Source organism: Pseudophryne corroboree, unplaced genomic scaffold, assembly GCF_028390025.1.
Source record: "Pseudophryne corroboree isolate aPseCor3 unplaced genomic scaffold, aPseCor3.hap2 scaffold_1549, whole genome shotgun sequence".
Taxonomy (NCBI): domain Eukaryota; kingdom Metazoa; phylum Chordata; class Amphibia; order Anura; family Myobatrachidae; genus Pseudophryne; species Pseudophryne corroboree.
The window spans coordinates 1-120000 of NW_026968181.1; the positions used below are offsets into that span (position 1 = coordinate 1).

Here is a 120000-nt window from a genome sequence, read left to right on the forward strand (position 1 = left end):
ATCTTGACTGTTTCTCCGCCGAGACGGGCGTTTAGTCACGCTAATGCGATAGCTGAGTTTAATCACAGGCAGGCGCGTTGAGGCGATCTAGATACTCATCATGCATTACACATCTCCACCACTGTGTGGCTAATGCTCCACTAATCCAGTACTTTCGATCGTACAGTATAGCGGCGGATTGATCTACAGCTCTGGCAATACTGTAGGCGTAACGGGAGGCGGTGGAAAAAGTATGGAGTATTGTACTGTATGTGTATGGAGACGCAACTACAGTAATTGTGTAAAAGGAAGAATGTACAGAACAATGTATAAACACCGTGCTTTTAAAATATATGAGCGTCTGAGTTCGCTAATGCATAATGGGAATGGAGGACTAGCAGGAGGCGGAGGAAAACACCGTGCTTTACAAATGCGAGCGTCCGAGTCCTCTAAGGCATAAACCAACAGCAATGGGGCGGGGGCCGGCCGCTGTTTGCAGTACTTTCACACATGAAATTGGAAATCTCTCATGAGGCGTCGTGGGCTAGGGGTGAAGGCTCCCACCTCCCTCGCTTCGGGTCCAGGGTTCGAGACCTGATGTGCTTTCTTTCTTTCTTTTTTTTTTTTTTTTCTGTAATAATGCACTGTATTATTTTATTTACATTGTAAGACAGTCAATGGAAGGATGCACACAGGTTTCACATAAATCAAAGTACATCTGCAGGAGCGATTCTTTACGCTAAATGCACCTAAACAGCGGGAATGAAATGAGTGTATTCTGACGCTACCAACTGAGCAAAACAGTACTGTAGATCTTCAGCGTTTGTGTATTGCACAGGACCTGAATTTCCTCCCTGTGCAGGCCCCCAGGGGGGAAGGGCGATGGGGGTAGGGGGGAGACGATGGAAAATACTGTGCCTTTGAAATGCAATTACATGAGCGTCCGAGTACACTACGGCATACTGTAAACCAACACCAATGGGAAGGAAGTGCCAACCTTATTTTTAATGTGTTCCCGTGACATTCACTGTAACATTTTTTTTTTCTCTCCAATACAGTACATCCAATGGAAGGATGCACACAGGTTTCACATAAATCAAAGTACATCTGCAGGAGCGATTCTTTACGCTAAATGCAACCTACAGTACAGTACTGTAAGTGAGCAAAACAGTACTACAGTGGGCGTTTGTGTATTGCACATGACCTGCATTTGCATTCCCTCCCTGTCAACTGCATGATCTGTGCAGGCTCCCATGGGGGAAGGGCAACAGGCTAGCAGGAGGCGGAGGAAAACACCGTGCTTTACAAATGCGAGCGTCCGAGTCCTCTAAGGCATAAACCAACAGCAATGGGGCGGGGGCCGGCCGCTGTTTGCAGTACTTTCACACATGAAATTGGAAATCTCTCATGAGGCGTCGTGGACTAGGGGTGAAGGCTCCCACCTCCCTCGCTGGGGGTCCAGGGTTCGAGACCTGATGTGCTTTCTTTCTTTCTTTTTTTTTTTTTTCTGTAATAATGCACTGTATTATTTTATTTACATTGTAAGACAGTCAATGGAAGGATGCACACAGGTTTCACATAAATCAAAGTACATCTGCAGGAGCGATTCTTTACGCTAAATGCACCTAAACAGCGGGAATGAAATGAGTGTATTCTGACGCTACCAACTGAGCAAAACAGTACTGTAGATCTTCAGCGTTTGTGTATTGCACAGGACCTGAATTTCCTCCCTGTGCAGGCCCCCAGGGGGGAAGGGCGATGGGGGTAGGGGGGAGACGATGGAAAATACTGTGCCTTTGAAATGCAATTACATGAGCGTCCGAGTACACTACGGCATACTGTAAACCAATACCAATGGGAAGGAAGTGCCAACCTTATTTTTAATGTGTTCCCGTGACATTCACTGTAACATTTTTTTTTTCTCTCCAATACAGTACATCCAATGGAAGGATGCACACAGGTTTCACATAAATCAAAGTACATCTGCAGGAGCGATTCTTTACGCTAAATGCAACCTACAGTACAGTACTGTAAGTGAGCAAAACAGTACTACAGTGGGCGTTTGTGTATTGCACATGACCTGCATTTGCATTCCCTCCCTGTCTACTGCATGATCTGTGCAGGCTCCCATGGGGGAAGGGCAACAGGCTAGCAGGAGGCGGAGGAAAACACCGTGCTTTACAAATGCGAGCGTCCGAGTCCTCTAAGGCATAAACCAACAGCAATGGGGCTGGGGCCGGCCGCTGTTTGCAGTACTTTCACACATGAAATTGGAAATCTCTCATGAGGCGTCGTGGGCTAGGGGTGAAGGCTCCCACCTCCCTCGCTGGGGGTCCAGGGTTCGAGACCTGATGTGCTTTCTTTCTTTCTTTTTTTTTTTTTTTCTGTAATAATGCACTGTATTATTTTATTTACATTGTAAGACAGTCAATGGAAGGATGCACACAGGTTTCACATAAATCAAAGTACATCTGCAGGAGCGATTCTTTACGCTAAATGCACCTAAACAGCGGGAATGAAATGAGTGTATTCTGACGCTACCAACTGAGCAAAACAGTACTGTAGATCTTCAGCGTTTGTGTATTGCACAGGACCTGAATTTCCTCCCTGTGCAGGCCCCCAGGGGGGAAGGGCGATGGGGGTAGGGGGGAGACGATGGAAAATACTGTGCCTTTGAAATGCAATTACATGAGCGTCCGAGTACACTACGGCATACTGTAAACCAACACCAATGGGAAGGAAGTGCCAACCTTATTTTTAATGTGTTCCCGTGACATTCACTGTAACATTTTTTTTCTCTCTCCAATACAGTACATCCAATGGAAGGATGCACACAGGTTTCACATAAATCAAAGTACATCTGCAGGAGCGATTCTTTACGCTAAATGCAACCTACAGTACAGTACTGTAAGTGAGCAAAACAGTACTACAGTGGGCGTTTGTGTATTGCACATGACCTGCATTTGCATTCCCTCCCTGTCTACTGCATGATCTGTGCAGGCTCCCATGGGGGAAGGGCAACAGGCTAGCAGGAGGCGGAGGAAAACACCGTGCTTTACAAATGCGAGCGTCCGAGTCCTCTAAGGCATAAACCAACAGCAATGGGGCGGGGGCCGGCCGCTGTTTGCAGTACTTTCACACATGAAATTGGAAATATCTCATGAGGCGTCGTGGGCTAGGGGTGAAGGCTCCCACCTCCCTCGCTGGGGGTCCAGGGTTCGAGACCTGATGTGCTTTCTTTCTTTCTTTTTTTTTTTTTTTTTCTGTAATAATGCACTGTATTATTTTATTTACATTGTAAGACAGTCAATGGAAGGATGCACACAGGTTTCACATAAATCAAAGTACATCTGCAGGAGCGATTCTTTACGCTAAATGCACCTAAACAGCGGGAATGAAATGAGTGTATTCTGACGCTACCAACTGAGCAAAACAGTACTGTAGATCTTCAGCGTTTGTGTATTGCACAGGACCTGAATTTCCTCCCTGTGCAGGCCCCCAGGGGGGAAGGGCGATGGGGGTAGGGGGGAGACGATGGAAAATACTGTGCCTTTGAAATGCAATTACATGAGCGTCCGAGTACACTACGGCATACTGTAAACCAACACCAATGGGAAGGAAGTGCCAACCTTATTTTTAACGTGTTCCCGTGACATTCACTGTAACATTTTTTTTTTCTCTCCAATACAGTACATCCAATGGAAGGATGCACACAGGTTTCACATAAATCAAAGTACATCTGCAGGAGCGATTCTTTACGCTAAATGCAACCTACAGTACAGTACTGTAAGTGAGCAAAACAGTACTACAGTGGGCGTTTGTGTATTGCACATGACCTGCATTTGCATTCCCTCCCTGTCTACTGCATGATCTGTGCAGGCTCCCATGGGGGAAGGGCAACAGGCTAGCAGGAGGCGGAGGAAAACACCGTGCTTTACAAATGCGAGCGTCCGAGTCCTCTAAGGCATAAACCAACAGCAATGGGGCGGGGGCCGGCCGCTGTTTGCAGTACTTTCACACATGAAATTGGAAATCTCTCATGAGGCGTCGTGGGCTAGGGGTGAAGGCTCCCACCTCCCTCGCTGGGGGTCCAGGGTTCGAGACCTGATGTGCTTTCTTTCTTTTTTTTTTTTTTTTTTTTTCTGTAATAATGCACTGTATTATTTTATTTACATTGTAAGACAGTCAATGGAAGGATGCACACAGGTTTCACATAAATCAAAGTACATCTGCAGGAGCGATTCTTTACGCTAAATGCACCTAAACAGCGGGAATGAAATGAGTGTATTCTGACGCTACCAACTGAGCAAAACAGTACTGTAGATCTTCAGCGTTTGTGTATTGCACAGGACCTGAATTTCCTCCCTGTGCAGGCCCCCAGGGGGGAAGGGCGATGGGGGTAGGGGGGAGACGATGGAAAATACTGTGCCTTTGAAATGCAATTACATGAGCGTCCGAGTACACTACGGCATACTGTAAACCAACACCAATGGGAAGGAAGTGCCAACCTTATTTTTAATGTGTTCCCGTGACATTCACTGTAACATTTTTTTTTTCTCTCCAATACAGTACATCCAATGGAAGGATGCACACAGGTTTCACATAAATCAAAGTACATCTGCAGGAGCGATTCTTTACGCTAAATGCAACCTACAGTACAGTACTGTAAGTGAGCAAAACAGTACTACAGTGGGCGTTTGTGTATTGCACATGACCTGCATTTGCATTCCCTCCCTGTCTACTGCATGATCTGTGCAGGCTCCCATGGGGGAAGGGCAACAGGCTAGCAGGAGGCGGAGGAAAACACCGTGCTTTACAAATGCGAGCGTCCGAGTCCTCTAAGGCATAAACCAACAGCAATGGGGCGGGGGCCGGCCGCTGTTTGCAGTACTTTCACACATGAAATTGGAAATATCTCATGAGGCGTCGTGGGCTAGGGGTGAAGGCTCCCACCTCCCTCGCTGGGGGTCCAGGGTTCGAGACCTGATGTGCTTTCTTTCTTTCTTTTTTTTTTTTTTTTTCTGTAATAATGCACTGTATTATTTTATTTACATTGTAAGACAGTCAATGGAAGGATGCACACAGGTTTCACATAAATCAAAGTACATCTGCAGGAGCGATTCTTTACGCTAAATGCACCTAAACAGCGGGAATGAAATGAGTGTATTCTGACGCTACCAACTGAGCAAAACAGTACTGTAGATCTTCAGCGTTTGTGTATTGCACAGGACCTGAATTTCCTCCCTGTGCAGGCCCCCAGGGGGGAAGGGCGATGGGGGTAGGGGGGAGACGATGGAAAATACTGTGCCTTTGAAATGCAATTACATGAGCGTCCGAGTACACTACGGCATACTGTAAACCAACACCAATGGGAAGGAAGTGCCAACCTTATTTTTAATGTGTTCCCGTGACATTCACTGTAACATTTTTTTTTTCTCTCCAATACAGTACATCCAATGGAAGGATGCACACAGGTTTCACATAAATCAAAGTACATCTGCAGGAGCGATTCTTTATGCTAAATGCAACCTACAGTACAGTACTGTAAGTGAGCAAAACAGTACTACAGTGGGCGTTTGTGTATTGCACATGACCTGCATTTGCATTCCCTCCCTGTCTACTGCATGATCTGTGCAGGCTCCCATGGGGGAAGGGCAACAGGCTAGCAGGAGGCGGAGGAAAACACCGTGCTTTACAAATGCGAGCGTCCGAGTCCTCTAAGGCATAAACCAACAGCAATGGGGCGGGGGCCGGCCGCTGTTTGCAGTACTTTCACACATGAAATTGAAAATATCTCATGAGGCGTCGTGGGCTAGGGGTGAAGGCTCCCACCTCCCTCGCTGGGGGTCCAGGGTTCGAGACCTGATGTGCTTTCTTTCTTTCTTTTTTTTTTTTTTTTCTGTAATAATGCACTGTATTATTTTATTTACATTGTAAGACAGTCAATGGAAGGATGCACACAGGTTTCACATAAATCAAAGTACATCTGCAGGAGCGATTCTTTACGCTAAATGCACCTAAACAGCGGGAATGAAATGAGTGTATTCTGACGCTACCAACTGAGCAAAACAGTACTGTAGATCTTCAGCGTTTGTGTATTGCACAGGACCTGAATTTCCTCCCTGTGCAGGCCCCCAGGGGGGAAGGGCGATGGGGGTAGGGGGGAGACGATGGAAAATACTGTGCCTTTGAAATGCAATTACATGAGCGTCCGAGTACACTACGGCATACTGTAAACCAACACCAATGGGAAGGAAGTGCCAACCTTATTTTTAATGTGTTCCCGTGACATTCACTGTAACATTTTTTTTTTCTCTCCAATACAGTACATCCAATGGAAGGATGCACACAGGTTTCACATAAATCAAAGTACATCTGCAGGAGCGATTCTTTACGCTAAATGCAACCTACAGTACAGTACTGTAAGTGAGCAAAACAGTACTACAGTGGGCGTTTGTGTATTGCACATGACCTGCATTTGCATTCCCTCCCTGTCTACTGCATGATCTGTGCAGGCTCCCATGGGGGAAGGGCAACAGGCTAGCAGGAGGCGGAGGAAAACACCGTGCTTTACAAATGCGAGCGTCCGAGTCCTCTAAGGCATAAACCAACAGCAATGGGGCGGGGGCCGGCTGCTGTTTGCAGTACTTTCACACATGAAATTGGAAATATCTCATGAGGCGTCGTGGGCTAGGGGTGAAGGCTCCCACCTCCCTCGCTGGGGGTCCAGGGTTCGAGACCTGATGTGCTTTCTTTCTTTCTTTTTTTTTTTTTTTTTCTGTAATAATGCACTGTATTATTTTATTTACATTGTAAGACAGTCAATGGAAGGATGCACACAGGTTTCACATAAATCAAAGTACATCTGCAGGAGCGATTCTTTACGCTAAATGCACCTAAACAGCGGGAATGAAATGAGTGTATTCTGACGCTACCAACTGAGCAAAACAGTACTGTAGATCTTCAGCGTTTGTGTATTGCACAGGACCTGAATTTCCTCCCTGTGCAGGCCCCCAGGGGGGAAGGGCGATGGGGGTAGGGGGGAGACGATGGAAAATACTGTGCCTTTGAAATGCAATTACATGAGCGTCCGAGTACACTACGGCATACTGTAAACCAACACCAATGGGAAGGAAGTGCCAACCTTATTTTTAACGTGTTCCCGTGACATTCACTGTAACATTTTTTTTTTCTCTCCAATACAGTACATCCAATGGAAGGATGCACACAGGTTTCACATAAATCAAAGTACATCTGCAGGAGCGATTCTTTACGCTAAATGCAACCTACAGTACAGTACTGTAAGTGAGCAAAACAGTACTACAGTGGGCGTTTGTGTATTGCACATGACCTGCATTTGCATTCCCTCCCTGTCTACTGCATGATCTGTGCAGGCTCCCATGGGGGAAGGGCAACAGGCTAGCAGGAGGCGGAGGAAAACACCGTGCTTTACAAATGCGAGCGTCCGAGTCCTCTAAGGCATAAACCAACAGCAATGGGGCGGGGGCCGGCCGCTGTTTGCAGTACTTTCACACATGAAATTGGAAATCTCTCATGAGGCGTCGTGGGCTAGGGGTGAAGGCTCCCACCTCCCTCGCTGGGGGTCCAGGGTTCGAGACCTGATGTGCTTTCTTTCTTTCTTTTTTTTTTTTTTTTTCTGTAATAATGCACTGTATTATTTTATTTACATTGTAAGACAGTCAATGGAAGGATGCACACAGGTTTCACATAAATCAAAGTACATCTGCAGGAGCGATTCTTTACGCTAAATGCACCTAAACAGCGGGAATGAAATGAGTGTATTCTGACGCTACCAACTGAGCAAAACAGTACTGTAGATCTTCAGCGTTTGTGTATTGCACAGGACCTGAATTTCCTCCCTGTGCAGGCCCCCAGGGGGGAAGGGCGATGGGGGTAGGGGGGAGACGATGGAAAATACTGTGCCTTTGAAATGCAATTACATGAGCGTCCGAGTACACTACGGCATACTGTAAACCAACACCAATGGGAAGGAAGTGCCAACCTTATTTTTAATGTGTTCCCGTGACATTCACTGTAACATTTTTTTTTTCTCTCCAATACAGTACATCCAATGGAAGGATGCACACAGGTTTCACATAAATCAAAGTACATCTGCAGGAGCGATTCTTTACGCTAAATGCAACCTACAGTACAGTACTGTAAGTGAGCAAAACAGTACTACAGTGGGCGTTTGTGTATTGCACATGACCTGCATTTGCATTCCCTCCCTGTCTACTGCATGATCTGTGCAGGCTCCCATGGGGGAAGGGCAACAGGCTAGCAGGAGGCGGAGGAAAACACCGTGCTTTACAAATGCGAGCGTCCGAGTCCTCTAAGGCATAAACCAACAGCAATGGGGCGGGGGCCGGCCGCTGTTTGCAGTACTTTCACACATGAAATTGGAAATCTCTCATGAGGCGTCGTGGGCTAGGGGTGAAGGCTCCCACCTCCCTCGCTGGGGGTCCAGGGTTCGAGACCTGATGTGCTTTCTTTCTTTCTTTTTTTTTTTTTTTTTCTGTAATAATGCACTGTATTATTTTATTTACATTGTAAGACAGTCAATGGAAGGATGCACACAGGTTTCACATAAATCAAAGTACATCTGCAGGAGCGATTCTTTACGCTAAATGCACCTAAACAGCGGGAATGAAATGAGTGTATTCTGACGCTACCAACTGAGCAAAACAGTACTGTAGATCTTCAGCGTTTGTGTATTGCACAGGACCTGAATTTCCTCCCTGTGCAGGCCCCCAGGGGGGAAGGGCGATGGGGGTAGGGGGGAGACGATGGAAAATACTGTGCCTTTGAAATGCAATTACATGAGCGTCCGAGTACACTACGGCATACTGTAAACCAACACCAATGGGAAGGAAGTGCCAACCTTATTTTTAATGTGTTCCCGTGACATTCACTGTAACATTTTTTTTTTCTCTCCAATACAGTACATCCAATGGAAGGATGCACACAGGTTTCACATAAATCAAAGTACATCTGCAGGAGCGATTCTTTATGCTAAATGCAACCTACAGTACAGTACTGTAAGTGAGCAAAACAGTACTACAGTGGGCGTTTGTGTATTGCACATGACCTGCATTTGCATTCCCTCCCTGTCTACTGCATGATCTGTGCAGGCTCCCATGGGGGAAGGGCAACAGGCTAGCAGGAGGCGGAGGAAAACACCGTGCTTTACAAATGCGAGCGTCCGAGTCCTCTAAGGCATAAACCAACAGCAATGGGGCGGGGGCCGGCCGCTGTTTGCAGTACTTTCACACATGAAATTGAAAATATCTCATGAGGCGTCGTGGGCTAGGGGTGAAGGCTCCCACCTCCCTCGCTGGGGGTCCAGGGTTCGAGACCTGATGTGCTTTCTTTCTTTCTTTTTTTTTTTTTTTTCTGTAATAATGCACTGTATTATTTTATTTACATTGTAAGACAGTCAATGGAAGGATGCACACAGGTTTCACATAAATCAAAGTACATCTGCAGGAGCGATTCTTTACGCTAAATGCACCTAAACAGCGGGAATGAAATGAGTGTATTCTGACGCTACCAACTGAGCAAAACAGTACTGTAGATCTTCAGCGTTTGTGTATTGCACAGGACCTGAATTTCCTCCCTGTGCAGGCCCCCAGGGGGGAAGGGCGATGGGGGTAGGGGGGAGACGATGGAAAATACTGTGCCTTTGAAATGCAATTACATGAGCGTCCGAGTACACTACGGCATACTGTAAACCAACACCAATGGGAAGGAAGTGCCAACCTTATTTTTAATGTGTTCCCGTGACATTCACTGTAACATTTTTTTTTTCTCTCCAATACAGTACATCCAATGGAAGGATGCACACAGGTTTCACATAAATCAAAGTACATCTGCAGGAGCGATTCTTTACGCTAAATGCAACCTACAGTACAGTACTGTAAGTGAGCAAAACAGTACTACAGTGGGCGTTTGTGTATTGCACATGACCTGCATTTGCATTCCCTCCCTGTCTACTGCATGATCTGTGCAGGCTCCCATGGGGGAAGGGCAACAGGCTAGCAGGAGGCGGAGGAAAACACCGTGCTTTACAAATGCGAGCGTCCGAGTCCTCTAAGGCATAAACCAACAGCAATGGGGCGGGGGCCGGCCGCTGTTTGCAGTACTTTCACACATGAAATTGGAAATCTCTCATGAGGCGTCGTGGGCTAGGGGTGAAGGCTCCCACCTCCTTCGCTGGGGGTCCAGGGTTCGAGACCTGATGTGCTTTCTTTCTTTCTTTTTTTTTTTTTTTTTTTCTGTAATAATGCACTGTATTATTTTATTTACATTGTAAGACAGTCAATGGAAGGATGCACACAGGTTTCACATAAATCAAAGTACATCTGCAGGAGCGATTCTTTACGCTAAATGCACCTAAACAGCGGGAATGAAATGAGTGTATTCTGACGCTACCAACTGAGCAAAACAGTACTGTAGATCTTCAGCGTTTGTGTATTGCACAGGACCTGAATTTCCTCCCTGTGCAGGCCCCCAGGGGGGAAGGGCGATGGGGGTAGGGGGGAGACGATGGAAAATACTGTGCCTTTGAAATGCAATTACATGAGCGTCCGAGTACACTACGGCATACTGTAAACCAACACCAATGGGAAGGAAGTGCCAACCTTATTTTTAATGTGTTCCCGTGACATTCACTGTAACATTTTTTTTTTCTCTCCAATACAGTACATCCAATGGAAGGATGCACACAGGTTTCACATAAATCAAAGTACATCTGCAGGAGCGATTCTTTACGCTAAATGCAACCTACAGTACAGTACTGTATGTACAGTTTAATGTATACAGTAGGTATATAATACAGTATACTGCACATACAGTCTACTGTATATACAGTAATCTGTAAATCTGTAATTTCATAACTGTATCTGATTTCATTATTTTTGGCTCTTCACAGGATATCTCCAATGATAAGAGATGTGAATAAAGAAAAGAGAGTGGAACAGGCACGGCGATGGATTGAGAGTGGTGAAACATTTGATGATGTCATTTTCACAGATGAATCGTCTGTTGCCCTTGAGCGGTTCTCCAGAATGTCATTCAGGAAACGTAACCATATCTCTTTAAAACCACGCCCAAAGCATCCATTGAAAGTCCATGTATGGGGAGGCATATCACGATTAGGAGCTGGTCCCCTATTATTTTTCGAAGGTACAGTACTATACTTTATTCTGTGCCTGTGTTCTGTAAAAATACATGCTGTACTGTAGAGTACGTGTAACTGCACAATAAAAGGAGTTGCTTATTAATTAACAACATTTTTTGATTTCTGTAGGAATCATGGATAAGAAATTTTTCCAAGAAACAATAGTAGAGGAATGTATGGTACCATTTGTGAATAAATATTACCCAACTCACCATAGGATATTCCAAGACAATGATCCTAAACACTCCGCCTCAGCCAAATTTATGGAAGAGAAAGGTATGAATTGGGAACGCACACCACCAGAGTGAGTATTCTTTCAACAGTGTACAAGTAAAATTTTGGATAGCACTCTAGTACTGTAAAAAAAAATTTTGTTTAATAAACAGTACAATATTGTATGTTTAATTTTCTCTATTTACTGTAATGTAATTAATTTTTTCTATACGCTTTTTTTTATTTTTATATAGATCACCAGACATGAACCCAATCGAATTAGTGTGGGCTCAATTGAAGAGGTACGTTAGGAGTGTTACAAAGCCAACAACAAAACAGCAACTGGTGGATGGGATAAAGAAATTTTGGCTAGAAGTACTCACACCTGAACATTGTAATAATTATATAAATCACCTGTATAAAGTATTACCTGTTGTAGTCGAAAGAAATGGTCAAGCCACAAATATGTAGTTCTGTACTGTATTTTCTGTTTAAAATTTCAAATTGGTGCATTATTAAAAAAAATTATAAAATTGCCTTTGTCTGATTATTGCATAAACTAATGTAGAATATTATACAGTAGTAATGTTATTGATGTGTATGAACAGTTATTTTCAGTTTTATAAGTCCTGAATAAGAGTACTGTACATTTTGATCAGTGCAGTACATGGAATCGGATGTTGTAATACTTTTTTTTTACATTAATATTGATGTTTTTCCAATAAATATTCAATTTTACAGTATGGTACGGTACAGTACATGAGGGTACCTGTACAGTATGATACGTCATTATGGGGGAGAAATACTGTATCCACTAAATGTACAGTAAAATGTTTTTTTCTTATTACAAACACACAAATGCATCTCAGATGGAAATATGCTATACACAGCAGACAGCTTATGGTGACAGAACTTCCCTACTGTATCCCCACCCATAGTCGTGGTATATTTTAGATTGCCTAATGAGACACTCCTGCAGCATTGCCAATGATTCATGTAAAACCTGTGTGCAAACAGTATCCGTATTGAATGCAAAGTACAGTAAGAGTACAGTATACAGTATTATCAGAGCCAAACCTGACCAACATGATGCCCTAGGCTAGATTTTGGCTGATGCCCTCTTGCACAGATGCTACGTAGTTCCGCCTCTAACCCTGCACCCCTTTCCCAGCACCATCACCCATTTTGGCGCTCCTACCCCCTATAATCTAAATAAGAACAATGTGCACATTTAGTGCCAGCCCAAAACAGTGTACAGTATGTTCTTGCTGGGAAGGGGCATGGTAACACAATAATACCCGAAGATGAAATGACACAACACAGTACTGCAACTTTATTCACATTATATCATGCAGTGGTGTCTCTTATTCTCATGACATCATATCATAGTACCACATTACTCCTAACAGTAATGCCCCTTATTCACATTACACCCCACCACATTCATCTTTATTTACATTAGACCACAGGTTCTCAAACTCAGTCCTCAGGACCCCACACAGTGCAGGTTTTGCAGGTCTCACAGAATCACAAGTGAAAAAATTAGCTCCACCTACTGTATGGACCTTCTAAAATGTGTCAGTTAGTAATGAATACATCTGTGCACTTGCTGGTTTACCTGCAAAACATGCACTGTGTGGGGTCCTGATGACCAAGTTTGAGAACCACTGCATTAGACCATGCAGTAGTGCCCTTTCCTTATGTTACACCAGAAAATATTGTAGTACACCTTATACACATACAGTACAGTAATGCCACACATTAGTAATGCATTTCATATTTAAATTTTCTGATTTAATTTCATAGAGCCGCAGTCACTCACAGAATATAGGCATGTACTGTAGCATCTCATTTTATTCTGCAGAAGCTGATTATTCCCGTTTGGCTAGTTTGCCGCCTCTGTACAGTATATTACAATAGAAAAAAGTTATAGTGTCAGTGAAAAAAGCACCTCATGACAGATACTGTACACAAGCTCATGTCTAAATACTGTATACTGTAAGCAGTGACATTAAGGGGTACAGTACTGTATATGCAATTGCAGTCGAATTCCGGCAGGAATACGGAAAAAATGGACACGGGATCCCCCATCTTTTTAGAACCAGCACCGGGCTCTGCGCCTGGTCCTGGTGCAAAAAATAAGGGGGACAAAAAAGCGTAGGGGTTCCCCATATTTTTTGAATCAGCACTGGGCTCCACTAGCTGGACAGATAATGCACAGCCGGGGGAGACTTTTATACCGGTCCCTGCGGCCATGGAATTAAATACCCAACTAGTCACACCTGGCCGGAGTACCCTGGAGGAGTGGGGGCCCCTTAAATCAAGGGGACCCCCCCTCCAGCCACTCGATTATCTCTATCACCCCTGTGTATTGTAGCTAGGGGATTGTGACGCTCCTTCAGCATTGCCCCGTGGCCTGCAAAATCTGTGCTGTTATTTGCTCCATAGCTGAGTGCCTCCTAGGAGCTAGGAGTCACAGGCGGTAGCCATTTCAATTGAGTCTGCCCTGCTATAGAATTGTATGTGTACATTACCGTACGGTGCATAGAACCTTTACAGTAGAAACTCTCCTGCAGCTTTGGCCTGCTTTACTGTATGTACTGTAAAACTTGTGTTTTGTCAGTTTGCTATGCGACCGAGCCCGGTGTAACGTACTGTAATGTGCATAGACCTCACTTACAGTATCTCTGTGTATTTTGGCTAGGGGATTGTGACGCTCCTTCAGCATCGCCCCGTAGCCTGCACAGCTTATGCCATTTCTCATTCCATACCCAACTGCTGCCTGCCACGAGGTGGGGGTTCAGGAGGTGGGGGTTCATGGGTAGTGGTCGTTTTGACAGTGTGCTATGCGATTGAGTCCGGTGTACCGTAATACTGTATGCAATCCTACAGTAGCTTATCCCTATCTCCCCTGTGTATTTTGGTTAGGGGATTGTGACGCTCCTTCAGCATTGCCCCATAACCTGCACAAGGGTTCAGGGGCGGCGGCCATTTTGCCAGTGTGCTACAGTATGTGATCGAGTCCGGTGTACCATAATGTGCATACTGTGTATTTTAGCTAGGGGATTGTGACGCTCCTTCAGCATTGCCCCATAGTCTGTACAATCTGGACTATTACTTGCTCCGTAGCCTAGGGCCTCTGTGGGGCAAGGAGTCATAGGTGGTAGCCATTTCTATTCAGTCTGCCCAGCTACAGAATTGTATGTGTACTGTACGGAGCATAGAACCTTAACCTGCATAGAACCTGCACATTATGGTACACCGGACTCGATCGCATAGAACCGCTCATGCAGCTATGCCCTGGTTTACAGTATGTGAATAAAAATAATAATAAAGTGTCTGAAAAAAACTAACATGCATTCGTACTTAAGGAATCGAACCCTGGACTCTGAGTATAGGAAGCGAAACACTTCACCACTTCGCCGCAGACAAATGTATAAATCCGTTGGTTTTGATTATGCTGTAATGGCTACGGGATTAGGACGATAACATACTGTACAAAATTCCTAATCTTGAGAGGCAATAGTGAACTTGTAACACACATCCATTTGCGACAGTGTACACTACTGGTTTTACAGTACTGTATGTTTTGTCTGCGGGACTTGGACGCTCACATACAGTATTCATAAAGTATTGTAGATGGATCATATACTGTATGCTGTACTATTTGCGTTGGTGTCGTATATACAGTACTGTATTAAATAATGCAGCGTAATGAGTACAGTATTTACTGTATGCAGCGTAATGAGACGCCTTAGTAAAGTAGTCCTTATTATGTATTTCAGTATTGTATTTTACGGGAGACCACACGCATGCGCAGTGGTGATTGTAAAAAGCGACATCTGGTGGCTGATCGCAGGTATTACACGTAAAGGTAACGCCAAACGTCAAATGTCTGTCTCCGTGCGATTAGATAGCGTCTCTGTGACTAGGCGCGCCTCGCTACGCTCCAGTACGCTGCGTATGGTCGAACGGGACAAACGCCGCAGCCACTCAAGATAAAGGTGGCTACATCTGTATTTAAAAAAATTATTTGTAGCATAGCTAAAATGTTTCCTTAAGGTCAATTTTTGGTCCAAGTATGCATATTTGGAAATTTCAGTGCCAAGATTTATGGGTTCCTATAGAGTTTTAACTTTTCTAATAGCTGGAACCTAAGACTTGTCTCATACTGTGTGCAACTTAAGCATACAGACCAAGAAGAAAGAAAAAAACAAAAACCTGCAATTAATTGTTGACCTTTTTGTTTGTCAAAAAGAGACTATTCTTTTAAGCCACTCATTGTTTCTTAGAAAAAAGCAAGGTAAGAGAAAAACCTGTAATTTCATTTTGACTGTTTTTTATTTGTCAAAATGAGACTTCTTTGAAGCCACTCAAAGTTACTTAGACAAAATGGAATCTACAGTTTACCCAATATACCACCAAATGGTTGACAGTTTACTAAATATGCATAAGTATATACTTTTTTTTATGGATTGGCAAAAGAAAAATTCACTTGATGCTTTTGACTCAGGCAATTGACATCAATCAGATAATGGAACCATGGTATTTAAAAGAACCTGAGAAGATGGACTCGTCTGCGATTTAATCCCAGGACCTCTCGCACCCTAAGCGAGAATCATACCCCTATACCAACGAGCCTACTGTTCATGTATTTTCATGTATACTAATGAAATTGGAAGTGAAACTGTTGGAATACATTAGTATTTTAAAATACTATCAGATAATTGAACTAAGCACTTTTAAAGAACCTGAGAAAACAGGCTCATCCAGGATATGAACCTGGGACCTTTTGCACCCGAAGCAAGAATCATACACCCTGACCAACAAGCCACTAGCCAAATAATTTCTTATTCAGTTTTTAACATTTTTAAAGTAAAACTCTAATTATTTAAGAAAAAATGCAAATAACTGGAGAAAACACACAATTTCATTTAATGAAGATGAAACATTTTAAAAATAACATAACAACTTAAAACAAAAAATGTGTATGTAGCATTGCAAAAATAATAACTTAAGGTTACTTGTTATCCAAGTATGTATATTAGAAATGTGCAGTGCCAATATTTAGAGGTCCCAATAGAGTTTGGACTTTTTTTGATAGTTGGAACCTAAGACTTGTCACTTACTGTGTGCAACTCAAGCATGCAGACCCAGAAGAAAGACAAAATAAACACCTGCAATTTATTGTTGATCTTTTTGTTAGTCATAATGATACTATTCTTCTAAGCCACTCAGGGTTATTTAGAAAAAAGAAAGGTAAGAGAAAAACCTGTAATTTCATTTTGACAGTTTTTTGTTTGTCAAAATTAGACTTTTAAGCCACTCAAGGTTACTTAGACAAAATGGAATCTATAGTTTACCCAATATACCACCAAATGGTTGACATTTTACTAAGTATGCATAAGTATATACCTTTAAAAGATGGGCTCATCCGGGATTTGTACCGGGGATCTCTCGCACCCTAAGCAAGAATCAACGAGCCCACTGTGCATGTCTTTTTTTATGTATATTAATGAAATTGTAAGTAAAACTGTTTGTATACATTAGTGAGTATTTTAAAATGCTATTAAATACTATCAGATATTAAGGACTTTAAAAGTACATGAAGAGATGGGCTCGTCCGGGATTTGAACCCGGGACCTCTCGCACCCGAAGCGAGAATCATACCCCTAGACCAACGAGCCATCTGCCTAAAGTCTTCTCATTCAGATTTTACCATTTTTAAAGTAAAACTCAAATTATTTAATAAAAAAAATGCAATAAGCTGGAAAAAAAGATGTTACATTTTAAAAATACCATAACTATTTAAAAAAATTATTTGTAGCATAGCTAAAATGTTTCCTTAAGGTCAATTTTTGGTCCAAGTATGCATATTTGGAAATTTCAGTGCCAAGATTTATGGGTTCCTATAGAGTTTTAACTTTTCTAATAGCTGGAACCTAAGACTTGTCTCATACTGTGTGCAACTTAAGCATACAGACCAAGAAGAAAGAAAAAAACAAAAACCTGCAATTAATTGTTGACCTTTTTGTTTGTCAAAAAGAGACTATTCTTTTAAGCCACTCATTGTTTCTTAGAAAAAAGCAAGGTAAGAGAAAAACCTGTAATTTCATTTTGACTGTTTTTTATTTGTCAAAATGAGACTTCTTTGAAGCCACTCAAAGTTACTTAGACAAAATGGAATCTACAGTTTACCCAATATACCACCAAATGGTTGACAGTTTACTAAATATGCATAAGTATATACTTTTTTTTATGGATTGGCAAAAGAAAAATTCACTTGATGCTTTTGACTCAGGCAATTGACATCAATCAGATAATGGAACCATGGTATTTAAAAGAACCTGAGAAGATGGGCTTGTCTGCGATTTAATCCCAGGACCTCTCGCACCCTAAGCGAGAATCATACTCCTATACCAACGAGCCTACTGTTCATGTATTTTCATGTATACTAATGAAATTGGAAGTGAAACTGTTGGAATACATTAGTATTTTAAAATACTATCAGATAATTGAACTAAGCACTTTTAAAGAACCTGAGAAAACAGGCTCATCCAGGATATGAACCTGGGACCTTTTGCACCCGAAGCAAGAATCATACACCCTGACCAACAAGCCACTAGCCAAATAATTTCTTATTCAGTTTTTAACATTTTTAAAGTAAAACTCTAATTATTTAAGAAAAAATGCAAATAACTGGAGAAAACACACAATTTCATTTAATGAAGATGAAACATTTTAAAAATAACATAACAACTTAAAACAAAAAATGTGTATGTAGCATTGCAAAAATAATAACTTAAGGTTACTTGTTATCCAAGTATGTATATTAGAAATGTGCAGTGCCAATATTTAGAGGTCCCAATAGAGTTTGGACTTTTTTTGATAGTTGGAACCTAAGACTTGTCACATACTGTGTGCAACTCAAGCATGCAGACCCAGAAGAAAGACAAAATAAACACCTGCAATTTATTGTTGATCTTTTTGTTAGTCATAATGATACTATTCTTTTAAGCCACTCAGGGTTATTTAGAAAAAAGAAAGGTAAGAGAAAAACCTGTAATTTCATTTTGACAGTTTTTTGTTTGTCAAAATTAGACTTTTAAGCCACTCAAGGTTACTTAGACAAAATGGAATCTATAGTTTACCCAATATACCACCAAATGGTTGACATTTTACTAAGTATGCATAAGTATATACCTTTAAAAGATGGGCTCATCCGGGATTTGTACCGGGGATCTCTCGCACCCTAAGCAAGAATCAACGAGCCCACTGTGCATGTCTTTTTTATATATATTAATGAAATTGTAAGTAAAACTGTTTGTATACATTAGTGAGTATTTTAAAATGCTATTAAATACTATCAGATATTAAGGACTTTAAAAGTACATGAAGAGATGGGCTCGTCCGGGATTTGAACCCAGGACCTCTCGCACCCGAAGCAAGAATCATACCCCTAGACCAACGAGCCATCTGCCTAAGGTCTTCTCATTCAGATTTTACCATTTTTAAAGTAAAACTCAAATTATTTAATAAAAAAATGCAATAAGCTGGAAAAAAAGATGTTACATTTTAAAAATACCATAACTATTTAAAAAAATTATTTGTAGCATAGCTAAAATGTTTCCTTAAGGTCAATTTTTGGTCCAAGTATGCATATTTGGAAATTTCAGTGCCAAGATTTATGGGTTCCTATAGAGTTTTAACTTTTCTAATAGCTGGAACCTAAGACTTGTCTCATACTGTGTGCAACTTAAGCATACAGACCAAGAAGAAAGAAAAAAACAAAAACCTGCAATTAATTGTTGACCTTTTTGTTTGTCAAAAAGAGACTATTCTTTTAAGCCACTCATTGTTTCTTAGAAAAAAGCAAGGTAAGAGAAAAACCTGTAATTTCATTTTGACTGTTTTTTATTTGTCAAAATGAGACTTCTTTGAAGCCACTCAAAGTTACTTAGACAAAATGGAATCTACAGTTTACCCAATATACCACCAAATGGTTGACAGTTTACTAAATATGCATAAGTATATACTTTTTTTTATGGATTGGCAAAAGAAAAATTCACTTGATGCTTTTGACTCAGGCAATTGACATCAATCAGATAATGGAACCATGGTATTTAAAAGAACCTGAGAAGATGGGCTCATCTGCGATTTAATCCCAGGACCTCTCGCACCCTAAGCGAGAATCATACCCCTATACCAACGAGCCTACTGTTCATGTATTTTCATGTATACTAATGAAATTGGAAGTGAAACTGTTGGAATACATTAGTATTTTAAAATACTATCAGATAATTGAACTAAGCACTTTTAAAGAACCAGAGAAAACAGGCTCATCCAGGATATGAACCTGGGACCTTTTGCACCCGAAGCAAGAATCATACACCCTGACCAACAAGCCACTAGCCAAATAATTTCTTATTCAGTTTTTAACATTTTTAAAGTAAAACTCTAATTATTTAAGAAAAAATGCAAATAACTGGAGAAAACACACAATTTCATTTAATGAAGATGAAACATTTTAAAAATAACATAACAACTTAAAACAAAAAATGTGTATGTAGTATTGCAAAAATAATAACTTAAGGTTACTTGTTATCCAAGTATGTATATTAGAAATGTGCAGTGCCAATATTTAGAGGTCCCAATAGAGTTTGGACTTTTTTTGATAGTTGGAACCTAAGACTTGTCACTTACTGTGTGCAACTCAAGCATGCAGACCCAGAAGAAAGACAAAATAAACACCTGCAATTTATTGTTGATCTTTTTGTTAGTCATAATGATACTATTCTTCTAAGCCACTCAGGGTTATTTAGAAAAAAGAAAGGTTAGAGAAAAACCTGTAATTTCATTTTGACAGCTTTTTGTTTGTCAAAATTAGACTTTTAAGCCACTCAAGGTTACTTAGACAAAATGGAATCTATAGTTTACCCAATATACCACCAAATGGTTGACATTTTACTAAGTATGCATAAGTATATACCTTTAAAAGATGGGCTCATCCGGGATTTGTACCGGGGATCTCTCGCACCCTAAGCAAGAATCAACGAGCCCACTGTGCATGTCTTTTTTATGTATATTAATGAAATTGTAAGTAAAACTGTTTGTATACATTAGTGAGTATTTTAAAATGCTATTAAATACTATCAGATATTAAGGACTTTAAAAGTACATGAAGAGATGGGCTCGTCCGGGATTTGAACCCGGGACCTCTCGCACCCGAAGCGAGAATCATACCCCTAGACCATCGAGCCATCTGCCTAAAGTCTTCTCATTCAGATTTTACCATTTTTAAAGTAAAACTCAAATTATTTAATAAAAAATGCAATAAGCTGGAAAAAAAGATGTTACATTTTAAAAATACCATAACTATTTAAAAAAATTATTTGTAGCATAGCTAAAATGTTTCCTTAAGGTCAATTTTTGGTCCAAGTATGCATATTTGGAAATTTCAGTGCCAAGATTTATGGGTTCCTATAGAGTTTTAACTTTTCTAATAGCTGGAACCTAAGACTTGTCTCATACTGTGTGCAACTTAAGCATACAGACCAAGAAGAAAGAAAAAAACAAAAACCTGCAATTAATTGTTGACCTTTTTGTTTGTCAAAAAGAGACTATTCTTTTAAGCCACTCATTGTTTCTTAGAAAAAAGCAAGGTAAGAGAAAAACCTGTAATTTCATTTTGACTGTTTTTTATTTGTCAAAATGAGACTTCTTTGAAGCCACTCAAAGTTACTTAGACAAAATGGAATCTACAGTTTACCCAATATACCACCAAATGGTTGACAGTTTACTAAATATGCATAAGTATATACTTTTTTTATGGATTGGCAAAAGAAAAATTCACTTGATGCTTTTGACTCAGGCAATTGACATCAATCAGATAATGGAACCATGGTATTTAAAAGAACCTGAGAAGATGGGCTCATCTGCGATTTAATCCCAGGACCTCTCGCACCCTAAGCAAGAATCATACCCCTATACCAACGAGCCTACTGTTCATGTATTTTCATGTATACTAATGAAATTGGAAGTGAAACTGTTGGAAAACATTAGTATTTTAAAATACTATCAGATAATTGAACTAAGCACTTTTAAAGAACCTGAGAAAACAGGCTCATCCAGGATATGAACCGGGGACCTTTTGCACACGAAGCAAGAATCATACACCCTGACCAACAAGCCACTAGCCAAATAATTTCTTATTCAGTTTTTAACATTTTTAAAGTAAAACTCTAATTATTTAAGAAAAAATGCAAATAACTGGAGAAAACACACAATTTCATTTAATGAAGATGAAACATTTTAAAAATAACATAACAACTTAAAACAAAAAATGTGTATGTAGCATTGCAAAAATAATAACGTAAGGTTACTTGTTATCCAAGTATGTATATTAGAAATGTGCAGTGCCAATATTTAGAGGTCCCAATAGAGTTTGGACTTTTTTTGATAGTTGGAACCTAAGACTTGTCACATACTGTGTGCAACTCAAGCATGCAGACCCAGAAGAAAGACAAAATAAACTCCTGCAATTTATTGTTGATCTTTTTGTTAGTCATAATGATACTATTCTTTTAAGCCACTCAGGGTTATTTAGAAAAAAGAAAGGTAAGAGAAAAACCTGTAATTTCATTTTGACAGTTTTTTGTTTGTCAAAATTAGACTTTTAAGCCACTCAAGGTTACTTAGACAAAATGGAATCTATAGTTTACCCAATATACCACCAAATGGTTGACATTTTACTAAGTATGCATAAGTATATACCTTTAAAAGATGGGCTCATCCGGGATTTGTACCGGGGATCTCTCACACCCTAAGCAAGAATCAACGAGCCCACTGTGCATGTCTTTTTTATGTATATTAATGAAATTGTAAGTAAAACTGTTTGTATACATTAGTGAGTATTTTAAAATGCTATTAAATACTATCAGATATTAAGGACTTTAAAAGTACACGAAGAGATGGGCTCATCCGGGATTTGAACCCGGGACCTCTCGCACCCGAAGCGAGAATCATACCCCTAGACCAACGAGCCATCTACCTAAGGTCTTCTCATTTTTAAAGTAAAACTCAAATTATTTAATAAAAAAATGCAATAAGCTGGAAAAAAAGATGTTACATTTTAAAAATACCATAACTATTTAAAAAAATTATTTGTAGCATAGCTAAAATGTTTCCTTAAGGTAAATTTTTGGTCCAAGTATGCATATTTGGAAATTTCAGTGCCAAGATTTATGGGTTCCTATAGAGTTTTAACTTTTCTAATAGCTGGAACCTAAGACTTGTCTCATACTGTGTGCAACTTAAGCATACAGACCAAGAAGAAAGAAAAAAACAAAAACCTGCAATTAATTGTTGACCTTTTTGTTTGTCAAAAAGAGACTATTCTTTTAAGCCACTCATTGTTTCTTAGAAAAAAGCAAGGTAAGAGAAAAACCTGTAATTTCATTTTGACTGTTTTTTATTTGTCAAAATGAGACTTCTTTGAAGCCACTCAAAGTTACTTAGACAAAATGGAATCTACAGTTTACCCAATATACCACCAAATGGTTGACAGTTTACTAAATATGCATAAGTATATACTTTTTTTATGGATTGGCAAAAGAAAAATTCACTTGATGCTTTTGACTCAGGCAATTGACATCAATCAGATAATGGAACCATGGTATTTAAAAGAACCTGAGAAGATGGGCTCATCTGCGATTTAATCCCAGGACCTCTCGCACCCTAAGCAAGAATCATACCCCTATACCAACGAGCCTACTGTTCATGTATTTTCATGTATACTAATGAAATTGGAAGTGAAACTGTTGGAATACATTAGTATTTTAAAATACTATCAGATAATTGAACTAAGCACTTTTAAAGAACCTGAGAAAACAGGCTCAATCAGGATATGAACCTGGGACCTTTTGCACCCGAAGCAAGAATCATACACCCTGACCAACAAGCCACTAGCCAAATAATTTCTTATTCAGTTTTTAACATTTTTAAAGTAAAACTCTAATTATTTAAGAAAAAATGCAAATAACTGGAGAAAACACACAATTTCATTTAATGAAGATGAAACATTTTAAAAATAACATAACAACTTAAAACAAAAAATGTGTATGTAGCATTGCAAAAATAATAACTTAAGGTTACTTGTTATCCAAGTATGTATATTAGAAATGTGCAGTGCCAATATTTAGAGGTCCCAATAGAGTTTGGACTTTTTTTGATAGTTGGAACCTAAGACTTGTCACATACTGTGTGCAACTCAAGCATGCAGACCCAGAAGAAAGACAAAATAAACACCTGCAATTTATCGTTGATCTTTTTGTTAGTCATAATGATACTATTCTTTTAAGCCACTCAGGGTTATTTAGAAAAAAGAAAGGTAAGAGAAAAACCTGTAATTTCATTTTGACAGTTTTTTGTTTGTCAAAATTAGACTTTTAAGCCACTCAAGGTTACTTAGACAAAATGGAATCTATAGTTTACCCAATATACCACCAAATGGTTGACATTTTACTAAGTATGCATAAGTATATACCTTTAAAAGATGGGCTCATCCGGGATTTGTACCGGGGATCTCTCACACCCTAAGCAAGAATCAACGAGCCCACTGTGCATGTCTTTTTTATGTATATTAATGAAATTGTAAGTAAAACTGTTTGTATACATTAGTGAGTATTTTAAAATGCTATTAAATACTATCAGATATTAAGGACTTTAAAAGTACATGAAGAGATGGGCTCATCCGGGATTTGAACCCGGGACCTCCAGCACCCGAAGCGAGAATCATACCCCTAGACCAACGAGCCATCTACCTAAGGTCTTCTCATTCAGATTTTACCATTTTTAAAGTAAAACTCAAATTATTTAATAAAAAAATGCAATAAGCTGGAAAAAAAGATGTTACATTTTAAAAATACCATAACTATTTAAAAAAATTATTTGTAGCATAGCTAAAATGTTTCCTTAAGGTCAATTTTTGGTCCAAGTATGCATATTTGGAAATTTCAGTGCCAAGATTTATGGGTTCCTATAGAGTTTTAACTTTTCTAATAGCTGGAACCTAAGACTTGTCTCATACTGTGTGCAACTTAAGCATACAGACCAAGAAGAAAGAAAAAAACAAAAACCTGCAATTAATTGTTGACCTTTTTGTTTGTCAAAAAGAGACTATTCTTTTAAGCCACTCATTGTTTCTTAGAAAAAAGCAAGGTAAGAGAAAAACCTGTAATTTCATTTTGACTGTTTTTTATTTGTCAAAATGAGACTTCTTTGAAGCCACTCAAAGTTACTTAGACAAAATGGAATCTACAGTTTACCCAATATACCACCAAATGGTTGACAGTTTACTAAATATGCATAAGTATATACTTTTTTTTATGGATTGGCAAAAGAAAAATTCACTTGATGCTTTTGACTCAGGCAATTGACATCAATCAGATAATGGAACCATGGTATTTAAAAGAACCTGAGAAGATGGGCTCGTCTGCGATTTAATCCCAGAACCTCTCGCACCCTAAGCGAGAATCATACCCCTATACCAACGAGCCTACTGTTCATGTATTTTCATGTATACTAATGAAATTGGAAGTGAAACTGTTGGAATACATTAGTATTTTAAAATACTATCAGATAATTGAACTAAGCACTTTTAAAGAACCTGAGAAAACAGGCTCATCCAGGATATGAACCTGGGACCTTTTGCACCCGAAGCAAGAATCATACACCCTGACCAACAAGCCACTAGCCAAATAATTTCTTATTCAGTTTTTAACATTTTTAAAGTAAAACTCTAATTATTTAAGAAAAAATGCAAATAACTGGAGAAAACACACAATTTCATTTAATGAAGATGAAACATTTTAAAAATAACATAACAACTTAAAACAAAAAATGTGTATGTAGCATTGCAAAAATAATAACTTAAGGTTACTTGTTATCCAAGTATGTATATTAGAAATGTGCAGTGCCAATATTTAGAGGTCCCAATAGAGTTTGGACTTTTTTTGATAGTTGGAACCTAAGACTTGTCACATACTGTGTGCAACTCAAGCATGCAGACCCAGAAGAAAGACAAAATAAACACCTGCAATTTATTGTTGATCTTTTTGTTAGTCATAATGATACTATTCTTTTAAGCCACTCAGGGTTATTTAGAAAAAAGAAAGGTAAGAGAAAAACCTGTAATTTCATTTTGACCGTTTTTTGTTTGTCAAAATTAGACTTTTAAGCCACTCAAGGTTACTTAGACAAAATGGAATCTATAGTTTACCCAATATACCACCAAATGGTTGACATTTTACTAAGTATGCATAAGTATATACCTTTAAAAGATGGGCTCATCCGGGATTTGTACCGGGGATCTCTCACACCCTAAGCAAGAATCAACGAGCCCACTGTGCATGTCTTTTTTAATGAAATTGTAAGTAAAACTGTTTGTATACATTAGTGAGTATTTTAAAATGCTATTAAATACTATCAGATATTAAGGACTTTAAAAGTACATGAAGAGATGGGCTCATCTGGGATTTGAACCCGGGACCTCCAGCACCCGAAGCGAGAATCATACCCCTAGACCAACGAGCCATCTACCTAAGGTCTTCTCATTCAGATTTTACCATTTTTAAAGTAAAACTCAAATTATTTAATAAAAAAATGCAATAAGCTGGAAAAAAAGATGTTACATTTTAAAAATACCATAACTATTTAAAAAAATTATTTGTAGCATAGCTAAAATGTTTCCTTAAGGTCAATTTTTGGTCCAAGTATGCATATTTGGAAATTTCAGTGCCAAGATTTATGGGTTCCTATAGAGTTTTAACTTTTCTAATAGCTGGAACCTAAGACTTGTCTCATACTGTGTGCAACTTAAGCATACAGACCAAGAAGAAAGAAAAAAACAAAAACCTGCAATTAATTGTTGACCTTTTTGTTTGTCAAAAAGAGACTATTCTTTTAAGCCACTCATTGTTTCTTAGAAAAAAGCAAGGTAAGAGAAAAACCTGTAATTTCATTTTGACTGTTTTTTATTTGTCAAAATGAGACTTCTTTGAAGCCACTCAAAGTTACTTAGACAAAATGGAATCTACAGTTTACCCAATATACCACCAAATGGTTGACAGTTTACTAAATATGCATAAGTATATACTTTTTTTATGGATTGGCAAAAGAAAAATTCACTTGATGCTTTTGACTCAGGCAATTGACATCAATCAGATAATGGAACCATGGTATTTAAAAGAACCTGAGAAGATGGGCTCATCTGCGATTTAATCCCAGGACCTCTCGCACCCTAAGCAAGAATCATACCCCTATACCAACGAGCCTACTGTTCATGTATTTTCATGTATACTAATGAAATTGGAAGTGAAACTGTTGGAATACATTAGTATTTTAAAATACTATCAGATAATTGAACTAAGCACTTTTAAAGAACCTGAGAAAACAGGCTCAATCAGGATATGAACCTGGGACCTTTTGCACCCGAAGCAAGAATCATACACCCTGACCAACAAGCCACTAGCCAAATAATTTCTTATTCAGTTTTTAACATTTTTAAAGTAAAACTCTAATTATTTAAGAAAAAATGCAAATAACTGGAGAAAACACACAATTTCATTTAATGAAGATGAAACATTTTAAAAATAACATAACAACTTAAAACAAAAAATGTGTATGTAGCATTGCAAAAATAATAACTTAAGGTTACTTGTTATCCAAGTATGTATATTAGAAATGTGCAGTGCCAATATTTAGAGGTCCCAATAGAGTTTGGACTTTTTTTGATAGTTGGAACCTAAGACTTGTCACATACTGTGTGCAACTCAAGCATGCAGACCCAGAAGAAAGACAAAATAAACACCTGCAATTTATCGTTGATCTTTTTGTTAGTCATAATGATACTATTCTTTTAAGCCACTCAGGGTTATTTAGAAAAAAGAAAGGTAAGAGAAAAACCTGTAATTTCATTTTGACAGTTTTTTGTTTGTCAAAATTAGACTTTTAAGCCACTCAAGGTTACTTAGACAAAATGGAATCTATAGTTTACCCAATATACCACCAAATGGTTGACATTTTACTAAGTATGCATAAGTATATACCTTTAAAAGATGGGCTCATCCGGGATTTGTACCGGGGATCTCTCACACCCTAAGCAAGAATCAACGAGCCCACTGTGCATGTCTTTTTTATGTATATTAATGAAATTGTAAGTAAAACTGTTTGTATACATTAGTGAGTATTTTAAAATGCTATTAAATACTATCAGATATTAAGGACTTTAAAAGTACATGAAGAGATGGGCTCATCCGGGATTTGAACCCGGGACCTCCAGCACCCGAAGCGAGAATCATACCCCTAGACCAACGAGCCATCTACCTAAGGTCTTCTCATTCAGATTTTACCATTTTTAAAGTAAAACTCAAATTATTTAATAAAAAAATGCAATAAGCTGGAAAAAAAGATGTTGCATTTTAAAAATACCATTACTATTTAAAAAAATTATTTGTAGCATAGCTAAAATGTTTCCTTAAGGTCAATTTTTGGTCCAAGTATGCATATTTGGAAATTTCAGTGCCAAGATTTATGGGTTCCTATAGAGTTTTAACTTTTCTAATAGCTGGAACCCAAGACTTGTCTCATACTGTGTGCAACTTAAGCATACAGACCAAGAAGAAAGAAAAAAACAAAAACCTGCAATTAATTGTTGACCTTTTTGTTTGTCAAAAAGAGACTATTCTTTTAAGCCACTCATTGTTTCTTAGAAAAAAGCAAGGTAAGAGAAAAACCTGTAATTTCATTTTGACTGTTTTTTATTTGTCAAAATGAGACTTCTTTGAAGCCACTCAAAGTTACTTAGACAAAATGGAATCTACAGTTTACCCAATATACCACCAAATGGTTGACAGTTTACTAAATATGCATAAGTATATACTTTTTTTATGGATTGGCAAAAGAAAAATTCACTTGATGCTTTTGACTCAGGCAATTGACATCAATCAGATAATGGAACCATGGTATTTAAAAGAACCTGAGAAGATGGGCTCGTCTGCGATTTAATCCCAGAACCTCTCGCACCCTAAGCGAGAATCATACCCCTATACCAACGAGCCTACTGTTCATGTATTTTCATGTATACTAATGAAATTGGAAGTGAAACTGTTGGAATACATTAGTATTTTAAAATACTATCAGATAATTGAACTAAGCACTTTTAAAGAACCTGAGAAAACAGGCTCATCCAGGATATGAACCTGGGACCTTTTGCACCCGAAGCAAGAATCATACACCCTGACCAACAAGCCACTAGCCAAATAATTTCTTATTCAGTTTTTAACATTTTTAAAGTAAAACTCTAATTATTTAAGAAAAAATGCAAATAACTGGAGAAAACACACAATTTCATTTAATGAAGATGAAACATTTTAAAAATAACATAACAACTTAAAACAAAAAATGTGTATGTAGCATTGCAAAAATAATAACTTAAGGTTACTTGTTATCCAAGTATGTATATTAGAAATGTGCAGTGCCAATATTTAGAGGTCCCAATAGAGTTTGGACTTTTTTTGATAGTTGGAACCTAAGACTTGTCACATACTGTGTGCAACTCAAGCATGCAGACCCAGAAGAAAGACAAAATAAACACCTGCAATTTATTGTTGATCTTTTTGTTAGTCATAATGATACTATTCTTTTAAGCCACTCAGGGTTATTTAGAAAAAAGAAAGGTAAGAGAAAAACCTGTAATTTCATTTTGACCGTTTTTTGTTTGTCAAAATTAGACTTTTAAGCCACTCAAGGTTACTTAGACAAAATGGAATCTATAGTTTACCCAATATACCACCAAATGGTTGACATTTTACTAAGTATGCATAAGTATATACCTTTAAAAGATGGGCTCATCCGGGATTTGTACCGGGGATCTCTCACACCCTAAGCAAGAATCAACGAGCCCACTGTGCATGTCTTTTTTATGTATATTAATGAAATTGTAAGTAAAACTGTTTGTATACATTAGTGAGTATTTTAAAATGCTATTAAATACTATCAGATATTAAGGACTTTAAAAGTACATGAAGAGATGGGCTCATCTGGGATTTGAACCCGGGACCTCCAGCACCCGAAGCGAGAATCATACCCCTAGACCAACGAGCCATCTACCTAAGGTCTTCTCATTCAGATTTTACCATTTTTAAAGTAAAACTCAAATTATTTAATAAAAAAATGCAATAAGCTGGAAAAAAAGATGTTACATTTTAAAAATACCATAACTATTTAAAAAAATTATTTGTAGCATAGCTAAAATGTTTCCTTAAGGTCAATTTTTGGTCCAAGTATGCATATTTGGAAATTTCAGTGCCAAGATTTATGGGTTCCTATAGAGTTTTAACTTTTCTAATAGCTGGAACCTAAGACTTGTCTCATACTGTGTGCAACTTAAGCATACAGACCAAGAAGAAAGAAAAAAACAAAAACCTGCAATTAATTGTTGACCTTTTTGTTTGTCAAAAAGAGACTATTCTTTTAAGCCACTCATTGTTTCTTAGAAAAAAGCAAGGTAAGAGAAAAACCTGTAATTTCATTTTGACTGTTTTTTATTTGTCAAAATGAGACTTCTTTGAAGCCACTCAAAGTTACTTAGACAAAATGGAATCTACAGTTTACCCAATATACCACCAAATGGTTGACAGTTTACTAAATATGCATAAGTATATACTTTTTTTATGGATTGGCAAAAGAAAAATTCACTTGATGCTTTTGACTCAGGCAATTGACATCAATCAGATAATGGAACCATGGTATTTAAAAGAACCTGAGAAGATGGGCTCATCTGCGATTTAATCCCAGGACCTCTCGCACCCTAAGCAAGAATCATACCCCTATACCAACGAGCCTACTGTTCATGTATTTTCATGTATACTAATGAAATTGGAAGTGAAACTGTTGGAATACATTAGTATTTTAAAATACTATCAGATAATTGAACTAAGCACTTTTAAAGAACCTGAGAAAACAGGCTCAATCAGGATATGAACCTGGGACCTTTTGCACCCGAAGCAAGAATCATACACCCTGACCAACAAGCCACTAGCCAAATAATTTCTTATTCAGTTTTTAACATTTTTAAAGTAAAACTCTAATTATTTAAGAAAAAATGCAAATAACTGGAGAAAACACACAATTTCATTTAATGAAGATGAAACATTTTAAAAATAACATAACAACTTAAAACAAAAAATGTGTATGTAGCATTGCAAAAATAATAACTTAAGGTTACTTGTTATCCAAGTATGTATATTAGAAATGTGCAGTGCCAATATTTAGAGGTCCCAATAGAGTTTGGACTTTTTTTGATAGTTGGAACCTAAGACTTGTCACATACTGTGTGCAACTCAAGCATGCAGACCCAGAAGAAAGACAAAATAAACACCTGCAATTTATCGTTGATCTTTTTGTTAGTCATAATGATACTATTCTTTTAAGCCACTCAGGGTTATTTAGAAAAAAGAAAGGTAAGAGAAAAACCTGTAATTTCATTTTGACAGTTTTTTGTTTGTCAAAATTAGACTTTTAAGCCACTCAAGGTTACTTAGACAAAATGGAATCTATAGTTTACCCAATATACCACCAAATGGTTGACATTTTACTAAGTATGCATAAGTATATACCTTTAAAAGATGGGCTCATCCGGGATTTGTACCGGGGATCTCTCACACCCTAAGCAAGAATCAACGAGCCCACTGTGCATGTCTTTTTTATGTATATTAATGAAATTGTAAGTAAAACTGTTTGTATACATTAGTGAGTATTTTAAAATGCTATTAAATACTATCAGATATTAAGGACTTTAAAAGTACATGAAGAGATGGGCTCATCCGGGATTTGAACCCGGGACCTCCAGCACCCGAAGCGAGAATCATACCCCTAGACCAACGAGCCATCTACCTAAGGTCTTCTCATTCAGATTTTACCATTTTTAAAGTAAAACTCAAATTATTTAATAAAAAAATGCAATAAGCTGGAAAAAAAGATGTTGCATTTTAAAAATACCATTACTATTTAAAAAAATTATTTGTAGCATAGCTAAAATGTTTCCTTAAGGTCAATTTTTGGTCCAAGTATGCATATTTGGAAATTTCAGTGCCAAGATTTATGGGTTCCTATAGAGTTTTAACTTTTCTAATAGCTGGAACCCAAGACTTGTCTCATACTGTGTGCAACTTAAGCATACAGACCAAGAAGAAAGAAAAAAACAAAAACCTGCAATTAATTGTTGACCTTTTTGTTTGTCAAAAAGAGACTATTCTTTTAAGCCACTCATTGTTTCTTAGAAAAAAGCAAGGTAAGAGAAAAACCTGTAATTTCATTTTGACTGTTTTTTATTTGTCAAAATGAGACTTCTTTGAAGCCACTCAAAGTTACTTAGACAAAATGGAATCTACAGTTTACCCAATATACCACCAAATGGTTGACAGTTTACTAAATATGCATAAGTATATACTTTTTTTATGGATTGGCAAAAGAAAAATTCACTTGATGCTTTTGACTCAGGCAATTGACATCAATCAGATAATGGAACCATGGTATTTAAAAGAACCTGAGAAGATGGGCTCGTCTGCGATTTAATCCCAGAACCTCTCGCACCCTAAGCGAGAATCATACCCCTATACCAACGAGCCTACTGTTCATGTATTTTCATGTATACTAATGAAATTGGAAGTGAAACTGTTGGAATACATTAGTATTTTAAAATACTATCAGATAATTGAACTAAGCACTTTTAAAGAACCTGAGAAAACAGGCTCATCCAGGATATGAACCTGGGACCTTTTGCACCCGAAGCAAGAATCATACACCCTGACCAACAAGCCACTAGCCAAATAATTTCTTATTCAGTTTTTAACATTTTTAAAGTAAAACTCTAATTATTTAAGAAAAAATGCAAATAACTGGAGAAAACACACAATTTCATTTAATGAAGATGAAACATTTTAAAAATAACATAACAACTTAAAACAAAAAATGTGTATGTAGCATTGCAAAAATAATAACTTAAGGTTACTTGTTATCCAAGTATGTATATTAGAAATGTGCAGTGCCAATATTTAGAGGTCCCAATAGAGTTTGGACTTTTTTTGATAGTTGGAACCTAAGACTTGTCACATACTGTGTGCAACTCAAGCATGCAGACCCAGAAGAAAGACAAAATAAACACCTGCAATTTATTGTTGATCTTTTTGTTAGTCATAATGATACTATTCTTTTAAGCCACTCAGGGTTATTTAGAAAAAAGAAAGGTAAGAGAAAAACCTGTAATTTCATTTTGACCGTTTTTTGTTTGTCAAAATTAGACTTTTAAGCCACTCAAGGTTACTTAGACAAAATGGAATCTATAGTTTACCCAATATACCACCAAATGGTTGACATTTTACTAAGTATGCATAAGTATATACCTTTAAAAGATGGGCTCATCCGGGATTTGTACCGGGGATCTCTCACACCCTAAGCAAGAATCAACGAGCCCACTGTGCATGTCTTTTTTATGTATATTAATGAAATTGTAAGTAAAACTGTTTGTATACATTAGTGAGTATTTTAAAATGCTATTAAATACTATCAGATATTAAGGACTTTAAAAGTACATGAAGAGATGGGCTCATCTGGGATTTGAACCCGGGACCTCCAGCACCCGAAGCGAGAATCATACCCCTAGACCAACGAGCCATCTACCTAAGGTCTTCTCATTCAGATTTTACCATTTTTAAAGTAAAACTCAAATTATTTAATAAAAAAATGCAATAAGCTGGAAAAAAAGATGTTACATTTTAAAAATACCATAACTATTTAAAAAAATTATTTGTAGCATAGCTAAAATGTTTCCTTAAGGTCAATTTTTGGTCCAAGTATGCATATTTGGAAATTTCAGTGCCAAGATTTATGGGTTCCTATAGAGTTTTAACTTTTCTAATAGCTGGAACCTAAGACTTGTCTCATACTGTGTGCAACTTAAGCATACAGACCAAGAAGAAAGAAAAAAACAAAAACCTGCAATTAATTGTTGACCTTTTTGTTTGTCAAAAAGAGACTATTCTTTTAAGCCACTCATTGTTTCTTAGAAAAAAGCAAGGTAAGAGAAAAACCTGTAATTTCATTTTGACTGTTTTTTATTTGTCAAAATGAGACTTCTTTGAAGCCACTCAAAGTTACTTAGACAAAATGGAATCTACAGTTTACCCAATATACCACCAAATGGTTGACAGTTTACTAAATATGCATAAGTATATACTTTTTTTATGGATTGGCAAAAGAAAAATTCACTTGATGCTTTTGACTCAGGCAATTGACATCAATCAGATAATGGAACCATGGTATTTAAAAGAACCTGAGAAGATGGGCTCATCTGCGATTTAATCCCAGGACCTCTCGCACCCTAAGCAAGAATCATACCCCTATACCAACGAGCCTACTGTTCATGTATTTTCATGTATACTAATGAAATTGGAAGTGAAACTGTTGGAAAACATTAGTATTTTAAAATACTATCAGATAATTGAACTAAGCACTTTTAAAGAACCTGAGAAAACAGGCTCATCCAGGATATGAACCGGGGACCTTTTGCACACGAAGCAAGAATCATACACCCTGACCAACAAGCCACTAGCCAAATAATTTCTTATTCAGTTTTTAACATTTTTAAAGTAAAACTCTAATTATTTAAGAAAAAATGCAAATAACTGGAGAAAACACACAATTTCATTTAATGAAGATGAAACATTTTAAAAATAACATAACAACTTAAAACAAAAAATGTGTATGTAGCATTGCAAAAATAATAACGTAAGGTTACTTGTTATCCAAGTATGTATATTAGAAATGTGCAGTGCCAATATTTAGAGGTCCCAATAGAGTTTGGACTTTTTTTGATAGTTGGAACCTAAGACTTGTCACATACTGTGTGCAACTCAAGCATGCAGACCCAGAAGAAAGACAAAATAAACTCCTGCAATTTATTGTTGATCTTTTTGTTAGTCATAATGATACTATTCTTTTAAGCCACTCAGGGTTATTTAGAAAAAAGAAAGGTAAGAGAAAAACCTGTAATTTCATTTTGACAGTTTTTTGTTTGTCAAAATTAGACTTTTAAGCCACTCAAGGTTACTTAGACAAAATGGAATCTATAGTTTACCCAATATACCACCAAATGGTTGACATTTTACTAAGTATGCATAAGTATATACCTTTAAAAGATGGGCTCATCCGGGATTTGTACCGGGGATCTCTCACACCCTAAGCAAGAATCAACGAGCCCACTGTGCATGTCTTTTTTATGTATATTAATGAAATTGTAAGTAAAACTGTTTGTATACATTAGTGAGTATTTTAAAATGCTATTAAATACTATCAGATATTAAGGACTTTAAAAGTACACGAAGAGATGGGCTCATCCGGGATTTGAACCCGGGACCTCTCGCACCCGAAGCGAGAATCATACCCCTAGACCAACGAGCCATCTACCTAAGGTCTTCTCATTTTTAAAGTAAAACTCAAATTATTTAATAAAAAAATGCAATAAGCTGGAAAAAAAGATGTTACATTTTAAAAATACCATAACTATTTAAAAAAATTATTTGTAGCATAGCTAAAATGTTTCCTTAAGGTAAATTTTTGGTCCAAGTATGCATATTTGGAAATTTCAGTGCCAAGATTTATGGGTTCCTATAGAGTTTTAACTTTTCTAATAGCTGGAACCTAAGACTTGTCTCATACTGTGTGCAACTTAAGCATACAGACCAAGAAGAAAGAAAAAAACAAAAACCTGCAATTAATTGTTGACCTTTTTGTTTGTCAAAAAGAGACTATTCTTTTAAGCCACTCATTGTTTCTTAGAAAAAAGCAAGGTAAGAGAAAAACCTGTAATTTCATTTTGACTGTTTTTTATTTGTCAAAATGAGACTTCTTTGAAGCCACTCAAAGTTACTTAGACAAAATGGAATCTACAGTTTACCCAATATACCACCAAATGGTTGACAGTTTACTAAATATGCATAAGTATATACTTTTTTTATGGATTGGCAAAAGAAAAATTCACTTGATGCTTTTGACTCAGGCAATTGACATCAATCAGATAATGGAACCATGGTATTTAAAAGAACCTGAGAAGATGGGCTCATCTGCGATTTAATCCCAGGACCTCTCGCACCCTAAGCAAGAATCATACCCCTATACCAACGAGCCTACTGTTCATGTATTTTCATGTATACTAATGAAATTGGAAGTGAAACTGTTGGAATACATTAGTATTTTAAAATACTATCAGATAATTGAACTAAGCACTTTTAAAGAACCTGAGAAAACAGGCTCAATCAGGATATGAACCTGGGACCTTTTGCACCCGAAGCAAGAATCATACACCCTGACCAACAAGCCACTAGCCAAATAATTTCTTATTCAGTTTTTAACATTTTTAAAGTAAAACTCTAATTATTTAAGAAAAAATGCAAATAACTGGAGAAAACACACAATTTCATTTAATGAAGATGAAACATTTTAAAAATAACATAACAACTTAAAACAAAAAATGTGTATGTAGCATTGCAAAAATAATAACTTAAGGTTACTTGTTATCCAAGTATGTATATTAGAAATGTGCAGTGCCAATATTTAGAGGTCCCAATAGAGTTTGGACTTTTTTTGATAGTTGGAACCTAAGACTTGTCACATACTGTGTGCAACTCAAGCATGCAGACCCAGAAGAAAGACAAAATAAACACCTGCAATTTATCGTTGATCTTTTTGTTAGTCATAATGATACTATTCTTTTAAGCCACTCAGGGTTATTTAGAAAAAAGAAAGGTAAGAGAAAAACCTGTAATTTCATTTTGACAGTTTTTTGTTTGTCAAAATTAGACTTTTAAGCCACTCAAGGTTACTTAGACAAAATGGAATCTATAGTTTACCCAATATACCACCAAATGGTTGACATTTTACTAAGTATGCATAAGTATATACCTTTAAAAGATGGGCTCATCCGGGATTTGTACCGGGGATCTCTCACACCCTAAGCAAGAATCAACGAGCCCACTGTGCATGTCTTTTTTATGTATATTAATGAAATTGTAAGTAAAACTGTTTGTATACATTAGTGAGTATTTTAAAATGCTATTAAATACTATCAGATATTAAGGACTTTAAAAGTACATGAAGAGATGGGCTCATCCGGGATTTGAACCCGGGACCTCCAGCACCCGAAGCGAGAATCATACCCCTAGACCAACGAGCCATCTACCTAAGGTCTTCTCATTCAGATTTTACCATTTTTAAAGTAAAACTCAAATTATTTAATAAAAAAATGCAATAAGCTGGAAAAAAAGATGTTACATTTTAAAAATACCATAACTATTTAAAAAAATTATTTGTAGCATAGCTAAAATGTTTCCTTAAGGTCAATTTTTGGTCCAAGTATGCATATTTGGAAATTTCAGTGCCAAGATTTATGGGTTCCTATAGAGTTTTAACTTTTCTAATAGCTGGAACCTAAGACTTGTCTCATACTGTGTGCAACTTAAGCATACAGACCAAGAAGAAAGAAAAAAACAAAAACCTGCAATTAATTGTTGACCTTTTTGTTTGTCAAAAAGAGACTATTCTTTTAAGCCACTCATTGTTTCTTAGAAAAAAGCAAGGTAAGAGAAAAACCTGTAATTTCATTTTGACTGTTTTTTATTTGTCAAAATGAGACTTCTTTGAAGCCACTCAAAGTTACTTAGACAAAATGGAATCTACAGTTTACCCAATATACCACCAAATGGTTGACAGTTTACTAAATATGCATAAGTATATACTTTTTTTTATGGATTGGCAAAAGAAAAATTCACTTGATGCTTTTGACTCAGGCAATTGACATCAATCAGATAATGGAACCATGGTATTTAAAAGAACCTGAGAAGATGGGCTCGTCTGCGATTTAATCCCAGAACCTCTCGCACCCTAAGCGAGAATCATACCCCTATACCAACGAGCCTACTGTTCATGTATTTTCATGTATACTAATGAAATTGGAAGTGAAACTGTTGGAATACATTAGTATTTTAAAATACTATCAGATAATTGAACTAAGCACTTTTAAAGAACCTGAGAAAACAGGCTCATCCAGGATATGAACCTGGGACCTTTTGCACCCGAAGCAAGAATCATACACCCTGACCAACAAGCCACTAGCCAAATAATTTCTTATTCAGTTTTTAACATTTTTAAAGTAAAACTCTAATTATTTAAGAAAAAATGCAAATAACTGGAGAAAACACACAATTTCATTTAATGAAGATGAAACATTTTAAAAATAACATAACAACTTAAAACAAAAAATGTGTATGTAGCATTGCAAAAATAATAACTTAAGGTTACTTGTTATCCAAGTATGTATATTAGAAATGTGCAGTGCCAATATTTAGAGGTCCCAATAGAGTTTGGACTTTTTTTGATAGTTGGAACCTAAGACTTGTCACATACTGTGTGCAACTCAAGCATGCAGACCCAGAAGAAAGACAAAATAAACACCTGCAATTTATTGTTGATCTTTTTGTTAGTCATAATGATACTATTCTTTTAAGCCACTCAGGGTTATTTAGAAAAAAGAAAGGTAAGAGAAAAACCTGTAATTTCATTTTGACCGTTTTTTGTTTGTCAAAATTAGACTTTTAAGCCACTCAAGGTTACTTAGACAAAATGGAATCTATAGTTTACCCAATATACCACCAAATGGTTGACATTTTACTAAGTATGCATAAGTATATACCTTTAAAAGATGGGCTCATCCGGGATTTGTACCGGGGATCTCTCACACCCTAAGCAAGAATCAACGAGCCCACTGTGCATGTCTTTTTTATGTATATTAATGAAATTGTAAGTAAAACTGTTTGTATACATTAGTGAGTATTTTAAAATGCTATTAAATACTATCAGATATTAAGGACTTTAAAAGTACATGAAGAGATGGGCTCATCTGGGATTTGAACCCGGGACCTCCAGCACCCGAAGCGAGAATCATACCCCTAGACCAACGAGCCATCTACCTAAGGTCTTCTCATTCAGATTTTACCATTTTTAAAGTAAAACTCAAATTATTTAATAAAAAAATGCAATAAGCTGGAAAAAAAGATGTTACATTTTAAAAATACCATAACTATTTAAAAAAATTATTTGTAGCATAGCTAAAATGTTTCCTTAAGGTCAATTTTTGGTCCAAGTATGCATATTTGGAAATTTCAGTGCCAAGATTTATGGGTTCCTATAGAGTTTTAACTTTTCTAATAGCTGGAACCTAAGACTTGTCTCATACTGTGTGCAACTTAAGCATACAGACCAAGAAGAAAGAAAAAAACAAAAACCTGCAATTAATTGTTGACCTTTTTGTTTGTCAAAAAGAGACTATTCTTTTAAGCCACTCATTGTTTCTTAGAAAAAAGCAAGGTAAGAGAAAAACCTGTAATTTCATTTTGACTGTTTTTTATTTGTCAAAATGAGACTTCTTTGAAGCCACTCAAAGTTACTTAGACAAAATGGAATCTACAGTTTACCCAATATACCACCAAATGGTTGACAGTTTACTAAATATGCATAAGTATATACTTTTTTTATGGATTGGCAAAAGAAAAATTCACTTGATGCTTTTGACTCAGGCAATTGACATCAATCAGATAATGGAACCATGGTATTTAAAAGAACCTGAGAAGATGGGCTCATCTGCGATTTAATCCCAGGACCTCTCGCACCCTAAGCAAGAATCATACCCCTATACCAACGAGCCTACTGTTCATGTATTTTCATGTATACTAATGAAATTGGAAGTGAAACTGTTGGAATACATTAGTATTTTAAAATACTATCAGATAATTGAACTAAGCACTTTTAAAGAACCTGAGAAAACAGGCTCAATCAGGATATGAACCTGGGACCTTTTGCACCCGAAGCAAGAATCATACACCCTGACCAACAAGCCACTAGCCAAATAATTTCTTATTCAGTTTTTAACATTTTTAAAGTAAAACTCTAATTATTTAAGAAAAAATGCAAATAACTGGAGAAAACACACAATTTCATTTAATGAAGATGAAACATTTTAAAAATAACATAACAACTTAAAACAAAAAATGTGTATGTAGCATTGCAAAAATAATAACTTAAGGTTACTTGTTATCCAAGTATGTATATTAGAAATGTGCAGTGCCAATATTTAGAGGTCCCAATAGAGTTTGGACTTTTTTTGATAGTTGGAACCTAAGACTTGTCACATACTGTGTGCAACTCAAGCATGCAGACCCAGAAGAAAGACAAAATAAACACCTGCAATTTATCGTTGATCTTTTTGTTAGTCATAATGATACTATTCTTTTAAGCCACTCAGGGTTATTTAGAAAAAAGAAAGGTAAGAGAAAAACCTGTAATTTCATTTTGACAGTTTTTTGTTTGTCAAAATTAGACTTTTAAGCCACTCAAGGTTACTTAGACAAAATGGAATCTATAGTTTACCCAATATACCACCAAATGGTTGACATTTTACTAAGTATGCATAAGTATATACCTTTAAAAGATGGGCTCATCCGGGATTTGTACCGGGGATCTCTCACACCCTAAGCAAGAATCAACGAGCCCACTGTGCATGTCTTTTTTATGTATATTAATGAAATTGTAAGTAAAACTGTTTGTATACATTAGTGAGTATTTTAAAATGCTATTAAATACTATCAGATATTAAGGACTTTAAAAGTACATGAAGAGATGGGCTCATCCGGGATTTGAACCCGGGACCTCCAGCACCCGAAGCGAGAATCATACCCCTAGACCAACGAGCCATCTACCTAAGGTCTTCTCATTCAGATTTTACCATTTTTAAAGTAAAACTCAAATTATTTAATAAAAAAATGCAATAAGCTGGAAAAAAAGATGTTGCATTTTAAAAATACCATTACTATTTAAAAAAATTATTTGTAGCATAGCTAAAATGTTTCCTTAAGGTCAATTTTTGGTCCAAGTATGCATATTTGGAAATTTCAGTGCCAAGATTTATGGGTTCCTATAGAGTTTTAACTTTTCTAATAGCTGGAACCCAAGACTTGTCTCATACTGTGTGCAACTTAAGCATACAGACCAAGAAGAAAGAAAAAACAAAAACCTGCAATTAATTGTTGACCTTTTTGTTTGTCAAAAAGAGACTATTCTTTTAAGCCACTCATTGTTTCTTAGAAAAAAGCAAGGTAAGAGAAAAACCTGTAATTTCATTTTGACTGTTTTTTATTTGTCAAAATGAGACTTCTTTGAAGCCACTCAAAGTTACTTAGACAAAATGGAATCTACAGTTTACCCAATATACCACCAAATGGTTGACAGTTTACTAAATATGCATAAGTATATACTTTTTTTATGGATTGGCAAAAGAAAAATTCACTTGATGCTTTTGACTCAGGCAATTGACATCAATCAGATAATGGAACCATGGTATTTAAAAGAACCTGAGAAGATGGGCTCGTCTGCGATTTAATCCCAGAACCTCTCGCACCCTAAGCGAGAATCATACCCCTATACCAACGAGCCTACTGTTCATGTATTTTCATGTATACTAATGAAATTGGAAGTGAAACTGTTGGAATACATTAGTATTTTAAAATACTATCAGATAATTGAACTAAGCACTTTTAAAGAACCTGAGAAAACAGGCTCATCCAGGATATGAACCTGGGACCTTTTGCACCCGAAGCAAGAATCATACACCCTGACCAACAAGCCACTAGCCAAATAATTTCTTATTCAGTTTTTAACATTTTTAAAGTAAAACTCTAATTATTTAAGAAAAAATGCAAATAACTGGAGAAAACACACAATTTCATTTAATGAAGATGAAACATTTTAAAAATAACATAACAACTTAAAACAAAAAATGTGTATGTAGCATTGCAAAAATAATAACTTAAGGTTACTTGTTATCCAAGTATGTATATTAGAAATGTGCAGTGCCAATATTTAGAGGTCCCAATAGAGTTTGGACTTTTTTTGATAGTTGGAACCTAAGACTTGTCACATACTGTGTGCAACTCAAGCATGCAGACCCAGAAGAAAGACAAAATAAACACCTGCAATTTATTGTTGATCTTTTTGTTAGTCATAATGATACTATTCTTTTAAGCCACTCAGGGTTATTTAGAAAAAAGAAAGGTAAGAGAAAAACCTGTAATTTCATTTTGACCGTTTTTTGTTTGTCAAAATTAGACTTTTAAGCCACTCAAGGTTACTTAGACAAAATGGAATCTATAGTTTACCCAATATACCACCAAATGGTTGACATTTTACTAAGTATGCATAAGTATATACCTTTAAAAGATGGGCTCATCCGGGATTTGTACCGGGGATCTCTCACACCCTAAGCAAGAATCAACGAGCCCACTGTGCATGTCTTTTTTATGTATATTAATGAAATTGTAAGTAAAACTGTTTGTATACATTAGTGAGTATTTTAAAATGCTATTAAATACTATCAGATATTAAGGACTTTAAAAGTACATGAAGAGATGGGCTCATCTGGGATTTGAACCCGGGACCTCCAGCACCCGAAGCGAGAATCATACCCCTAGACCAACGAGCCATCTACCTAAGGTCTTCTCATTCAGATTTTACCATTTTTAAAGTAAAACTCAAATTATTTAATAAAAAAATGCAATAAGCTGGAAAAAAAGATGTTACATTTTAAAAATACCATAACTATTTAAAAAAATTATTTGTAGCATAGCTAAAATGTTTCCTTAAGGTCAATTTTTGGTCCAAGTATGCATATTTGGAAATTTCAGTGCCAAGATTTATGGGTTCCTATAGAGTTTTAACTTTTCTAATAGCTGGAACCTAAGACTTGTCTCATACTGTGTGCAACTTAAGCATACAGACCAAGAAGAAAGAAAAAAACAAAAACCTGCAATTAATTGTTGACCTTTTTGTTTGTCAAAAAGAGACTATTCTTTTAAGCCACTCATTGTTTCTTAGAAAAAAGCAAGGTAAGAGAAAAACCTGTAATTTCATTTTGACTGTTTTTTATTTGTCAAAATGAGACTTCTTTGAAGCCACTCAAAGTTACTTAGACAAAATGGAATCTACAGTTTACCCAATATACCACCAAATGGTTGACAGTTTACTAAATATGCATAAGTATATACTTTTTTTATGGATTGGCAAAAGAAAAATTCACTTGATGCTTTTGACTCAGGCAATTGACATCAATCAGATAATGGAACCATGGTATTTAAAAGAACCTGAGAAGATGGGCTCATCTGCGATTTAATCCCAGGACCTCTCGCACCCTAAGCAAGAATCATACCCCTATACCAACGAGCCTACTGTTCATGTATTTTCATGTATACTAATGAAATTGGAAGTGAAACTGTTGGAATACATTAGTATTTTAAAATACTATCAGATAATTGAACTAAGCACTTTTAAAGAACCTGAGAAAACAGGCTCAATCAGGATATGAACCTGGGACCTTTTGCACCCGAAGCAAGAATCATACACCCTGACCAACAAGCCACTAGCCAAATAATTTCTTATTCAGTTTTTAACATTTTTAAAGTAAAACTCTAATTATTTAAGAAAAAATGCAAATAACTGGAGAAAACACACAATTTCATTTAATGAAGATGAAACATTTTAAAAATAACATAACAACTTAAAACAAAAAATGTGTATGTAGCATTGCAAAAATAATAACTTAAGGTTACTTGTTATCCAAGTATGTATATTAGAAATGTGCAGTGCCAATATTTAGAGGTCCCAATAGAGTTTGGACTTTTTTTGATAGTTGGAACCTAAGACTTGTCACATACTGTGTGCAACTCAAGCATGCAGACCCAGAAGAAAGACAAAATAAACACCTGCAATTTATCGTTGATCTTTTTGTTAGTCATAATGATACTATTCTTTTAAGCCACTCAGGGTTATTTAGAAAAAAGAAAGGTAAGAGAAAAACCTGTAATTTCATTTTGACAGTTTTTTGTTTGTCAAAATTAGACTTTTAAGCCACTCAAGGTTACTTAGACAAAATGGAATCTATAGTTTACCCAATATACCACCAAATGGTTGACATTTTACTAAGTATGCATAAGTATATACCTTTAAAAGATGGGCTCATCCGGGATTTGTACCGGGGATCTCTCACACCCTAAGCAAGAATCAACGAGCCCACTGTGCATGTCTTTTTTATGTATATTAATGAAATTGTAAGTAAAACTGTTTGTATACATTAGTGAGTATTTTAAAATGCTATTAAATACTATCAGATATTAAGGACTTTAAAAGTACATGAAGAGATGGGCTCATCCGGGATTTGAACCCGGGACCTCCAGCACCCGAAGCGAGAATCATACCCCTAGACCAACGAGCCATCTACCTAAGGTCTTCTCATTCAGATTTTACCATTTTTAAAGTAAAACTCAAATTATTTAATAAAAAAATGCAATAAGCTGGAAAAAAAGATGTTGCATTTTAAAAATACCATTACTATTTAAAAAAATTATTTGTAGCATAGCTAAAATGTTTCCTTAAGGTCAATTTTTGGTCCAAGTATGCATATTTGGAAATTTCAGTGCCAAGATTTATGGGTTCCTATAGAGTTTTAACTTTTCTAATAGCTGGAACCCAAGACTTGTCTCATACTGTGTGCAACTTAAGCATACAGACCAAGAAGAAAGAAAAAAACAAAAACCTGCAATTAATTGTTGACCTTTTTGTTTGTCAAAAAGAGACTATTCTTTTAAGCCACTCATTGTTTCTTAGAAAAAAGCAAGGTAAGAGAAAAACCTGTAATTTCATTTTGACTGTTTTTTATTTGTCAAAATGAGACTTCTTTGAAGCCACTCAAAGTTACTTAGACAAAATGGAATCTACAGTTTACCCAATATACCACCAAATGGTTGACAGTTTACTAAATATGCATAAGTATATACTTTTTTTATGGATTGGCAAAAGAAAAATTCACTTGATGCTTTTGACTCAGGCAATTGACATCAATCAGATAATGGAACCATGGTATTTAAAAGAACCTGAGAAGATGGGCTCGTCTGCGATTTAATCCCAGAACCTCTCGCACCCTAAGCGAGAATCATACCCCTATACCAACGAGCCTACTGTTCATGTATTTTCATGTATACTAATGAAATTGGAAGTGAAACTGTTGGAATACATTAGTATTTTAAAATACTATCAGATAATTGAACTAAGCACTTTTAAAGAACCTGAGAAAACAGGCTCATCCAGGATATGAACCTGGGACCTTTTGCACCCGAAGCAAGAATCATACACCCTGACCAACAAGCCACTAGCCAAATAATTTCTTATTCAGTTTTTAACATTTTTAAAGTAAAACTCTAATTATTTAAGAAAAAATGCAAATAACTGGAGAAAACACACAATTTCATTTAATGAAGATGAAACATTTTAAAAATAACATAACAACTTAAAACAAAAAATGTGTATGTAGCATTGCAAAAATAATAACTTAAGGTTACTTGTTATCCAAGTATGTATATTAGAAATGTGCAGTGCCAATATTTAGAGGTCCCAATAGAGTTTGGACTTTTTTTGATAGTTGGAACCTAAGACTTGTCACATACTGTGTGCAACTCAAGCATGCAGACCCAGAAGAAAGACAAAATAAACACCTGCAATTTATTGTTGATCTTTTTGTTAGTCATAATGATACTATTCTTTTAAGCCACTCAGGGTTATTTAGAAAAAAGAAAGGTAAGAGAAAAACCTGTAATTTCATTTTGACCGTTTTTTGTTTGTCAAAATTAGACTTTTAAGCCACTCAAGGTTACTTAGACAAAATGGAATCTATAGTTTACCCAATATACCACCAAATGGTTGACATTTTACTAAGTATGCATAAGTATATACCTTTAAAAGATGGGCTCATCCGGGATTTGTACCGGGGATCTCTCACACCCTAAGCAAGAATCAACGAGCCCACTGTGCATGTCTTTTTTATGTATATTAATGAAATTGTAAGTAAAACTGTTTGTATACATTAGTGAGTATTTTAAAATGCTATTAAATACTATCAGATATTAAGGACTTTAAAAGTACATGAAGAGATGGGCTCATCTGGGATTTGAACCCGGGACCTCCAGCACCCGAAGCGAGAATCATACCCCTAGACCAGGGGTTCTCAAACTCGGTCCTCAGGACCCCACACAGTGCATGTTTTGCAGGTAACCCAGCAGGTGCACAGGTGTATTAATTACTCACTGACACATTTTAAAAGGTCCACAGGTGGAGCTAATTATGTCACTTGTGATTCTGTGAGGAGACCTGCAAAACATGCACCGTGTGGGGTCCTGAGGACCGAGTTTGAGAACCTGTGCCCTAGACCAACGAGCCATCTACCTAAGGTCTTCTCATTCAGATTTTACCATTTTTAAAGTAAAACTCAAATTATTTAATAAAAAAATGCAATAAGCTGGAAAAAAAGATGTTACATTTTAAAAATACCATAACTATTTAAAAAAATTATTTGTAGCATAGCTAAAATGTTTCCTTAAGGTCAATTTTTGGTCCAAGTATGCATATTTGGAAATTTCAGTGCCAAGATTTATGGGTTCCTATAGAGTTTTAACTTTTCTAATAGCTGGAACCTAAGACTTGTCTCATACTGTGTGCAACTTAAGCATACAGACCAAGAAGAAAGAAAAAAACAAAAACCTGCAATTAATTGTTGACCTTTTTGTTTGTCAAAAAGAGACTATTCTTTTAAGCCACTCATTGTTTCTTAGAAAAAAGCAAGGTAAGAGAAAAACCTGTAATTTCATTTTGACTGTTTTTTATTTGTCAAAATGAGACTTCTTTGAAGCCACTCAAAGTTACTTAGACAAAATGGAATCTACAGTTTACCCAATATACCACCAAATGGTTGACAGTTTACTAAATATGCATAAGTATATACTTTTTTTTATGGATTGGCAAAAGAAAAATTCACTTGATGCTTTTGACTCAGGCAATTGATATCAATCAGATAATGGAACCATGATATTTAAAAGAACCTGAGAAGATGGGCTCATCTGCGATTTAATCCCAGGACCTCTCGCACCCTAAGCGAGAATCATACCCCTATACCAACGAGCCTACTGTTCATGTATTTTCATGTATACTAATGAAATTGGAAGTGAAACTGTTGGAATACATTAGTATTTTAAAATACTATCAGATAATTGAACTAAGCACTTTTAAAGAACCTGAGAAAACAGGCTCATCCAGGATATGAACCTGGGACCTTTTGCACCCGAAGCAAGAATCATACACCCTGACCAACAAGCCACTAGCCAAATAATTTCTTATTCAGTTTTTAACATTTTTAAAGTAAAACTCTAATTATTTAAGAAAAAATGCAAATAACTGGAGAAAACACACAATTTCATTTAATGAAGATGAAACATTTTAAAAATAACATAACAACTTAAAACAAAAAATGTGTATGTAGCATTGCAAAAATAATAACTTAAGGTTACTTGTTATCCAAGTATGTATATTAGAAATGTGCAGTGCCAATATTTAGAGGTCCCAATAGAGTTTGGACTTTTTTTGATAGTTGGAACCTAAGACTTGTCACTTACTGTGTGCAACTCAAGCATGCAGACCCAGAAGAAAGACAAAATAAACACCTGCAATTTATTGATGATCTTTTTGTTAGTCATAATGATACTATTCTTTTAAGCCACTCAGGGTTATTTAGAAAAAAGAAAGGTAAGAGAAAAACCTGTAATTTCATTTTGACAGTTTTTTGTTTGTCAAAATTAGACTTTTAAGCCACTCAAGGTTACTTAGACAAAATGGAATCTATAGTTTACCCAATATACCACCAAAAGGTTGACATTTTACTAAGTATGCATAAGTATATACCTTTAAAAGATGGGCTCATCCGGGATTTGTACCGGGGATCTCTCACACCCTAAGCAAGAATCAACGAGCCCACAGTGCATGTCTTTTTTATGTATATTAATGAAATTGTAAGTAAAACTGTTTGTATACATTAGTGAGTATTTTAAAATGCTATTAAATACTATCAGATATTAAGGACTTTAAAAGTACATGAAGAGATGGGCTCATCCGGGATTTGAACCCGGGACCTCCAGCACCCGAAGCGAGAATCATACCCCTAGACCAACGAGCCATCTACCTAAGGTCTTCTCATTCAGATTTTACCATTTTTAAAGTAAAACTCAAATTATTTAATAAAAAAATGCAATAAGCTGGAAAAAAAGATGTTACATTTTAAAAATACCATAACTATTTAAAAAAATTATTTGTAGCATAGCTAAAATGTTTCCTTAAGGTCAATTTTTGGTCCAAGTATGCATATTTGGAAATTTCAGTGCCAAGATTTATGGGTTCCTATAGAGTTTTAACTTTTCTAATAGCTGGAACCTAAGACTTGTCTCATACTGTGTGCAACTTAAGCATACAGACCAAGAAGAAAGAAAAAAACAAAAACCTGCAATTAATTGTTGACCTTTTTGTTTGTCAAAAAGAGACTATTCTTTTAAGCCACTCATTGTTTCTTAGAAAAAAGCAAGGTAAGAGAAAAACCTGTAATTTCATTTTGACTGTTTTTTATTTGTCAAAATGAGACTTCTTTGAAGCCACTCAAAGTTACTTAGACAAAATGGAATCTACAGTTTACCCAATATACCACCAAATGGTTGACAGTTTACTAAATATGCATAAGTATATACTTTTTTTATGGATTGGCAAAAGAAAAATTCACTTGATGCTTTTGACTCAGGCAATTGACATCAATCAGATAATGGAACCATGGTATTTAAAAGAACCTGAGAAGATGGGCTCGTCTGCGATTTAATCCCAGAACCTCTCGCACCCTAAGCGAGAATCATACCCCTATACCAACGAGCCTACTGTTCATGTATTTTCATGTATACTAATGAAATTGGAAGTGAAACTGTTGGAATACATTAGTATTTTAAAATACTATCAGATAATTGAACTAAGCACTTTTAAAGAACCTGAGAAAACAGGCTCATCCAGGATATGAACCTGGGACCTTTTGCACCCGAAGCAAGAATCATACACCCTGACCAACAAGCCACTAGCCAAATAATTTCTTATTCAGTTTTTAACATTTTTAAAGTAAAACTCTAATTATTTAAGAAAAAATGCAAATAACTGGAGAAAACACACAATTTCATTTAATGAAGATGAAACATTTTAAAAATAACATAACAACTTAAAACAAAAAATGTGTATGTAGCATTGCAAAAATAATAACTTAAGGTTACTTGTTATCCAAGTATGTATATTAGAAATGTGCAGTGCCAATATTTAGAGGTCCCAATAGAGTTTGGACTTTTTTTGATAGTTGGAACCTAAGACTTGTCACATACTGTGTGCAACTCAAGCATGCAGACCCAGAAGAAAGACAAAATAAACACCTGCAATTTATTGTTGATCTTTTTGTTAGTCATAATGATACTATTCTTTTAAGCCACTCAGGGTTATTTAGAAAAAAGAAAGGTAAGAGAAAAACCTGTAATTTCATTTTGACCGTTTTTTGTTTGTCAAAATTAGACTTTTAAGCCACTCAAGGTTACTTAGACAAAATGGAATCTATAGTTTACCCAATATACCACCAAATGGTTGACATTTTACTAAGTATGCATAAGTATATACCTTTAAAAGATGGGCTCATCCGGGATTTGTACCGGGGATCTCTCACACCCTAAGCAAGAATCAACGAGCCCACTGTGCATGTCTTTTTTATGTATATTAATGAAATTGTAAGTAAAACTGTTTGTATACATTAGTGAGTATTTTAAAATGCTATTAAATACTATCAGATATTAAGGACTTTAAAAGTACATGAAGAGATGGGCTCATCTGGGATTTGAACCCGGGACCTCCAGCACCCGAAGCGAGAATCATACCCCTAGACCAGGGGTTCTCAAACTCGGTCCTCAGGACCCCACACAGTGCATGTTTTGCAGGTAACCCAGCAGGTGCACAGGTGTATTAATTACTCACTGACACATTTTAAAAGGTCCACAGGTGGAGCTAATTATGTCACTTGTGATTCTGTGAGGAGACCTGCAAAACATGCACCGTGTGGGGTCCTGAGGACCGAGTTTGAGAACCTGTGCCCTAGACCAACGAGCCATCTACCTAAGGTCTTCTCATTCAGATTTTACCATTTTTAAAGTAAAACTCAAATTATTTAATAAAAAAATGCAATAAGCTGGAAAAAAAGATGTTACATTTTAAAAATACCATAACTATTTAAAAAAATTATTTGTAGCATAGCTAAAATGTTTCCTTAAGGTCAATTTTTGGTCCAAGTATGCATATTTGGAAATTTCAGTGCCAAGATTTATGGGTTCCTATAGAGTTTTAACTTTTCTAATAGCTGGAACCTAAGACTTGTCTCATACTGTGTGCAACTTAAGCATACAGACCAAGAAGAAAGAAAAAAACAAAAACCTGCAATTAATTGTTGACCTTTTTGTTTGTCAAAAAGAGACTATTCTTTTAAGCCACTCATTGTTTCTTAGAAAAAAGCAAGGTAAGAGAAAAACCTGTAATTTCATTTTGACTGTTTTTTATTTGTCAAAATGAGACTTCTTTGAAGCCACTCAAAGTTACTTAGACAAAATGGAATCTACAGTTTACCCAATATACCACCAAATGGTTGACAGTTTACTAAATATGCATAAGTATATACTTTTTTTTATGGATTGGCAAAAGAAAAATTCACTTGATGCTTTTGACTCAGGCAATTGATATCAATCAGATAATGGAACCATGATATTTAAAAGAACCTGAGAAGATGGGCTCATCTGCGATTTAATCCCAGGACCTCTCGCACCCTAAGCGAGAATCATACCCCTATACCAACGAGCCTACTGTTCATGTATTTTCATGTATACTAATGAAATTGGAAGTGAAACTGTTGGAATACATTAGTATTTTAAAATACTATCAGATAATTGAACTAAGCACTTTTAAAGAACCTGAGAAAACAGGCTCATCCAGGATATGAACCTGGGACCTTTTGCACCCGAAGCAAGAATCATACACCCTGACCAACAAGCCACTAGCCAAATAATTTCTTATTCAGTTTTTAACATTTTTAAAGTAAAACTCTAATTATTTAAGAAAAAATGCAAATAACTGGAGAAAACACACAATTTCATTTAATGAAGATGAAACATTTTAAAAATAACATAACAACTTAAAACAAAAAATGTGTATGTAGCATTGCAAAAATAATAACTTAAGGTTACTTGTTATCCAAGTATGTATATTAGAAATGTGCAGTGCCAATATTTAGAGGTCCCAATAGAGTTTGGACTTTTTTTGATAGTTGGAACCTAAGACTTGTCACTTACTGTGTGCAACTCAAGCATGCAGACCCAGAAGAAAGACAAAATAAACACCTGCAATTTATTGATGATCTTTTTGTTAGTCATAATGATACTATTCTTTTAAGCCACTCAGGGTTATTTAGAAAAAAGAAAGGTAAGAGAAAAACCTGTAATTTCATTTTGACAGTTTTTTGTTTGTCAAAATTAGACTTTTAAGCCACTCAAGGTTACTTAGACAAAATGGAATCTATAGTTTACCCAATATACCACCAAAAGGTTGACATTTTACTAAGTATGCATAAGTATATACCTTTAAAAGATGGGCTCATCCGGGATTTGTACCGGGGATCTCTCACACCCTAAGCAAGAATCAACGAGCCCACAGTGCATGTCTTTTTTATGTATATTAATGAAATTGTAAGTAAAACTGTTTGTATACATTAGTGAGTATTTTAAAATGCTATTAAATACTATCAGATATTAAGGACTTTAAAAGTACATGAAGAGATGGGCTCATCCGGGATTTGAACCCGGGACCTCCAGCACCCGAAGCGAGAATCATACCCCTAGACCAACGAGCCATCTACCTAAGGTCTTCTCATTCAGATTTTACCATTTTTAAAGTAAAACTCAAATTATTTAATAAAAAAATGCAATAAGCTGGAAAAAAAGATGTTACATTTTAAAAATACCATAACTATTTAAAAAAATTATTTGTAGCATAGCTAAAATGTTTCCTTAAGGTCAATTTTTGGTCCAAGTATGCATATTTGGAAATTTCAGTGCCAAGATTTATGGGTTCCTATAGAGTTTTAACTTTTCTAATAGCTGGAACCTAAGACTTGTCTCTTACTGTGTGCAACTTAAGCATACAGACCAAGAAGAAAGAAAAAAACAAAAACCTGCAATTAATTGTTGACCTTTTTGTTTGTCAAAAAGAGACTATTCTTTTAAGCCACTCATTGTTTCTTAGAAAAAAGCAAGGTAAGAGAAAAACCTGTAATTTCATTTTGACTGTTTTTTATTTGTCAAAATGAGACTTCTTTGAAGCCACTCAAAGTTACTTAGACAAAATGGAATCTACAGTTTACCCAATATACCACCAAATGGTTGACAGTTTACTAAATATGCATAAGTATATACTTTTTTTATGGATTGGCAAAAGAAAAATTCACTTGATGCTTTTGACTCAGGCAATTGACATCAATCAGATAATGGAACCATGGTATTTAAAAGAACCTGAGAAGATGGGCTCATCTGCGATTTAATCCCAGAACCTCTCGCACCCTAAGCGAGAATCATACCCCTATACCAACGAGCCTACTGTTCATGTATTTTCATGTATACTAATGAAATTGGAAGTGAAACTGTTGGAATACATTAGTATTTTAAAATACTATCAGATAATTGAACTAAGCACTTTTAAAGAACCTGAGAAAACAGGCTCATCCAGGATATGAACCTGGGACCTTTTGCACCCGAAGCAAGAATCATACACCCTGACCAACAAGCCACTAGCCAAATAATTTCTTATTCAGTTTTTAACATTTTTAAAGTAAAACTCTAATTATTTAAGAAAAAATGCAAATAACTGGAGAAAACACACAATTTCATTTAATGAAGATGAAACATTTTAAAAATAACATAACAACTTAAAACAAAAAATGTGTATGTAGCATTGCAAAAATAATAACTTAAGGTTACTTGTTATCCAAGTATGTATATTAGAAATGTGCAGTGCCAATATTTAGAGGTCCCAATAGAGTTTGGACTTTTTTTGATAGTTGGAACCTAAGACTTGTCACATACTGTGTGCAACTCAAGCATGCAGACCCAGAAGAAAGACAAAATAAACACCTGCAATTTATTGTTGATCTTTTTGTTAGTCATAATGATACTATTCTTTTAAGCCACTCAGGGTTATTTAGAAAAAAGAAAGGTAAGAGAAAAACCTGTAATTTCATTTTGACCGTTTTTTGTTTGTCAAAATTAGACTTTTAAGCCACTCAAGGTTACTTAGACAAAATGGAATCTATAGTTTACCCAATATACCACCAAATGGTTGACATTTTACTAAGTATGCATAAGTATATACCTTTAAAAGATGGGCTCATCCGGGATTTGTACCGGGGATCTCTCACACCCTAAGCAAGAATCAACGAGCCCACTGTGCATGTCTTTTTTATGTATATTAATGAAATTGTAAGTAAAACTGTTTGTATACATTAGTGAGTATTTTAAAATGCTATTAAATACTATCAGATATTAAGGACTTTAAAAGTACATGAAGAGATGGGCTCATCTGGGATTTGAACCCGGGACCTCCAGCACCCGAAGCGAGAATCATACCCCTAGACCAACGAGCCATCTACCTAAGGTCTTCTCATTCAGATTTTACCATTTTTAAAGTAAAACTCAAATTATTTAATAAAAAAATGCAATAAGCTGGAAAAAAAGATGTTACATTTTAAAAATACCATAACTATTTAAAAAAATTATTTGTAGCATAGCTAAAATGTTTCCTTAAGGTCAATTTTTGGTCCAAGTATGCATATTTGGAAATTTCAGTGCCAAGATTTATGGGTTCCTATAGAGTTTTAACTTTTCTAATAGCTGGAACCTAAGACTTGTCTCATACTGTGTGCAACTTAAGCATACAGACCAAGAAGAAAGAAAAAAACAAAAACCTGCAATTAATTGTTGACCTTTTTGTTTGTCAAAAAGAGACTATTCTTTTAAGCCACTCATTGTTTCTTAGAAAAAAGCAAGGTAAGAGAAAAACCTGTAATTTCATTTTGACTGTTTTTTATTTGTCAAAATGAGACTTCTTTGAAGCCACTCAAAGTTACTTAGACAAAATGGAATCTACAGTTTACCCAATATACCACCAAATGGTTGACAGTTTACTAAATATGCATAAGTATATACTTTTTTTTATGGATTGGCAAAAGAAAAATTCACTTGATGCTTTTGACTCAGGCAATTGATATCAATCAGATAATGGAACCATGATATTTAAAAGAACCTGAGAAGATGGGCTCATCTGCGATTTAATCCCAGGACCTCTCGCACCCTAAGCGAGAATCATACCCCTATACCAACGAGCCTACTGTTCATGTATTTTCATGTATACTAATGAAATTGGAAGTGAAACTGTTGGAATACATTAGTATTTTAAAATACTATCAGATAATTGAACTAAGCACTTTTAAAGAACCTGAGAAAACAGGCTCATCCAGGATATGAACCTGGGACCTTTTGCACCCGAAGCAAGAATCATACACCCTGACCAACAAGCCACTAGCCAAATAATTTCTTATTCAGTTTTTAACATTTTTAAAGTAAAACTCTAATTATTTAAGAAAAAATGCAAATAACTGGAGAAAACACACAATTTCATTTAATGAAGATGAAACATTTTAAAAATAACATAACAACTTAAAACAAAAAATGTGTATGTAGCATTGCAAAAATAATAACTTAAGGTTACTTGTTATCCAAGTATGTATATTAGAAATGTGCAGTGCCAATATTTAGAGGTCCCAATAGAGTTTGGACTTTTTTTGATAGTTGGAACCTAAGACTTGTCACTTACTGTGTGCAACTCAAGCATGCAGACCCAGAAGAAAGACAAAATAAACACCTGCAATTTATTGATGATCTTTTTGTTAGTCATAATGATACTATTCTTTTAAGCCACTCAGGGTTATTTAGAAAAAAGAAAGGTAAGAGAAAAACCTGTAATTTCATTTTGACAGTTTTTTGTTTGTCAAAATTAGACTTTTAAGCCACTCAAGGTTACTTAGACAAAATGGAATCTATAGTTTACCCAATATACCACCAAATGGTTGACATTTTACTAAGTATGCATAAGTATATACCTTTAAAAGATGGGCTCATCCGGGATTTGTACCGGGGATCTCTCACACCCTAAGCAAGAATCAACGAGCCCACTGTGCATGTCTTTTTTATGTATATTAATGAAATTGTAAGTAAAACTGTTTGTATACATTAGTGAGTATTTTAAAATGCTATTAAATACTATCAGATATTAAGGACTTTAAAAGTACATGAAGAGATGGGCTCATCCGGGATTTGAACCCGGGACCTCCAGCACCCGAAGCGAGAATCATACCCCTAGACCAACGAGCCATCTACCTAAGGTCTTCTCATTCAGATTTTACAATTTTTAAAGTAAAACTCAAATTATTTAATAAAAAAATGCAATAAGCTGGAAAAAAAGATGTTACATTTTAAAAATACCATAACTATTTAAAAAAATTATTTGTAGCATAGCTAAAATGTTTCCTTAAGGTCAATTTTTGGTCCAAGTATGCATATTTGGAAATTTCAGTGCCAAGATTTATGGGTTCCTATAGAGTTTTAACTTTTCTAATAGCTGGAACCTAAGACTTGTCTCATACTGTGTGCAACTTAAGCATACAGACCAAGAAGAAAGAAAAAAACAAAAACCTGCAATTAATTGTTGACCTTTTTGTTTGTCAAAAAGAGACTATTCTTTTAAGCCACTCATTGTTTCTTAGAAAAAAGCAAGGTAAGAGAAAAACCTGTAATTTCATTTTGACTGTTTTTTATTTGTCAAAATGAGACTTCTTTGAAGCCACTCAAAGTTACTTAGACAAAATGGAATCTACAGTTTACCCAATATACCACCAAATGGTTGACAGTTTACTAAATATGCATAAGTATATACTTTTTTTATGGATTGGCAAAAGAAAAATTCACTTGATGCTTTTGACTCAGGCAATTGACATCAATCAGATAATGGAACCATGGTATTTAAAAGAACCTGAGAAGATGGGCTCATCTGCGATTTAATCCCAGAACCTCTCGCACCCTAAGCGAGAATCATACCCCTATACCAACGAGCCTACTGTTCATGTATTTTCATGTATACTAATGAAATTGGAAGTGAAACTGTTGGAATACATTAGTATTTTAAAATACTATCAGATAATTGAACTAAGCACTTTTAAAGAACCTGAGAAAACAGGCTCATCCAGGATATGAACCTGGGACCTTTTGCACCCGAAGCAAGAATCATACACCCTGACCAACAAGCCACTAGCCAAATAATTTCTTATTCAGTTTTTAACATTTTTAAAGTAAAACTCTAATTATTTAAGAAAAAATGCAAATAACTGGAGAAAACACACAATTTCATTTAATGAAGATGAAACATTTTAAAAATAACATAACAACTTAAAACAAAAAATGTGTATGTAGCATTGCAAAAATAATAACTTAAGGTTACTTGTTATCCAAGTATGTATATTAGAAATGTGCAGTGCCAATATTTAGAGGTCCCAATAGAGTTTGGACTTTTTTTGATAGTTGGAACCTAAGACTTGTCACATACTGTGTGCAACTCAAGCATGCAGACCCAGAAGAAAGACAAAATAAACACCTGCAATTTATTGTTGATCTTTTTGTTAGTCATAATGATACTATTCTTTTAAGCCACTCAGGGTTATTTAGAAAAAAGAAAGGTAAGAGAAAAACCTGTAATTTCATTTTGACAGTTTTTTGTTTGTCAAAATTAGACTTTTAAGCCACTCAAGGTTACTTAGACAAAATGGAATCTATAGTTTACCCAATATACCACCAAATGGTTGACATTTTACTAAGTATGCATAAGTATATACCTTTAAAAGATGGGCTCATCCGGGATTTGTACCGGGGATCTCTCACACCCTAAGCAAGAATCAACGAGCCCACTGTGCATGTCTTTTTTATGTATATTAATGAAATTGTAAGTAAAACTGTTTGTATACATTAGTGAGTATTTTAAAATGCTATTAAATACTATCAGATATTAAGGACTTTAAAAGTACATGAAGAGATGGGCTCATCCGGGATTTGAACCCGGGACCTCCAGCACCCGAAGCGAGAATCATACCCCTAGACCAACGAGCCATCTACCTAAGGTCTTCTCATTCAGATTTTACCATTTTTAAAGTAAAACTCAAATTATTTTATAAAAAAATGCAATAAGCTGGAAAAAAAGATGTTACATTTTAAAAATACCATAACTATTTAAAAAAATTATTTGTAGCATAGCTAAAATGTTTCCTTAAGGTCAATTTTTGGTCCAAGTATGCATATTTGGAAATTTCAGTGCCAAGATTTATGGGTTCCTATAAAGTTTTAACTTTTCTAATAGCTGGAACCTAAGACTTGTCTCATACTGTGTGCAACTTAAGCATACAGACCAAGAAGAAAGAAAAAAACAAAAACCTGCAATTAATTGTTGACCTTTTTGTTTGTCAAAAAGAGACTATTCTTTTAAGCCACTCATTGTTTCTTAGAAAAAAGCAAGGTAAGAGAAAAACCTGTAATTTCATTTTGACTGTTTTTTATTTGTCAAAATGAGACTTCTTTGAAGCCACTCAAAGTTACTTAGACAAAATGGAATCTACAGTTTACCCAATATACCACCAAATGGTTGACAGTTTACTAAATATGCATAAGTATATACTTTTTTTTATGGATTGGCAAAAGAAAAATTCACTTGATGCTTTTGACTCAGGCAATTGACATCAATCAGATAATGGAACCATGATATTTAAAAGAACCTGAGAAGATGGGCTCATCTGCGATTTAATCCCAGGACCTCTCGCACCCTAAGCGAGAATCATACCCCTATACCAACGAGCCTACTGTTCATGTATTTTCATGTATACTAATGAAATTGGAAGTGAAACTGTTGGAATACATTAGTATTTTAAAATACTATCAGATAATTGAACTAAGCACTTTTAAAGAACCTGAGAAAACAGGCTCATCCAGGATATGAACCTGGGACCTTTTGCACCCGAAGCAAGAATCATACACCCTGACCAACAAGCCACTAGCCAAATAATTTCTTATTCAGTTTTTAACATTTTTAAAGTAAAACTCTAATTATTTAAGAAAAAATGCAAATAACTGGAGAAAACACACAATTTCATTTAATGAAGATGAAACATTTTAAAAATAACATAACAACTTAAAACAAAAAATGTGTATGTAGTATTGCAAAAATAATAACTTAAGGTTACTTGTTATCCAAGTATGTATATTAGAAATGTGCAGTGCCAATATTTAGAGGTCCCAATAGAGTTTGGACTTTTTTTGATAGTTGGAACCTAAGACTTGTCACTTACTGTGTGCAACTCAAGCATGCAGACCCAGAAGAAAGACAAAATAAACACCTGCAATTTATTGATGATCTTTTTGTTAGTCATAATGATACTATTCTTTTAAGCCACTCAGGGTTATTTAGAAAAAAGAAAGGTAAGAGAAAAACCTGTAATTTCATTTTGACAGTTTTTTGTTTGTCAAAATTAGACTTTTAAGCCACTCAAGGTTACTTAGACAAAATGGAATCTATAGTTTACCCAATATACCACCAAATGGTTGACATTTTACTAAGTATGCATAAGTATATACCTTTAAAAGATGGGCTCATCCGGGATTTGTACCGGGGATCTCTCGCACCCTAAGCAAGAATCAACGAGCCCACTGTGCATATCTTTTTTATGTATATTAATGAAATTGTAAGTAAAACTGTTTGTATACATTAGTGAGTATTTTAAAATGCTATTAAATACTATCAGATATTAAGGACTTTAAAAGTACATGAAGAGATGGGCTCGTCTGGGATTTGAACCCGGGACCTCTCGCACCCGAAGCGAGAATCATACCCCTAGACCAACGAGCCATCTGCCTAAGGTCTTCTCATTCAGATTTTACCATTTTTAAAGTAAAACTCAAATTATTTAATAAAAAAATGCAATAAGCTGGAAAAAAAGATGTTACATTTTAAAAATACCATAACTATTTAAAAAAATTATTTGTAGCATAGCTAAAATGTTTCCTTAAGGTCAATTTTTGGTCCAAGTATGCATATTTGGAAATTTCAGTGCCAAGATTTATGGGTTCCTATAGAGTTTTAACTTTTCTAATAGCTGGAACCTAAGACTTGTCTCATACTGTGTGCAACTTAAGCATACAGACCAAGAAGAAAGAAAAAAACAAAAACCTGCAATTAATTGTTGACCTTTTTGTTTGTCAAAAAGAGACTATTCTTTTAAGCCACTCATTGTTTCTTAGAAAAAAGCAAGGTAAGAGAAAAACCTGTAATTTCATTTTGACTGTTTTTTATTTGTCAAAATGAGACTTCTTTGAAGCCACTCAAAGTTACTTAGACAAAATGGAATCTACAGTTTACCCAATATACCACCAAATGGTTGACAGTTTACTAAATATGCATAAGTATATACTTTTTTTTATGGATTGGCAAAAGAAAAATTCACTTGATGCTTTTGACTCAGGCAATTGACATCAATCAGATAATGGAACCATGGTACTTAAAAGAACCTGAGAAGATGGGCTCGTCTGCGATTTAATCCCAGGACCTCTCGCACCCTAAGCGAGAATCATACCCCTATACCAACGAGCCTACTGTTCATGTATTTTCATGTATACTAATGAAATTGGAAGTGAAACTGTTGGAATACATTAGTATTTTAAAATACTATCAGATAATTGAACTAAGCACTTTTAAAGAACCTGAGAAAACAGGCTCATCCAGGATATGAACCTGGGACCTTTTGCACCCGAAGCAAGAATCATACACCCTGACCAACAAGCCACTAGCCAAATAATTTCTTATTCAGTTTTTAACATTTTTAAAGTAAAACTCTAATTATTTAAGAAAAAATGCAAATAACTGGAGAAAACACACAATTTCATTTAATGAAGATGAAACATTTTAAAAATAACATAACAACTTAAAACAAAAAATGTGTATGTAGCATTGCAAAAATAATAACTTAAGGTTACTTGTTATCCAAGTATGTATATTAGAAATGTGCAGTGCCAATATTTAGAGGTCCCAATAGAGTTTGGACTTTTTTTGATAGTTGGAACCTAAGACTTGTCACATACTGTGTGCAACTCAAGCATGCAGACCCAGAAGAAAGACAAAATAAACACCTGCAATTTATTGTTGATCTTTTTGTTAGTCATAATGATACTATTCTTTTAAGCCACTCAGGGTTATTTAGAAAAAAGAAAGGTAAGAGAAAAACCTGTAATTTCATTTTGACAGTTTTTTGTTTGTCAAAATTAGACTTTTAAGCCACTCAAGGTTACTTAGACAAAATGGAATCTATAGTTTACCCAATATACCACCAAATGGTTGACATTTTACTAAGTATGCATAAGTATATACCTTTAAAAGATGGGCTCATCCGGGATTTGTACCGGGGATCTCTCGCACCCTAAGCAAGAATCAACGAGCCCACTGTGCATGTCTTTTTTATGTATATTAATGAAATTGTAAGTAAAACTGTTTGTATACATTAGTGAGTATTTTAAAATGCTATTAAATACTATCAGATATTAAGGACTTTAAAATTACATGAAGAGATGGGCTCGTCCGGGATTTGAACCCGGGACCTCTCGCACCCGAAGCGAGAATCATACCCCTAGACCATCGAGCCATCTGCCTAAGGTCTTCTCATTCAGATTTTACCATTTTTAAAGTAAAACTCAAATTATTTAATAAAAAAATGCAATAAGCTGGAAAAAAAGATGTTACATTTTAAAAATACCATAACTATTTAAAAAAATTATTTGTAGCATAGCTAAAATGTTTCCTTAAGGTCAATTTTTGGTCCAAGTATGCATATTTGGAAATTTCAGTGCCAAGATTTATGGGTTCCTATAGAGTTTTAACTTTTCTAATAGCTGGAACCTAAGACTTGTCTCATACTGTGTGCAACTTAAGCATACAGACCAAGAAGAAAGAAAAAAACAAAAACATGCAATTAATTGTTGACCTTTTTGTTTGTCAGAAAGAGACTATTCTTTTAAGCCACTCATTGTTTCTTAGAAAAAAGCAAGGTAAGATAAAAACCTGTAATTTCATTTTGACTGTTTTTTATTTGTCAAAATGAGACTTCTTTGAAGCCACTCAAAGTTACTTAGACAAAATGGAATCTACAGTTTACCCAATATACCACCAAATGGTTGACAGTTTACTAAATATGCATAAGTATATACTTTTTTTATGGATTGGCAAAAGAAAAATTCACTTGATGCTTTTGACTCAGGCAATTGACATCAATCAGATAATGGAACCATGGTATTTAAAAGAACCTGAGAAGATGGGCTCATCTGCGATTTAATCCCAGAACCTCTCGCACCCTAAGCGAGAATCATACCCCTATACCAACGAGCCTACTGTTCATGTATTTTCATGTATACTAATGAAATTGGAAGTGAAACTGTTGGAATACATTAGTATTTTAAAATACTATCAGATAATTGAACTAAGCACTTTTAAAGAACCTGAGAAAACAGGCTCATCCAGGATATGAACCTGGGACCTTTTGCACCCGAAGCAAGAATCATACACCCTGACCAACAAGCCACTAGCCAAATAATTTCTTATTCAGTTTTTAACATTTTTAAAGTAAAACTCTAATTATTTAAGAAAAAATGCAAATAACTGGAGAAAACACACAATTTCATTTAATGAAGATGAAACATTTTAAAAATAACATAACAACTTAAAACAAAAAATGTGTATGTAGTATTGCAAAAATAATAACTTAAGGTTACTTGTTATCCAAGTATGTATATTAGAAATGTGCAGTGCCAATATTTAGAGGTCCCAATAGAGTTTGGACTTTTTTTGATAGTTGGAACCTAAGACTTGTCACTTACTGTGTGCAACTCAAGCATGCAGACCCAGAAGAAAGACAAAATAAACACCTGCAATTTATTGATGATCTTTTTGTTAGTCATAATGATACTATTCTTTTAAGCCACTCAGGGTTATTTAGAAAAAAGAAAGGTAAGAGAAAAACCTGTAATTTCATTTTGACAGTTTTTTGTTTGTCAAAATTAGACTTTTAAGCCACTCAAGGTTACTTAGACAAAATGGAATCTATAGTTTACCCAATATACCACCAAATGGTTGACATTTTACTAAGTATGCATAAGTATATACCTTTAAAAGATGGGCTCATCCGGGATTTGTACCGGGGATCTCTCGCACCCTAAGCAAGAATCAACGAGCCCACTGTGCATATCTTTTTTATGTATATTAATGAAATTGTAAGTAAAACTGTTTGTATACATTAGTGAGTATTTTAAAATGCTATTAAATACTATCAGATATTAAGGACTTTAAAAGTACATGAAGAGATGGGCTCGTCTGGGATTTGAACCCGGGACCTCTCGCACCCGAAGCGAGAATCATACCCCTAGACCAACGAGCCATCTGCCTAAGGTCTTCTCATTCAGATTTTACCATTTTTAAAGTAAAACTCAAATTATTTAATAAAAAAATGCAATAAGCTGGAAAAAAAGATGTTACATTTTAAAAATACCATAACTATTTAAAAAAATTATTTGTAGCATAGCTAAAATGTTTCCTTAAGGTCAATTTTTGGTCCAAGTATGCATATTTGGAAATTTCAGTGCCAAGATTTATGGGTTCCTATAGAGTTTTAACTTTTCTAATAGCTGGAACCTAAGACTTGTCTCATACTGTGTGCAACTTAAGCATACAGACCAAGAAGAAAGAAAAAAACAAAAACCTGCAATTAATTGTTGACCTTTTTGTTTGTCAAAAAGAGACTATTCTTTTAAGCCACTCATTGTTTCTTAGAAAAAAGCAAGGTAAGAGAAAAACCTGTAATTTCATTTTGACTGTTTTTTATTTGTCAAAATGAGACTTCTTTGAAGCCACTCAAAGTTACTTAGACAAAATGGAATCTACAGTTTACCCAATATACCACCAAATGGTTGACAGTTTACTAAATATGCATAAGTATATACTTTTTTTTATGGATTGGCAAAAGAAAAATTCACTTGATGCTTTTGACTCAGGCAATTGACATCAATCAGATAATGGAACCATGGTACTTAAAAGAACCTGAGAAGATGGGCTCGTCTGCGATTTAATCCCAGGACCTCTCGCACCCTAAGCGAGAATCATACCCCTATACCAACGAGCCTACTGTTCATGTATTTTCATGTATACTAATGAAATTGGAAGTGAAACTGTTGGAATACATTAGTATTTTAAAATACTATCAGATAATTGAACTAAGCACTTTTAAAGAACCTGAGAAAACAGGCTCATCCAGGATATGAACCTGGGACCTTTTGCACCCGAAGCAAGAATCATACACCCTGACCAACAAGCCACTAGCCAAATAATTTCTTATTCAGTTTTTAACATTTTTAAAGTAAAACTCTAATTATTTAAGAAAAAATGCAAATAACTGGAGAAAACACACAATTTCATTTAATGAAGATGAAACATTTTAAAAATAACATAACAACTTAAAACAAAAAATGTGTATGTAGCATTGCAAAAATAATAACTTAAGGTTACTTGTTATCCAAGTATGTATATTAGAAATGTGCAGTGCCAATATTTAGAGGTCCCAATAGAGTTTGGACTTTTTTTGATAGTTGGAACCTAAGACTTGTCACATACTGTGTGCAACTCAAGCATGCAGACCCAGAAGAAAGACAAAATAAACACCTGCAATTTATTGTTGATCTTTTTGTTAGTCATAATGATACTATTCTTTTAAGCCACTCAGGGTTATTTAGAAAAAAGAAAGGTAAGAGAAAAACCTGTAATTTCATTTTGACAGTTTTTTGTTTGTCAAAATTAGACTTTTAAGCCACTCAAGGTTACTTAGACAAAATGGAATCTATAGTTTACCCAATATACCACCAAATGGTTGACATTTTACTAAGTATGCATAAGTATATACCTTTAAAAGATGGGCTCATCCGGGATTTGTACCGGGGATCTCTCGCACCCTAAGCAAGAATCAACGAGCCCACTGTGCATGTCTTTTTTATGTATATTAATGAAATTGTAAGTAAAACTGTTTGTATACATTAGTGAGTATTTTAAAATGCTATTAAATACTATCAGATATTAAGGACTTTAAAATTACATGAAGAGATGGGCTCGTCCGGGATTTGAACCCGGGACCTCTCGCACCCGAAGCGAGAATCATACCCCTAGACCATCGAGCCATCTGCCTAAGGTCTTCTCATTCAGATTTTACCATTTTTAAAGTAAAACTCAAATTATTTAATAAAAAAATGCAATAAGCTGGAAAAAAAGATGTTACATTTTAAAAATACCATAACTATTTAAAAAAATTATTTGTAGCATAGCTAAAATGTTTCCTTAAGGTCAATTTTTGGTCCAAGTATGCATATTTGGAAATTTCAGTGCCAAGATTTATGGGTTCCTATAGAGTTTTAACTTTTCTAATAGCTGGAACCTAAGACTTGTCTCATACTGTGTGCAACTTAAGCATACAGACCAAGAAGAAAGAAAAAAACAAAAACATGCAATTAATTGTTGACCTTTTTGTTTGTCAGAAAGAGACTATTCTTTTAAGCCACTCATTGTTTCTTAGAAAAAAGCAAGGTAAGATAAAAACCTGTAATTTCATTTTGACTGTTTTTTATTTGTCAAAATGAGACTTCTTTGAAGCCACTCAAAGTTACTTAGACAAAATGGAATCTACAGTTTACCCAATATACCACCAAATGGTTGACAGTTTACTAAATATGCATAAGTATATACTTTTTTTATGGATTGGCAAAAGAAAAATTCACTTGATGCTTTTGACTCAGGCAATTGACATCAATCAGATAATGGAACCATGGTATTTAAAAGAACCTGAGAAGATGGGCTCATCTGCGATTTAATCCCAGAACCTCTCGCACCCTAAGCGAGAATCATACCCCTATACCAACGAGCCTACTGTTCATGTATTTTCATGTATACTAATGAAATTGGAAGTGAAACTGTTGGAATACATTAGTATTTTAAAATACTATCAGATAATTGAACTAAGCACTTTTAAAGAACCTGAGAAAACAGGCTCATCCAGGATATGAACCTGGGACCTTTTGCACCCGAAGCAAGAATCATACACCCTGACCAACAAGCCACTAGCCAAATAATTTCTTATTCAGTTTTTAACATTTTTAAAGTAAAACTCTAATTATTTAAGAAAAAATGCAAATAACTGGAGAAAACACACAATTTCATTTAATGAAGATGAAACATTTTAAAAATAACATAACAACTTAAAACAAAAAATGTGTATGTAGTATTGCAAAAATAATAACTTAAGGTTACTTGTTATCCAAGTATGTATATTAGAAATGTGCAGTGCCAATATTTAGAGGTCCCAATAGAGTTTGGACTTTTTTTGATAGTTGGAACCTAAGACTTGTCACTTACTGTGTGCAACTCAAGCATGCAGACCCAGAAGAAAGACAAAATAAACACCTGCAATTTATTGATGATCTTTTTGTTAGTCATAATGATACTATTCTTTTAAGCCACTCAGGGTTATTTAGAAAAAAGAAAGGTAAGAGAAAAACCTGTAATTTCATTTTGACAGTTTTTTGTTTGTCAAAATTAGACTTTTAAGCCACTCAAGGTTACTTAGACAAAATGGAATCTATAGTTTACCCAGTATACCACCAAATGGTTGACATTTTACTAAGTATGCATAAGTATATACCTTTAAAAGATGGGCTCATCCGGGATTTGTACCGGGGATCTCTCGCACCCTAAGCAAGAATCAACGAGCCCACTGTGCATATCTTTTTTATGTATATTAATGAAATTGTAAGTAAAACTGTTTGTATACATTAGTGAGTATTTTAAAATGCTATTAAATACTATCAGATATTAAGGACTTTAAAAGTACATGAAGAGATGGGCTCGTCCGGGATTTGAACCCGGGACCTCTCGCACCCGAAGCGAGAATCATACCCCTAGACCAACGAGCCATCTGCCTAAGGTCTTCTCATTCAGATTTTACCATTTTTAAAGTAAAACTCAAATTATTTAATAAAAAAATGCAATAAGCTGGAAAAAAAGATGTTACATTTTAAAAATACCATAACTATTTAAAAAAATTATTTGTAGCATAGCTAAAATGTTTCCTTAAGGTCAATTTTTGGTCCAAGTATGCATATTTGGAAATTTCAGTGCCAAGATTTATGGGTTCCTATAGAGTTTTAACTTTTCTAATAGCTGGAACCTAAGACTTGTCTCATACTGTGTGCAACTTAAGCATACAGACCAAGAAGAAAGAAAAAAACAAAAACCTGCAATTAATTGTTGACCTTTTTGTTTGTCAAAAAGAGACTATTCTTTTAAGCCACTCATTGTTACTTAGAAAAAAGCAAGGTAAGAGAAAAACCTGTAATTTCATTTTGACTGTTTTTTATTTGTCAAAATGAGACTTCTTTGAAGCCACTCAAAGTTACTTAGACAAAATGGAATCTACAGTTTACCCAATATACCACCAAATGGTTGACAGTTTACTAAATATGCATAAGTATATACTTTTTTTTATGGATTGGCAAAAGAAAAATTCACTTGATGCTTTTGACTCAGGCAATTGACATCAATCAGATAATGGAACCATGGTACTTAAAAGAACCTGAGAAGATGGGCTCGTCTGCGATTTAATCCCAGGACCTCTCGCACCCTAAGCGAGAATCATACCCCTATACCAACGAGCCTACTTTTCATGTATTTTCATGTATACTAATGAAATTGGAAGTGAAACTGTTGGAATACATTAGTATTTTAAAATACTATCAGATAATTGAACTAAGCACTTTTAAAGAACCTGAGAAAACAGGCTCATCCAGGATATGAACCTGGGACCTTTTGCACCCGAAGCAAGAATCATACACCCTGACCAACAAGCCACTAGCCAAATAATTTCTTATTCAGTTTTTAACATTTTTAAAGTAAAACTCTAATTATTTAAGAAAAAATGCAAATAACTGGAGAAAACACACAATTTCATTTAATGAAGATGAAACATTTTAAAAATAACATAACAACTTAAAACAAAAAATGTGTATGTAGCATTGCAAAAATAATAACTTAAGGTTACTTGTTATCCAAGTATGTATATTAGAAATGTGCAGTGCCAATATTTAGAGGTCCCAATAGAGTTTGGACTTTTTTTGATAGTTGGAACCTAAGACTTGTCACATACTGTGTGCAACTCAAGCATGCAGACCCAGAAGAAAGACAAAATAAACACCTGCAATTTATTGTTGATCTTTTTGTTAGTCATAATGATACTATTCTTTTAAGCCACTCAGGGTTATTTAGAAAAAAGAAAGGTAAGAGAAAAACCTGTAATTTCATTTTGACAGTTTTTTGTTTGTCAAAATTAGACTTTTAAGCCACTCAAGGTTACTTAGACAAAATGGAATCTATAGTTTACCCAATATACCACCAAATGGTTGACATTTTACTAAGTATGCATAAGTATATACCTTTAAAAGATGGGCTCATCCGGGATTTGTACCGGGGATCTCTCGCACCCTAAGCAAGAATCAACGAGCCCACTGTGCATGTCTTTTTTATGTATATTAATGAAATTGTAAGTAAAACTGTTTGTATACATTAGTGAGTATTTTAAAATGCTATTAAATACTATCAGATATTAAGGACTTTAAAATTACATGAAGAGATGGGCTCGTCCGGGATTTGAACCCGGGACCTCTCGCACCCGAAGCGAGAATCATACCCCTAGACCATCGAGCCATCTGCCTAAGGTCTTCTCATTCAGATTTTACCATTTTTAAAGTAAAACTCAAATTATTTAATAAAAAAATGCAATAAGCTGGAAAAAAAGATGTTACATTTTAAAAATACCATAACTATTTAAAAAAATTATTTGTAGCATAGCTAAAATGTTTCCTTAAGGTCAATTTTTGGTCCAAGTATGCATATTTGGAAATTTCAGTGCCAAGATTTATGGGTTCCTATAGAGTTTTAACTTTTCTAATAGCTGGAACCTAAGACTTGTCTCATACTGTGTGCAACTTAAGCATACAGACCAAGAAGAAAGAAAAAAACAAAAACATGCAATTAATTGTTGACCTTTTTGTTTGTCAGAAAGAGACTATTCTTTTAAGCCACTCATTGTTTCTTAGAAAAAAGCAAGGTAAGATAAAAACCTGTAATTTCATTTTGACTGTTTTTTATTTGTCAAAATGAGACTTCTTTGAAGCCACTCAAAGTTACTTAGACAAAATGGAATCTACAGTTTACCCAATATACCACCAAATGGTTGACAGTTTACTAAATATGCATAAGTATATACTTTTTTTATGGATTGGCAAAAGAAAAATTCACTTGATGCTTTTGACTCAGGCAATTGACATCAATCAGATAATGGAACCATGGTATTTAAAAGAACCTGAGAAGATGGGCTCATCTGCGATTTAATCCCAGAACCTCTCGCACCCTAAGCGAGAATCATACCCCTATACCAACGAGCCTACTGTTCATGTATTTTCATGTATACTAATGAAATTGGAAGTGAAACTGTTGGAATACATTAGTATTTTAAAATACTATCAGATAATTGAACTAAGCACTTTTAAAGAACCTGAGAAAACAGGCTCATCCAGGATATGAACCTGGGACCTTTTGCACCCGAAGCAAGAATCATACACCCTGACCAACAAGCCACTAGCCAAATAATTTCTTATTCAGTTTTTAACATTTTTAAAGTAAAACTCTAATTATTTAAGAAAAAATGCAAATAACTGGAGAAAACACACAATTTCATTTAATGAAGATGAAACATTTTAAAAATAACATAACAACTTAAAACAAAAAATGTGTATGTAGTATTGCAAAAATAATAACTTAAGGTTACTTGTTATCCAAGTATGTATATTAGAAATGTGCAGTGCCAATATTTAGAGGTCCCAATAGAGTTTGGACTTTTTTTGATAGTTGGAACCTAAGACTTGTCACTTACTGTGTGCAACTCAAGCATGCAGACCCAGAAGAAAGACAAAATAAACACCTGCAATTTATTGATGATCTTTTTGTTAGTCATAATGATACTATTCTTTTAAGCCACTCAGGGTTATTTAGAAAAAAGAAAGGTAAGAGAAAAACCTGTAATTTCATTTTGACAGTTTTTTGTTTGTCAAAATTAGACTTTTAAGCCACTCAAGGTTACTTAGACAAAATGGAATCTATAGTTTACCCAGTATACCACCAAATGGTTGACATTTTACTAAGTATGCATAAGTATATACCTTTAAAAGATGGGCTCATCCGGGATTTGTACCGGGGATCTCTCGCACCCTAAGCAAGAATCAACGAGCCCACTGTGCATATCTTTTTTATGTATATTAATGAAATTGTAAGTAAAACTGTTTGTATACATTAGTGAGTATTTTAAAATGCTATTAAATACTATCAGATATTAAGGACTTTAAAAGTACATGAAGAGATGGGCTCGTCCGGGATTTGAACCCGGGACCTCTCGCACCCGAAGCGAGAATCATACCCCTAGACCAACGAGCCATCTGCCTAAGGTCTTCTCATTCAGATTTTACCATTTTTAAAGTAAAACTCAAATTATTTAATAAAAAAATGCAATAAGCTGGAAAAAAAGATGTTACATTTTAAAAATACCATAACTATTTAAAAAAATTATTTGTAGCATAGCTAAAATGTTTCCTTAAGGTCAATTTTTGGTCCAAGTATGCATATTTGGAAATTTCAGTGCCAAGATTTATGGGTTCCTATAGAGTTTTAACTTTTCTAATAGCTGGAACCTAAGACTTGTCTCATACTGTGTGCAACTTAAGCATACAGACCAAGAAGAAAGAAAAAAACAAAAACCTGCAATTAATTGTTGACCTTTTTGTTTGTCAAAAAGAGACTATTCTTTTAAGCCACTCATTGTTACTTAGAAAAAAGCAAGGTAAGAGAAAAACCTGTAATTTCATTTTGACTGTTTTTTATTTGTCAAAATGAGACTTCTTTGAAGCCACTCAAAGTTACTTAGACAAAATGGAATCTACAGTTTACCCAATATACCACCAAATGGTTGACAGTTTACTAAATATGCATAAGTATATACTTTTTTTTATGGATTGGCAAAAGAAAAATTCACTTGATGCTTTTGACTCAGGCAATTGACATCAATCAGATAATGGAACCATGGTACTTAAAAGAACCTGAGAAGATGGGCTCGTCTGCGATTTAATCCCAGGACCTCTCGCACCCTAAGCGAGAATCATACCCCTATACCAACGAGCCTACTTTTCATGTATTTTCATGTATACTAATGAAATTGGAAGTGAAACTGTTGGAATACATTAGTATTTTAAAATACTATCAGATAATTGAACTAAGCACTTTTAAAGAACCTGAGAAAACAGGCTCATCCAGGATATGAACCTGGGACCTTTTGCACCCGAAGCAAGAATCATACACCCTGACCAACAAGCCACTAGCCAAATAATTTCTTATTCAGTTTTTAACATTTTTAAAGTAAAACTCTAATTATTTAAGAAAAAATGCAAATAACTGGAGAAAACACACAATTTCATTTAATGAAGATGAAACATTTTAAAAATAACATAACAACTTAAAACAAAAAATGTGTATGTAGCATTGCAAAAATAATAACTTAAGGTTACTTGTTATCCAAGTATGTATATTAGAAATGTGCAGTGCCAATATTTAGAGGTCCCAATAGAGTTTGGACTTTTTTTGATAGTTGGAACCTAAGACTTGTCACATACTGTGTGCAACTCAAGCATGCAGACCCAGAAGAAAGACAAAATAAACACCTGCAATTTATTGTTGATCTTTTTGTTAGTCATAATGATACTATTCTTTTAAGCCACTCAGGGTTATTTAGAAAAAAGAAAGGTAAGAGAAAAACCTGTAATTTCATTTTGACAGTTTTTTGTTTGTCAAAATTAGACTTTTAAGCCACTCAAGGTTACTTAGACAAAATGGAATCTATAGTTTACCCAATATACCACCAAATGGTTGACATTTTACTAAGTATGCATAAGTATATACCTTTAAAAGATGGGCTCATCCGGGATTTGTACCGGGGATCTCTCGCACCCTAAGCAAGAATCAACGAGCCCACTGTGCATGTCTTTTTTATGTATATTAATGAAATTGTAAGTAAAACTGTTTGTATACATTAGTGAGTATTTTAAAATGCTATTAAATACTATCAGATATTAAGGACTTTAAAATTACATGAAGAGATGGGCTCGTCCGGGATTTGAACCCGGGACCTCTCGCACCCGAAGCGAGAATCATACCCCTAGACCATCGAGCCATCTGCCTAAGGTCTTCTCATTCAGATTTTACCATTTTTAAAGTAAAACTCAAATTATTTAATAAAAAAATGCAATAAGCTGGAAAAAAAGATGTTACATTTTAAAAATACCATAACTATTTAAAAAAATTATTTGTAGCATAGCTAAAATGTTTCCTTAAGGTCAATTTTTGGTCCAAGTATGCATATTTGGAAATTTCAGTGCCAAGATTTATGGGTTCCTATAGAGTTTTAACTTTTCTAATAGCTGGAACCTAAGACTTGTCTCATACTGTGTGCAACTTAAGCATACAGACCAAGAAGAAAGAAAAAAACAAAAACCTGCAATTAATTGTTGACCTTTTTGTTTGTCAAAAAGAGACTATTCTTTTAAGCCACTCATTGTTTCTTAGAAAAAAGCAAGGTAAGAGAAAAACCTGTAATTTCATTTTGACTGTTTTTTATTTGTCAAAATGAGACTTCTTTGAAGCCACTCAAAGTTACTTAGACAAAATGGAATCTACAGTTTACCCAATATACCACCAAATGGTTGACAGTTTACTAAATATGCATAAGTATATACTTTTTTTATGGATTGGCAAAAGAAAAATTCACTTGATGCTTTTGACTCAGGCAATTGACATCAATCAGATAATGGAACCATGGTATTTAAAAGAACCTGAGAAGATGGGCTCATCTGCGATTTAATCCCAGAACCTCTCGCACCCTAAGCGAGAATCATACCCCTATACCAACGAGCCTACTGTTCATGTATTTTCATGTATACTAATGAAATTGGAAGTGAAACTGTTGGAATACATTAGTATTTTAAAATACTATCAGATAATTGAACTAAGCACTTTTAAAGAACCTGAGAAAACAGGCTCATCCAGGATATGAACCTGGGACCTTTTGCACCCGAAGCAAGAATCATACACCCTGACCAACAAGCCACTAGCCAAATAATTTCTTATTCAGTTTTTAACATTTTTAAAGTAAAACTCTAATTATTTAAGAAAAAATGCAAATAACTGGAGAAAACACACAATTTCATTTAATGAAGATGAAACATTTTAAAAATAACATAACAACTTAAAACAAAAAATGTGTATGTAGCATTGCAAAAATAATAACTTAAGGTTACTTGTTATCCAAGTATGTATATTAGAAATGTGCAGTGCCAATATTTAGAGGTCCCAATAGAGTTTGGACTTTTTTTGATAGTTGGAACCTAAGACTTGTCACATACTGTGTGCAACTCAAGCATGCAGACCCAGAAGAAAGACAAAATAAACACCTGCAATTTATTGTTGATCTTTTTGTTAGTCATAATGATACTATTCTTTTAAGCCACTCAGGGTTATTTAGAAAAAAGAAAGGTAAGAGAAAAACCTGTAATTTCATTTTGACCGTTTTTTGTTTGTCAAAATTAGACTTTTAAGCCACTCAAGGTTACTTAGACAAAATGGAATCTATAGTTTACCCAATATACCACCAAATGGTTGACATTTTACTAAGTATGCATAAGTATATACCTTTAAAAGATGGGCTCATCCGGGATTTGTACCGGGGATCTCTCACACCCTAAGCAAGAATCAACGAGCCCACTGTGCATGTCTTTTTTATGTATATTAATGAAATTGTAAGTAAAACTGTTTGTATACATTAGTGAGTATTTTAAAATGCTATTAAATACTATCAGATATTAAGGACTTTAAAAGTACATGAAGAGATGGGCTCATCCGGGATTTGAACCCGGGACCTCCAGCACCCGAAGCGAGAATCATACCCCTAGACCAACGAGCCATCTACCTAAGGTCTTCTCATTCAGATTTTACCATTTTTAAAGTAAAACTCAAATTATTTAATAAAAAAATGCAATAAGCTGGAAAAAAAGATGTTACATTTTAAAAATACCATAACTATTTAAAAAAATTATTTGTAGCATAGCTAAAATGTTTCCTTAAGGTCAATTTTTGGTCCAAGTATGCATATTTGGAAATTTCAGTGCCAAGATTTATGGGTTCCTATAGAGTTTTAACTTTTCTAATAGCTGGAACCTAAGACTTGTCTCATACTGTGTGCAACTTAAGCATACAGACCAAGAAGAAAGAAAAAAACAAAAACCTGCAATTAATTGTTGACCTTTTTGTTTGTCAAAAAGAGACTATTCTTTTAAGCCACTCATTGTTTCTTAGAAAAAAGCAAGGTAAGAGAAAAACCTGTAATTTCATTTTGACTGTTTTTTATTTGTCAAAATGAGACTTCTTTGAAGCCACTCAAAGTTACTTAGACAAAATGGAATCTACAGTTTACCCAATATACCACCAAATGGTTGACAGTTTACTAAATATGCATAAGTATATACTTTTTTTTATGGATTGGCAAAAGAAAAATTCACTTGATGCTTTTGACTCAGGCAATTGATATCAATCAGATAATGGAACCATGATATTTAAAAGAACCTGAGAAGATGGGCTCATCTGCGATTTAATCCCAGGACCTCTCGCACCCTAAGCGAGAATCATACCCCTATACCAACGATCCTACTGTTCATGTATTTTCATGTATACTAATGAAATTGGAAGTGAAACTGTTGGAATACATTAGTATTTTAAAATACTATCAGATAATTGAACTAAGCACTTTTAAAGAACCTGAGAAAACAGGCTCATCCAGGATATGAACCTGGGACCTTTTGCACCCGAAGCAAGAATCATACACCCTGACCAACAAGCCACTAGCCAAATAATTTCTTATTCAGTTTTTAACATTTTTAAAGTAAAACTCTAATTATTTAAGAAAAAATGCAAATAACTGGAGAAAACACACAATTTCATTTAATGAAGATGAAACATTTTAAAAATAACATAACAACTTAAAACAAAAAATGTGTATGTAGTATTGCAAAAATAATAACTTAAGGTTACTTGTTATCCAAGTATGTATATTAGAAATGTGCAGTGCCAATATTTAGAGGTCCCAATAGAGTTTGGACTTTTTTTGATAGTTGGAACCTAAGACTTGTCACTTACTGTGTGCAACTCAAGCATGCAGACCCAGAAGAAAGACAAAATAAACACCTGCAATTTATTGATGATCTTTTTGTTAGTCATAATGATACTATTCTTTTAAGCCACTCAGGGTTATTTAGAAAAAAGAAAGGTAAGAGAAAAACCTGTAATTTCATTTTGACAGTTTTTTGTTTGTCAAAATTAGACTTTTAAGCCACTCAAGGTTACTTAGACAAAATGGAATCTATAGTTTACCCAATATACCACCAAATGGTTGACATTTTACTAAGTATGCATAAGTATATACCTTTAAAAGATGGGCTCATCCGGGATTTGTACCGGGGATCTCTCACACCCTAAGCAAGAATCAACGAGCCCACTGTGCATGTCTTTTTTATGTATATTAATGAAATTGTAAGTAAAACTGTTTGTATACATTAGTGAGTATTTTAAAATGCTATTAAATACTATCAGATATTAAGGACTTTAAAAGTACATGAAGAGATGGGCTCATCCGGGATTTGAACCCGGGACCTCCAGCACCCGAAGCGAGTATCATGCCCCTAGACCAACGAGCCATCTACCTAAGGTCTTCTCATTCAGATTTTACCATTTTTAAAGTAAAACTCAAATTATTTAATAAAAAAATGCAATAAGCTGGAAAAAAAGATGTTACATTTTAAAAATACCATAACTATTTAAAAAAATTATTTGTAGCATAGCTAAAATGTTTCCTTAAGGTCAATTTTTGGTCCAAGTATGCATATTTGGAAATTTCAGTGCCAAGATTTATGGGTTCCTATAGAGTTTTAACTTTTCTAATAGCTGGAACCTAAGACTTGTCTCATACTGTGTGCAACTTAAGCATACAGACCAAGAAGAAAGAAAAAAACAAAAACCTGCAATTAATTGTTGACCTTTTTGTTTGTCAAAAAGAGACTATTCTTTTAAGCCACTCATTGTTTCTTAGAAAAAAGCAAGGTAAGAGAAAAACCTGTAATTTCATTTTGACTGTTTTTTATTTGTCAAAATGAGACTTCTTTGAAGCCACTCAAAGTTACTTAGACAAAATGGAATCTACAGTTTACCCAATATACCACCAAATGGTTGACAGTTTACTAAATATGCATAAGTATATACTTTTTTTATGGATTGGCAAAAGAAAAATTCACTTGATGCTTTTGACTCAGGCAATTGACATCAATCAGATAATGGAACCATGGTATTTAAAAGAACCTGAGAAGATGGGCTCATCTGCGATTTAATCCCAGAACCTCTCGCACCCTAAGCGAGAATCATACCCCTATACCAACGAGCCTACTGTTCATGTATTTTCATGTATACTAATGAAATTGGAAGTGAAACTGTTGGAATACATTAGTATTTTAAAATACTATCAGATAATTGAACTAAGCACTTTTAAAGAACCTGAGAAAACAGGCTCATCCAGGATATGAACCTGGGACCTTTTGCACCCGAAGCAAGAATCATACACCCTGACCAACAAGCCACTAGCCAAATAATTTCTTATTCAGTTTTTAACATTTTTAAAGTAAAACTCTAATTATTTAAGAAAAAATGCAAATAACTGGAGAAAACACACAATTTCATTTAATGAAGATGAAACATTTTAAAAATAACATAACAACTTAAAACAAAAAATGTGTATGTAGCATTGCAAAAATAATAACTTAAGGTTACTTGTTATCCAAGTATGTATATTAGAAATGTGCAGTGCCAATATTTAGAGGTCCCAATAGAGTTTGGACTTTTTTTGATAGTTGGAACCTAAGACTTGTCACATACTGTGTGCAACTCAAGCATGCAGACCCAGAAGAAAGACAAAATAAACACCTGCAATTTATTGTTGATCTTTTTGTTAGTCATAATGATACTATTCTTTTAAGCCACTCAGGGTTATTTAGAAAAAAGAAAGGTAAGAGAAAAACCTGTAATTTCATTTTGACCGTTTTTTGTTTGTCAAAATTAGACTTTTAAGCCACTCAAGGTTACTTAGACAAAATGGAATCTATAGTTTACCCAATATACCACCAAATGGTTGACATTTTACTAAGTATGCATAAGTATATACCTTTAAAAGATGGGCTCATCCGGGATTTGTACCGGGGATCTCTCACACCCTAAGCAAGAATCAACGAGCCCACTGTGCATGTCTTTTTTATGTATATTAATGAAATTGTAAGTAAAACTGTTTGTATACATTAGTGAGTATTTTAAAATGCTATTAAATACTATCAGATATTAAGGACTTTAAAAGTACATGAAGAGATGGGCTCATCCGGGATTTGAACCCGGGACCTCCAGCACCCGAAGCGAGAATCATACCCCTAGACCAACGAGCCATCTACCTAAGGTCTTCTCATTCAGATTTTACCATTTTTAAAGTAAAACTCAAATTATTTAATAAAAAAATGCAATAAGCTGGAAAAAAAGATGTTACATTTTAAAAATACCATAACTATTTAAAAAAATTATTTGTAGCATAGCTAAAATGTTTCCTTAAGGTCAATTTTTGGTCCAAGTATGCATATTTGGAAATTTCAGTGCCAAGATTTATGGGTTCCTATAGAGTTTTAACTTTTCTAATAGCTGGAACCTAAGACTTGTCTCATACTGTGTGCAACTTAAGCATACAGACCAAGAAGAAAGAAAAAAACAAAAACCTGCAATTAATTGTTGACCTTTTTGTTTGTCAAAAAGAGACTATTCTTTTAAGCCACTCATTGTTTCTTAGAAAAAAGCAAGGTAAGAGAAAAACCTGTAATTTCATTTTGACTGTTTTTTATTTGTCAAAATGAGACTTCTTTGAAGCCACTCAAAGTTACTTAGACAAAATGGAATCTACAGTTTACCCAATATACCACCAAATGGTTGACAGTTTACTAAATATGCATAAGTATATACTTTTTTTTATGGATTGGCAAAAGAAAAATTCACTTGATGCTTTTGACTCAGGCAATTGACATCAATCAGATAATGGAACCATGATATTTAAAAGAACCTGAGAAGATGGGCTCATCTGCGATTTAATCCCAGGACCTCTCGCACCCTAAGCGAGAATCATACCCCTATACCAACGAGCCTACTGTTCATGTATTTTCATGTATACTAATGAAATTGGAAGTGAAACTGTTGGAATACATTAGTATTTTAAAATACTATCAGATAATTGAACTAAGCACTTTTAAAGAACCTGAGAAAACAGGCTCATCCAGGATATGAACCTGGGACCTTTTGCACCCGAAGCAAGAATCATACACCCTGACCAACAAGCCACTAGCCAAATAATTTCTTATTCAGTTTTTAACATTTTTAAAGTAAAACTCTAATTATTTAAGAAAAAATGCAAATAACTGGAGAAAACACACAATTTCATTTAATGAAGATGAAATATTTTAAAAATAACATAACAACTTAAAACAAAAAATGTGTATGTAGTATTGCAAAAATAATAACTTAAGGTTACTTGTTATCCAAGTATGTATATTAGAAATGTGCAGTGCCAATATTTAGAGGTCCCAATAGAGTTTGGACTTTTTTTGATAGTTGGAACCTAAGACTTGTCACTTACTGTGTGCAACTCAAGCATGCAGACCCAGAAGAAAGACAAAATAAACACCTGCAATTTATTGATGATCTTTTTGTTAGTCATAATGATACTATTCTTTTAAGCCACTCAGGGTTATTTAGAAAAAAGAAAGGTAAGAGAAAAACCTGTAATTTCATTTTGACAGTTTTTTGTTTGTCAAAATTAGACTTTTAAGCCACTCAAGGTTACTTAGACAAAATGGAATCTATAGTTTACCCAATATACCACCAAATGGTTGACATTTTACTAAGTATGCATAAGTATATACCTTTAAAAGATGGGCTCATCCGGGATTTGTACCGGGGATCTCTCGCACCCTAAGCAAGAATCAACGAGCCCACTGTGCATATCTTTTTTATGTATATTAATGAAATTGTAAGTAAAACTGTTTGTATACATTAGTGAGTATTTTAAAATGCTATTAAATACTATCAGATATTAAGGACTTTAAAAGTACATGAAGAGATGGGCTCGTCCGGGATTTGAACCCGGGACCTCTCGCACCCGAAGCGAGAATCATACCCCTAGACCAACGAGCCATCTGCCTAAGGTCTTCTCATTCAGATTTTACCATTTTTAAAGTAAAACTCAAATTATTTAATAAAAAAATGCAATAAGCTGGAAAAAAAGATGTTACATTTTAAAAATACCATAACTATTTAAAAAAATTATTTGTAGCATAGCTAAAATGTTTCCTTAAGGTCAATTTTTGGTCCAAGTATGCATATTTGGAAATTTCAGTGCCAAGATTTATGGGTTCCTATAGAGTTTTAACTTTTCTAATAGCTGGAACCTAAGACTTGTCTCATACTGTGTGCAACTTAAGCATACAGACCAAGAAGAAAGAAAAAAACAAAAACCTGCAATTAATTGTTGACCTTTTTGTTTGTCAAAAAGAGACTATTCTTTTAAGCCACTCATTGTTTCTTAGAAAAAAGCAAGGTAAGAGAAAAACCTGTAATTTCATTTTGACTGTTTTTTATTTGTCAAAATGAGACTTCTTTGAAGCCACTCAAAGTTACTTAGACAAAATGGAATCTACAGTTTACCCAATATACCACCAAATGGTTGACAGTTTACTAAATATGCATAAGTATATACTTTTTTTTATGGATTGGCAAAAGAAAAATTCACTTGATGCTTTTGACTCAGGCAATTGACATCAATCAGATAATGGAACCATGGTATTTAAAAGAACCTGAGAAGATGGGCTCGTCTGCGATTTAATCCCAGGACCTCTCGCACCCTAAGCGAGAATCATACCCCTATACCAACGAGCCTACTGTTCATGTATTTTCATGTATACTAATGAAATTGGAAGTGAAACTGTTGGAATACATTAGTATTTTAAAATACTATCAGATAATTGAACTAAGCACTTTTAAAGAACCTGAGAAAACAGGCTCATCCAGGATATGAACCTGGGACCTTTTGCACCCGAAGCAAGAATCATACACCCTGACCAACAAGCCACTAGCCAAATAATTTCTTATTCAGTTTTTAACATTTTTAAAGTAAAACTCTAATTATTTAAGAAAAAATGCAAATAACTGGAGAAAACACACAATTTCATTTAATGAAGATGAAACATTTTAAAAATAACATAACAACTTAAAACAAAAAATGTGTATGTAGCATTGCAAAAATAATAACTTAAGGTTACTTGTTATCCAAGTATGTATATTAGAAATGTGCAGTGCCAATATTTAGAGGTCCCAATAGAGTTTGGACTTTTTTTGATAGTTGGAACCTAAGACTTGTCACATACTGTGTGCAACTCAAGCATGCAGACCCAGAAGAAAGACAAAATAAACACCTGCAATTTATTGTTGATCTTTTTGTTAGTCATAATGATACTATTCTTTTAAGCCACTCAGGGTTATTTAGAAAAAAGAAAGGTAAGAGAAAAACCTGTAATTTCATTTTGACAGTTTTTTGTTTGTCAAAATTAGACTTTTAAGCCACTCAAGGTTACTTAGACAAAATGGAATCTATAGTTTACCCAATATACCACCAAATGGTTGACATTTTACTAAGTATGCATAAGTATATACCTTTAAAAGATGGGCTCATCCGGGATTTGTACAGGGGATCTCTCGCACCCTAAGCAAGAATCAACAAGCCCACTGTGCATGTCTTTTTTATGTATATTAATGAAATTGTAAGTAAAACTGTTTGTATACATTAGTGAGTATTTTAAAATGCTATTAAATACTATCAGATATTAAGGACTTTAAAAGTACATGAAGAGATGGGCTCGTCCGGGATTTGAACCCAGGACCTCTCGCACCCGAAGCGAGAATCATACCCCTAGACCAACGAGCCACCTGCCTAAGGTCTTCTCATTCAGATTTTACCATTTTTAAAGTAAAACTCAAATTATTTAATAAAAAAATGCAATAAGCTGGAAAAAAAGATGTTACATTTTAAAAATACCATAACTATTTAAAAAAATTATTTGTAGCATAGCTAAAATGTTTCCTTAAGGTCAATTTTTGGTCCAAGTATGCATATTTGGAAATTTCAGTGCCAAGATTTATGGGTTCCTATAGAGTTTTAACTTTTCTAATAGCTGGAACCTAAGACTTGTCTCATACTGTGTGCAACTTAAGCATACAGACCAAGAAGAAAGAAAAAAACAAAAACCTGCAATTAATTGTTGACCTTTTTGTTTGTCAAAAAGAGACTATTCTTTTAAGCCACTCATTGTTTCTTAGAAAAAAGCAAGGTAAGAGAAAAACCTGTAATTTAATTTTCACTGTTTTTTATTTGTCAAAATGAGACTTCTTTGAAGCCACTCAAAGTTACTTAGACAAAATGGAATCTACAGTTTACCCAATATACCACCAAATGGTTGACAGTTTACTAAATATGCATAAGTATATACTTTTTTTTATGGATTGGCAAAAGAAAAATTCACTTGATGCTTTTGACTCAGGCAATTGACATCAATCAGATAATGGAACCATGGTATTTAAAAGAACCTGAGAAGATGGGCTCGTCTGCGATTTAATCCCAGGACCTCTCGCACCCTAAGCGAGAATCATACCCCTATACCAACGAGCCTACTGTTCATGTATTTTCATGTATACTAATGAAATTGGAAGTGAAACTGTTGGAATACATTAGTATTTTAAAATACTATCAGATAATTGAACTAAGCACTTTTAAAGAACCTGAGAAAACAGGCTCATCCAGGATATGAACCTGGGACCTTTTGCACCCGAAGCAAGAATCATACACCCTGACCAACAAGCCACTAGCCAAATAATTTCTTATTCAGTTTTTAACATTTTTAAAGTAAAACTCTAATTATTTAAGAAAAAATGCAAATAACTGGAGAAAACACACAATTTCATTTAATGAAGATGAAACATTTTAAAAATAACATAACAACTTAAAACAAAAAATGTGTATGTAGCATTGCAAAAATAATAACTTAAGGTTACTTGTTATCCAAGTATGTATATTAGAAATGTGCAGTGCCAATATTTAGAGGTCCCAATAAAGTTTGGACTTTTTTTGATAGTTGGAACCTAAGACTTGTCACATACTGTGTGCAACTCAAGCATGCAGACCCAGAAGAAAGACAAAATAAACACCTGCAATTTATTGTTGATCTTTTGGTTAGTCATAATGATACTATTCTTTTAAGCCACTCAGGGTTATTTAGAAAAAAGAAAGGTAAGAGAAAAACCTGTAATTTCATTTTGACAGTTTTTTGTTTGTCAAAATTAGACTTTTAAGCCACTCAAGGTTACTTAGACAAAATGGAATCTATAGTTTACCCAATATACCACCAAATGGTTGACATTTTACTAAGTATGCATAAGTATATACCTTTAAAAGATGGGCTCATCCGGGATTTGTACAGGGGATCTCTCGCACCCTAAGCAAGAATCAACGAGCCCACTGTGCATGTCTTTTTTATGTATATTAATGAAATTGTAAGTAAAACTGTTTGTATACATTAGTGAGTATTTTAAAATGCTATTAAATACTATCAGATATTAAGGACTTTAAAAGTACATGAAGAGATGGGCTCGTCCGGGATTTGAACCCGGGACCTCTCGCACCCGAAGCGAGAATCATACCCCTAGACCAACGAGCCACCTGCCTAAGGTCTTCTCATTCAGATTTTACCATTTTTAAAGTAAAACTCAAATTATTTAATAAAAAAATGCAATAAGCTGGAAAAAAAGATGTTACATTTTAAAAATACCATAACTATTTAAAAAAATTATTTGTAGCATAGCTAAAATGTTTCCGAAAGGTCAATTTTTGGTCCAAGTATGCATATTTGGAAATTTCAGTGCCAAGATTTATGGGTTCCTATAGAGTTTTAACTTTTCTAATAGCTGGAACCTAAGACTTGTCTCATACTGTGTGCAACTTAAGCATACAGACCAAGAAGAAAGAAAAAAACAAAAACCTGCAATTAATTGTTGACCTTTTTGTTTGTCAAAAAGAGACTATTCTTTTAAGCCACTCATTGTTTCTTAGAAAAAAGCAAGGTAAGAGAAAAACCTGTAATTTCATTTTGACTGTTTTTTATTTGTCAAAATGAGACTTCTTTGAAGCCACTCAAAGTTACTTAGACAAAATGGAATCTACAGTTTACCCAATATACCACCAAATGGTTGACAGTTTACTAAATATGCATAAGTATATACTTTTTTTTATGGATTGGCAAAAGAAAAATTCACTTGATGCTTTTGACTCAGGCAATTGACATCAATCAGATAATGGAACCATGGTATTTAAAAGAACCTGAGAAGATGGGCTCGTCTGCGATTTAATCCCAGGACCTCTCGCACCCTAAGCGAGAATCATACCCCTATACCAACGAGCCTACTGTTCATGTATTTTCATGTATACTAATGAAATTGGAAGTGAAACTGTTGGAATACATTAGTATTTTAAAATACTATCAGATAATTGAACTAAGCACTTTTAAAGAACCTGAGAAAACAGGCTCATCCAGGATATGAACCTGGGACCTTTTGCACCCGAAGCAAGAATCATACACCCTGACCAACAAGCCACTAGCCAAATAATTTCTTATTCAGTTTTTAACATTTTTAAAGTAAAACTCTAATTATTTAAGAAAAAATGCAAATAACTGGAGAAAACACACAATTTCATTTAATGAAGATGAAACATTTTAAAAATAACATAACAACTTAAAACAAAAAATGTGTATGTAGCATTGCAAAAATAATAACTTAAGGTTACTTGTTATCCAAGTATGTATATTAGAAATGTGCAGTGCCAATATTTAGAGGTCCCAATAGAGTTTGGACTTTTTTTGATAGTTGGAACCTAAGACTTGTCACATACTGTGTGCAACTCAAGCATGCAGACCCAGAAGAAAGACAAAATAAACACCTGCAATTTATTGTTGATCTTTTTGTTAGTCATAATGATACTATTCTTTTAAGCCACTCAGGGTTATTTAGAAAAAAGAAAGGTAAGAGAAAAACCTGTAATTTCATTTTGACAGTTTTTTGTTTGTCAAAATTAGACTTTTAAGCCACTCAAGGTTACTTAGACAAAATGGAATCTATAGTTTACCCAATATACCACCAAATGGTTGACATTTTACTAAGTATGCATAAGTATATACCTTTAAAAGATGGGCTCATCCGGGATTTGTACCGGGGATCTCTCGCACCCTAAGCAAGAATCAACGAGCCCACTGTGCATGTCTTTTTTATGTATATTAATGAAATTGTAAGTAAAACTGTTTGTATACATTAGTGAGTATTTTAAAATGCTATTAAATACTATCAGATATTAAGGACTTTAAAAGTACATGAAGAGATGGGCTCGTCCGGGATTTGAACCCAGGACCTCTCGCACCCGAAGCGAGAATCATACCCCTAGACCAACGAGCCACCTGCCTAAGGTCTTCTCATTCAGATTTTACCATTTTTAAAGTAAAACTCAAATTATTTAATAAAAAAATGCAATAAGCTGGAAAAAAAGATGTTACATTTTAAAAATACCATAACTATTTAAAAAAATTATTTGTAGCATAGCTAAAATGTTTCCTTAAGGTCAATTTTTGGTCCAAGTATGCATATTTGGAAATTTCAGTGCCAAGATTTATGGGTTCCTATAGAGTTTTAACTTTTCTAATAGCTGGAACCTAAGACTTGTCTCATACTGTGTGCAACTTAAGCATACAGACCAAGAAGAAAGAAAAAAACAAAAACCTGCAATTAATTGTTGACCTTTTTGTTTGTCAAAAAGAGACTATTCTTTTAAGCCACTCATTGTTTCTTAGAAAAAAGCAAGGTAAGAGAAAAACCTGTAATTTCATTTTGACTGTTTTTTATTTGTCAAAATGAGACTTCTTTGAAGCCACTCAAAGTTACTTAGACAAAATGGAATCTACAGTTTACCCAATATACCACCAAATGGTTGACAGTTTACTAAATATGCATAAATATATACTTTTTTTAAGGATTGGCAAAAGAAAAATTCACTTGATACTTTTGACCCAGGCAATTGACATCAATCAGATAATGGAACCATGGTATTTAAAAGAACCTGAGAAGATGGGCTCGTCTGCGATTTAATCCCAGGACCTCTCGCACCCTAAGCGAGAATCATACCCCTATACCAACGAGCCTACTGTTCATGTATTTTCATGTATACTAATGAAATTGGAAGTGAAACTGTTGGAATACATTAGTATTTTAAAATACTATCAGATAATTGAACTAAGCACTTTTAAAGAACCTGAGAAAACAGGCTCATCCAGGATATGAACCTGGGACCTTTTGCACCCGAAGCAAGAATCATACACCCTGACCAACAAGCCACTAGCCAAATAATTTCTTATTCAGTTTTTAACATTTTTAAAGTAAAACTCTAATTATTTAAGAAAAAATGCAAATAACTGGAGAAAACACACAATTTCATTTAATGAAGATGAAACATTTTAAAAATAACATAACAACTTAAAACAAAAAATGTGTATGTAGCATTGCAAAAATAATAACTTAAGGTTACTTGTTATCCAAGTATGTATATTAGAAATGTGCAGTGCCAATATTTAGAGGTCCCAATAGAGTTTGGACTTTTTTTGATAGTTGGAACCTAAGACTTGTCACATACTGTGTGCAACTCAAGCATGCAGACCCAGAAGAAAGACAAAATAAACACCTGCAATTTATTGTTGATCTTTTTGTTAGTCATAATGATACTATTCTTTTAAGCCACTCAGGGTTATTTAGAAAAAAGAAAGGTAAGAGAAAAACCTGTAATTTCATTTTGACAGTTTTTTGTTTGTCAAAATTAGACTTTTAAGCCACTCAAGGTTACTTAGACAAAATGGAATCTATAGTTTACCCAATATACCACCAAATGGTTGACATTTTACTAAGTATGCATAAGTATATACCTTTAAAAGATGGGCTCATCCGGGATTTGTACCGGGGATCTCTCGCACCCTAAGCAAGAATCAACGAGCCCACTGTGCATGTCTTTTTTATGTATATTAATGAAATTGTAAGTAAAACTGTTTGTATACATTAGTGAGTATTTTAAAATGCTATTAAATACTATCAGATATTAAGGACTTTAAAAGTACATGAAGAGATGGGCTCGTCCGGGATTTGAACCCAGGACCTCTCGCACCTGAAGCGAGAATCATACCCCTAGACCAACGAGCCACCTGCCTAAGGTCTTCTCATTCAGATTTTACCATTTTTAAAGTAAAACTCAAATTATTTAATAAAAAAATGCAATAAGCTGGAAAAAAAGATGTTACATTTTAAAAATACCATAACTATTTAAAAAAATTATTTGTAGCATAGCTAAAATGTTTCCTTAAAGTCAATTTTTGGTCCAAGTATGCATATTTGGAAATTTCAGTGCCAAGATTTATGGGTTCCTATAGAGTTTTAACTTTTCTAATAGCTGGAACCTAAGACTTGTCTCATACTGTGTGCAACTTAAGCATACAGACCAAGAAGAAAGAAAAAAACAAAAACCTGCAATTAATTGTTGACCTTTTTGTTTGTCAAAAAGAGACTATTCTTTTAAGCCACTCATTGTTTCTTAGAAAAAAGCAAGGTAAGAGAAAAACCTGTAATTTCATTTTGACTGTTTTTTATTTGTCAAAATGAGACTTCTTTGAAGCCACTCAAAGTTACTTAGACAAAATGGAATCTACAGTTTACCCAATATACCACCAAATGGTTGACAGTTTACTAAATATGCATAAATATATACTTTTTTTAAGGATTGGCAAAAGAAAAATTCACTTGATGCTTTTGACCCAGGCAATTGACATCAATCAGATAATGGAACCATGGTATTTAAAAGAACCTGAGAAGATGGGCTCGTCTGCGATTTAATCCCAGGACCTCTCGCACCCTAAGCGAGAATCATACCCCTATACCAACGAGCCTACTGTTCATGTATTTTCATGTATACTAATGAAATTGGAAGTGAAACTGTTGGAATACATTAGTATTTTAAAATACTATCAGATAATTGAACTAAGCACTTTTAAAGAACCTGAGAAAACAGGCTCATCCAGGATATGAACCTGGGACCTTTTGCACCCGAAGCAAGAATCATACACCCTGACCAACAAGCCACTAGCCAAATAATTTCTTATTCAGTTTTTAACATTTTTAAAGTAAAACTCTAATTATTTAAGAAAAAATGCAAATAACTGGAGAAAACACACAATTTCATTTAATGAAGATGAAACATTTTAAAAATAACATAACAACTTAAAACAAAAAATGTGTATGTAGCATTGCAAAAATAATAACTTAAGGTTACTTGTTATCCAAGTATGTATATTAGAAATGTGCAGTGCCAATATTTAGAGGTACCAATAGAGTTTGGACTTTTTTTGATAGTTGGAACCTAAGACTTGTCACATACTGTGTGCAACTCAAGCATGCAGACCCAGAAGAAAGACAAAATAAACACCTGCAATTTATTGTTGATCTTTTTGTTAGTCATAATGATACTATTCTTTTAAGCCACTCAGGGTTATTTAGAAAAAAGAAAGGTAAGAGAAAAACCTGTAATTTCATTTTGACAGTTTTTTGTTTGTCAAAATTAGACTTTTAAGCCACTCAAGGTTACTTAGACAAAATGGAATCTATAGTTTACCCAATATACCACCAAATGGTTGACATTTTACTAAGTATGCATAAGTATATACCTTTAAAAGATGGGCTCATCCGGGATTTGTACCGGGGATCTCTCGCACCCTAAGCAAGAATCAACGAGCCCACTGTGCATGTCTTTTTTATGTATATTAATGAAATTGTAAGTAAAACTGTTTGTATACATTAGTGAGTATTTTAAAATTCTATTAAATACTATCAGATATTAAGGACTTTAAAAGTACATGAAGAGATGGGCTCGTCTGGGATTTGAACTCGGGACCTCTCGCACCCGAAGCGAGAATCATACCCCTAGACCAACGAGCCATCTGCCTAAGGTCTTCTCATTCAGATTTTACCATTTTTAAAGTAAAACTCAAATTATTTAATAAAAAAATGCAATAAGCTGGAAAAAAAAGATGTTACATTTTAAAAATACCATAACTATTTAAAAAAATTATTTGTAGCATAGCTAAAATGTTTCCTTAAGGTCAATTTTTGGTCCAAGTATGCATATTTGGAAATTTCAGTGCCAAGATTTATGGGTTCCTATAGAGTTTTAACTTTTCTAATAGCTGGAACCTAAGACTTGTCTCATACTGTGTGCAACTTAAGCATACAGACCAAGAAGAAAGAAAAAAACAAAAACCTGCAATTAATTGTTGACCTTTTTGTTTGTCAAAAAGAGACTATTCTTTTAAGCCACTCATTGTTTCTTAGAAAAAAGCAAGGTAAGAGAAAAACCTGTAATTTCATTTTGACTGTTTTTTATTTGTCAAAATGAGACTTCTTTGAAGCCACTCAAAGTTACTTAGACAAAATGGAATCTACAGTTTACCCAATATACCACCAAATGGTTGACAGTTTACTAAATATGCATAAGTATATACTTTTTTTTATGGATTGGCAAAAGAAAAATTCACTTGATGCTTTTGACTCAGGCAATTGACATCAAACAGATAATGGAACCATGGTATTTAAAAGAACCTGAGAAGATGGGCTTGTCTGCGATTTGATCCCAGGACCTCTCGCACCCTAAGCGAGAATCATACCCCTATACCAACGAGCCTACTGTTCATGTATTTTCATGTATACTAATGAAATTGGAAGTGAAACTGTTGGAATACATTAATATTTTAAAATACTATCAGATAATTGAACTAAGCACTTTTAAAGAACCTGAGAAAACAGGCTCATCCAGGATATGAACTTGGGACCTTTTGCACCCGAAGCAAGAATCATACACCCTGACCAACAAGCCACTAGCCAAATAATTTCTTATTCAGTTTTTAACATTTTTAAAGTAAAACTCTAATTATTTAAGAAAAAATGCAAATAACTGGAGAAAACACACAATTTCATTTAATGAAGATGAAACATTTTAAAAATAACATAACAACTTAAAACAAAAAATGTGTATGTAGCATTGCAAAAATAATAACTTAAGGTTACTTGTTATCCAAGTATGTATATTAGAAATGTGCAGTGCCAATATTTAGAGGTACCAATAGAGTTTGGACTTTTTTTGATAGTTGGAACCTAAGACTTGTCACATACTGTGTGCAACTCAAGCATGCAGACCCAGAAGAAAGACAAAATAAACACCTGCAATTTATTGTTGATCTTTTTGTTAGTCATAATGATACTATTCTTTTAAGCCACTCAGGGTTATTTAGAAAAAAGAAAGGTAAGAGAAAAACCTGTAATTTCATTTTGACAGTTTTTTGTTTGTCAAAATTAGACTTTTAAGCCACTCAAGGTTACTTAGACAAAATGGAATCTATAGTTTACCCAATATACCACCAAATGGTTGACATTTTACTAAGTATGCATAAGTATATACCTTTAAAAGATGGGCTCATCCGGGATTTGTACCGGGGATCTCTCGCACCCTAAGCAAGAATCAACGAGCCCACTGTGCATGTCTTTTTTATGTATATTAATGAAATTGTAAGTAAAACTGTTTGTATACATTAGTGAGTATTTTAAAATTCTATTAAATACTATCAGATATTAAGGACTTTAAAAGTACATGAAGAGATGGGCTCGTCTGGGATTTGAACTCGGGACCTCTCGCACCCGAAGCGAGAATCATACCCCTAGACCAACGAGCCATCTGCCTAAGGTCTTCTCATTCAGATTTTACCATTTTTAAAGTAAAACTCAAATTATTTAATAAAAAAATGGAATAAGCTGGAAAAAAAAGATGTTACATTTTAAAAATACCATAACTATTTAAAAAAATTATTTGTAGCATAGCTAAAATGTTTCCTTAAGGTCAATTTTTGGTCCAAGTATGCATATTTGGAAATTTCAGTGCCAAGATTTATGGGTTCCTATAGAGTTTTAACTTTTCTAATAGCTGGAACCTAAGACTTGTCTCATACTGTGTGCAACTTAAGCATACAGACCAAGAAGAAAGAAAAAAACAAAAACCTGCAATTAATTGTTGACCTTTTTGTTTGTCAAAAAGAGACTATTCTTTTAAGCCACTCATTGTTTCTTAGAAAAAAGCAAGGTAAGAGAAAAACCTGTAATTTCATTTTGACTGTTTTTTATTTGTCAAAATGAGACTTCTTTGAAGCCACTCAAAGTTACTTAGACAAAATGGAATCTACAGTTTACCCAATATACCACCAAATGGTTGACAGTTTACTAAATATGCATAAGTATATACTTTTTTTTATGGATTGGCAAAAGAAAAATTCACTTGATGCTTTTGACTCAGGCAATTGACATCAAACAGATAATGGAACCATGGTATTTAAAAGAACCTGAGAAGATGGGCTTGTCTGCGATTTGATCCCAGGACCTCTCGCACCCTAAGCGAGAATCATACCCCTATACCAACGAGCCTACTGTTCATGTATTTTCATGTATACTAATGAAATTGGAAGTGAAACTGTTGGAATACATTAGTATTTTAAAATACTATCAGATAATTGAACTAAGCACTTTTAAAGAACCTGAGAAAACAGGCTCATCCAGGATATGAGCCTGGGACCTTTTGCACCCGAAGCAAGAATCATACACCCTGACCAACAAGCCACTAGCCAAATAATTTCTTATTCAGTTTTTAACATTTTTAAAGTAAAACTCTAATTATTTAAGAAAAAATGCAAATAACTGGAGAAAACACACAATTTCATTTAATGAAGATGAAACATTTTAAAAATAACATAACAACTTAAAACAAAAAAATGTGTATGTAGCATTGCAAAAATAATAACTTAAGGTTACTTGTTATCCAAGTATGTATATTAGAAATGTGCAGTGCCAATATTTAGAGGTACCAATAGAGTTTGGACTTTTTTTGATAGTTGGAACCTAAGACTTGTCACATACTGTGTGCAACTCAAGCATGCAGACCCAGAAGAAAGACAAAATAAACACCTGCAATTTATTGTTGATCTTTTTGTTAGTCATAATGATACTATTCTTTTAAGCCACTCAGGGTTATTTAGAAAAAAGAAAGGTAAGAGAAAAACCTGTAATTTCATTTTGACAGTTTTTTGTTTGTCAAAATTAGACTTTTAAGCCACTCAAGGTTACTTAGACAAAATGGAATCTATAGTTTACCCAATATACCACCAAATGGTTGACATTTTACTAAGTATGCATAAGTATATACCTTTAAAAGATGGGCTCATCCGGGATTTGTACCGGGGATCTCTCGCACCCTAAGCAAGAATCAATGAGCCCACTGTGCATGTCTTTTTTATGTATATTAATGAAATTGTAAGTAAAACTGTTTGTATATTAAATACTAATAAATCAGATATTAAGGACTTTAAAAGTACATGAAGAAATGGGCTCGTCCGGGATTTGAACCCGGGATCTCTCGCACCCGAAGCGAGAACCATACCCCTAGACCAACTAGACATCTGCCTAAAGTGTTCTCATTCAGATTTTACCATTTTTAAAGTAAAACTCAAATTTTTTAATAAAAAAATGCAATAAGCTGGAAAAAAAAGATGTTACATTTTAAAAATACCATAACAATTTAAAAAAATTATTTGTAGCATAGCTAAAATGTTTCCTTAAGGTAAATTTTTGGTCCAAGTATGCATATTTGGAAATTTCAGTGCCAAGATTTATGGGTTCCTATAGAGTTTTAACTTTTCTGATAGCTGGAACCTAAGACTTGTCTCATACTGTGTGCAACTTAAGCATACAGACCAAGAAGATAGAAAAAAACAAAAACCTGCAATTAATTGTTGATCTTTTTGTTTGTCAAAAAGAGACTATTCTTTTTCTTTTTCTTTTATTTATATATTTTTTTAACTCCGCCATTGTTCTAAATTGTCTTATGCAGTGCCTTGTAATAGGTATTTATAAACAGTAACTATGGAGAGAGAGAGTCTCCATCTAACCGTTGTTATAATTAGTGTTTAAACAACCAAAGGTGTCTTGAAGGAATTGCCTTGTAAAAGGTTAATTTCTGATTGTGCTGATTGTATTGATTAAACATGTGGGTGGTTTATTATGAACACCTTAAATAGAGTGCACATTGCCATTGGAGTCATCTTTGAAAAAGTCACGGGTCACGTGACGAAATGCGTCAGGACTCCTCCCCCTCATTCCTCACTGATTGATTGCAATTTTTGGGACTCTCCGCACGGCTCCAGCTCACCATCTACAAGAGCTAACAGTGCGGGTTCCAGCACAGGATAAAGCCGTACTCTCAGCTCCGAGCGGCGTCAGTGGGTAACTATCAGCCTCTCTCCCCTACATTTCCAACGGACGGTGCCAGTCCAAGGAGATCGAGGCGTCCCACTAAGTAATCGATCCCTGCAGCGGGCTTCTCATCACAGCAGCCGCACACCTGTCTCTCCCCACACACTGCAACGGGCGGTGCACGCCCAGGGACAACAGGTTCAAACAGCGGGATCCCGGCCAGCACAGCTAATACTCTCCATTCTGCTATCCAATTTGGGCCTTCTGGACTTACCCGAGGACGCTCGGGACCTCTCAGCTCCATTGGAGAGGTAATTTAACAACTCACTATTACCCACATTGGCTCCTGGAACTTTGAGATGTTTCAGAATACAGCTCTTGAATATTGAGCCTATGATTGTATTCAATATATATATTCAACTTTCACATTTAGCAATTGTGTTTCACTGAACATCTAACAGTGTCAAACAACAGCCTTGGCAACATTACTGCAACAATTGTTACAATTATTCTGCTGCTAATCATTTAGTTGACATTGTTTGTTGATACGCATATACAACTGATGTGAGCTCAAAACATTACTGATACAGCAATTCAGTGAGGATAGGGTCTTATGTGAGATATATATCTTGTATTTAGTGCATTTTTTATTGTATCTTAATAAATATATTTTTTATAATATTCTTTCTGACCCTTTGGTTGTGAATTAATCTAGGATCACAGTGTCAGTAAGTGTTGAGCGCTTCTATTTTCTCCCGTTTCCTCTCCAGCTCATCAGCTTAGGAGTAACACACTACTCCTTATAGAGGCGCACACACTTTTGACACTTGTAATCCCATTTTTAAGACATTAGATCTGTTTAAATTTATTTTAGTTAATTGATAGACATTTGCGCAGCAAAAAATCTCCCTTCCTCTTTCTTATTCTTTTAAGCTACTCATTGTTTCTTAGAAAAAAGCAAGGTAAGAGAAAAACCTGTAATTTCATTTTGACTGTTTTTTATTTGTCAAAATGAGACTTCTTTGAAGCCACTCAAAGTTACTTAGACAAAATGGAATCTACAGTTTACCCAATATACCACCAAATGGTTGACAGTTTACTAAATATGCATAAGTATATACTTTTTTTATGGATTGGCAAAATAAAAATTCACTTGATGCTTTTGACTCAGGCAATTGACATCAATCAGATAATGGAACCATGGTATTTAAAAGAACCTGAGAAGATGGGCTCATCTGCGATTTAATCCCAGTACCTCTCGCACCCTAAGCGAGAATCATACCCCTATACCAACGAGCCTACTGTTCATGTATTTTCATGTATACTAATGAAATTGGAAGTGAAACTGTTGGAATACATTAGTATTTTAAAATACTATCAGATAATTGAACTAAGCACTTTTAAAGAACCTGAGAAAACAGGCTCATCCAGGATATGAACCTGGGACCTTTTGCACCCAAAGCAAGAATCATACACCCTGACCAACAAGCCACTAGCCAAATAATTTCTTATTAAGTTTTTAACATTTTTAAAGTAAAACTCTAATTATTTAAGAAAAAATGCAAATAACTGGAGAAAACACACAATTTCATTTAATGAAGATGAAACATTTTAAAAATAACATAACAACTTAAAACAAAAAATGTGTATGTAGCATTGCAAAAATAATAACTTAAGGTTACTTGTTATCCAAGTATGTATATTAGAAATGTGCAGTGCCACTATTTAGAGGTCCCAATAGAGTTTGGACTTTTTTTGATAGTTGGAACCTAAGACTTGTCACATACTGTGTGCAACTCAAGCATGCAGACCCAGAAGAAAGACAAAATAAACACCTGCAATTTATTGTTGATCTTTTTGTTAGTCATAATGATACTATTCTTTTAAGCCACTCAGGGTTATTTAGAAAAAAGAAAGGTAAGAGCAAAACCTGTAATTTCATTTTGACAGTTTTTTGTTTGTCAAAATTAGACTTTTAAGCCACTCAAGGTTACTTAGACAAAATGGAATCTATAGTTTACCCAATATACCACCAAATGGTTGACATTTTACTAAGTATGCATAAGTATATACCTTTAAAAGATGGGCTCATCCGGGATTTGTACCGGGGATCTCTCGCACCCTAAGCAAGAATCAACGAGCCCACTGTGCATGTCTTTTTTATGTATATTAATGAAATTGTAAGTAAAACTGTTTGTATACATTAGTGAGTATTTTAAAATGCTATTAAATACTATCAGATATTAAGGACTTTAAAAGTACATGAAGAGATGGGCTCGTCCGGGATTTGAACCCGGGACCTCTCGCACCCTAAGCGAGAATCATACCCCTAGACCAACGAGCCACCTGCCTAAGGTCTTCTCATTCAGATTTTACCATTTTTAAAGTAAAACTCAAATTATTTAATAAAAAATGCAATAAGCTGGAAAAAAAGATGTTACATTTTAAAAATACCATAACTATTTAAAAAAATTATTTGTAGCATAGCTAAAATGTTTCCTTAAAGTCAATTTTTGGTCCAAGTATGCATATTTGGAAATTTCAGTGCCAAGATTTATGGGTTCCTATAGAGTTTTAACTTTTCTAATAGCTGGAACCTAAGACTTGTCTCATACTGTGTGCAACTTAAGCATACAGACCAAGAAGAAAGAAAAAAACAAAAACCTGCAATTAATTGTTGACCTTTTTGTTTGTCAAAAAGAGACTATTCTTTTAAGCCACTCATTGTTTCTTAGAAAAAAGCAAGGTAAGAGAAAAACCTGTAATTTCATTTTGACTGTTTTTTATTTGTCAAAATGAGACTTCTTTGAAGCCACTCAAAGTTACTTAGACAAAATGGAATCTACAGTTTACCCAATATACCACCAAATGGTTGACAGTTTACTAAATATGCATAAGTATATACTTTTTTTTATGGATTGGCAAAAGAAAAATTCACTTGATGCTTTTGACTCAGGCAATTGACATCAATCAGATAATGGAACCATGGTATTTAAAAGAACCTGAGAAGATGGGCTCGTCTGCGATTTAATCCCAGGACCTCTCGCACCCTAAGCGAGAATCATACCCCTATACCAACGAGCCTACTGTTCATGTATTTTCATGTATACTAATGAAATTGGAAGTGAAACTGTTGGAATACATTAATATTTTAAAATACTATCAGATAATTGAACTAAGCACTTTTAAAGAACCTGAGAAAACAGGCTCATCCAGGATATGAACTTGGGACCTTTTGCACCCGAAGCAAGAATCATACACCCTGACCAACAAGCCACTAGCCAAATAATTTCTTATTCAGTTTTTAACATTTTTAAAGTAAAACTCTAATTATTTAAGAAAAAATGCAAATAACTGGAGAAAACACACAATTTCATTTAATGAAGATGAAACATTTTAAAAATAACATAACAACTTAAAACAAAAAATGTGTATGTAGCATTGCAAAAATAATAACTTAAGGTTACTTGTTATCCAAGTATGTATATTAGAAATGTGCAGTGCCACTATTTAGAGGTCCCAATAGAGTTTGGAGTTTTTTTGATAGTTGGAACCTAAGACTTGTCACATACTGTGTGCAACTCAAGCATGCAGACCCAGAAGAAAGACAAAATAAACACCTGCAATTTATTGTTGATCTTTTTGTTAGTCATAATGATACTATTCTTTTAAGCCACTCAGGGTTATTTAGAAAAAAGAAAGGTAAGAGCAAAACCTGTAATTTCATTTTGACAGTTTTTTGTTTGTCAAAATTAGACTTTTAAGCCACTCAAGGTTACTTAGACAAAATGGAATCTATAGTTTACCCAATATACCACCAAATGGTTGACATTTTACTAAGTATGCATAAGTATATACCTTTAAAAGATGGGCTCATCCGGGATTTGTACCGGGGATCTCTCGCACCCTAAGCAAGAATCAACGAGCCCACTGTGCATGTCTTTTTTATGTATATTAATGAAATTGTAAGTAAAACTGTTTGTATACATTAGTGAGTATTTTAAAATTCTATTAAATACTATCAGATATTAAGGACTTTAAAAGTACATGAAGAGATGGGCTCGTCTGGGATTTGAACTCGGGACCTCTCGCACCCGAAGCGAGAATCATACCCCTAGACCAACGAGCCATCTGCCTAAGGTCTTCTCATTCAGATTTTACCATTTTTAAAGTAAAACTCAAATTATTTAATAAAAAAATGGAATAAGCTGGAAAAAAAAGATGTTACATTTTAAAAATACCATAACTATTTAAAACAATTATTTGTAGCATAGCTAAAATGTTTCCTTAAGGTCAATTTTTGGTCCAAGTATGCATATTTGGAAATTTCAGTGCCAAGATTTATGGGTTCCTATAGAGTTTTAACTTTTCTAATAGCTGGAACCTAAGACTTGTCTCATACTGTGTGCAACTTAAGCATACAGACCAAGAAGAAAGAAAAAAACAAAAACCTGCAATTAATTGTTGACCTTTTTGTTTGTCAAAAAGAGACTATTCTTTTAAGCCACTCATTGTTTCTTAGAAAAAAGCAAGGTAAGAGAAAAACCTGTAATTTCATTTTGACTGTTTTTTATTTGTCAAAATGAGACTTCTTTGAAGCCACTCAAAGTTACTTAGACAAAATGGAATCTACAGTTTACCCAATATACCACCAAATGGTTGACAGTTTACTAAATATGCATAAGTATATACTTTTTTTTATGGATTGGCAAAAGAAAAATTCACTTGATGCTTTTGACTCAGGCAATTGACATCAAACAGATAATGGAACCATGGTATTTAAAAGAACCTGAGAAGATGGGCTTGTCTGCGATTTGATCCCAGGACCTCTCGCACCCTAAGCGAGAATCATACCCCTATACCAACGAGCCTACTGTTCATGTATTTTCATGTATACTAATGAAATTGGAAGTGAAACTGTTGGAATACATTAGTATTTTAAAATACTATCAGATAATTGAACTAAGCACTTTTAAAGAACCTGAGAAAACAGGCTCATCCAGGATATGAGCCTGGGACCTTTTGCACCCGAAGCAAGAATCATACACCCTGACCAACAAGCCACTAGCCAAATAATTTCTTATTCAGTTTTTAACATTTTTAAAGTAAAACTCTAATTATTTAAGAAAAAATGCAAATAACTGGAGAAAACACACAATTTCATTTAATGAAGATGAAACATTTTAAAAATAACATAACAACTTAAAACAAAAAAATGTGTATGTAGCATTGCAAAAATAATAACTTAAGGTTACTTGTTATCCAAGTATGTATATTAGAAATGTGCAGTGCCAATATTTAGAGGTACCAATAGAGTTTGGACTTTTTTTGATAGTTGGAACCTAAGACTTGTCACATACTGTGTGCAACTCAAGCATGCAGACCCAGAAGAAAGACAAAATAAACACCTGCAATTTATTGTTGATCTTTTTGTTAGTCATAATGATACTATTCTTTTAAGCCACTCAGGGTTATTTAGAAAAAAGAAAGGTAAGAGAAAAACCTGTAATTTCATTTTGACAGTTTTTTGTTTGTCAAAATTAGACTTTTAAGCCACTCAAGGTTACTTAGACAAAATGGAATCTATAGTTTACCCAATATACCACCAAATGGTTGACATTTTACTAAGTATGCATAAGTATATACCTTTAAAAGATGGGCTCATCCGGGATTTGTACCGGGGATCTCTCGCACCCTAAGCAAGAATCAATGAGCCCACTGTGCATGTCTTTTTTATGTATATTAATGAAATTGTAAGTAAAACTGTTTGTATATTAAATACTAATAAATCAGATATTAAGGACTTTAAAAGTACATGAAGAAATGGGCTCGTCCGGGATTTGAACCCGGGATCTCTCGCACCCGAAGCGAGAACCATACCCCTAGACCAACTAGACATCTGCCTAAAGTGTTCTCATTCAGATTTTACCATTTTTAAAGTAAAACTCAAATTTTTTAATAAAAAAATGCAATAAGCTGGAAAAAAAAGATGTTACATTTTAAAAATACCATAACAATTTAAAAAAATTATTTGTAGCATAGCTAAAATGTTTCCTTAAGGTAAATTTTTGGTCCAAGTATGCATATTTGGAAATTTCAGTGCCAAGATTTATGGGTTCCTATAGAGTTTTAACTTTTCTGATAGCTGGAACCTAAGACTTGTCTCATACTGTGTGCAACTTAAGCATACAGACCAAGAAGATAGAAAAAAACAAAAACCTGCAATTAATTGTTGATCTTTTTGTTTGTCAAAAAGAGACTATTCTTTTTCTTTTTCTTTTATTTATATATTTTTTTAACTCCGCCATTGTTCTAAATTGTCTTATGCAGTGCCTTGTAATAGGTATTTATAAACAGTAACTATGGAGAGAGAGAGTCTCCATCTAACCGTTGTTATAATTAGTGTTTAAACAACCAAAGGTGTCTTGAAGGAATTGCCTTGTAAAAGGTTAATTTCTGATTGTGCTGATTGTATTGATTAAACATGTGGGTGGTTTATTATGAACACCTTAAATAGAGTGCACATTGCCATTGGAGTCATCTTTGAAAAAGTCACGGGTCACGTGACGAAATGCGTCAGGACTCCTCCCCCTCATTCCTCACTGATTGATTGCAATTTTTGGGACTCTCCGCACGGCTCCAGCTCACCATCTACAAGAGCTAACAGTGCGGGTTCCAGCACAGGATAAAGCCGTACTCTCAGCTCCGAGCGGCGTCAGTGGGTAACTATCAGCCTCTCTCCCCTACATTTCCAACGGACGGTGCCAGTCCAAGGAGATCGAGGCGTCCCACTAAGTAATCGATCCCTGCAGCGGGCTTCTCATCACAGCAGCCGCACACCTGTCTCTCCCCACACACTGCAACGGGCGGTGCACGCCCAGGGACAACAGGTTCAAACAGCGGGATCCCGGCCAGCACAGCTAATACTCTCCATTCTGCTATCCAATTTGGGCCTTCTGGACTTACCCGAGGACGCTCGGGACCTCTCAGCTCCATTGGAGAGGTAATTTAACAACTCACTATTACCCACATTGGCTCCTGGAACTTTGAGATGTTTCAGAATACAGCTCTTGAATATTGAGCCTATGATTGTATTCAATATATATATTCAACTTTCACATTTAGCAATTGTGTTTCACTGAACATCTAACAGTGTCAAACAACAGCCTTGGCAACATTACTGCAACAATTGTTACAATTATTCTGCTGCTAATCATTTAGTTGACATTGTTTGTTGATACGCATATACAACTGATGTGAGCTCAAAACATTACTGATACAGCAATTCAGTGAGGATAGGGTCTTATGTGAGATATATATCTTGTATTTAGTGCATTTTTTATTGTATCTTAATAAATATATTTTTTATAATATTCTTTCTGACCCTTTGGTTGTGAATTAATCTAGGATCACAGTGTCAGTAAGTGTTGAGCGCTTCTATTTTCTCCCGTTTCCTCTCCAGCTCATCAGCTTAGGAGTAACACACTACTCCTTATAGAGGCGCACACACTTTTGACACTTGTAATCCCATTTTTAAGACATTAGATCTGTTTAAATTTATTTTAGTTAATTGATAGACATTTGCGCAGCAAAAAATCTCCCTTCCTCTTTCTTATTCTTTTAAGCTACTCATTGTTTCTTAGAAAAAAGCAAGGTAAGAGAAAAACCTGTAATTTCATTTTGACTGTTTTTTATTTGTCAAAATGAGACTTCTTTGAAGCCACTCAAAGTTACTTAGACAAAATGGAATCTACAGTTTACCCAATATACCACCAAATGGTTGACAGTTTACTAAATATGCATAAGTATATACTTTTTTTATGGATTGGCAAAATAAAAATTCACTTGATGCTTTTGACTCAGGCAATTGACATCAATCAGATAATGGAACCATGGTATTTAAAAGAACCTGAGAAGATGGGCTCATCTGCGATTTAATCCCAGTACCTCTCGCACCCTAAGCGAGAATCATACCCCTATACCAATGAGCCTACTGTTCATGTATTTTCATGTATACTAATGAAATTGGAAGTGAAACTGTTGGAATACATTAGTATTTTAAAATACTATCAGATAATTGAACTAAGCACTTTTAAAGAACCTGAGAAAACAGGCTCATCCAGGATATGAACCTGGGACCTTTTGCACCCAAAGCAAGAATCATACACCCTGACCAACAAGCCACTAGCCAAATAATTTCTTATTAAGTTTTTAACATTTTTAAAGTAAAACTCTAATTATTTAAGAAAAAATGCAAATAACTGGAGAAAACACACAATTTCATTTAATGAAGATGAAACATTTTAAAAATAACATAACAACTTAAAACAAAAAATGTGTATGTAGCATTGCAAAAATAATAACTTAAGGTTACTTGTTATCCAAGTATGTATATTAGAAATGTGCAGTGCCACTATTTAGAGGTCCCAATAGAGTTTGGAGTTTTTTTGATAGTTGGAACCTAAGACTTGTCACATACTGTGTGCAACTCAAGCATGCAGACCCAGAAGAAAGACAAAATAAACACCTGCAATTTATTGTTGATCTTTTTGTTAGTCATAATGATACTATTCTTTTAAGCCACTCAGGGTTATTTAGAAAAAAGAAAGGTAAGAGCAAAACCTGTAATTTCATTTTGACAGTTTTTTGTTTGTCAAAATTAGACTTTTAAGCCACTCAAGGTTACTTAGACAAAATGGAATCTATAGTTTACCCAATATACCACCAAATGGTTGACATTTTACTAAGTATGCATAAGTATATACCTTTAAAAGATGGGCTCATCCGGGATTTGTACCGGGGATCTCTCGCACCCTAAGCAAGAATCAACGAGCCCACTGTGCATGTCTTTTTTATGTATATTAATGAAATTGTAAGTAAAACTGTTTGTATACATTAGTGAGTATTTTAAAATGCTATTAAATACTATCAGATATTAAGGACTTTAAAAGTACATGAAGAGATGGGCTCGTCCGGGATTTGAACCCGGGACCTCTCGCACCCTAAGCGAGAATCATACCCCTAGACCAACGAGCCACCTGCCTAAGGTCTTCTCATTCAGATTTTACCATTTTTAAAGTAAAACTCAAATTATTTAATAAAAAATGCAATAAGCTGGAAAAAAAGATGTTACATTTTAAAAATACCATAACTATTTAAAAAAATTATTTGTAGCATAGCTAAAATGTTTCCTTAAAGTCAATTTTTGGTCCAAGTATGCATATTTGGAAATTTCAGTGCCAAGATTTATGGGTTCCTATAGAGTTTTAACTTTTCTAATAGCTGGAACCTAAGACTTGTCTCATACTGTGTGCAACTTAAGCATACAGACCAAGAAGAAAGAAAAAAACAAAAACCTGCAATTAATTGTTGACCTTTTTGTTTGTCAAAAAGAGACTATTCTTTTAAGCCACTCATTGTTTCTTAGAAAAAAGCAAGGTAAGAGAAAAACCTGTAATTTCATTTTGACTGTTTTTTATTTGTCAAAATGAGACTTCTTTGAAGCCACTCAAAGTTACTTAGACAAAATGGAATCTACAGTTTACCCAATATACCACCAAATGGTTGACAGTTTACTAAATATGCATAAGTATATACTTTTTTTTATGGATTGGCAAAAGAAAAATTCACTTGATGCTTTTGACTCAGGCAATTGACATCAATCAGATAATGGAACCATGGTATTTAAAAGAACCTGAGAAGATGGGCTCGTCTGCGATTTAATCCCAGGACCTCTCGCACCCTAAGCGAGAATCATACCCCTATACCAACGAGCCTACTGTTCATGTATTTTCATGTATACTAATGAAATTGGAAGTGAAACTGTTGGAATACATTAATATTTTAAAATACTATCAGATAATTGAACTAAGCACTTTTAAAGAACCTGAGAAAACAGGCTCATCCAGGATATGAACTTGGGACCTTTTGCACCCGAAGCAAGAATCATACACCCTGACCAACAAGCCACTAGCCAAATAATTTCTTATTCAGTTTTTAACATTTTTAAAGTAAAACTCTAATTATTTAAGAAAAAATGCAAATAACTGGAGAAAACACACAATTTCATTTAATGAAGATGAAACATTTTAAAAATAACATAACAACTTAAAACAAAAAATGTGTATGTAGCATTGCAAAAATAATAACTTAAGGTTACTTGTTATCCAAGTATGTATATTAGAAATGTGCAGTGCCAATATTTAGAGGTACCAATAGAGTTTGGACTTTTTTTGATAGTTGGAACCTAAGACTTGTCACATACTGTGTGCAACTCAAGCATGCAGACCCAGAAGAAAGACAAAATAAACACCTGCAATTTATTGTTGATCTTTTTGTTAGTCATAATGATACTATTCTTTTAAGCCACTCAGGGTTATTTAGAAAAAAGAAAGGTAAGAGAAAAACCTGTAATTTCATTTTGACAGTTTTTTGTTTGTCAAAATTAGACTTTTAAGCCACTCAAGGTTACTTAGACAAAATGGAATCTATAGTTTACCCAATATACCACCAAATGGTTGACATTTTACTAAGTATGCATAAGTATATACCTTTAAAAGATGGGCTCATCCGGGATTTGTACCGGGGATCTCTCGCACCCTAAGCAAGAATCAACGAGCCCACTGTGCATGTCTTTTTTATGTATATTAATGAAATTGTAAGTAAAACTGTTTGTATACATTAGTGAGTATTTTAAAATTCTATTAAATACTATCAGATATTAAGGACTTTAAAAGTACATGAAGAGATGGGCTCGTCTGGGATTTGAACTCGGGACCTCTCGCACCCGAAGCGAGAATCATACCCCTAGACCAACGAGCTATCTGCCTAAGGTCTTCTCATTCAGATTTTACCATTTTTAAAGTAAAACTCAAATTATTTAATAAAAAAATGCAATAAGCTGGAAAAAAAAGATGTTACATTTTAAAAATACCATAACTATTTAAAAAAATTATTTGTAGCATAGCTAAAATGTTTCCTTAAGGTCAATTTTTGGTCCAAGTATGCATATTTGGAAATTTCAGTGCCAAGATTTATGGGTTCCTATAGAGTTTTAACTTTTCTAATAGCTGGAACCTAAGACTTGTCTCATACTGTGTGCAACTTAAGCATACAGACCAAGAAGAAAGAAAAAAACAAAAACCTGCAATTAATTGTTGACCTTTTTGTTTGTCAAAAAGAGACTATTCTTTTAAGCCACTCATTGTTTCTTAGAAAAAAGCAAGGTAAGAGAAAAACCTGTAATTTCATTTTGACTGTTTTTTATTTGTCAAAATGAGACTTCTTTGAAGCCACTCAAAGTTACTTAGACAAAATGGAATCTACAGTTTACCCAATATACCACCAAATGGTTGACAGTTTACTAAATATGCATAAGTATATACTTTTTTTTATGGATTGGCAAAAGAAAAATTCACTTGATGCTTTTGACTCAGGCAATTGACATCAAACAGATAATGGAACCATGGTATTTAAAAGAACCTGAGAAGATGGGCTTGTCTGCGATTTGATCCCAGGACCTCTCGCACCCTAAGCGAGAATCATACCCCTATACCAACGAGCCTACTGTTCATGTATTTTCATGTATACTAATGAAATTGGAAGTGAAACTGTTGGAATACATTAGTATTTTAAAATACTATCAGATAATTGAACTAAGCACTTTTAAAGAACCTGAGAAAACAGGCTCATCCAGGATATGAGCCTGGGACCTTTTGCACCCGAAGCAAGAATCATACACCCTGACCAACAAGCCACTAGCCAAATAATTTCTTATTCAGTTTTTAACATTTTTAAAGTAAAACTCTAATTATTTAAGAAAAAATGCAAATAACTGGAGAAAACACACAATTTCATTTAATGAAGATGAAACATTTTAAAAATAACATAACAACTTAAAACAAAAAAATGTGTATGTAGCATTGCAAAAATAATAACTTAAGGTTACTTGTTATCCAAGTATGTATATTAGAAATGTGCAGTGCCAATATTTAGAGGTACCAATAGAGTTTGGACTTTTTTTGATAGTTGGAACCTAAGACTTGTCACATACTGTGTGCAACTCAAGCATGCAGACCCAGAAGAAAGACAAAATAAACACCTGCAATTTATTGTTGATCTTTTTGTTAGTCATAATGATACTATTCTTTTAAGCCACTCAGGGTTATTTAGAAAAAAGAAAGGTAAGAGAAAAACCTGTAATTTCATTTTGACAGTTTTTTGTTTGTCAAAATTAGACTTTTAAGCCACTCAAGGTTACTTAGACAAAATGGAATCTATAGTTTACCCAATATACCACCAAATGGTTGACATTTTACTAAGTATGCATAAGTATATACCTTTAAAAGATGGGCTCATCCGGGATTTGTACCGGGGATCTCTCGCACCCTAAGCAAGAATCAATGAGCCCACTGTGCATGTCTTTTTTATGTATATTAATGAAATTGTAAGTAAAACTGTTTGTATATTAAATACTAATAAATCAGATATTAAGGACTTTAAAAGTACATGAAGAAATGGGCTCGTCCGGGATTTGAACCCGGGATCTCTCGCACCCGAAGCGAGAACCATACCCCTAGACCAACTAGACATCTGCCTAAAGTGTTCTCATTCAGATTTTACCATTTTTAAAGTAAAACTCAAATTTTTTAATAAAAAAATGCAATAAGCTGGAAAAAAAAGATGTTACATTTTAAAAATACCATAACAATTTAAAAAAATTATTTGTAGCATAGCTAAAATGTTTCCTTAAGGTAAATTTTTGGTCCAAGTATGCATATTTGGAAATTTCAGTGCCAAGATTTATGGGTTCCTATAGAGTTTTAACTTTTCTGATAGCTGGAACCTAAGACTTGTCTCATACTGTGTGCAACTTAAGCATACAGACCAAGAAGATAGAAAAAAACAAAAACCTGCAATTAATTGTTGATCTTTTTGTTTGTCAAAAAGAGACTATTCTTTTTCTTTTTCTTTTATTTATATATTTTTTTAACTCCGCCATTGTTCTAAATTGTCTTATGCAGTGCCTTGTAATAGGTATTTATAAACAGTAACTATGGAGAGAGAGAGTCTCCATCTAACCGTTGTTATAATTAGTGTTTAAACAACCAAAGGTGTCTTGAAGGAATTGCCTTGTAAAAGGTTAATTTCTGATTGTGCTGATTGTATTGATTAAACATGTGGGTGGTTTATTATGAACACCTTAAATAGAGTGCACATTGCCATTGGAGTCATCTTTGAAAAAGTCACGGGTCACGTGACGAAATGCGTCAGGACTCCTCCCCCTCATTCCTCACTGATTGATTGCAATTTTTGGGACTCTCCGCACGGCTCCAGCTCACCATCTACAAGAGCTAACAGTGCGGGTTCCAGCACAGGATAAAGCCGTACTCTCAGCTCCGAGCGGCGTCAGTGGGTAACTATCAGCCTCTCTCCCCTACATTTCCAACGGACGGTGCCAGTCCAAGGAGATCGAGGCGTCCCACTAAGTAATCGATCCCTGCAGCGGGCTTCTCATCACAGCAGCCGCACACCTGTCTCTCCCCACACACTGCAACGGGCGGTGCACGCCCAGGGACAACAGGTTCAAACAGCGGGATCCCGGCCAGCACAGCTAATACTCTCCATTCTGCTATCCAATTTGGGCCTTCTGGACTTACCCGAGGACGCTCGGGACCTCTCAGCTCCATTGGAGAGGTAATTTAACAACTCACTATTACCCACATTGGCTCCTGGAACTTTGAGATGTTTCAGAATACAGCTCTTGAATATTGAGCCTATGATTGTATTCAATATATATATTCAACTTTCACATTTAGCAATTGTGTTTCACTGAACATCTAACAGTGTCAAACAACAGCCTTGGCAACATTACTGCAACAATTGTTACAATTATTCTGCTGCTAATCATTTAGTTGACATTGTTTGTTGATACGCATATACAACTGATGTGAGCTCAAAACATTACTGATACAGCAATTCAGTGAGGATAGGGTCTTATGTGAGATATATATCTTGTATTTAGTGCATTTTTTATTGTATCTTAATAAATATATTTTTTATAATATTCTTTCTGACCCTTTGGTTGTGAATTAATCTAGGATCACAGTGTCAGTAAGTGTTGAGCGCTTCTATTTTCTCCCGTTTCCTCTCCAGCTCATCAGCTTAGGAGTAACACACTACTCCTTATAGAGGCGCACACACTTTTGACACTTGTAATCCCATTTTTAAGACATTAGATCTGTTTAAATTTATTTTAGTTAATTGATAGACATTTGCGCAGCAAAAAATCTCCCTTCCTCTTTCTTATTCTTTTAAGCTACTCATTGTTTCTTAGAAAAAAGCAAGGTAAGAGAAAAACCTGTAATTTCATTTTGACTGTTTTTTATTTGTCAAAATGAGACTTCTTTGAAGCCACTCAAAGTTACTTAGACAAAATGGAATCTACAGTTTACCCAATATACCACCAAATGGTTGACATTTTACTAAGTATGCATAAGTATATACCTTTAAAAGATGGGCTCATCCGGAATTTGTTTCGGGGATCTCTCGCACCCTAAGCAAGAATCAACTGTGCATGTCTTTTTTATGTATATTAATGAAATTGTAAGTAAAACTGTTTGTATACATTAGTGAGTATTTTAAAATGCTATTAAATACTATCAGATATTAAGGACTTTAAAAGTACATGAAGAGATGGGCTCGTCCGGGATTTGAACCCGGAACCTCTCGCACCCGAAGCGAGAATCATACCCCTAGACCAACGAGCCATCTGCCTAAGGGCTTCTCATTCAGATTTTACCATTTTTAAAGTAAAACTCAAATTATTTAATAAAAAAATGCAATAAGCTGGAAAAAAAGATGTTACATTTTAAAAATACCATAACTATTTAAAAAAATTATTTGTAGCATAGCTAAAATGTTTTCTTAAGGTCAATTTTTGGTCCAAGTATGCATATTTGGAAATTTCAGTGCCAAGATGTATGGGTTCCTATAGAGTTTTAACTTTTCTAATAGCTGGAGCCTAAGACTTGTCTCATACTGTGTGCAACTTAAGCATACAGACCAAGAAGAAAGAAAAAAACAAAAACCTGCAATTAATTGTTGACCTTTTTGTTTGTCAAAAAGAGACTATTCTTTTAAGCCACTCATTGTTTCTTAGAAAAAAGCAAGGTAAGAGAAAAACCTGTAATTTCATTTTGACTGTTTTTTATTTGTCAAAATGAGACTTCTTTGAAGCCACTCAAAGTTACTTAGACAAAATGGAATCTACAGTTTACCCAATATACCACCAAATGGTTGACAGTTTACTAAATATGCATAAGTATATACTTTTTTTTATGGATTGGCAAAAGAAAAATTCACTTGATGCTTTTGACTCAGGCAATTGACATCAATCAGATAATGGAACCATGGTATTTAAAAGAACCTGAGAAGATGGGCTCGTCTGCGATTTAATCCCAGGACCTCTCGCACCCTAAGCGAGAATCATACCCCTATACCAACGAGCCTACTGTTCATGTATTTTCATGTATACTAATGAAATTGGAAGTGAAACTGTTGGAATACATTAGTATTTTAAAATACTATCAGATAATTGAACTAAGCACTTTTAAAGAACCTGAGAAAACAGGCTCATCCAGGATATGAACCTGGGACCTTTTGCACCCGAAGCAAGAATCATACACCCTGACCAACAAGCCACTAGCCAAATAATTTCTTATTCAGTTTTTAACATTTTTAAAGTAATACTCTAATTATTTAAGAAAAAATGCAAATAACTGGAGAAAACACACAATTTCATTTAATGAAGATGAAACATTTTAAAAATAACATAACAACTTAAAACAAAAAATGTGTATGTAGCATTGCAAAAATAATAACTTAAGGTTACTTGTTATCCAAGTATGTATATTAGAAATGTGCAGTGCCAATATTTAGAGGTACCAATAGAGTTTGGACTTTTTTTGATAGTTGGAACCTAAGACTTGTCACATACTGTGTGCAACTCAAGCATGCAGACCCAGAAGAAAGACAAAATAAACACCTGCAATTTATTGTTGATCTTTTTGTTAGTCATAATGATACTATTCTTTTAAGCCACTCAGGGTTATTTAGAAAAAAGAAAGGTAAGAGAAAAACCTGTAATTTCATTTTGACAGTTTTTTGTTTGTCAAAATTAGACTTTTAAGCCACTCAAGGTTACTTAGACAAAATGGAATCTATAGTTTACCCAATATACCACCAAATGGTTGACATTTTACTAAGTATGCATAAGTATATACCTTTAAAAGATGGGCTCATCCGGAATTTGTTTCGGGGATCTCTCGCACCCTAAGCAAGAATCAACTGTGCATGTCTTTTTTATGTATATTAATGAAATTGTAAGTAAAACTGTTTGTATACATTAGTGAGTATTTTAAAATGCTATTAAATACTATCAGATATTAAGGACTTTAAAAGTACATGAAGAGATGGGCTCGTCCGGGATTTGAACCCGGGACCTCTCGCACCCAAAGCGAGAATCATACCCCTAGACCAACGAGCCATCTGCCTAAGGTCTTCTCATTCAGATTTTACCATTTTTAAAGTAAAACTCAAATTATTTAATAAAAAAATGCAATAAGCTGGAAAAAAAGATGTTACATTTTAAAAATACCATAACTATTTAAAAAAATTATTTGTAGCATAGCTAAAATGTTTCCTTAAGGTCAATTTTTGGTCCAAGTATGCATATTTGGAAATTTCAGTGCCAAGATTTATGGGTTCCTATAGAGTTTTAACTTTTCTAATAGCTGGAACCTAAGACTTGTCTCATACTGTGTGCAACTTAAGCATACAGACCAAGAAGAAAGAAAAAAACAAAAACCTGCAATTAATTGTTGACCTTTTTGTTTGTCAAAAAGAGACTATTCTTTTAAGCCACTCATTGTTTCTTAGAAAAAAGCAAGGTAAGAGAAAAACCTGTAATTTCATTTTGACTGTTTTTTATTTGTCAAAATGAGACTTCTTTGAAGCCACTCAAAGTTACTTAGACAAAATGGAATCTACAGTTTACCCAATATACCACCAAATGGTTGACAGTTTACTAAATATGCATAAGTATATACTTTTTTTTATGGATTGGCAAAAGAAAAATTCACTTGATGCTTTTGACTCAGGCAATTGACATCAATCAGATAATGGAACCATGGTATTTAAAAGAACCTGAGAAGATGGGCTTGTCTGCGATTTAATCCCAGGACCTCTCGCACCCTAAGCGAGAATCATACCCCTATACCAACGAGCCTACTGTTCATGTATTTTCATGTATACTAATGAAATTGGAAGTGAAACTGTTGGAATACATTAGTATTTTAAAATACTATCAGATAATTGAACTAAGCACTTTTAAAGAACCTGAGAAAACAGGCTCATCCAGGATATGAGCCTGGGACCTTTTGCACCCGAAGCAAGAATCATACACCCTGACCAACAAGCCACTAGCCAAATAATTTCTTATTCAGTTTTTAACATTTTTAAAGTAAAACTCTAATTATTTAAGAAAAAATGCAAATAACTGGAGAAAACACACAATTTCATTTAATGAAGATGAAACATTTTAAAAATAACATAACAACTTAAAACAAAAAAATGTGTATGTAGCATTGCAAAAATAATAACTTAAGGCTACTTGTTATCCAAGTATGTATATTAGAAATGTGCAGTGCCAATATTTAGAGGTACCAATAGAGTTTGGACTTTTTTTGATAGTTGGAACCTAAGACTTGTCACATACTGTGTGCAACTCAAGCATGCAGACCCAGAAGAAAGACAAAATAAACACCTGCAATTTATTGTTGATCTTTTTGTTAGTCATAATGATACTATTCTTTTAAGCCACTCAGGGTTATTTAGAAAAAAGAAAGGTAAGAGAAAAACCTGTAATTTCATTTTGACAGTTTTTTGTTTGTCAAAATTAGACTTTTAAGCCACTCAAGGTTACTTAGACAAAATGGAATCTATAGTTTACCCAATATACCACCAAATGGTTGACATTTTACTAAGTATGCATAAGTATATACCTTTAAAAGATGGGCTCATCCGGGATTTGTACCGGGGATCTCTCGCACCCTAAGCAAGAATCAACGAGCCCACTGTGCATGTCTTTTTTATGTATATTAATGAAATTGTAAGTAAAACTGTTTGTATACATTAGTGAGTATTTTAAAATTCTATTAAATACTATCAGATATTAAGGACTTTAAAAGTACATGAAGAGATGGGCTCGTCCGGGATTTGAACTCGGGACCTCTCGCACCCGAAGCGAGAATCATACCCCTAGACCAACGAGCCATCTGCCTAAGATCTTCTCATTCAGATTTTACCATTTTTAAAGTAAAACTCAAATTATTTAATAAAAAAATGCAATAAGCTGGAAAAAAAGATGTTACATTTTAAAAATACCATAACTATTTAAAAAAATTATTTGTAGCATAGCTAAAATGTTTCCTTAAGGTCAATTTTTGGTCCAAGTATGCATATTTGGAAATTTCAGTGCCAAGATTTATGGGTTCCTATAGAGTTTTAACTTTTCTAATAGCTGGAACCTAAGACTTGTCTCATACTGTGTGCAACTTAAGCATACAGACCAAGAAGAAAGAAAAAACAAAAACCTGCAATTAATTGTTGACCTTTTTGTTTGTCAAAAAGAGACTATTCTTTTAAGCCACTCATTGTTTCTTAGAAAAAAGCAAGGTAAGAGAAAAACCTGTAATTTCATTTTGACTGTTTTTTATTTGTCAAAATGAGACTTCTTTGAAGCCACTCAAAGTTACTTAGACAAAATGGAATCTACAGTTTACCCAATATACCACCAAATGGTTGACAGTTTACTAAATATGCATAAGTATATACTTTTTTTTATGGATTGGCAAAAGAAAAATTCACTTGATGCTTTTGACTCAGGCAATTGACATCAATCAGATAATGGAACCATGGTATTTAAAAGAACCTGAGAAGATGGGCTTGTCTGCGATTTAATCCCAGGACCTCTCGCACCCTAAGCGAGAATCATACCCCTATACCAACGAGCCTACTGTTCATGTATTTTCATGTATACTAATGAAATTGGAAGTGAAACTGTTGGAATACATTAGTATTTTAAAATACTATCAGATAATTGAACTAAGCACTTTTAAAGAACCTGAGAAAACAGGCTCATCCAGGATATGAACCTGGGACCTTTTGCACCCAAAGCAAGAATCATACACCCTGACCAACAAGCCACTAACCAAATAATTTCTTATTCAGTTTTTAACATTTTTAAAGTAAAACTCTAATTATTTAAGAAAAAATGCAAATAACTGGAGAAAACACACAATTTCATTTAATGAAGATGAAACATTTTAAAAATAACATAACAACTTAAAACAAAAAATGTGTATGTAGCATTGCAAAAATAATAACTTAAGGTTACTTGTTATCCAAGTATGTATATTAGAAATGTGCAGTGCCAATATTTAGAGGTCCCAATAGAGTTTGGAGTTTTTTTTGATAGTTGGAACCTAAGACTTGTCACATACTGTGTGCAACTCAAGCATGCAGACCCAGAAGAAAGACAAAATAAACACCTGCAATTTATTGTTGATCTTTTTGTTAGTCATAATGATACTATTCTTTTAAGCCACTCAGGGTTATTTAGAAAAAAGAAAGGTAAGAGAAAAACCTGTAATTTCATTTTGACAGTTTTTTGTTTGTCAAAATTAGACTTTTAAGCCACTCAAGGTTACTTAGACAAAATGGAATCTATAGTTTACCCAATATACCACCAAATGGTTGACATTTTACTAACTATGCATAAGTATATACCTTTAAAAGATGGGCTCATCCGGAATTTGTTTCGGGGATCTCTCGCACCCTAAGCAAGAATCAACTGTGCATGTCTTTTTTATGTATATTAATGAAATTGTAAGTAAAACTGTTTGTATACATTAGTGAGTATTTTAAAATGCTATTAAATACTATCAGATATTAAGGACTTTAAAAGTACATGAAGAGATGGGCTCGTCTGGGATTTGAACCCGGGACCTCTCGCACCCGAATCGAGAATCATACCCCTAGACCAACGAGCCATCTGCCTAAGGTCTTCTCATTCAGATTTTACCATTTCTAAAGTAAAACTCAAATTATTTATAATAAAAAAATGCAATAAGCTGGAAAAAAAGATGTTACATTTTAAAAATACCATAACTATTTAAAAAAATGATTTGTAGCATAGCTAAAATGTTTCCTTAAGGTCAATATTTGGTCCAAGTATGCATATTTGGAAATATCAGTGCCAAGATTTAGGGGTTCCTATAGAGTTTTAACTTTTCTAATAGCTGGAACCTAAGACTTGTCTCATACTGTGTGCAACTTAAGCATACAGACCAAGAAGAAAGAAAAAAACAAAAACCTGCAATTAATTGTTGACCTTTTTGTTTGTCAAAAAGAGACTATTCTTTTAAGCCACTCATTGTTTCTTAGAAAAAAGCAAGGTAAGAGAAAAACCTGTAATTTCATTTTGACTGTTTTTTATTTGTCAAAATGAGACTTCTTTGAAGCCACTCAAAGTTACTTAGACAAAATGGAATCTACAGTTTACCCAATATACCACCAAATGGTTGACAGTTTACTAAATATGCATAAGTATATACTTTTTTTTATGGATTGGCAAAAGAAAAATTCACTTGATGCTTTTGACTCAGGCAATTGACATCAATCAGATAATGGAACCATGGTATTTAAAAGAACCTGAGAAGATGGGCTTGTCTGCGATTTAATCCCAGGACCTCTCGCACCCTAAGCGAGAATCATACCCCTATACCAACGAGCCTACTGTTCATGTATTTTCATGTATACTAATGAAATTGGAAGTGAAACTGTTGGAATACATTAGTATTTTAAAATACTATCAGATAATTGAACTAAGCACTTTTAAAGAACCTGAGAAAACAGGCTCATCCAGGATATGAGCCTGGGACCTTTTGCACCCGAAGCAAGAATCATACACCCTGACCAACAAGCCACTAGCCAAATAATTTCTTATTCAGTTTTTAACATTTTTAAAGTAAAACTCTAATTATTTAAGAAAAAATGCAAATAACTGGAGAAAACACACAATTTCATTTAATGAAGATGAAACATTTTAAAAATAACATAACAACTTAAAACAAAAAAATGTGTATGTAGCATTGCAAAAATAATAACTTAAGGCTACTTGTTATCCAAGTATGTATATTAGAAATGTGCAGTGCCAATATTTAGAGGTACCAATAGAGTTTGGACTTTTTTTGATAGTTGGAACCTAAGACTTGTCACATACTGTGTGCAACTCAAGCATGCAGACCCAGAAGAAAGACAAAATAAACACCTGCAATTTATTGTTGATCTTTTTGTTAGTCATAATGATACTATTCTTTTAAGCCACTCAGGGTTATTTAGAAAAAAGAAAGGTAAGAGAAAAACCTGTAATTTCATTTTGACAGTTTTTTGTTTGTCAAAATTAGACTTTTAAGCCACTCAAGGTTACTTAGACAAAATGGAATCTATAGTTTACCCAATATACCACCAAATGGTTGACATTTTACTAAGTATGCATAAGTATATACCTTTAAAAGATGGGCTCATCCGGGATTTGTACCGGGGATCTCTCGCACCCTAAGCAAGAATCAACGAGCCCACTGTGCATGTCTTTTTTATGTATATTAATGAAATTGTAAGTAAAACTGTTTGTATACATTAGTGAGTATTTTAAAATTCTATTAAATACTATCAGATATTAAGGACTTTAAAAGTACATGAAGAGATGGGCTCGTCCGGGATTTGAACTCGGGACCTCTCGCACCCGAAGCGAGAATCATACCCCTAGACCAACGAGCCATCTGCCTAAGATCTTCTCATTCAGATTTTACCATTTTTAAAGTAAAACTCAAATTATTTAATAAAAAAATGCAATAAGCTGGAAAAAAAGATGTTACATTTTAAAAATACCATAACTATTTAAAAAAATTATTTGTAGCATAGCTAAAATGTTTCCTTAAGGTCAATTTTTGGTCCAAGTATGCATATTTGGAAATTTCAGTGCCAAGATTTATGGGTTCCTATAGAGTTTTAACTTTTCTAATAGCTGGAACCTAAGACTTGTCTCATACTGTGTGCAACTTAAGCATACAGACCAAGAAGAAAGAAAAAACAAAAACCTGCAATTAATTGTTGACCTTTTTGTTTGTCAAAAAGAGACTATTCTTTTAAGCCACTCATTGTTTCTTAGAAAAAAGCAAGGTAAGAGAAAAACCTGTAATTTCATTTTGACTGTTTTTTATTTGTCAAAATGAGACTTCTTTGAAGCCACTCAAAGTTACTTAGACAAAATGGAATCTACAGTTTACCCAATATACCACCAAATGGTTGACAGTTTACTAAATATGCATAAGTATATACTTTTTTTATGGATTGGCAAAAGAAAAATTCACTTGATGCTTTTGACTCAGGCAATTGACATCAATCAGATAATGGAACCATGGTATTTAAAAGAACCTGAGAAGATGGGCTCATCTGCGATTTAATCCCAGGACCTCTCGCACCCTAAGCAAGAATCATACCCCTATACCAACGAGCCTACTGTTCATGTATTTTCATGTATACTAATGAAATTGGAAGTGAAACTGTTGGAATACATTAGTATTTTAAAATACTATCAGATAATTGAACTAAGCACTTTTAAAGAACCTGAGAAAACAGGCTCAATCAGGATATGAACCTGGGACCTTTTGCACCCAAAGCAAGAATCATACACCCTGACCAACAAGCCACTAACCAAATAATTTCTTATTCAGTTTTTAACATTTTTAAAGTAAAACTCTAATTATTTAAGAAAAAATGCAAATAACTGGAGAAAACACACAATTTCATTTAATGAAGATGAAACATTTTAAAAATAACATAACAACTTAAAACAAAAAATGTGTATGTAGCATTGCAAAAATAATAACTTAAGGTTACTTGTTATCCAAGTATGTATATTAGAAATGTGCAGTGCCAATATTTAGAGGTCCCAATAGAGTTTGGAGTTTTTTTTGATAGTTGGAACCTAAGACTTGTCACATACTGTGTGCAACTCAAGCATGCAGACCCAGAAGAAAGACAAAATAAACACCTGCAATTTATTGTTGATCTTTTTGTTAGTCATAATGATACTATTCTTTTAAGCCACTCAGGGTTATTTAGAAAAAAGAAAGGTAAGAGAAAAACCTGTAATTTCATTTTGACAGTTTTTTGTTTGTCAAAATTAGACTTTTAAGCCACTCAAGGTTACTTAGACAAAATGGAATCTATAGTTTACCCAATATACCACCAAATGGTTGACATTTTACTAACTATGCATAAGTATATACCTTTAAAAGATGGGCTCATCCGGAATTTGTTTCGGGGATCTCTCGCACCCTAAGCAAGAATCAACTGTGCATGTCTTTTTTATGTATATTAATGAAATTGTAAGTAAAACTGTTTGTATACATTAGTGAGTATTTTAAAATGCTATTAAATACTATCAGATATTAAGGACTTTAAAAGTACATGAAGAGATGGGCTCGTCTGGGATTTGAACCCGGGACCTCTCGCACCCGAATCGAGAATCATACCCCTAGACCAACGAGCCATCTGCCTAAGGTCTTCTCATTCAGATTTTACCATTTCTAAAGTAAAACTCAAATTATTTATAATAAAAAAATGCAATAAGCTGGAAAAAAAGATGTTACATTTTAAAAATACCATAACTATTTAAAAAAATGATTTGTAGCATAGCTAAAATGTTTCCTTAAGGTCAATATTTGGTCCAAGTATGCATATTTGGAAATATCAGTGCCAAGATTTAGGGGTTCCTATAGAGTTTTAACTTTTCTAATAGCTGGAACCTAAGACTTGTCTCATACTGTGTGCAACTTAAGCATACAGACCAAGAAGAAAGAAAAAAACAAAAACCTGCAATTAATTGTTGACCTTTTTGTTTGTCAAAAAGAGACTATTCTTTTAAGCCACTCATTGTTTCTTAGAAAAAAGCAAGGTAAGAGAAAAACCTGTAATTTCATTTTGACTGTTTTTTATTTGTCAAAATGAGACTTCTTTGAAGCCACTCAAAGTTACTTAGACAAAATGGAATCTACAGTTTACCCAATATACCACCAAATGGTTGACAGTTTACTAAATATGCATAAGTATATACTTTTTTTTATGGATTGGCAAAAGAAAAATTCACTTGATGCTTTTGACTCAGGCAATTGACATCAATCAGATAATGGAACCATGGTATTTAAAAGAACCTGAGAAGATGGGCTTGTCTGCGATTTAATCCCAGGACCTCTCGCACCCTAAGCGAGAATCATACCCCTATACCAACGAGCCTACTGTTCATGTATTTTCATGAATGTAAGCTCTCACGAGTAGGGCCCTCTTCCCTCATGTGCTTATACTTTTCTTACTTTAATAATCCTCAACCGCCCAGATCCCACAGTTTTTTGACCACCTGGAACTTATCTCTATGTTTACTGGTGTAGTTATGCTTAGCTGCCCTGTACTTGTCCTATATTGTATTCAACTGTAAGTCACTGTTTTCCTATTTTTTATGTGCATTTGTACTCTGTAATCGGGCGCTGCGGAACCCTTGTGGCGCCATATAAATAAAGGATAATAATAATAATAATAATGTATACTAATGAAATTGGAAGTGAAACTGTTGGAATACATTAGTATTTTAAAATACTATCAGATAATTGAACTAAGCACTTTTAAAGAACCTGAGAAAACAGGCTCATCCAGGATATGAACCTGGGACCTTTTGTACCCAAAGCAAGAATCATACACCCTGACCAACAAGCCACTAACCAAATAATTTCTTATTCAGTTTTTAACATTTTTAAAGTAAAACTCTAATTATTTAAGAAAAAATGCAAATAACTGGAGAAAACACACAATTTCATTTAATGAAGATGAAACATTTTAAAAATAACATAACAACTTAAAACAAAAAATGTGTATGTAGCATTGCAAAAATAATAACTTAAGGTTACTTGTTATCCAAGTATGTATATTAGAAATGTGCAGTGCCACTATTTAGAGGTCCCAATAGAGTTTGGAGTTTTTTTGATAGTTGGAACCTAAGACTTGTCACATACTGTGTGCAACTCAAGCATGCAGACCCAGAAGAAAGACAAAATAAACACCTGCAATTTAGTGTTGATCTTTTTGTTAGTCACAATGATACTATTCTTTTAAGCCACTCAGGGTTATTTAGAAAAAAGAAAGGTAAGAGAAAAACCTGTAATTTCATTTTGACAGTTTTTTGTTTGTCAAAATTAGACTTTTAAGCCACTCAAGGTTACTTAGACAAAATGGAATCTATAGTTTACCCAATATACCACCAAATGGTTGACATTTTACTAAGTATGCATAAGTATATACCTTTAAAAGATGGGCTCATCCGGGATTTGTACCGGGGATCTCTCGCACCCTAAGCAAGAATCAACGAGCCCACTGTGCATGTCTTTTTTATGTATATTAATGAAATTGTAAGTAAAACTGTTTGTATACATTAGTGAGTATTTTAAAATGCTATTAAATACTATCAGATATTAAGGACTTTAAAAGTACATGAAGAGATGGGCTCGTCCGGGATTTGAACCCGGGACCTCTCGCACTCGAAGCGAGAATCATACCCCCTAGACCAACGAGCCATCTGCCTAAGGTCTTCTCATTCAGATTTTACCATTTTTAAAGTAAAACTCAAATTATTTAATAAAAAAATGCAATAAGCTGGAAAAAAAGATGTTACATTTTAAAAATACCATAACTATTTAAAAAAATTATTTGTAGCATAGCTAAAATGTTTCCTTAAGGTCAATTTTTGGTCCAAGTATGCATATTTGGAAATTTCAGTGCCAAGATTTATGGGTTCTATAGAGTTTTAACTTTTCTAATAGCTGGAACCTAAGACTTGTCTCATACTGTGTGCAACTTAAGCATACAGACCAAGAAGAAAGAAAAAAACAAAAACCTGCAATTAATTGTTGACCTTTTTGTTTGTCAAAAAGAGACTATTCTTTTAAGCCACTCATTGTTTCTTAGAAAAAAGCAAGGTAAGAGAAAAACCTGTAATTTCATTTTGACTGTTTTTTATTTGTCAAAATGAGACTTCTTTGAAGCCACTCAAAGTTACTTAGACAAAATGGAATCTACAGTTTACCCAATATACCACCAAATGGTTGACAGTTTACTAAATATGCATAAGTATATACTTTTTTTTATGGATTGGCAAAAGAAAAATTCACTTGATGCTTTTGACTCAGGCAATTGACATCAATCAGATAATGGAACCATGGTATTTAAAAGAACCTGAGAAGATGGGCTCATCTGCGATTTAATCCCAGGACCTCTCGCACCCTAAGCGAGAATCATACCCCTATACCAACGAGCCTACTGTTCATGTATTTTCATGTATACTAATGAAATTGGAAGTGAAACTGTTGGAATACATTAGTATTTTAAAATACTATCAGATAATTGAACTAAGCACTTTTAAAGAACCTGAGAAAACAGGCTCATCCAGGATATGAACCTGGGACCTTTTGCACCTGAAGCAAGAATCATACACCCTGACCAACAAGCCACTAGCCAAATAATTTCTTATTCAGTTTTTAACATTTTTAAAGTAAAACTCTAATTATTTAAGAAAAAATGCAAATAACTGAAGAAAACACACAATTTCATTTAATGAAGATGAAACATTTTAAAAATAACATAACAACTTAAAACAAAAAATGTGTATGTAGCATTGCAAAAATAATAACTTAAGGTTACTTGTTATCCAAGTATGTATATTAGAAATGTGCAGTGCCAATATTTAGAGGTACCAATAGAGTTTGGACTTTTTTTGATAGTTGGAACCTAAGACTTGTCACATACTGTGTGCAACTCAAGCATGCAGACCCAGAAGAAAGACAAAATAAACACCTGCAATTTATTGTTGATCTTTTTGTTAGTCATAATGATACTATTCTTTTAAGCCACTCAGGGTTATTTAGAAAAAAGAAAGGTAAGAGAAAAACCTGTAATTTCATTTTGACAGTTTTTTGTTTGTCAAAATTAGACTTTTAAGCCACTCAAGGTTACTTAGACAAAATGGAATCTATAGTTTACCCAATATACCACCAAATGGTTGACATTTTACTAAGTATGCATAAGTATATACCTTTAAAAGATGGGCTCATCCGGGATTTGTACCGGGGATCTCTCGCACCCTAAGCAAGAATCAATGAGCCCACTGTGCATGTCTTTTTTATGCATATTAATGAAATTGTAAGTAAAACTGTTTGTATATTAAATGCTATTAAATACTATCAGATATTAAGGACTTTAAAAGTACATGAAGAGATGGGCTCGTCCGGGATTTGAACCCGGGACCTCTCGCACCCGAAGCGAGAACCATACCCCTAGACCAACTAGCCATCTGCCTAAGGTGTTCTCATTCAGATTTTACCATTTTTAAAGTAAAACTCAAATTTTTTAATAAAAAAATGCAATAAGCTGGAAAAAAAGATGTTACATTTTAAAAATACCATAACAATTTAAAAAAATTATTTGTAGCATAGCTAAAATGTTTCCTTAAGGTAAATTTTTGGTCCAAGTATGCATATTTGGAAATTTCAGTGCCAAGATTTATGGGTTCCTATAGAGTTTTAACTTTTCTGATAGCTGGAACCTAAGACTTGTCTCATACTGTGTGCAACTTAAGCATACAGACCAAGAAGATAGAAAAAAACAAAAACCTGCAATTAATTGTTGATCTTTTTGTTTGTCAAAAAGAGACAATTCTTTTAAGCTACTCATTGTTTCTTAGAAAAAAGCAAGGTAAGAGAAAAACCTGTAATTTCATTTTGACTGTTTTTTATTTGTCAAAATGAGACTTCTTTGAAGCCACTCAAAGTTACTTAGACAAAATGGAATCTACAGTTAACCCAATATACCACCAAATGGTTGACAGTTTACTAAATATGCATAAGTATATACTTTTTTTATGGATTGGCAAAAGAAAAATTCACTTGATGCTTTTGACTCAGGCAATTGACATCAATCAGATAATGGAACCATGGTATTTAAAAGAACCTGAGAAGATGGGCTCATCTGCAATTTAATCCCAGTACCTCTCGCACCCTAAGCGAGAATCATACCCCTATACCAACGAGCCTACTGTTCATGTATTTTCATGTATACTAATGAAATTGGAAGTGAAACTGTTGGAATACATTAGTATTTTAAAATACTATCAGATAATTGAACTAAGCACTTTTAAAGAACCTGAGAAAACAGGCTCAACCAGGATATGAACCTAGGACCTTTTGCACCCAAAGCAAGAATCATACACCCTGACCAACAAGCCACTAACCAAATAATTTCTTATTCAGTTTTTAACATTTTTAAAGTAAAACTCTAATTATTTAAGAAAAAATGCAAATAACTGGAGAAAACACACAATTTCATTT

The 120000-nt window shown here is 34.5% G+C and overlaps 38 non-coding genes across 38 annotated transcripts; all 38 read right to left on the reverse strand.

Annotated features, from left to right (window-relative positions):
- Nucleotides 1-17007: 17007 nt before the first annotated feature.
- On the reverse strand, nt 17008-17079 carry TRNAP-CGG (transfer RNA proline (anticodon CGG)). Its single transcript has one exon. It is a non-coding gene; the product is annotated as a tRNA-Pro (tRNA).
- A 1715-nt stretch (nt 17080-18794) lies between these two features.
- Nucleotides 18795-18866, reverse strand: TRNAP-CGG (transfer RNA proline (anticodon CGG)). The gene has a single exon. It is a non-coding gene; the product is annotated as a tRNA-Pro (tRNA).
- A 1714-nt stretch (nt 18867-20580) lies between these two features.
- TRNAP-CGG (transfer RNA proline (anticodon CGG)) lies at nt 20581-20652 on the reverse strand. The gene has a single exon. It is a non-coding gene; the product is annotated as a tRNA-Pro (tRNA).
- A 1712-nt stretch (nt 20653-22364) lies between these two features.
- TRNAP-CGG (transfer RNA proline (anticodon CGG)) lies at nt 22365-22436 on the reverse strand. The gene has a single exon. It is a non-coding gene; the product is annotated as a tRNA-Pro (tRNA).
- Nucleotides 22437-24135: 1699 nt separating this feature from the next.
- Nucleotides 24136-24207, reverse strand: TRNAP-CGG (transfer RNA proline (anticodon CGG)). Its single transcript has one exon. It is a non-coding gene; the product is annotated as a tRNA-Pro (tRNA).
- A 3490-nt stretch (nt 24208-27697) lies between these two features.
- Nucleotides 27698-27769, reverse strand: TRNAP-CGG (transfer RNA proline (anticodon CGG)). The gene has a single exon. It is a non-coding gene; the product is annotated as a tRNA-Pro (tRNA).
- Nucleotides 27770-31267: 3498 nt separating this feature from the next.
- Nucleotides 31268-31339, reverse strand: TRNAP-CGG (transfer RNA proline (anticodon CGG)). The gene has a single exon. It is a non-coding gene; the product is annotated as a tRNA-Pro (tRNA).
- Nucleotides 31340-34837: 3498 nt separating this feature from the next.
- Nucleotides 34838-34909, reverse strand: TRNAP-CGG (transfer RNA proline (anticodon CGG)). The gene has a single exon. It is a non-coding gene; the product is annotated as a tRNA-Pro (tRNA).
- A 1699-nt stretch (nt 34910-36608) lies between these two features.
- Nucleotides 36609-36680, reverse strand: TRNAP-CGG (transfer RNA proline (anticodon CGG)). Its single transcript has one exon. It is a non-coding gene; the product is annotated as a tRNA-Pro (tRNA).
- Nucleotides 36681-40179: 3499 nt separating this feature from the next.
- TRNAP-CGG (transfer RNA proline (anticodon CGG)) lies at nt 40180-40251 on the reverse strand. Its single transcript has one exon. It is a non-coding gene; the product is annotated as a tRNA-Pro (tRNA).
- Nucleotides 40252-43748: 3497 nt separating this feature from the next.
- On the reverse strand, nt 43749-43820 carry TRNAP-CGG (transfer RNA proline (anticodon CGG)). The gene has a single exon. It is a non-coding gene; the product is annotated as a tRNA-Pro (tRNA).
- Nucleotides 43821-47531: 3711 nt separating this feature from the next.
- Nucleotides 47532-47603, reverse strand: TRNAP-CGG (transfer RNA proline (anticodon CGG)). Its single transcript has one exon. It is a non-coding gene; the product is annotated as a tRNA-Pro (tRNA).
- Nucleotides 47604-51314: 3711 nt separating this feature from the next.
- Nucleotides 51315-51386, reverse strand: TRNAP-CGG (transfer RNA proline (anticodon CGG)). The gene has a single exon. It is a non-coding gene; the product is annotated as a tRNA-Pro (tRNA).
- Nucleotides 51387-54885: 3499 nt separating this feature from the next.
- On the reverse strand, nt 54886-54957 carry TRNAP-CGG (transfer RNA proline (anticodon CGG)). The gene has a single exon. It is a non-coding gene; the product is annotated as a tRNA-Pro (tRNA).
- Nucleotides 54958-56670: 1713 nt separating this feature from the next.
- On the reverse strand, nt 56671-56742 carry TRNAP-CGG (transfer RNA proline (anticodon CGG)). The gene has a single exon. It is a non-coding gene; the product is annotated as a tRNA-Pro (tRNA).
- A 1714-nt stretch (nt 56743-58456) lies between these two features.
- TRNAP-CGG (transfer RNA proline (anticodon CGG)) lies at nt 58457-58528 on the reverse strand. Its single transcript has one exon. It is a non-coding gene; the product is annotated as a tRNA-Pro (tRNA).
- A 1714-nt stretch (nt 58529-60242) lies between these two features.
- Nucleotides 60243-60314, reverse strand: TRNAP-CGG (transfer RNA proline (anticodon CGG)). The gene has a single exon. It is a non-coding gene; the product is annotated as a tRNA-Pro (tRNA).
- Nucleotides 60315-62027: 1713 nt separating this feature from the next.
- TRNAP-CGG (transfer RNA proline (anticodon CGG)) lies at nt 62028-62099 on the reverse strand. Its single transcript has one exon. It is a non-coding gene; the product is annotated as a tRNA-Pro (tRNA).
- Nucleotides 62100-63813: 1714 nt separating this feature from the next.
- On the reverse strand, nt 63814-63885 carry TRNAP-CGG (transfer RNA proline (anticodon CGG)). Its single transcript has one exon. It is a non-coding gene; the product is annotated as a tRNA-Pro (tRNA).
- A 1713-nt stretch (nt 63886-65598) lies between these two features.
- TRNAP-CGG (transfer RNA proline (anticodon CGG)) lies at nt 65599-65670 on the reverse strand. The gene has a single exon. It is a non-coding gene; the product is annotated as a tRNA-Pro (tRNA).
- Nucleotides 65671-67384: 1714 nt separating this feature from the next.
- Nucleotides 67385-67456, reverse strand: TRNAP-CGG (transfer RNA proline (anticodon CGG)). Its single transcript has one exon. It is a non-coding gene; the product is annotated as a tRNA-Pro (tRNA).
- Nucleotides 67457-69169: 1713 nt separating this feature from the next.
- On the reverse strand, nt 69170-69241 carry TRNAP-CGG (transfer RNA proline (anticodon CGG)). The gene has a single exon. It is a non-coding gene; the product is annotated as a tRNA-Pro (tRNA).
- A 1714-nt stretch (nt 69242-70955) lies between these two features.
- On the reverse strand, nt 70956-71027 carry TRNAP-CGG (transfer RNA proline (anticodon CGG)). Its single transcript has one exon. It is a non-coding gene; the product is annotated as a tRNA-Pro (tRNA).
- A 1713-nt stretch (nt 71028-72740) lies between these two features.
- Nucleotides 72741-72812, reverse strand: TRNAP-CGG (transfer RNA proline (anticodon CGG)). Its single transcript has one exon. It is a non-coding gene; the product is annotated as a tRNA-Pro (tRNA).
- Nucleotides 72813-76311: 3499 nt separating this feature from the next.
- TRNAP-CGG (transfer RNA proline (anticodon CGG)) lies at nt 76312-76383 on the reverse strand. The gene has a single exon. It is a non-coding gene; the product is annotated as a tRNA-Pro (tRNA).
- Nucleotides 76384-78097: 1714 nt separating this feature from the next.
- TRNAP-CGG (transfer RNA proline (anticodon CGG)) lies at nt 78098-78169 on the reverse strand. The gene has a single exon. It is a non-coding gene; the product is annotated as a tRNA-Pro (tRNA).
- Nucleotides 78170-79883: 1714 nt separating this feature from the next.
- On the reverse strand, nt 79884-79955 carry TRNAP-CGG (transfer RNA proline (anticodon CGG)). The gene has a single exon. It is a non-coding gene; the product is annotated as a tRNA-Pro (tRNA).
- A 1714-nt stretch (nt 79956-81669) lies between these two features.
- TRNAP-CGG (transfer RNA proline (anticodon CGG)) lies at nt 81670-81741 on the reverse strand. The gene has a single exon. It is a non-coding gene; the product is annotated as a tRNA-Pro (tRNA).
- Nucleotides 81742-83455: 1714 nt separating this feature from the next.
- On the reverse strand, nt 83456-83527 carry TRNAP-CGG (transfer RNA proline (anticodon CGG)). The gene has a single exon. It is a non-coding gene; the product is annotated as a tRNA-Pro (tRNA).
- A 1713-nt stretch (nt 83528-85240) lies between these two features.
- On the reverse strand, nt 85241-85312 carry TRNAL-CAG (transfer RNA leucine (anticodon CAG)). The gene has a single exon. It is a non-coding gene; the product is annotated as a tRNA-Leu (tRNA).
- Nucleotides 85313-93719: 8407 nt separating this feature from the next.
- TRNAP-AGG (transfer RNA proline (anticodon AGG)) lies at nt 93720-93791 on the reverse strand. Its single transcript has one exon. It is a non-coding gene; the product is annotated as a tRNA-Pro (tRNA).
- A 6620-nt stretch (nt 93792-100411) lies between these two features.
- TRNAP-AGG (transfer RNA proline (anticodon AGG)) lies at nt 100412-100483 on the reverse strand. Its single transcript has one exon. It is a non-coding gene; the product is annotated as a tRNA-Pro (tRNA).
- A 5660-nt stretch (nt 100484-106143) lies between these two features.
- TRNAP-CGG (transfer RNA proline (anticodon CGG)) lies at nt 106144-106215 on the reverse strand. The gene has a single exon. It is a non-coding gene; the product is annotated as a tRNA-Pro (tRNA).
- Nucleotides 106216-107921: 1706 nt separating this feature from the next.
- TRNAP-UGG (transfer RNA proline (anticodon UGG)) lies at nt 107922-107993 on the reverse strand. Its single transcript has one exon. It is a non-coding gene; the product is annotated as a tRNA-Pro (tRNA).
- Nucleotides 107994-109708: 1715 nt separating this feature from the next.
- Nucleotides 109709-109780, reverse strand: TRNAP-CGG (transfer RNA proline (anticodon CGG)). Its single transcript has one exon. It is a non-coding gene; the product is annotated as a tRNA-Pro (tRNA).
- A 3495-nt stretch (nt 109781-113275) lies between these two features.
- Nucleotides 113276-113347, reverse strand: TRNAP-CGG (transfer RNA proline (anticodon CGG)). The gene has a single exon. It is a non-coding gene; the product is annotated as a tRNA-Pro (tRNA).
- A 3775-nt stretch (nt 113348-117122) lies between these two features.
- TRNAS-CGA (transfer RNA serine (anticodon CGA)) lies at nt 117123-117195 on the reverse strand. Its single transcript has one exon. It is a non-coding gene; the product is annotated as a tRNA-Ser (tRNA).
- A 1698-nt stretch (nt 117196-118893) lies between these two features.
- Nucleotides 118894-118965, reverse strand: TRNAP-CGG (transfer RNA proline (anticodon CGG)). The gene has a single exon. It is a non-coding gene; the product is annotated as a tRNA-Pro (tRNA).
- Nucleotides 118966-120000: the final 1035 nt, after the last annotated feature.